The sequence below is a fragment of the Chlorocebus sabaeus genome, chromosome 16 (genome assembly GCF_047675955.1).
Source record: "Chlorocebus sabaeus isolate Y175 chromosome 16, mChlSab1.0.hap1, whole genome shotgun sequence".
Lineage (NCBI taxonomy): Eukaryota > Metazoa > Chordata > Mammalia > Primates > Cercopithecidae > Chlorocebus > Chlorocebus sabaeus.
In genome coordinates, this window is record NC_132919.1 from 73228907 (window position 1) to 73346955 (window position 118049).

The 118049-nt window shown below is 53.8% G+C and overlaps 1 protein-coding gene across 6 annotated transcripts; it reads right to left on the reverse strand.

Moving 5' to 3' along the window:
- Positions 1 to 17240: 17240 nt before the first annotated feature.
- Positions 17241 to 110940, reverse strand: ARHGAP23 (Rho GTPase activating protein 23). 6 transcript variants are annotated; one of them, XM_008012932.3, is made up of 24 exons: positions 110839 to 110940; positions 70005 to 70166; positions 67356 to 67383; positions 65350 to 65445; positions 65095 to 65173; positions 64909 to 64963; positions 61031 to 62195; positions 59051 to 59206; positions 58729 to 58840; positions 58460 to 58517; positions 56796 to 56939; positions 50620 to 50937; positions 48990 to 49051; positions 48604 to 48734; positions 46972 to 47093; positions 46437 to 46592; positions 42964 to 43042; positions 38986 to 39059; positions 38610 to 38699; positions 37647 to 37772; positions 31715 to 31756; positions 31048 to 31144; positions 28925 to 28956; positions 17241 to 19707 (listed from the first exon to the last, which is right to left on the reverse strand). In XM_008012932.3, exons 1-24 carry the CDS (start codon positions 110845 to 110847, stop codon positions 18679 to 18681), a joined length of 4422 nt encoding a protein of 1473 aa, XP_008011123.3. In that variant the 5' UTR covers positions 110848 to 110940; the 3' UTR covers positions 17241 to 18678. The 6 variants fall into 6 exon arrangements, with proteins under 6 accessions (XP_008011123.3, XP_008011125.3, XP_008011122.3 ...); XM_008012934.3 differs by lacking the exon at positions 110839 to 110940 and adding an exon at positions 102021 to 102136 and having other exon boundaries at positions 50620 to 50688; XM_008012931.3 differs by lacking the exon at positions 110839 to 110940 and adding an exon at positions 102021 to 102136.
- Between the last annotated feature and the right edge of the window lie 7109 nt (positions 110941 to 118049).

Below are 118049 nucleotides of genomic sequence, written 5' to 3' on the forward strand. Positions count from 1 at the left end.
GGCTTGGCATTCCAGGAGGTGCCCTGCCTAACCCTCACAGCCGTCGGTGAGGTAGCTACCAGCACTTCCTACTCGGGCGAGACAAAGCTCAGAGATGTTGGGTATCTACCCAGAGTCATACAACTGGTAAGTTGTAGACAAACCAGTAAGTTTGAATCCAGCTCTGCCTGACACCAAAGCCCGTGGTTACCCCTAAAACCGAGGTCATCAGCCCTCCAGCAGTCCCTTGAATTGGGTCTCAGCCTCCTGCCCTTTGAGTGAGATAACCCTTGTTGGGGTCCACCCATCTTTTCTTTCTTTCTTTCTTTCTTTTTTTTGAGACAGAGTCTTGCTCTGTCACCCAGGCTGGAGTGCAGTGGCCGGATCTCAGCTCACTGCAAGCTCCGCCTCCTGGGTTCACACCATTCTCCTGCCTCAGCCTCCCAAGTAGCTGGGACTACAGGCGCCCGCCACCTCGCCCAGCTAGTTTTTTGTATTTTTTAGTAGAGGTTTCACCGTGTTAGCCAGGATGGTCTTGATCTCCTGACCTCGTGATCCGCCTGTCTCGGCCTCCCAAAGTGCTGGGATTACAGGCTTGAGCCACCGTGCCCGGCCTTCTTTCTTTCTTTTCTTTTCTTTTCTTTTTTTTTTTTAGACAGGATTTCCCTCTGTCACTCAGGCTGGAGTGCATGATTACAGCTCACTATAGCCTCAACTTCCCTGGGCTCAGGTAATCCTCCCACCTCAGCCTCCCAAGTAGCTGGAACTACAGGTGCCTGCCACCACACTTGGCTACATTTTTTGTATTTTTTGTAGAGACGAGGTTTCGCCATGTTGCCCAGGTTGGTCTCGAACTCCTGAGCTCAAGTGATCTGCCCACCTTGGCCTTCCAAAGTGCTGGGATTACAGGCGTGAGCCACCGAGCCCGACCACACCCATCTTTTCTAGATGCTGCAGCTTTCAAACCTGTAAAGCAGTAACAATACAAAATACATTGGACACCTCTGGGCTTTAGGTATGTACACACATATGCGCAAACAGCCACAGCAAAGCAGCACCTGCTACACAGAGCACCATGGAGTGGGCCACGGGTCCTGATTGGGCTTTACAGGCTTTCCTGAAATTCTGAAGGCTGTGCCACTGTTCCAGCATGTTCTAAGAGTCCCCCAGGCTGCCCCTCCAGCTATTCTGTGTGACTGAGGGCTGGCATGTTACTGAATCTCTTCTCCCTGCTCAGCATCACTTCACTTCCATCCCTGAAGGTAATGACCGTGTCCTGGAGCCACAGTCTTCCAGTTATTGCGGGGACCCCAGTTGCGCTTTCTTCTCCTAAAGACCTCTTTAGAGATAGAGGGCAGCAACCTGCCTTCTGTCTGCAGGGAATGCCCCTCCATGTGTCACCCACCCATCGAAGCCCAGCAACCCTTGAGACTCATAGAAAGCCAGTCCCCAGCCTGCCCGGAGCCCATCCCTATGTCCTTTTTAGAAGGTCAGCAGATCTTGCCTTCTCTCTGCCATCCTATTCCCCAAAAACTGGGAGAGGAGCCAAAAACCCCCTCTCCCAGAATCACTGCACTCATGACAGTTCAAGATCAAGTAACAAATGGAACCGTCCGCTGCACGCCTGGAAGCAGGCTGGCACTCATTCACCCGCCAGATGCCTATCCAGGATGCACTCCTTGTGAGGCGCTGCTCATCCACTCCTTGGGGCTGGGGCTCTGTCTGGCAGGGGAGCCACCAGGACAGCAGCAGACAGAACACAGACACCTGAGCTCAACCAAGGCAGGCGCTGGGAGCGCACAGGAAAGAGGCCTGCAACAGGTGTGGCAGGGAGTAGCAGGGTCGGTCACATTTGAGGGGAGACCTTATGGGTGAGGAGTGGGCTTTGGGGGCGCTGGTGGCTGAGGGTCCCAGGCACAAAGCCCTGGGTGGGACATAACCAGTGCGTTCTGGAAAATGAAGGAAATCCAAGAAGAGTGAAGAGGGGAAAGTGCAGCGTGGTGGGCAGAAGCCTCCTCATGTGAGGCCTTATGGGCTGCGGTAAGGAAGGTGCCATGGAAAACAATAGGAGGGTTTAAAGTAAGAAAGTGTCATGAACTGACATGTTTCAGAAGTGGTCTCAGAGTGGGCTGGGCGCGATGGCTCACGCCCGTAATCCCAGCACTTTGGGAGGCCGAGGTGGGCAGATCACAAGTTCAGGAGCTCAAGACCAGCCTGGCCAACATGGTGAAACCCCGTGTCTACTAAAAATACAAAAATTAGCTGGGCATGTTGGCGGGCACCTGTAATCCCAGCTACTGGGGAAGCTGAGGCAGGAGAATCACTTGAACCCGGGGGCAGAGGTTGCAGTGAGCCGAGATCATGGCATTGCACTCCAGCCTGGGTGACAAGAATGAGACTCTGTCTCAGAAAAAAAAGAAAAAGAAAGTTATCTCAGAGTGGCATGCACCTGCAGTTCCAGCTACTGGGGAGGCTGAGGCAGGAGGATTGCTTGGGCCAGGAGTTCGAAGTTGCAGTGAGCTATGATGGCACCACTGCACTCCAGTGTGGGTGACAGAGGGACGCCCTGTCTACAATACAATACAATACAATACAATACAATACAATACAATACAATACGGTACAGTACAATACAATACAACACAACACAACACAACACAGTAGGACAGGCGTGGTGGCTCACACCTGTAATCCCAGCACTTTGGAAGGCCAAAGCAGGTGGATCATCACTTGAGGCCAGGAGTGCAGGACCAGCATGGCCAACATGGTTAAAACCTCACCTCTACTAAAAATACAAAAATGTACTGGGTGTGGTGGTGCACACCTGTAATCCCAGCTACTCGGGAGGCTGAGGCAGGAGAATCAGCTTGAACCTGCAAGGCAGAGATTGCAGTGAACCAAGATTGTACCACTGCACTCCAGCCTGGGAGACAGAGTGAGACTCTCTCAAAATAAATAAATAAATAAATAAATACATAAATAAATAAATAAATAAATAAATATAAAATAAAATAAAATAAAATAGTTACCTCTGGCTGCCTTGTAGAAAGGAGATGGAGAGGCAGGAGTGAAAGCAGAGTGATAATTTAGGACCAGGTGCAGATGACAGCTGCCTGGACTCACTCAAGCCTAATAACCCAATGTCTGAGGGAAGGGGAAAATGTGTCTCAGAGACTTTGTAGCGTTGGAGTGATGGAGCCAGAATTGAAATCCAGGACTTGGCTGGGCGAGGTGGCTCATGCCTGTAATCCTAGCACTTTGGAGGCCGAGGAGGGCAGATTGCTTGAGCTCAGAGGTTGGAGACCAGCCTGGGCAACATGGCAAAACCCTATCTCTACAAAAAAAAAAAATATAAGAATTAGCCAGATGTGGTGGTGGGTACCTGTATCTCAGCTACTCGGGAGGCTGAGGTGGGAGGTCGTTTGAGCTGGGGAAGTTGACGCTGCAGTGAACCATGATCGTGCCACTGTACTCCAGCCTGGGTGACAGAGCGAGACCCTGTCTCAAAAATGAAAAATAAATCTGGAACTTACCTCTCCCAATAGCCATGCTTTATTAATGTTTTATAATACTAATTGCTAACATTTATGGAGAGTCCATTAATCCTCTAACAACCCAGACAATAGATATTATTACCTCCGTGCTATCGGTGGGGAAGGCTGACTCTGGTCAAGATTTGAGCACGATCTGACTGCCTTCAGAGCTCAGGCTCCCGATGGAGAGGAGGCAGGGGCTACTTGACGCATAGTGGTCAGGGAAGCCCTCGGCGTCTCTCCTTCACTGTCTGCAATCCTCTCTGGGTCCCCCTGGGCATTTTCTGACTGATCATTGAGTGGCTTAAGTGGTCTCTGAGCTCACAGAGTGACAGAGCATGATCCACAGTTTGGGGACCTGGTTCTAGTGGCATCTGTGCCCCTTAACTGAGAACAGGCTCCCTCAAAGCTCACTGGTGCTGACTGACTGATACCACTCGTAATGGCACACCTAGCAGAGGGATCCCTCCCTCCCCTCCCCTTTGTCATCGTTCCAGAAATCTTCACTCAAACTCTCAGCCTGTGCTTTAGTTCAGGGTGACAATCATGCCGCCTCTCCATGTCCATACTAGAAGGGCAGGGAAACAATCTTTATTCCTTTCACCTAAGCCCTCATAGATTTGGAGTTTTCCCAAAGAAATGTTTCCTATGAAATATATCAAACCCCACTGGAGGCCGGGTGCGGTGGCTCATGCCTGTAATCCCAGCACTTTGGGAGGCCGAGGTGGGTGGATCACGAGGTCAAGAGATCGAGACCATCCTGGCCAACATGGTGAAACCCTGTCTCTACTAAAAATACAAAAAAGTAGCTGGGTGTGGTGGCACGTGCCTGTAGTACCAGCTACTCGGGAGGCTGAGGCAGGAGAATTGCTTGAAACCGGAAGGCGGAGGTTGCAGTGAGCTGAGATCGTACCACTGCACTCCAGCCTGGGCAAGAAGAGAGAAACTTGGTCTCAAAAAAAAAAAGAAAGAAAGAAAAAAACCCACTGGATAGGCAGAGCAAGTTTTATTGTATTTTATTTACCCTATTTTACTTTTTTGAGACAAGGTCTTGCTCTGTCACCCACACTGGAGTGCACTGGCATCATCATAGCTCACTGCAACCTCAAACTCCTGAGCACAAGCGATCCTCTGGCCTCAGTCTCCTGAGTTGCTGGGACTACAGGTGCAAGTCACAACCCCTGGCGAATTTTTCAATTTTTGTAGAGACAGAGTTGCCAAGGCTTATCTTGAACTCCTGGACTCAAGTGATCCTCCTGCCTTGGCCTCCCAGAGTGTTGGGATTATAGGCATGAGCCAGCATGTCTGGCCTAGAGCAAGTTTTAGAGTATAGTTTGTTATTGTTTGTTTGGCTTTTTTTTTTTTTTTTTTTTTTTTTTTTTTGACAGACTCTCACTCTGTTGCCCAGGCTGGAGTGCAGTGGCACAATCTCAGCTCACACCTCCTAGATTCAAGCAATTTTCCTGCCTTAGCCTCTTGAGTAGCTGGGACTACAGGCACATACCACCACACCCAGCTAATTTTTGTATTTTTAGTGGAGGTTTCGCCATGTGGGCCAGGCTAGTCTCGAACTCCTAACCTCACATGATCCACCCTCCTCAGCCTCCCAAAGTGCTGGGATTACAGGCATGACCCACCACGGCCGGCCTGTTATGGCTTTTAAAAATTATTTATTTTTTTCAAGACAGGGTCTTGTTCTGTCACCAGGGTTAGAATGTAGTGATACTATCTTGGCTCACTGCATCCTCGACCTCCTGGATTCAAGCAGACCTCCCACCTCAGCCTCCAGAGTAGCTAGGACTACAGGTATGTGCAACCATGCCTGGTCAGTTTTAGTTTTTTGTAAAGCCAAGTTCTCACTATATTGCCCAGGCTGGTCTCAAACTACTAGGCTCAAGTGATCCTCCCACTTCCACCTCCCAAAGTGCTGGGATTACAGACATGAGTCACCATGCTTGGCCTGTTACGGCTTTATTGAGATTTATTTCACATGCCACAAAATGCACCCATTTAAAGTCTACAGTTCAGTGATTTTTAGTATATTCACAGATATGCGTGACCATCACCACAATCTAACTTTAGATTATTTCAACTCCCCGAACCCTGACCACTCGACAGTCATTTGCCATTCCTGCACCCTCCTCTCTGCCACCTACCTCCTCACCCCAACCCACAACCCTAGGGAATTAGTAATTTGCTTTCTGTCTGTATGGATTGCCCATACTCCCCACAAATGGAATTATACATCATGTCGTCTGTTGTGACAGTCTTCTTTCTAGCATAATGTTTTCAAAATTCATCTGTGTTGTAGCATGTACCAGTACTGATGCAGGGAAGGCAAGCCCCCAAATTGGGGTTTAGCAGAGGAGGATTGTTGGTTTTGTCCAGGAAAGAATTCAAGGGTGAGCCGGTGGTGTTAGACAGCAGCTTTTATTGAAGCACCAGTGCACAGCAGCAGAGCTGCTGTTCCCTGCGGAGCAGGGCTACCCCGCAGGCCGTGTGCTCAGAGTAGCAGGTGTGCACTCATAGTTATACCCACTTTTAATTGTATGCAAATTAAGGGGTAGATTATGCAGAAATTTCTAGGAAAAGTTTGGTAACTTTTGGGTCATTGGGCCATTGCCATGGAAAAGAGTGGTAACTTCTGGCTATTGCCGTGGCAATGGTAAACTGAAATGCTGCACTGGTAGACGTGTCTTATGGAGAACTACTTCCACTCTATCCTTGTTTTAGCTAGTTCTCAATTTGGTCCAGTGTCCAAGAGTTGACTCTGGAGTCGAGTCCCACCTCCTACCGCAGTATTTCATTCTTTTTTTTTTTTTTTCTTTTTTTTTTTTTTGAGACAGAGTCTCTCTGTTGCCTAGGCTGGAGTGCAATGGCGTGATCTCGGCTCACTGCAACCTCTGCCTCCCGGGCTCCAGCGAGGCTCCTATCTCACCCTCCTGAGTAGCTGGCACTACAAGTGTGTGCCAGCATGCCTGGCTAGTTTTAGTGGAGAAGGGGTGTCACCATATCGGTCAGGCTGCTCTTGAACTTTTGACCTCAAGTGATCCACCCACCTCGGCCTTCCAAAGTGCTGGGATTACAGGTGTGAGTCACCACACCTAGACTGAATAATTTTTTCTTGTATGGATATATCATATTTTACTTATCCATTCATCAGTTGATGGATATTTAGGTTGTTAGTACATGAACATTTGTGTAGAAGTTTTTGTGTGTGTTGACATGTTTCAGCTCTCTTGAGTATATCCTAAGGAATAGAATTGCTGGGTTTTACAGTAACTCTAGGTTTACTATTTTGAGGAACTGCCAAATGGTTTTCCAAAGTGGCTGCCCCACCAGCCATGTCATAAGCATTCTAATTTCTCCATATTCTTGTCAACACTTGTTATTGTCTGTCTTTTTACTCCAGCCACCCTAATGTGTATGAAGAGGTAGCTCGCTGTGGTTTTGATTTGTATTCCCCTGATGACTACTGATGTTGAAAATCTTGGCTGGGCGCGGAGGCTCACGTCTGTAATCCCGGCACTTTGGGAGGCTGAGGCAGGCAGATCACGAGGTCAGGAGATTGAGACCATCCTGGTTAACGGTGAAACCCCATCTCTACTAAAAATACAAAAAAATTAGCCGGGCATGGTGGCATGCATCTGTAGTCCCAGCTACTTGGGAGGCTGAGGCAAGAGAATGGCGTGAACCCAGGAGGTGGAGCTTGCAGTGAGCCAAGATCGCACCACTGCACTCCAGCCTGGGTGACAGAGTGAGATTCCATCTCAAAAAAAAAAAAAAAAGAAAATCTTTTCATGTATTTAATAGCTATTGGCATATCTTCTTTGGATAAATGTCTTCAGATCCTTTGCTCATTTTTATTTAAATTGGGTTGTCTTTTTATTGCTGAATTTTTATTGTTCTTTATATATTCTAGATATGAGTCCCTTGTGAAATATATGATTTGTAAATGTTTCTTCCACTGCATGTGGTGGTGCATGCCTATAATCCCAGCTCAGGAGGATCACTTGAGCCCAGGAGGTTGAGGTTGCAGTAAGCCATGATCATATCACTGCATTCCAACTGGAGCCATAAAGTGAGTCCCTGTCTCAGGAAAAAACAAAACATAACAAAAAACAAACAAAAAAAACCCACTTTTTTTCTTCCATCCAATGGTTGATTGTCTTTTCACTTTTCTAACAGTATCCTTTGACACACACAGTTTTTAATTTTTATGAAGTCCAATCTACCAACTTTTTTTCTGTTATAGCTTGTGCTTTTGGTGTTGCAGCTAGAAGATCCTCCCACCTCAGCCTCCCAAGTAGCTGGGACTACAGGCATACACCACCATACCTCACTAATTAAAAAAAGTTTTTTTGGCTGGGCATGGTGGGCTCACACCTATAATCCTAGCACTTTGGGAGGCTGAGGTGGGCAGATCACTTGAGGTCAGGAGTTTGAGACCAGCCTGGCCAACATAGTGAAACCCCATCTCTACTAAAAATACAAAAATTAGCCAGGTGTGGTGGTGGGCGCCTGTACTTAGGAGGCTGAGGCAGGAGAATCACTCTAGCCCAGGAGGTGAAGTTTGCAAGGAACCAAGATCATGTCACTTTCCAGCCTGGGCAACAGAGCAAGACTCCATCTCAAAAAAGAAAAAAAAAAAAAGAGAAAAAAATTATTGGTAGAGAGGGGGTTCCTGCTGTATTGCCCAGGGTGGTCTTGAACTCACCATCCAAAAGTGCTGGGATTACAGGCACCTGCCACCATGCCCAGATAATTTTTGTATTTTTAGTAGAGACAGTAGAGACGGGGTTTCACCATGTTGGCCAGGCTGGTCTTGAACTCCCGGGCTCAAGGGATTTGCCTGCCTCAGCCTTCCAAAGTGCTGGGATTATAGGCGTGAGCCACCGGCCTGGCCTTTTTTCACATTCTTGATGATGTCCTGTGATGTACAGAAGTTTTAAATTTTTCTGTTTTTTTCTTCCATTGTTCATGCTTTTGGTGCCAAATCTAAGAATCCATTGTCACATTCAAGGCCGTGAAGGTTTGCCTCTTTTTTTCTAAGAGTTTTAGATTTTGTATTAAAGTCTATGATCTATTTTGAGTTAATTTTTTTTTTTTTTTTTTTTTTTTTTTTTTGAGACGGAGTCTCGCTCTGTGGCCCAGGCTGGAGTGCAGTGGCCGGATCTCAGCTCACTGCAAGCTCCGCCCCCCGGGTTCCCGCCATTCTCCCGCCTCAGCCTCCCGAGTAGCTGGGACTACAGGCGCCGCCACCACACCCGGCTAATTTTTGTATTTTTAGTAGAGACGGGGTTTCACCGTGTTAGCCAGGATGGTCTCGATCTCTTGACCTCGTGATCCGCCCGTCTCGGCCTCCCAAAGTGCTGGGATTACAGGCGTGAGCCACTGCGCCCGGCCAGAGTTAATTTTTGTAGACAAGAGTGAGGTAGTAGTCCAATTTCATTCCTGTACATGTGGTTATCCAGTTGTCCCAGCACCATTTTTTTTTTTTGAGACAGAGTCTCGCTCTGTCGCCCAGGCTGGAGTGCAGTGGCCGGATCTCAGCTCACTGCAAGCTCCGCCTCCCGGGTTCACGCCATTCTCCTGCCTCAGCCTCCTGAGCAGCTGGGACTACAGGCGCCCACCACCTCGCCCGGCTAGTTTTTTTTTTTTTTTTTGTATTTTTCAGTAGAGACGGGGTTTCACCGGGTTAGCTAGGATGGTCTCGATCTCCTGACCTCGTAATCCACCCGTCTCAGCCTCCCAAAGTGTTGGGATTACAGGCTTGAGCCACCGCACCCGGCCAGCAGCACCATTTTTTTAAAGAAAATTATCATTTGCCCCATTGAATGGTTTTGGTAACATTGTCAAAAATCAAATTGACATCCAGTGTGTATCATGGATGTAAAAAATATATATTATCAGTTGATCATAAATGTTTGGGTTTATTTCTGTACTCTTAATTCTTTTCCATAGGTCTATATATCTAGCCTTATGCCAGTACCACACTGTTTAGGTTACTGCAGCTTTGTAGTAAGTTTTGATATTGGGAAATGTAAGTACTTCTACTTTGTTTTAAATTTTGTTTTCACTATTTGAGGCCTCTTGGAATTTCCTATTTAGTGGATTCCTTAGAATTTTCTACATACGATCTCATGTCATCTGCAAATAGAGATAGTTTTACATCTTCCTTTCCAAAGTGGATGGCTTTTATTTCTTTTTCTTGCCTAATTGCCTGCGCTAAAACTTCCAATAGAATGTTGAATAGAAGTGGTAAGAGTGGACATCTTGTCTCTTTCCTGATCTTAGAGGGAAAGCTCTCAGTCTGTTAATTAACAACAGCATGAAATACAATATTAGCTGTAGTTTGTTTTTGTTTGTTTGTTTGTTTTTAGACAGGGTCTCCCTCTGTCACCCTGACTGGAGTGCAGTAGCTCAATCATGGCTCACGGCAGCCTCGATCTCCTGTGCTCAAGCAATCCTCCCACTTCAGCCTCCCAAGCAGCTGGGACTACAGGTGTGAACCACCATGCCTGGCTAGTTTTTGTTTTTGTAGAGACGGGCTTTCACCATGTTGCCCAGGCTGATCTCAAACTCCTGGGCTCAAGCAATCCACCCACTTCAACCTCCCAAAGTGCCAGGATTATAGGCATGAGCCACCCTGCCTGGCCTAGCTACAGATTTTTCATAGGTATGTTTATCAGGTTGAGGAATTTTCCTTCTATTCCTAGTTTGTTGAATTTTATAATCATAAAAGAGTGTTGGATTTTGTCTTGCTTTTTCAGCATCTATTGAGATGATCATGTAATTTTTATTCTTTATTCTCTCAATTTTGTGTGTTTCACCGATTGATTTTCAAATATTAAACCAACCTTGTATTCCTGGGAGATAAATCCCATTTGGTCATGGTGTATAATCCTTTTTATATATTTCTTGATTTGGTTTGCTGGTGTCTTTTTGTTGTTGTCGTTCTGAGACAGAGTCTCGCTCTGTCTACCATGCTGGAGTGCAGTGGCGCGATCTTGGCTCATTGCAACCTCCGCCTCCCGGGTTCAGGCGATTCTTCTGTCCTAGCCACCAGAGTAGCTGGGATTACAGGTGTGCGCCACCACACCCAGCTAATTTTTGTATTTTTATTAGTAGTAGAGACAGGGTTTGCCATGTTGGCCAGGCTGGTCTCCAACTCCTGGCCACAAGTGATCCGCCTGCCTTGGCCTCCCAAAGTGCTGGGATTACAGGTATGAGTCATCACACCCAACCGTTTTGCTGGTAGCTTGTGGAGGACTTTTGTTTCTACAGTCACAAGGGATGTTGGTCTGTAGTTTTCTTGTGATATCTTTTTCTAGCTTTGGTATCAGGGTAATACTGGCCTCATGGTTCCTTCCTCTTTTTTTTTTTTTTTTTAAAGAGTTTGTGAGGGATTTGTATTAATTTTTCTTTAAATATTTGGTAGAAATCACCAGTGAAGCCATCTGGGTCTGGAATTTTCTTTGTTGAAAGTTTTTGAATGACTAATTAAATCTTTTTCCACATTGTAAGTCTGTTCAGATTATTTATGAGTTCTCCTTCTTAAGTTAGTTTTTGTAATTTATGTCTTTCTAGGAATTTTTTCATTTCTTCTATTTATTTAACTTGCTGGCGTGTGCAGCAGTTGTTCACAGTGTTCCCTTATTATCCCTTTACTTTTTTTTTTTTTTTTTTTTTGAGATGGACTCTTGCTCTGTCTTCTAGGCAGAGTGCAGTTAGGCCATCCCGGCTCATTGCAACCTCTGCCTCCCAAGTTCAAGCGATTCTCCTGCCTCAGCCTCCTGAGTAGGTGGGATTACAGGCGCCCACCACCATGCCTGGCTAATTTTTGTATTTTTAGTAGAGACGGGGTTTCACATGTTGGCCAGGCTGGTCTTGAACTCCTGACCTCAAATGATCCGCCCACCTCACCCTCCCAAAGTGCTGGAATTACAGGTGAGAGCCACCGCCGGCCCACCTCTACTTTTTGTAAGTATCAATAGCTCCCTTTTCATGCCTGAGGTATTAATTTGACTCTTCTCTTTTTTTTTTTCCTTGGTCAGTCTAGCTAAACAGTTGTCAATTTGTTGATCTTTTACAAGAAAAAACTTTCGGTTTTACTGACTTTCTCTATTTTTTTCTATTTTCTATTTCATTTATGTTTACTCTTATCTTTATTATTTCCTTCCTTTGACTTGCTTTTGGTTTAGTTTGCTCTTCTTTTTCTAGTTTCTTAAGGTAGAAGTTTAGGTTATTAATTAGAAATCTTTCTTCTTTTCTAATATTGATATAGCTATAAATGTCTCTCTAAGCACTTGCTTTTGCATCCTGTAAATTATGTTTTGTTGTGTGTTAGTTTCCATTCATCTCAAGATATTTTCTAATTTCCCCTGTGATTTCATCTTTGACTCACTGATTATTTAGGAGTGTTTTAAAATTTCTACATATTCCTAGCCGGGCATGGTGTCTCACACCTGTAATCCCAGCACTTTGGGAGGCCAAGGCAGGCAGATCACTGGAGGTCAGGATTTCGAGACCAGCCTGGCCAACATGGTGAAACCACATCTCTATTAAAAATACAAAAATTAGCCGGGTATGGTGATACACTCCTGTAGTCCCAGCTACTCGAGAGGCTGAGGCAGGAGAATCACTTGAACCTGGGAGGCAAAGGCTGCAGTGAGCTGAGATCGCACCACTGCACTCCAGCCTGGGGGACAGAGCAAGACCTGCCTCGGGAAAAGAAAAACTACATATTTATTAATTTCCTCGGTCGTCATTTTCTAATTTAATTCCATTGCAGTTGGAGAACAGTCTTTATATAATTTCAATCCTTTTCCATTTATTGAGGCTTATTTTAAGGCCTAGTATATAGTCTATCCTGAAGAATACGTCATGCGTACTTGAGAAGAATGTGTGTTCTGCTGCTGTGTGGAGTGTTTCAATGTCTTTCAGGTCTTGGTTTACAACGTCGTTCAAGGCTTCTACTTCCTTGTTGATCTTCTGCCTCACTGTTTCATCCATTATTGAAAGTGGGGTATTGAAGTCTCCAACTACTATATTGAATGGTCTAATTCAGTTCAGTTCTCTTCAGTTTTATTAGTTTTTGCTTCATGTATTTTGGGCTCTGTTGTTAGGAGCGTATATGTTTATAATCATTTTATCTTCCTCATAAACTTGCTCTTTCATCATTACAAAAGATATTGTATCTTTAGTAATAATTTTTTTTTTTTTTTTTTTGAGACAGAGTCTTCTTCTGTCGCCTAGGCTCGAATGTAGTGGCGCAATCTCGGCTCACTGCAACCTCTACCTCCCAGGTTCAAGCAATTAGGAGCTCCTGTCTCAGCCTCCCGAGTAGCTGGGACTATAGTGCACGCTACCATGCCTGGCTAATTTTTATAGTTTTAGTAGAGATGGGGTTTTACCATGTTGGTCAGGCTGGTGTTGAACTCCTGACATCAGGTGATCCACACGTCTCAGCCTCCCAAGTAGCTGGGATTACAGGCACACACTGCCACACCCAGCTAATTTTTGTATTTTTGGTGGAGGCGGAATTTTGCCATGTTGGCCAGGCTGGTCTCAAACTCCTGACCTCCGGTGATCTTCCCACCTCGGCCTCCCAAAGTGCTGAGATTACAGGCATGAGCCACTGCCCCCAGCCTGATTCTGCCTTCTTGAGTGTAAAATAAATATATTTTTTCTTTTTTTTGATACAGTGTCTCATCTCCTGGGCTCAATGGATCATCCCACATCAGCCTCCCAAGTAGCTGGAACTACAGGCATGTGCCACCATGCCCGACTAACTTTTAAAATTTTTTATAGAGATGGATCTCGCTAGATTGCCAAGGCTGGTCTCAAGTGATCCTCCTGCCTCAACTTCCCGAAGTCCTAGGATTACAGGCATAAGCCACAACGGCTGGCCAATATTTTCTAATATATCATCTATTTAATTCTGTTTTTGTTTTGTTTCATTTTACAATTTTTTGAGTTATTTTTAATGGTTGCCCTAGGGATTACGATTAGCATGTCAACTTACAACAATCTAGTTCTAGTTACTTAATAGTAACCTAATTTTAATAGTGTTTAAAACTTTGCTGTAAGCCAGGCGTGGTGGCTAACACCTGTAATTCCAGCACTTTGGGAGGCTGAGGCAGGTGGATCACCCAAGGTCAGGAGTTCAAGACCAGGCTGGCCAACATGGCTAGACCCTGTCTCTACTAAAAATACAAAAATTAGCTGGGCGTGGTGGCAGGCGCCTGTAATCCCAGCTACTCAGGAGGCTGAGGCAGGAGAATCACTTGAACCTGGGAGGTGGAGGTTCGTGCCATTGTACTCCAGCCTGGGTGACAAGAGCGAAACTCCGTCTAAAAACACAAAAACAAAAACAAAAAAACCCTTTGCTCCAATATAGCTCCATTCCATTCCTCTCCAGTCCTTCATGCCATTATTGCCATACAAATTATACCTTTATATGTCAACACAGTTTTGTAATTATTGCTTTATGTAGTTATCTTTTAAAGATAGGGTTAAAGACAAAAAGGAAAATAATTACAACAAAAATGTTTATACTATCTTTCTTTCTTTCCTTTTTTTTTTTTTTTTTTTTTTTTTTTTGTTGAGACAGAGTCTTGCTTTGTCGCCCAGGCTGGAATGCAGTGGCACTATCTCAGCTCACTTCAACCTCCACCTCCCAGGTTCAAGTGATTCTCCTGCCTCAGTCTCCCAAGTAGCTGGGATTACAGGTGCCCACCACCACACCCAGCTAATGTTGTATTTTTAGTAGAGATAGGGTTTCACTGTGTTAGTCAAGCTGGTCTTGAACTCCTGACCTCAAGTGTCCACCTGCCTTGGCCTCCCAAAGTGCTGGGATTACAGGTGTGAGCCACCGAGCCCGGCCTATACTGTCTTTCATAATGCCTATGTGGTTATCCTTACGGTGTTCTTTATTCATTTGCGTGGACTTAAATTACCATCTAGTGTACTTGAGTTTCAATCTGAAGGCTGCCTTTAGAGTATTTCTTACATGATATGTCTGCTAGTGATAAATTCTGTTTTTTAAAATCTAGAGCTATCAGTGGGGGTATGGCAGCTCACACCTGTAATCCTAGCACTTTGGGAGCCTGAGGCAGGAGGGTTGCCCAAGAGTTTGAGACCAGCTTGGGCAACATAGGAAGACCCTGTCTCTACAAAAGTTTAAAAATTAGCTGGGTATGGTGGCATGCACCTGCAATTCCAGCGACTTGGGAGGCTGAGGTGGGAGAATTGCTGGAGGCCAGAAGGTCCAGGCTACAGTGAACTTCAATTGCCACTGCACTCCAGCCTAGGTGACAGAGCGAGACCCTGTCTCAAATAAATAAATAGGCCAGTCACAGTGATTCACACCTGTAATCCCAGCACTTTGGGAGACCGAGACAGGAGGATTGCTTGAACCCAGGAGTTCAAGACCAGCCTGGGCAACATAACAAGATCTCTACTAAAAAAAAAAAAAAAATAGCCGAGTGTGGTAGCATATGCCAGTGGTCCCAGCTACACAGGAGGCTGAGGCAGGAGGCTCACTTGTGCCCAGGAGGTTGAGGCTGCAGTGAGCTGTGATCACACCACTTCACTCCAGCCTGGACAATGGAGCAAGACCCTGTCTCAACAATAAATAAATAAAATTATAAAAATAAATCTAGAGATATCTTCATTCCTCTTATTTATTAAGACAAAATCTCACTCTGTCACCCAGGCTGGAGTGCAGTGGCACAATCTCAGCTCACTGCAACCTTCACTTACGAGGTTAAAGCGATTCTCCTGCCTCAGCCTCCCAAGTAGCTTTCCCGAGTAGCTGGGATTACAGGCATGCGCCACCACACCCGGCTAATTTTTGTATTTTTAATAGAGAAGGGATTTCAACCATGTTGGCCAGGTTGGTCTCGACCTCCTAGCCTCAGGAGCTCCCTGCCTCAGCCTACCAAAGTGCTGGGATTACAGGCATGAGCCACTGTGCCAGGCCTATTCCTACTTTATTTTTGAAGGAGAGCATAGGGTTTTCATCCATTCTCTCTCAAAGTCTACTACAGTCTGGAGAAGGCGGCCCAGTGGGCTTGTTACCCCATCTCTGTGTCCTTTCTCTGGTCTTAAACTTATCATGGTTCCACAGCATACTAGCTATGTGACCTTGGGCTGGGCAAGTTATGTCACTGCTGCGTGCCTCCGTTTCCTCATATATAAAATGCAGAAAACAATGGTGGTGTGCTCAAGAGTGTTGGAGGACTGATTTAAGATGTGATGGCCGGGCATGGTGGCTCATGCCTGTAATCCCAGCACTTCGGGAGGCTGAGGCGTGTGGATCACCTGAGGTCGGGAGTTCCAGACCAACTTGACTAACATGGAGAAATCCTGTCTCTACTAAAAATACAAAATTAGCCTGGTGTGGTGGCACATGCCTGTAATCCCAGCTACTCAGGAGGCTGAGGCACCAGAATCACTTGAACCTGGGAGGTGGAGGTTGCAGTGAACCTAGATCCAGCCTGGGCAACAAGAGCAAAACTCCGTCTCCAAAAAAAAAAAAAAAAAAAAACCACAAGATGTGTAAAGCACTTGCAGCTGGTGCAGAGCCTACAGTGCTATAAGCTCATTTACCCAACAGAAACAACTTTGGAGAGTGGGGCATAGGATTCAGTGAGCAACTGAGCTCTTCCCAGCTCCTGAGCACCTCGCTAGATGATCTTTATATATATACAGATTTAAATATATATATATTTAACAGAGGGGGAGGAGGGACTATACTATGTTGCCCAGGCTGGTCTTGAATTCCTGGGCTCCCGCCTTGGCCTCCCAAAGTGCTGGGATTACAGGTGTGAGCCACCACCCCAACCCTCCCTAGATTCCCTTTAATGACTGTCACCTGGCCTTCCTACAGAAGGCTGCAAGGCTCAGCAGAGGCAGCCTGTAAACTGGCTGGGGCGACTACAAAGCCACCACCCGCACAGAAGGACGCCCAACCCATGTTGTAAGCTCACACATGTTAAGAGGACAATGGGGCTTGGTGCGGTGGCTCAAGCCTGTAATCCCAGCACTTTGGGAGGCCAAGGTGGGTGGATCACGAGGTCAGGAGATCGAGACCATCCTGGCTAACACGGTGAAACCCCATCTCTACTAAAAATACAAAAAATTAGCCGGGTGTGGTGGCGGGCGCCTGTAGTCCCAGCTACTCGGGAGGCTGAGGCAGGAGAATGGCGTGAACCCGGGAGGCGGAGCTTGCAGTGAGCCGAGATCGGGCCACTGCACTCCAGTCTGGGCGACAGAGCAAGACTCCGTCTCAAAAAAAAAAAAAAAAAAAAGGGGACAATGGGCAAAACCCATTCTGTCCTTTTGCAATATCATCTGAGCCTGGAGTGCCTAGGACAGCTGGCCCAAGCCTCCTGTCTGTGGGGCAAGACTGCTGGAACCATTGTGAAGCTCCAGGTAGGCCTGAGAAGGTGCCTGTGCAGCTGCCTGGGCTCTGTAGGAATAGAGAGCAGGTGCCTGGAAACCTCCCATAGCAATGAGGGCCACCCACTCTTCCAACTCATATCTGTCCCTGTATCATTGACCAGTCCCTCAGGACACTTACAAAAAGGTCACCAGGAAGAAGTTTGCCTCCTCCCTGCTACCGCTTGGTCCAGTCCCCATCGCCCTCCTTCCCTGGGCCAGATACCTCGCCTGTCTCCCAGCCCCACTCTGGCCCTCTCCCTCCAAAACAAGTGAGACGGCTGACTGGTGCCTTGAGGAAGGCCATTTATTTCCAAGATATAGACTGTACTTTTAAGACAGGACTTTTCAGAAGCAGGAAATTTTAGTTGTTGCCAGAGAGGTGTGTCAAGGACACAGTGAAAGGAGCCATGCGGACGTGGGGCGGAAGGCTTTGTCCAACACTGTTACAACACTTTTGTAAATGAGCAAAACATCTTTAAAAATCCTTATAAATTCTTTATAATATGTTACACATTTAGAGACAATATTTACAATAAAAGGATGGGGGAGGGAGGGAAAGAAATCTACTTTACAGTAAATCTTTGCATAAAACAAGAGGACTGATAGACGTGGCAGCGGGTTCACCACCTACCTGGGCTTCCCTGGAATGAGTGAGGGTGTGTGGGGGCTGGCCTGGTGATTGGAAATCTATTTACAACCTGTGGGGAGAAGAGGGCGCTGGGTCCTGTCCATCCTGCAGGAACAGCCCAGCTCAGACCCCATAAATCAGTGTGTGAGTGACAGAGACACCAGGGGTGTTGACTATCCCCTCTCCTAAGGGGAAGAAGGTGGGCTTCTATGTGCCTGGGCTGTGGAAGGAACAGGCACAGATGGAAAAAGAAAAAGAGGGGTGAGGGAGGTACCAGTAAGGGGGACCCTGGACCCCCCCCCCCAAAACTGTCTGGGGAACAGGCAGCTGCCCGTGGTTAAAGCGCTTAGGGGGTGACTCAGGCAAAAGGATGTTGGGGAGTAACCCTGGTGAGGGTTTCAGTTCTGCTTCCTTGGAGTGGCCCCAATCCCCTTCTCCAGCTCTGACAAGGGGGTGGGGCAGGATCCTGTGTGCACCAAAGGCAGGGAGCCCTGGGGGGCGAAATGGGACCAGGGTGAGGGTAGGGGGACAGAAGTCGCTACTGGAAACACCTTGGGACAATGACTGCACACACTCGCACACACAAACCCCTCCCTCCGTGGACATACGCATCCTACACCTCCTCCCCCCAGACAAACACACATCCCCGCTTACAAGCTGAGGTGGGAGGGCAGAGGAAAGAAGCAAAAAGCCAGCATCACCCAGGATCTTTCCTTTAGTCTGAAACTTGGGGGTTCCCTAGTCACACGCCATGGTCCACAAGGGTCCCCAAGTGCAGCCACAGAAAGGTTCAGAAGGACCCATCAGGCGCATGTGTGCAGGGACACAGACCCCAACAGCTCACGCCCTCTCCGCTCCCGCTCATTACCTCTGGAACCCCCTTCCATTCACTCTGAGTCCAGTTCCAGCCTTCTCCTCTGCCCGCCCCCTGCCAGTTCCAGCACACCAACTAGAGACTCGGCCTGCTGCGCCCTCCACCCCCACCGTGCACCCAGGGGCCACAGAAGAGGAGGTGCAAGCTGGAGGAGCCTCCTGGTTCCCAAGGGGCTCTGGGGAGGGGTAGGGCCCGACCGGCGCGGGAGGTGGGGATCACAGACACTGATGCAGGCGGGAGGCGGCCGAGCGGCGCGAGGGCTGGCTCTGCAGGGCCCCCTGGTCCCCGGGCGCGGGCGGCAGCGAGGCCGCGGACGACGGGGCCCGCGCCTTGGTGGACTCCAGGCTGCTGAGTCCGGAGTCCTTGTTGTCACTGTGCGCCCGCGCGCCCGCAGGCTCCGGGGGTCCCCCTCCGCCCAGCTCCTTCCACTCGTTGAAGTTGAGGTCGGTCAGCGGGCTCTGCACCACCACCGTGTGGCGGCGCCAGCTGCTCCGGCGCCTCCGGGTCTCGGGTGACAGCGGCCGCCGCAGGCGCACGGCGAGCATGTCGTCTGCCGTGCCGCGGAGCCGCAGACGCAGCGCCTCCATGCGCGAGGGCCGCGAGGCCAGCGCCGCCGCTGGGGGCCGCAACGACTCCTGGCTGCTGGACGACGCCGAGCCGGGAGGCTCCGGGACGCGGGGACCGCCCCGGCTCACGCCCTCGCCGTCTGGGCGGCCCCGGGCCAGGCGGCGGCGCGCCAGGGTGTCGCAGGGCATGAGGTGGTGCGAGCTGAACGACGGCCGGCGCGTCAAGCGTCCCCCAGGCCCCGCGCCCGCCGCGCCCTCAGTGTCCGTCTCCACGTGGCTCAGCTCGCTGCGCTCGTCGTCCGCCTCGTCCCCCGCGCCTGCCCGCCGACCGCTGGCGCCCGAGCACACGCTGCGGTCCATGGTGGACAGGGTGGAGTAGCCCGAAACAATGGAGCGCGTGTCCGCGGCCGGCCGCTCCTCCGGCGCCGCCGGGGGGCTGAGGCGTCCGGGGACCTCGGGGGCGACGGCGCCAGACAGCGGCCCCTGCGGCCGTTCCTGAGCCCCCGGCGCTGTGGCCCCTGCCCCAGGCTTGTGCGCCTCCTGCTCCGAGTCGTCGTCGGTGCTGCTGCCCAGCCCCCGCGCCTCCCGCCGCTTCTTGCGCTTGCGGTTGACCGCCGAGATGAAGGAGATCGCCAGCATCTCCCGGGCGTACGGCTCCTTCTTGGGGGCCCACGAACCCTGTGCGCGAGACAAGTCAGGATGCGGGGGTGCGCCCGGACTCGGCGCCCTGCAGACCCCGCTCTTTTCCCTATCCGCCTCCACGCCACGGCACCCAGTCGCCACAGGGCCCAGCCAAGGCCAGCACCCACAGTTGCATCATAAAACACTCCTCCTGCAGCCCCGTGCCCACTCTGTCCAGAGACTACCCCCGCGACCCATCCTGCAGCCGGCTCAGCACTCCCGCTGGCCCAAATCCAGGCTCTCAGCTCTTTCCTGTGGGCTGGGCCGGTCTGCCAAAGCCCCCTTCCATTCTGTTTTCCGTATCCAGCCCTGGCTAAATCCTTTAGACATGGCTCTGGTGATGATGGTCTCTCCACAGTGAATAAAGCTTGGCAGCCTGAGTCCATTGCACACACGCTCCTGGGGTGTCATCACCAGAGCTTCCTGCATGCTGATCCCCAGATCCCCGGCAGGGGCGCTCTCTGACCACAAGTCCCCCACCTCTCCACCTGCCGCCACCTGGAAACCTGCCTTCCCACCTGACAAGCATCTACAGGCCTCTCCAGGGTAACCCGCCCAAGTTCACGTGCTCCCTTTTCCGCTGGACCCCACCTGCTCCCCCCACCCCGCCAATCCCCAATCCCAGGTCAATCCTGCCGCCAGCTCTGCCCCTGCAAGTGGCTGAAAGATCGCCTACGGTGTCATGGTTTGGATTGGAGCCGCCCTCAAACTGATTTCCAACCCTAAGTTGGGCAACTTCATGCCGCTGTTCTCACCTGAACCAGCCCTCACTGCTACACCCTGTGGTGTTTTGGGGTCTTGGCCTTTCACACCTTCCCAGGAGGGTCCATGCTGCCGGCCATGGCCTTCTGGAAGCTGGTTTTCATCCGCCCTTCTGGCCTCTCCTCTGCCTCTTGGGAGGCTCTTCTTGCCCACCGCTTCCCCACTAAGACTCAGTGTTCCCAGGACTCTGTTCTTGGCCCCTTTGCCTTCTCTGTTTGTGTTCCCTAGAAAATACCATTCCCAAGTAGCACTGCTATCCAGACCTCCCTGTCCAACACAACACTTTCTTGAGCTCCCGGACTCTTCTTCCCATTGAGAATCCACTTCTACCTGGTGTCTGTAGGCTCTTAAAACTCACCTATCCGGAACCACAGCATCCTACCTACCCCTGCCCCAAACTGCCTCCATTCACATTCCTCACCTTAGGGCGGTCTTTTGACCCCTCCGTCTCCCCTCCACCCACAGCCAAGTCCTGGATTCTTCTGAAATGGCTCCCAAAGCCAACAACTCCTCCTCCTCCTCCGGCAGGCCCTCATTCTGCCCTCTCTTGGGCCCCCCTGCTCCTCCTAATAGGGTTTCCCCGCCTCCACCCTTGCCCCAGCCCAGGTCCCCCCTCCAGAGCCACCATTCTGAAGCAGGAATCTGATCCTCACCCAGCTTTGTTCAGAAGCTTGCATGCCCCAGCACCCACCAGGATAAAGCACATGTTCCCCAGTTCAGCACATGGGGCTCTTCACAACCTAGCCCCAACTTTCCCAGCCCACTGCCCTGCCCTGTCCCCAACCCCAACACAGCCCTCACGTGGAAATACAGCACTACCAACCCTTCCTTTGATGTGACCTACACTGTTACATTGCTGCCAGCCCTTAATGTCCCCCTGCCCTATTTGCTGGATGAGCTCCTACTCACCCTACAAGGCCCAGCTCAAACATGGCTTCCTCTGTACAGCAACCTCCCAGCCCTCCCTTTGCCTGAGATGGGAGATCACTTCTCTATGTTCCTGTCGTCTCACTGTGCTCCTCGCTCTTCTCACATCAGCCTCATTGAACTCTGAGCTCCTTGAGAGCAAAGGCTGTGACTTGGTTGTTTCTGCATGGCACATAACAGGCGTTCAATAAACATTAAATGAACTAACAATTGGTGAGTGGAGCACCCTTAACACAAGAAGTCTTGTAGAAGCAGATGCTGGGACTGGTTCCTATCTTGGGCTGGAATGACATGACAAGGTCACGCTGTCCTTCAGCTCCTCCTCACAGACCACCTCATGTTTCAGCCATGGTGTAATAATGAATGGAGACCCAGATGCCTCTTGTGACCACTGCAGCCACTGTCCTCTCTCTCACATTAATTAGTTCTGAGAAAACCAGAGCATGTCAGGGACTCAGGAGTCACAGGCATGTGGCTCCTGGGCCATGGTTGCCCACAGTGCACAACTCCAGAAGGCACCCCCTGGAGTTGTGCAATGTGGTTGCACTGCTAGGATTAGCCTAGGGCATATGGTGGCCAATACTGCTTTCTTTCCTGGCCAGTGCTCTCTGAGAGACTTAAGGGGCCGCTAGGATCATCTGATCAAACTACCGTCTCATCCCAGCTGGTTCCAGAAGCAACAAGGTCAGACTGAGTTCTCTTCCCAGGAATGCAGAGGTCAGCAGATTCACAGAGAGAGCAGGGAGTTAATCCAGGATATACTGCAGGAAAGCAGGGGGCCAGCAGGAGCAATGGAAGGAAGTGACAAGGACCTGATGTAGGTCACTATAATGAACTTTCTCCCTGTCACAGCAATCTTATGATGGTGGTGCCTGTCACCAGAGGTGTGCATGTGCTGGCAGGGGCTCCATGCAGAGCTTACAGAGTACCCTTGCACCAGGCTAGAGCATTATTATTATTATTATTATTGTTGTTATTATTTTGAGACAGAGTCTCCCTCTGTCACCCAGGCTGGAGTGCAATCTCGGTTCACTGCAACCTCTGCTTCCCAGGTTCAAGCAATTCTCATCACTCAGCCTCTCAAGTAGCTGGGATTACAGGCACGCACCACCACACCTGGCTAATTTTTGTATTTTTAGTAGAGATGGGGTTTCACTATGTTGGCCAGGCTGGTCTTAAACTCCTGACCTCAAGTGATCCTCCCACCTTGGCTTTCCAAAGTGCTGGGATTACAGGCATCAGCCACCGCACCCACAACCTTTTTTTCTTTTGTCCAGTGTATTCATTTGGCACACACCAGGCACCTGCCAGGTGTCAGGCACATGGCTGTGGAGTGGACTTACAAACCTGGCCAGTGCAGTGCTCAGAGACCCAGACAGAAATGAGCCCAGTTCTGCCAGCCAGTCATCAACTGCTTTCACTCACTGCTATGGACTAAATTGTGTACCTCCCAAACTTACATGTGGAAGCCCTAACCCCAGTTTGGAGGTGGAGCCTTTGAGAGATAATTAGGTTTAGGTGAAGGTGGGACCTTTTGATGGGATTGGTGCCCTTATTAGAAGGGACACCAGAGGGCTTGGGCTCTCTCACTCACTCGCGCTCTTTTCTCTCTGCCTTGCCTTGTAAGGACACAGTGTGAGAAGGTGGCCATCTACCGTCTACACGACAAGACAGGCAGGGAACCCTCACCTGAAATGAGCCACACTGGCACCGTGATCTTGGACTTCTAACCTGTAGAGCTCTGAGAAAAATCAATTTCTGTTGTCTGAGGCACCTAGCTATGGCATTTTGTTACAGCGGCCTGAGCTGACTTTATACCCACCCTGCCCTCAAGCTCTGATCTCACAGCCGGGCAGGGTCACCCAGGGCAGGCCTCATCTCCTAACAGGTTCTATCTCAGAGATAGAGGCTCTGGAGCAGGCGACTTGCTGGTTGTGAGACCTGGGGCAAGTTAGAGAAGCCTCTGTTCCCTCGACTGCAAAATAAGGACAATTCTATCACTAACTCAGGGCATTTGTGAGGATTAAATTCTGACCACAGTAACACAGCAAATGCTCAATAAATTGTAACTACTCATATTGTTGAATACTTTAAACTTAGGAATCAGCGATGACCAAAGGCATTATTGATGATGACTGGACTGCCACCTTCTGCCAAACAAGCGAATTACCAGCAGGAATACGCTGGAGAAGGCGCTCTTAGCTGGAGTCCCTGGGTAGGCTTTGGGGGGGTCCACAAACTCCTTGAACTTGCCACAGGATTTGTGTAGATAGGTGTCTTTCTGGAGCAAGAGTGCATAACTTCCCTCTTTTCTTTTTTCTTTTTTTTTTTTTTTTTTTTTGAGACAGAGTCTCGCTCTATTGCCCAGGCTGGGAGTGCAATGGTGCAATCTTGGCTCACTGCAACCTCTGCCTCCCCAGTTCAAGCGATTCTCCTGCCTTAGCCTTCTGAGTAGCTGGGATTACAGGCGTGCACTACCACCCCCAGCTAATTTTGTATTTTTAGTAGAGATGGGGTTTCGCCATGTTGGCCAGACTGGTCTCGAATTCCTGACCTCAAGTGATCTCCCCACCCTGGCCTCCCAAAGTGCTGGGATTACAGGCATGAGCCACCATGCTTGGCCTCCTCTGATTCTTGAAGGGGCCTGAAGTAGATGGGGAATCCCTGCACTCCAGTATCTGTTGTCAATGCAAAAATTTTCACGGTCAATTCCCCCTCAGGGTCAGGGTCATGGAGAGGTTTCTTATGGGGCAAGGGTTGGGGTCAAGGAATTTGAGGAACTTGAATAAGGCAGGGCCAGGGAAATCAGACTGAGCCTGGTCAGGAGCTAGACTTCTCCCTGTACAGTGGGATGCTCAGGGGTTATTGCAGGCCATAAAGAAAGCTAAGCAGTAGGCAAGGGACCACCAGACAAGACAAAAGTGGTCCCCTTCCCCAAGAACTTGGAATTAAGATAAGGAGAGTGGGGTGCAGTGGCTCATGCCTGTAGTCTCAGCACTTTGGGAGGCCGAGGCAGGAGAATCCATTGAAGCCAGGAATTCAAGAACAGCCTGTGCAAAGAAGCAAGACCCCATTTCTACAAAAAATACAAAAAAATTAGGCAGGAGTGGTGGTGTGTGCCTGTAGTCCCAGCTACTAAGGAGGTTGAGGCAGGAGGATCACTTGAACACAGGAGTTAGAGGCTGCAGTGAGCTGTGTTCGGGCCACTGCATTCCAGCCTGGGTGACAGACCAAGACCTGTCTCAAAAAAAAAAAAAAAGAAAAAAAAACAAAGATGATAAGGGAGCCTTCTGAGTACTGAACAGCTCCACTCCACCCGCCGTGGAGCTGAGAGACGACCATGTGTGCCTGCCCACACTCCTACCCAGGATAGCCTAAACCATCCACACAGGGAGGCAGGATCAGAATGTGGCTGTAACTTGGGGCACCGACACCGCCTGGGTGTCCTGGACACAGCCAGGAGTCTAGAGACAGGGCTGTCACATCTAGAACAATGATTTTTGATGAGCTCGGGAGCACCCTGTCTAAATCGAATCCTCCCTAGAAACCCAACGATGTGAGACAGAACCAAGAGTGGCTCAGATGGAGGCCGTGGGAGCTTGGATCCCTGCACGCTTGGTCCTCTCATACACCTGTTGGTGGTCATGACCCCATGGTGGCTCCAGGGAACACAGTTTGACCATCACTGACCTGGGTTTTAGAGTCAGGCAAAAGACACAGAGGCTGGCAGTCGTGAGAGTCCAGCACTTGCAGGGTTTGTGCCCACCCGCAGAGCTCACAGCCCGGCGGGAGGCCAGGCCCCGGTGCCAGAGGCAGCCCCTTCCCTACAGCCGGGACAGGAGGCTGCAGGCTCTCAGATGCCTGGTGCCTCCTGCTTCCCTGACTCCGATTCCTGGTCTCCCCAGTAGATGAGACTGAGACCACTGCGGCACACACAACTGAACGTCCCGGTCCTGCAAGAGTTACTCCTATCACTGTACTTAATAGACCAGCAGCCTGGTCCGTGCCTTCGTTTCTTAGAGGCTGGTTTCAGCTCAGGCTCAGGACAGAGCCAGTCCCTGTGCCAGAAAATCAAGAAACACTCAGAGCCTGAGAGCAGAGGATTAGAACTCAGACGCCACAGCACCACCAAGGAAGGAGGCCACCTAACCAGCTCTCCTCCCTGAGGCCCAAGAATATGCCCAAACTTCTAGTTACTTAAGTTCTGTGAGCCTTGGTTTCCCCATCTGTAAAATGGGGATGGTACAAAACTCAAGGGTCTTTCGTAAAAATGAAATGAAACCGATGTTTGTGAAAAGTTCTCTGCATACTGGCTGGCACCTAGTAGGTGCTCAGTAAATGTGCACTCCCTCCTCTTTCATCTCACACTAGTGATTGTGATGAACTCACTAGGTCACAGTGAAGTCTCCGAGTCAGTTTACAGTAAAGAAGTACTCTCTGAAAAGCACGTTCTATTGTTCAAGGCCCTATGATTGAGAAGAAGGCCTCCTGCAGGAGTTCCCAGGCTAATGCAGGAGTCAGGCAGGCCCAGACTGGGAAGCAGTAACTGGGAAGCAGTCTCCGGAGGAAGGAATTTCAAGCCAGGCGGCTTCAAGGAGGCGGTGGCTTGTGAGCTCTGGGGAGGTCAGTGTTGAGACCACCGGAGACAGGGTGGGGTCACAGGAAGCAAATGAGGACATCTTCTGGCCAGAAGGGGCTCAGAAGGGGCTCTCCAGGGAGTATGGAGAAGCCAGGCCCAAAGGGGCAGGGCATGACTGCTGGGCAAAGTGCTGGCTCTTGAGAAGGGGCCACACCTCCTCAGCCCCTTCAGGAAATGTGCCTTGCTTCATGGGACCGTCTCAGACTTCCTTCACTCTGCTCAGACTTTCCGTGACACCTTCACGCCTAGCAGAGGTCCTCACCTTCCACTTCGCTGAGGAAAGAGTCATCAGCTGGGGGTGACCCCAACGACCTGCTGCCAACACTGCCTGCTAGTGTGCCCCCTGCCACCTCCCTCTCTTCCTACTACATCCGGGGATGCATCTGCTAGGAGCACAGGCTGCTGCTGCTTCATGGGCTCTGGGTCCAGCTCTTCTTCTCTCTCTCTGTCTCTCTCTCTCTCACCTGGATCATTCCCGTTGGCAAGTAAATATGTGCTTTCATCTTTTTTTGTTTGTTTTTGAGACAGGGTCTTACTCTGTTGCCCAGGCTGGAGTGCAGTGGCATGATCATGGCTCATCACTGCGGCCTCAACCTCCTCGCAGGCTCAAATGATCCTCCTGCCTCAGCCTCCCAAGTAGCTGGGACTACAGGCATGCCCCACCATGCCTGGTTAATTTTTGCATTTTTTGTAGAGTTGAGGTCTCACTATGTTGTCCAGGCTGGTCTCGGACTCCCGGGCTCAAGGGATCCTCCTGCCTCGGCCTCCAAATGTGTTGGGATTACAGGTGTGAGCCACCATGCCTGGCTGCTTTCATCTTTTAATGAAAGCTTCCCTCAAGCCACATATTTTCCCATTTTTGTTCTGTAAATATCTCTTCACAGTTGGACTTCTCACAAGAGTGGTCTATGCATGCTCTCTTCCCTCCCTCAGTTTATTAGCTCATTCCATCTGGTTTCTGCCTCCACTGTGCCTCCAAACCTGCCAGACAGATAGTCTATTTGTTCATTAGCTTAGTGTCTGTCTCTCACTAGAAGATAAGCTTCGTGAGGGCAGGAACCTATCTGTTTGGCTCATTATTTATATTTTCAGTACCCAGCACAGTACTGATATAGAGTAGACGTATTAGCCCTATCTTTTTCAAAAGCATTGTCAGGTTTTGGTATCAGGGTAATGCTGGCCTTATAAATAAGTTGGAAAGTGTTTCTTCCTCTCCTATTTTCCTTTCTTTTTTTGAGACGGCGTCTCGCTCTGTCACCCAGGCTGGAGTGAGGTGGCACGATCTTGGCTCACTGCAACCTCCTCTTCCCAGGTTCGAGCAATTATCCCACCTCAGCCTCCTGAGTAGCTGGGATTACAGGTGCATGCCACCACGCCCAGCTAATTCTTTTTGTGTTTTTAGTAGAGACGAGGTTTCATCATGTTGGCCAGGCTGGTCTTTAACTCTTGATCTCAAGATCTGGCCTCAGCCTCCCAAAGTACTGGGATTACAGGTGTGAACCATGGTGCCCAGGCACCCTCTTTTAGCTTCCAAAAGAGATAGTGGAGAATTGGTATTATTTCTTAAATAACTGTTTGAATAACATTTAAATAGTTCAACTATTTAAATAACTATTTAAATATATGAATATTTAAAATTATACTATTTTCTATTCAGAATATTTTTAAATTATTAAAGTAAATTGTTTAAAAATTTTAAAAATTCCTTAAATATTTGGTAGAATTTAACAGTGAAACCACCTGGTCCTGAAGTTTTCATTGTTGGGGGGTTTTAAATTACATATTCAATTTCCTTAGGAGGTATAGGACTATTCAGGTTATCTATTTTTTTCTTAAGTGAGTTTTGGCAGTCTGAATCTTTCAAAGAATTGGTCTATTTCATCTAAGTTATTCAATTTATGAGCAACTTTATGCCCATAAATTCAATAATGTAGAGGTCTGTAGCCGGGCGCAGTGGCTCACGCCTGTAATCCCAGCACTTTGGGAGGCCAAGGCGGGCGGATCACGAGATCAGGAGATCGAGACCATCTTGGCTAACCTGGTGAAATCCCGTCTCTACTAAAAATACAAAAAATTAGCCGGACATGATGGTGCGTGCCTGTAGTCCCAGCTACTCGGGAGGCTGAGGCAGGAGAATGGTGTGAACCAGGGAGGCGGGAGCTTGCAGTGAGCCGAGATGGTGCCACTACACTCCAGCCTGGGTGACAGAGCGAGACTCCGTCTCAAAAAAATAAATAAATAAATAACTTAGGGGTCTGTAGTGATATCCCTCTTTCATCCCCGATATTGATAATCTGTGCCATCTTTCTTTTTATTCTGTCAGTCTGGCTAGAGGTTTATCAATTTCATTTTTTTTCAAAGAACCAGCTTTTGGTTTCATTGCTTTTTTCCAACTGTTTTCAATGTCATGGATTTCTGCTCCTCTCTTTATTTCCTTCTGCTTGCTTTAGGCTCTCCAAAGACCTTAAAGGATATCTGTTTTATTTATTATAGTACCCCACAGATTTACTGATATCCGCATTTTACAGATGAGGAAGCTGAGGATCAGAAAGTGGTTAAGTAACTTGCCCAGTGTCCCAAACTACTAAATGGTGGAGCCAGAACTCAAACCTAGGACTGTCTGACTCCAGAGTCTGTGCTTCTAACCACTGAGCCACATTGCCAGCTAGGCACGTAACTCCCAGGCCAGGTCCTTCTACTACAGCAGATGCCTCACCAAACACTGCCAAGGTAAGCAGCTTGGCACTCAGTACCTCCCGCCTTCCCTCCCAGGGACCATCAACTTTCCCCATGGTCCAATTGCCATTCCATCAATTCCCTTGAACAAAAACCAAAGTGGGCTGGCTTGTACAGGGATCAAGCCTTTAGAATTGCCTTCACACGTACCTTGGACTTGGCTGAACTACAGGTGGTAGAATCTGTTGGTGAAAGACAGAAAAAAAAAAATGAAAGTTGCATCAGGGAAAAAGAAAGCTGAGTCTTATGCACACAATTCCCTCTCCTCAAAGGCTTCAGAAACCAGGGAATTCTGAAACATAAGATCTCCCCAGGCCCTAGCAGTATGATGGACCTCTGATGTCATTTTCTATGGGAGAGGGATGGAGCAGAAAATGATGTTAATTGCCACTTCCTCTAGAGGCAGGAAGTGACATCAGGCTGCCAGCCACTGGCCCCTCATTTACTGATGGCTAAGGGCAAGGGGGCATTGTCTTTGAGCCTGGTTCCTCTTCCCTTCCCCTCCAGTCCCTGTTACTCTGAAGCACTGGAGAGAAAATGCCAAATATCAGATGCAGTCCATGGAAACCACCACAGTGAAACACAGCAAATCACAGGTGCTCTGGAGAAATGGAGACCACACAGTGCACGGAGAGGTGGGTGCCCTACATCCACCCCCAAGCACATGAGAAAGAAGAGGGACCACGTGAATAATGGATAAAGGGGCAGAAATGAAGTGGGTGGGATGCAGGAGGTGGAGTGGGCTGGTGATTAGAGCCTTGATAGGTTCCACCTCCGGACCTGGAGTCACCCTGCCCTCACGGGCAGGGTCCCCAGTTACAACCAGAGTTACGAAGCAGACTAAAAGCATGGTTTCTATGGGACTTGGGTCCCACTCCCTTAATATCACTGGGGTGGAGAAGGAACCAGAAACATGTCCTGGTAGGTCCTCTCCAAGGCTAGAGAGGGAGCAGATTGGTCCAAGGGCCTCCCGGGGTCCCACAGGGTAGTGGGCAGGTGCGATTAATCCACACTCTCTGGCAGGCAAGTTAGACACCCCCTCTCCAGACCCCTCCCCCTGCACAAGGTGAGAAAAGCAAGATGGAGGACCACACACAACACACAGGGCGCGGGGGGCGGCGGGTGATTAGAAGAGACACAGGGCCCCTCTCTGCCGTCCCATCCCCATGTCTCCTGCCCCCTCCTGAGCCTGCCCCTGGTGACTAGAGAGCTCCTGTGTGCCTCTGTCAGAGACAACAGAAATGCTAAAACTAAAGGGAGGGACAACCATGGCAGGGGGAAGAGTCAGTGGCTGCAGCCACAAAGGGAGTGGCCCTCATCTGTCTCTGAGGACGTAAATCATCTGTTCTCTGCCACGAGAGGGCCGCAGGCCTTGCAAACATGACTTAGGGCCCCGGTTTCTTAAGCAGGAAGAGGCGGCCCATTGGGGTGACTGAGGCAGGAGTTACAGATAAAGAGAAGCTTCTGGGCATGGCATCGCTGGTCTCCAGAGAGCCTGGGTCCCCAACCCGGATGACCAGCAGTGGTGAGACTTGGCACAGAGAGGCCGCAGCGTCTGTGACACTGCAGGAGGGCAGCAATCGGATGCCCAGGCGTCCAGGCAACGGGGAGGGCCCTGGGCCCAGTGAGTGCCTCCTTCCTCCTGAGAAGGCGCTTTAGGATGGGAGGGGCGTGGACTGCTGGGGTAAGTTGATAACAAGCAGGGGTAACTGGCATGTCAGCGTGGGGTCCTCACAGCCTGGGACATTCTGCCTGCCTCTGTGCCCACCCAGCCTTCTTATAATCACCCGCCACTGTTAGTGACCGAGGCCGCAACACCGCACTGTACCCTTTAAATCTCCAACAGGTCCGCTGGAGGAGGGGACGGGGAGGAGAAGAGGACGGGGTGGGAGGAGAGCACAGGGAGAGGAGGAGGGAGAGGCAGGGGTGCAAGGAGAAAAGGAAGAAAAATTAAAAAGAGGAACATGCCCAGAAGGACACAGCCAGCCCGTGAGAAATTAAAGGCTGAGGAAAGAAACCAGTGAGAGAGGGTGAACAAAGCTCCGACCCTGCCCGGGGCGGGGCAGCTGCGCAGACAGGAGGCGGGCACGGGGCAAGCTGGACTTCCCCAGGGAGGGAGAAGGCCCCCAACAGCTCCATCTCCATGGTGGCTGGCGGGGCGGGGGGGCCGCTGGGGTGGCGCAGGGAAGCTGGGCATCTGGCCAGGCATCTGGGGCCCGCAGGAATGTAGTGTCCACCCTCCCGCCTCCCCACTCCCAGGCCCCTGCGCTCACCTGACCCCGGGTCGCCAGGGGGCACTGTCCTGCCAATGTTGGGCAGGAGGTACTCAATGTTGGGCACTGCCTGAGGCTCCTTGTCGCCCACAGGGGTCTGCGAACAGGAGGAGGGGTCAGCTGGCATGCCCTCGGATGCTGCGCTGCCAACCCCCCAGAGGGGGGTGCCCTGATGACAGAGCCCGTGTCTCCTCCATCAGACCAGGCTCACTGGGCAGGGACCATCTCCCTCATCAGCCGAGGATGATTCCTATATGTCCCCTATTAGACAGTTCTGTGCCTTCCTCAATACCTCGGAACCATGAAGGCCAGAGTGACCCCTTCAGCTGGGGGCAGGAGCTGTGTCTCCCACACCAGACTGGAACTCCTCCAACCTATGTCCTTCCCGGTAGCCTGGAGGGCGGAACTGCCTTTACTCCTGAACTGGGTTCCCTCTGAGCAAGGTCTGCATCTCCCCCAGTTAGACTGGGGACTCCTGAAGGCAAGCTTTGTGCCTCTCTATCAGACTATGGGCTCCTGAGGAGCGGGTCTGTGTTTGCTCCATCAGACTGGGGAAGCCTCAAGGACAGGCACCTTCCCCAGCTTAAGTCTCACTGCCCGCCCCACCCCCAAGGACTGGGGCTTACCCCAGACCAGCCCCCATACCAGCCCGGCTCGCATCACTTACTCTCTCTCCCTTGTCCTCTTCCTCACTGAAGAACCAGTCTGACTGCAGAGAAGACAAAAGGAAGGGATGAAATCAGCATGGGAAAGAAGAGTCTCCTCTACCTGCTCCTTCCAGAGGACCTGCTCAGGCGGCAAGGGGCGCCTCTCTCTCCACAAACCCCAGGCTGGCGGGGCTGCAAAAGAGGGCTCAGAGGGAGCTTGACGGACCCTAAAACCTGACTCCACAGACTGTAAAAAACCCTAGGGGAGAGAAAAGGTGGGACCCCAGTGTGGGAGGAAACACGGCCGGGAGTGGGAAGGGCGACCTCAGACCGGAGATAGGCTCAGGGAGAGCTTCATTTTTACTTTTCTCTGAACACTGTCCTGGGCACACCCCTGTGGTACACTCCTCACAGCGAGCCAGGGGGCAGGGAGGCACCAGTGCTCTTAGTGTTGGCCAGGTCCATGGCTGTAACAGCCAAGCATGCCCCATGCCACCTGCCACCCATGGGTGCCACACTGACAACAGGGGTGTCACATACCCAGCCCAGAAAAGGAAAATGCCAGGAGAAAGGTGTTGGAGTTTTCCTGAGGGGCAGGAGGCGAGAGCTTTCTCATAAAGGCCAAACAAGAGAGAAAATAAAGATCCCCACACTTTAATATATTTTGTAAAATTTGAGAATCTTGAAGATAAAATTCTAAGTTTTCTGGAAAAAAAAAAAAATCCAGATTGCTTATAAATGAACACGTATCACAGGTACTTGGAACTTTCAGCAGCAAGACACAAGAAGACAAGAAAGTAGGTTTCGATGTGTTGAAGGAACCTAGAATTTCATACCCTGCTAAATTCTCATTTAAAATTGAGTATAAAACAAAGCTATTCTTTTTTTGTTTTTGTTTTTTAACAGAATCTCACTCTGCAACCCAGGCTGGAGTGCAGTGGTGCAATCTTGGTTCACTGCAACCTCTGCCTCCTGTGTTCAAGCGATCCTCTGGCTTCAGCCTCCTGAGTAGCTGGGATTACAGGTACACGCCACCACACCTGGATAATTTTTGTATTTTTAGTAGCGATGGGGTTTCATCATGTTGGCCAGGCTGGTCTCAACTCCTGACCTCAAATGACCCGCCCACCTCCACCTCCCAAAGTGCTGGGATTACAGGCATACCACAGATTGTTTTAATCACCACTTAAGTGAACCTCCTGCTTTCTGGAACCACCGCACCTGGCCTTGAAATAAAGGTATCCTGAGACATCAGAAAGTTTACTACACAAAGACTCTCTTAACTGAATACTTGAGCAAGTAAAGAGATGAACTTCGGCAGGCCCCAAGAAATAACTAAGGCACTTTTGGCTTTTATTTTATTTATTTGTTTACTTTTGAGACAGGGTCTCTCGCTGTTATCCAGGCTGGAATGGTGTGGCATGATCCTAGCTCACTCTACCCTTGAACTCCTGGGCTCAAGAGATTCTCCCACCTCAGCCTCCTGAATAGCTGGGACTACAGTCATGTGCCACCTTGCACAGCTAATTTAAAAAAAAAAAAAAATTGTAGATTTTGTGATTACAAGCGTGAGCGACTACACCCCACCACTTTTGGCTTTTAGATGTGGTGGAAGGAAGACACAGAAACTGATAAGCATTAGAAATTGACAGTGACAGGCTGGGTGCAGTGACTCACGCCTGTAATCCCAGAACTTTGGGAGGCTGAGGCGGGCGGATCACGAGGTCAGGAGATCGAGACCATCCTGGCTAACACGATGAAACCCTGTCTCTACTAAAAATACAAAAAATTAGCTGGGCGTGGTGGCGGGCGCCTGTAGTCCCAGCTACTCAGGAGGCTGAGGCAGGGGAATGGCGTGAATCCGGGAGGCGGAGCTTGCAGTGAGCCGAGATCGCGCCACCGCACTCCAGCCTGGGCGACAGAGCGAGACTCCGTCTCAAAAAAAAAAAAAGAGTGGGCACCTGGGGGAGGGGAGAGCAGAGGGGAAACAAGGGGACTTGCCTGAGCATGCGCCATGAGCCTCGGTTATTATCACTTAGATCTGACATGTGATTAACTAAAACAGCACAGGAAGGCCAGAAGGGAAACAAGAAAGAGATACAAGAGAAGACAGCGAAGGAAGATAAGAAAAATGCAAGCTCTGGCAGGGCGCAGTGGCTCACACCTGTAGTTCCAGCACTTTGGGAGGCTGAGGCAGGTGCATCAGCTGAGGTCAGGAGTCCAAGACCAGCCTGGCCAACATGGTGAAACCCCAGCTCTACTAAAAATACAAAAATTAGCCCGGCGTGGTGGCGTGCGGCTGTAATCCCAGCTACTTGGGGGTGCTGAGGTGGGAGGATCACTTGAGCCCAGGAGCCGGAGGCTGCAGTGAGTGGAGACTGCGCCGTTGCACTCTAGCCTGAGCGACAGAGTGAGGCTCTGTCTCAAAAGAAAAGGAAAAGAAAAAGAAAAAGAAAAATGGAAGCTCTGGAGTCAGTCGTCTTGGGTCAAGTTCACCTTAGCCAAGTGACTTTCCCTCTGTAAGTCTATTTACTTATCTCTAAAACGGGCATGATGTGAGCACCTCCTTCTAGGCCTGAGGAGGATTGAGATGAAATACTGTATGGAAAACATTGAGTGCAGCACATTGTTAATGTATAATAGATGTGAGCTACCGTTATTCAAAAGTGCGGCTTCCAGAGACAGGCTGACCAGGGGGAGCCTGAGGATCGGCCCAAAGAAGCCAGCCTTTAACTCGCGTTTGAAGATGCCCAGAAGTACTCTGCAAACCACGGCGTCTACAGAAAGCGCCCGGGTGGCCACGGCTCTCAAGAGGAATCCACACTAGTTCCTGCCACCCTGCTTCTGCATGTGCTGTTCTTTCCACCTGGGATACCCTTTCTCCCTGCTCTGCCTGGCTAAGTTCTCATCATGGTCCTCTAAGACAGTTCAAGAACTCCCTGACTACGACCCCCGCCCTACACCCAGGGCCAGGGTGGGTCCTTCTGTGGGGCTTCCTTGGGCATAGCCCAGAGCACAAAGAGACGCAGCTTTTGCTGGTAATATTCCTTCTGAGCAGGCTCCCATTCATCCCATTCCTTCTGAGCAGGCTCCCATTTATCTCCGTGTTCCCGGCACGGGGATCTGTCTCTGGTGTGGAATAATGACCACGACGAAGAGGATGACAGTCAATTCTCACACAGCACTTAGGACCTACCAGGCACCGCGGCGAGTGCTTTAGCAGACATTCACAAGGACGTGAAGTAAACAAACTGTCATCTCTACCTTACAGATGTGGAGACTGAAGCACAGCAGGTAAGGAACTTGTCCAAGGCCACATAGCACATAGGAGCAGGCTGGCCCCAGAGCCACCGCCATCAATCCCCCCACCCCACGGGGCATTTGGCAATGTCTGGAGACACTTTCGATTGTGACAACTAGGGTGACATTCCCAGCATCTAGCAGGTAGAAACCAGCGATGCTGCTCAATGTCCTATAACACACAGAACAGCCTCCCACAATAAAGACTTATCTGGACCTCAGAGGTCACTAGTGCTGAGGCTGAGAAACATTAGGTATCGCTGCCTTTGCTGAGTGAGTCCCTGAGCAAATGCGCTGGGCTGATCTTTCTTTGGGTTCCACTGGACTTCGTAAACACAGGCAGGGGCTGCTGGCAACTTACCCGCTGTGAGGTCGGACACCGGGGTTTGCTCTCCTCTCTGCTCTGCCACTATCTTCCTGTGTGGCCCTGGGCAAGTTGCTGTTCCTCTTTACCCCTCAGTTCCCACCCTCTTTCTGACCTGAAGACTGGTCTGGGTGCCCCAAGTGACAGCAGCACTGCCCTGGCTATGGCGCCTCCAGGCTAGACAGAGGCGGCACACCCAGAGTGGGTGGCTCATTCCCTTGACAATCATCCAGGGCTCATTACATTCAAATGCCAAGGAGGCAGCGAAGGAAAGACCACCAGCTCAGTTAGTTCTCAGGAATGAATCTCTGAGTAGAAAAGCCCAGCCTGGCCGGGCGCGGCGGCTCACATCTATAATCCCAGCACTTTGGAAGGCCGAGATGGGAGGACCGCTTGAGTTCAGGAGTTCAAGACCAGCCCTGGCAACATAATAAGACCTCATCTCTACAAAAAAAATACAAAAATTAGCCAGGTGGTGTGGTGGTGCGCATCTCTACTCCCAGCTATCAGGAGGCTGAGACGGTAGGATCGCCTGAGCCTGGAAGTGGGCCATATTTGCGCCACTGCACTCCAGTGTGGGCGACAGAGTGAGACTCTGTCAAAACAAACAAACAAACAAACAAATAAAAAACAGAAAGAGAAAAGAGAGAAAGAGATAAAGAGAAAGAAAAGTCCAGCCTGACATAACCTCAATTAGCAATTTACTCATTCATTTATTTACTTTACAAACACTGAGTGTCCACTGTGTGCCAGGCACTAGCGTCAGTGCTAAATGAGACAAACTCCACCTTCTCCACCCTGCCCAGAGCAGGGACTCCCATCTTGGGACTTTGGCCTCCTTCCTCCCTGAAGGCTGCAGTTCCTGACACCTCAGCTGACCTCAGGCCTCAGGCTTCCAGGAGCACAGGGCCAGACACCCACTCTTCACTGCTGCTGCCCCCAAAACACACCCTCACGGGAGGTTCCAGGGCTCCCTGGTGCCCTGGAGAGCTAAGCTTTCCCAAGTCCTCATCAGGAATCCCGATACTGTGGGGCGGCCCTGGCCTCCCAGACAGCTCTGGAGTGATGTTCCCAGTGTCCGGATGCAGCAGGCTGGGATCCTCTCTCCCGTGGCTCGGAGCCCTGAGCATGCAGTGAAGGAGGGAGATGGGCAGGCAAGGCTGTTAGCATGGCTCAGCTGCACACCGCCTCATCTCCTGCCCCTGGCCCCTTCCCTCCCTCCCAGGCCAGCTCAAGGAGGGACCCGGGAGTCTGCCCTTTGGGTTGATGGGGAGAGGAAAGCACAGGCTTTGGTAAGACAGACCTGGCTTGAAATCTTGGGCTGCCACTTATTAGCTGTGTGACCATGAGCAAGTCGCTTTGCCTCTCTGAGCCTGTTTCCTCCTCTGTAAAATGAGGGTAATAGGGCCCAGCTTTCCTTCCCTAAAGTGTCTAGGGGACTTGGGGCTAAGGCTTCCCTTCCTCTGACCAGCTGCCAGTCTTATTTCCCCTGGCAGAAGGGGCTCTGTTCCTATCCTTTGTGGACTGTAACAAGAATTGGAAATGGAAAGTCTATATGATTCATAATAACATCCACGTGTGCCCCAGAAGGCGGCAGTACTGCCTCAGGGGTGGGCTCTGGAAGACCAAGGCCTCCTGCGCCCTCTGCTGGCCACTCTGGGTTCTCGTCTGCCCATGCACAGTAATAAGAACTTACAGGAACAGAGGGCTGTTGGCATCCAGGAAGTCATGAGAAGGGAAGTGGCCAGCCCAGTACATGCCAAGCACTGGTGCAGGATCCCGCCTCAGGCCGAGGCCCTGTGCCCTATCCCATCCACCCCTCGTTACCATGGACATCACCACTACCTCCCCGAAACCTCAGTGGGGCCAGCAGGGAAAGTCACTAGAGCCAGGGCCTCCTGATGTCAGGTGAGACCTTGGCCCCCATCTGTTCATGTCTGCCAGGACACCTCTGCAGGGGCCACCTTCTGAAGCTGCCCCTTCCGCCCTCCATCAACAGCACCTTCCCTGCCCTTCCTCCTCCTCTGTCTCTCCCAGGCATCTTGGATGCTCAGGGGCCTCTTGACTCTCCGGCTGGGGACCCAATGTCCCAGGGCAGCAGGGATTCCAGGATCCACTCCTGTCTTGCCTTGAAATGCAGCCCATGACTTTGGAGGAGTATATACCACCCTAGCAGCATGGTCTAAAGCTGCCAAGCCCTTCCTGGGGCTCGAGCAAGAGTGAGGGGCTGAGCAAGAGCGAGGGGCTCAGAGGAACACGGCCGGGCGACCCTCAGAACAGGGGCTTACGTGCTGGATCAGTGTCTCCACGATCTTGTAGCGGTCAGGCATGTGGGTCACCATGTCTGTCATGTTGTCCTCGGAGGTCCTCACCAGTGTTGGCCCGAAGACCAGGGCCAGGTTCCGGGGTTCCATCTGGGCAGCAGGGAAAGCAGGTCATGGTCAACATCCTGAACTCAGTCTTCCCTCACTCTGGGCCCCTGAGACCTCTGTTCCCAACTACATCTTCACCAGTCCCCAGCTTAGAGGGTGGACACCCCCTTGTATGGGCATGGAGATGCTTGATGAGTAGAGCACAGGCCAGATTTCAGCCCCATTCATTCCCAGGCCCAGCAGCCATGAGCAGTGCTCAACCTGCACACCTATACAGGGCACCCCTGAGTGGTCAGTGCCAGCAGTGGGAGACCCTGCAGCAGGAAATATGTTGGAGGTCCCAGGGGTTATTTTAGGCCTGGGGAAAAAATCCAATCACTTCCAGGTGCCTGTAATCCCAGCTACTTGGGAAACTGAGGCAGGAGACTCGCTTGAACCCGGGAGGCGAGGGATGCCGTGAGCGGAGATTGCGCCACGGTACTCCAGCTTGAGCGGCAGAGGGAGACTTCATCTCCAAACAAAAAATAATCCTATCACTCCCCTCATTTTCCCCACTGCAGAACCAGAAGGCATAAGGGGTTTGATGAGGCAAATGCAATGCAAGGGACTTGAGCTAAGTCAGAGGATGTCAGTGCATCGGATATGGGGGCCAGGGTTCCCTGCCTCTGGAAATCTCTCAGAAACTCAGGAGATGGCTCTCTGGGGGAAAGCACTGGCCAGTATGTAGGAGCAGGGTGGGGATGGAGCAGTCATAGGAAGAGGGCGTGCCTAGAGGGGCCTGAGTTATTGGACCTGCAGGAGCTCAGCGCGTGCTCAGGGTCCCCACACAGTAAGTCCTGTGCTTGCCTCCCCTAGACTCCATGCAGGACCCCTACCCACCTTGTTTTTCTCAGAGTGGTCAGCGATGGTCTTGAGATGGCCCACAAGGAATTTGAGCGTTTCATAGTAGTGTCCTGGGAGATCCCGGATCTGAGTAGGAGAGAAGAGGGGCATGGGGACAGGCTATGAGGGCCTCCCCCTGTCCCCCGTCACCACCATGCCCCAAAGAGTTCCTACTACCATGCCTCAGGGAGTCTGGAATCTACCCTCTAACCCCCCGTTCTCTCGTATGGATGGAGAAACCGAGGTCCGGAGTGGAGCAGGGCTTCTCCAAGGCCACAGGGGTCGTAGGCAGCACCGGACTCCCCACCTCCTGGGAGAGATGTGCTCGGGCAGCCACCCCACCTCATGCCTGGCAGCACCTCTCTCTCCTTACCAGCTTCCGCAGCGTCCTCATCCGCTCCCGCGCGTCCTCAATGCGGTTGGCCTCTATGAAGTCGTTGTATTTGTCTAGAACACAACGGAGACTCTTTAGAGAGGTGGTGGCAGCGCCTTCCCCTGTTCTCCGGCCAAGGGCCCTGCTGGAAGGGCTGTGTTTTGAACTCCAGTTGGGGGCTCCACAGCCTCTTGCGTATGTGAATACACCCACCACAGCTGTACCCACCACAGCTGCACTCGGGTGTGCACCTGATCTGGGGAGGCCCAGGTGTGTTCATTTGGGAGGCAATATGATCTGAGCTGCATACTGACCCCAGAAAAGGGGTCCCTGCCCCCATCGCCAGGACATGGACACCAAGGTTCAGCAGGTCAGAAGAGAAGGATACCTGGAGAGGAGGAGAGGCTTCAGACAGCCTCCACCAAGGATTCCCCCAACTCCATTCAGAACAAGCCCACGGGGACCTTTGAAAACTGGAACATGATAAGCCTATTCTGAAATTCATCTGGATGAGCTAATGCACAAAGACAGCCAGGAATAGTTTTTAAAGAAAGAGTAATGTGGGAGGATCTGCCCTACCAGAGACTGAAACATCCCGAACGGATGGCACAGCGGAAGCCGGCTGGCACAGCAGAAAAGGCAGAGCAATGTTAAGGCTAGAAAGGGGGGAAGCGGGCCATGTGGATATTTACTATATGATAAAGGCGGCACTTCCAATCGGTGGGAAGGATGGGGGCCTCAAAAGATGTCCCCGGGACAAATGGCTACCGTCTGGGGGGGATCATTTCTAGCTCACAATACACAAAAGCAGTCACACGGCAGAGTCAAACGTGAAAATTATAAAAGCACCGGGGAAAAAATAAAATGTTTTCGTAATCCTAAGGCCATCCTAAACATGAGATGCAGAATCCATGAAGAAAAGATGAACAGCTTTGGTCACATTTTAAACAATTGTTTTCAGCCAGGCACAGTGGCTCATGTCTGTAATCCCAGCACTTTGGAAGGCCGAGGCGCATCAGCTGATCACTTGAGGTCAGGGATTAAAGACCAGCCTGGCCAGTGTGGCAAAACCCCATCTTTACTAAAAATACAAAAATTAGCTGGGTGTAGTGGTAGGCGTCTGTCTACTTGGGAGGCTGAGACAGGAGAATGGCTTGAACCCGGGAGGCAGAGGTTGCAGTGAGCCGAGATCGCACCACTGCACTCCAGCCTGGGTGACAGAGTGAGATCTCAAAAAATAAATAAAATTAAATAAAAATAAAATTAAAAATTGTTAGGCAGGGCGTGGTGGCTCACGCCTGTAATCCCAGCACTTTGGGAGGTCAAGGAGGGTGGATCATCTGAGGTCAGGAGTTTGAGACCAGCCTGGCCAACATGGTGAAACCCCGTCTCTACTAAAAACACAAAAATTAGCTGGGCGTGATGGTGGGCACCTGTAATCCCAGCTATTTGGGAGACTGAGGCAGAAGAATCGCTTGAACCCAGGAGGCAGAGGTTGCAGTGAGCTGAGATCGCACCACTGCATCCAGCCCAGGCGACAAGAGTGAAACTCCGTCTCAAAAAGAAAAGAAAAATGTGTTTTCAGTTTCCATACTGCAAAGTGAAAAGGCAAATGGCAGGCCAAAGCAAATATTTGCAAAAACTAATAAAGGGTTAATATGTGTAATACACAAAGAGCTTGTCTCCCACAATCAACATGAGAAAAAGATAACCCAACAGAAAAATGGGCACACGGTCTGATCAAGCGATTACAGAGAAAATAGAAACAGCCAGTATAGTAATGAAAAAAGATTTAATCTCCCTAGTAATGAGGGCAATGAAAATAAAAACAATAATGAGATACCATTTCCCTTATCTGATTAGCAAAAGTTTAAAATATTAGTAATATTCAAAGCTGTCTGGGTGAGGTGGCTCATGCCTATAATCCCAGCACTTTGGGAGGCCGAGGCGGGAGGATCACTTTAGACCAGGAGCTGAAGACCAGCCTGAGCAACGTAGTGAGACCCTGCCTCTACCAAAAAAAAAGTTTTTTTAATTAGCTGAGTGTGGTGATGCAAACCTGTAGTCCCAGCTACTCAGGAGGCTGAGATGGGAGGATCACTTGACCCCAGGAGGTTGAGGCTGCAGTGAGCCATGATTGCACCACTGCATTCCAGTCTGGGCAACAGAGCGAGATCCTGTGTCAAACAATAGTATTTTTATTTTTATTTTATTTTATTTATTTATTTATTTTGAGATGGAGTCTTGCTCTGTCACCTAGGCTGAAGTGGAGTGGTATAATCTTGGCTCACTGTAACCTCTGCCTCCCGGGTTCAAGCAATTCTCCTGTCTCAGCCTCCCTAGTAGCTGGGACTACAGGTACCCACCACCACACCCGGCTAATTTTTGTATTTTTAGTAGAGATGGGGTTTCAACACAGTCAGGCTGGTCTTGAACTCCTGACCTCAGGTGATCTACCCACCTCAGCCTTCCAAAGTGCTGGGATTACAGGCGTAAGCCACCGTGCCTGGCCTTTAAATAACAATAATAGTTATCATATCCAATGCTAATGGGGATGTGGAGAGACGACTCCTACATTGTTAGTGGGAGTCTAAACCAGGGCCGCTTTCTCAGAATGCAGTTGACGTTAGCTCTCAGAAAGATTCACCGGGACTTTGATCGAGCAATTCTACATCTAAGAATCTCCCTGGAGAGCACAGAGCCAGGCGTGCAAGGACTTATTCAAGGAAAGCCATTGCAACAGGTTGTGTAATAGCCAATATTGGAAGACAACCTAAATATCCATCAATAGAGGAGTGCTTAAAGAAATTGTAGTCTATTCAAGCCATGAAATTCTATGTGACTGATTTAAAACAAGAATGAGGCAGAGCGCTCATACACGAATGAATCTCAGAATTACAACTCGCTTTTGTTAAAAACAGCTCAACCAGTGGTGTGCTGGAGCCCGCTCACACTGGCTCCTGAGAGCGACCGTGTGCCTCCCTTCCCAATTCCATGTTGGTGACATCACGTTGGTGGCTTGAAATAAACCATGGTAGGAGTATTTGCACCATGGAAGCTGGAAAACGCTGGGCATTAGGGTTTTTTCCCCCCAGAGATAGATGTTAAACATCTGCCAGCACACCCCTGAACCCACCCAACTCCAAACTCCACGCATGCATGTGTGTATCTCCGCCACGAATACAAGAAGAGGGCCAGGAGAGAAACACAACAGACTGTGAATAAGCAGCTCAGCAAACGGCCAAAGCTTAGCTCTGGAGCCCGACACCTGCAGTGGAAGCCTGGCTCTGCCATTTATAACCTGTGTGACCTTGGGCAAGGCATTAAACCTCTCTGAGCCTCGGTTTCCTCATCTGTAGAAGGAAGACAATAGCACCTTCCTCATGGAGTTGCTGTAGGGAGTTGTGCTTGGCACACACTAATGCTCAGAAACTGTTAGCCACAACCTCCCGTGAAAGGGAGCAGGAGATTCACAGCGTCCTGTGCTGTTTTCTTTATTCACATCTGTACAATCTATGTTTTTTTTTTTTTTTTACATGCTTTTGTGTTTTTTGTTGTTTTTTTTTTTTTAAAAAGCCAGTGTGGTGGCTCATGCCTATAATCCCCACATTTTGGGAGGCTGGTACAGGCAGGAGGATTGTTTGAGCCCAGGCCTAGGAGTTCAAGCCCAGTCTGAGCAACATAGTGAGAAACACCCCCATCTCTTAAAAAAAAAAAAAAAACTTTTAAATTAGCTGGGTGTGGTGGTGTTCACCTGTTGTCCCAGCTACTCAGGAGGCTGAGGTGGGAGGATTGCTTGAGCCCAGTAACCTGAGGCTGCAATGAGCGGAGATTGCGCCACTGCACTGCAGCCTGGGCAACACAGCAACACTGTCTCCAAAAAAAGAATAAAACCAACAAACCAAATCTAAAAGTAGGGGTCAGGGTGCGGCACAGACTGGTGTCCCCTCCCCACCCCCACTTTCACCTCCTACTCACCATCAGTGAAAAGAGGCTCGGGCAGCTTTCGGAAGAAGGACTTGAGCAGGCTGCTGATCACATTGAGGTCTTGCCAGCGCTGGGGGAGGGGTCAGATGTCAGGCCACAGGCAAGCCCAGCCCGATGCCCATGCCTTCATGATCATTCACCCCAGAGCCCAATCAAGCCCACCAGGCCCTCCTTGGGACCCACTTAGACCAAGCTTTCTACTCATCAGGGTGGTGGAAGCAGAACTGAGACCCCAGTGAGGTCCTGTGCCCACACTCACACTTGGCCCCAGCCCCTCCTTGCTCCTGCCAGCCTGTGGGCTCCAACACCTCCCCATCCACAGAAAGTCCCAGGCACTGTGGGGACACAGTGAGTGGCAGTTGCCACCTCCACTGGGCACCGTTTAAGCATGTGTGACACAGCAGTCATTCATGCCGGCTCCTTCCTGTCTTGGGCCCTCTGCATGTGCTGGTTCTCTCAACCAGAACTTTCCTCCCTGCCTCCACATGACTGGCTCCTCATCCACACCTAAAAGTCGCTCTTCAGAAAGGCCTTCTCTGACCCTCATAGCTAAAGCAGCCACCTTCACCACTGCCTTGTTACCTGCACCACAGCCCTGACTTTGTTTCCTTCGTGGCACTTAACCCAGTTTGTCATTATTTTCTGCTTTTGTTTCCGTGTCCATGTCTGTCTCCCCGCAGGACTGTAAGCTCCAGGAGAAGCCAGGATCCCATCTGTCTCATTTCCCACTGTGCTCCTATCACCTAGCTAGGACAGTTAACCTGGTACTTACATGGCCCTAAATCAGTAGTTCTAACAGAAGGAGGCAATTTTGTCCCCAAAACTCCCACTCCACCCCCAGAGGACATTTGACAATGTCTGGAGCCATTTTGATTTTCCCAACTGGGAGGTGCCACTTGTATCTAGTAGATAGAGGCCAGGGATGATGCCAAACTTCCTCCAATGCACAGGGAAACCCCACACAACAAATAATTGTTCTTCCCAAAATGTCCACTGAGGTTGAGAAACCCTACTCCAAAATAAATGGTTGTTGAGTGTAAGAACGAACGGCCGGGTCGTTGTCCCTTCTGTCCACCAGGAGGCACCATCACCCCACAATGCAACCAAGTCAGGCACAGCCGCCTCACTGGGAACGGCTCAGAATAACTCAGGCCCAGAAAGCGACCTAATACCCTCAACAAAGAGACACAGCACAGCAGTACACACACTCAATACAATGGATCCTTAGCTTAACGCCAGACAATCCCATAAACAATACACTTCCCGCAGGCTCACCAGGGGTTAGATTCGTCCCCCACTACACTTACTCCCAGCACCACCCACAACAAATGATGCAATGATACCCAAGACAAAACAACACACCCAGTACACCTGGCACGCCCCCATCTGGCCCTGGCTTGGACCAGCTGCCTGCCGGCATGGCCTCCTCGTCCCTGGCTGAGGCCAAGCTGACCACACACCCACACACACCCAGTGCGGCTCCTGCCCACCCGACTCCGTTACCTCCTGGCCCTCAGGTGTGGGCTCCTCTCATCTCCCAGCTGCCAAACCCAAGGCCCTGGCCCGTGCTTCTTGGCTCCTCCAGAGTGAAGTGTCTGCCCTCACCCCAGCCTCACAGGCGGCCCTCTCCTTCTGCCCCACTGAGAGCGTGGCCCCTGCTGTTCTGCTGCCCACCCTTGGTCATCCCATGCCCCAGCTGCAGCAGGACCCACGCCACTCACTAGTCCATGCTCAGTCTAGTACCTGTTTATGTCCTTACCCCATGCAGGGGACTTTCCACACCCCAAATCCAATGGAGCCACTCCCTGAGATGGCCCCTTCCTTCCGCCTCTCCTCACGCTGCCTTACTCTCTGGTTTCCGCCAGGGGAAGACACCACCAGCCCCAGCTCAAATATGCGGCTCTTCCTCGCCCCTCCTTCCTCCCTCTCTTGCAGCCAACTCTTAGGGTTGCTCCCAACCCCTTCCCCCAGGACCACCAAGTCCTCCTGACCCTTAGCGCTTCCATAGATCAGTGACTTCTCCTCAGGCCCCTGCCCTCTCCATTTGTATCCATCGGGCATTACTCTTTCTTGAACTTTGCTCTCACGATGCCTCCCCAGCTTAAGAACCATCAAAAGCTCCCTACTGTCCATCAGATCAAGGTCGAAGCCTTCAGTGAAGCCATCAAATGCCCTCTCTCTCCCCTTGGGGCCTCACCCTCCCCACCTCCAAGCCCAGGAGGTAGATCCACTCTCTGTCCTAACCCTCAAACCCTCCCCGGCCGTCACCGGGGTTTTGGAAAATGCCATCGTCTCACACCCAACAGCCTTCCTGTCCACCTGCCCCTCCTATTCCTTCCTCCAGCACTCAAACTCTCGAGCCAGCACCGGCTCCAGCCTGAGCACCCTCTCCTTCCTCATCACAGTGTGGTCCCTCATGAGAGATCATCTTTTTCTCTTGTCTGCAATTTCACACACACTTGTCTCAGCTCCTCATTCTCCAAGGACAGGAAGACTCATGCATTCCATGAGCCTTCACGTGTGTGACTCATGGGACATCACTGCTCACATTCGTGGTTTTCCAAAATATCTTTTTTACCAGAGCCCCTTTGGGCAAATAAAATTGTACATGAAAACCCAGTACAACAGACAGGGCAAGGCAGGGTTGCTCTAGCAAGGATAGGGGGTCCTGACCTGCCCCTGGCCTCCCAAGGCCCCTCTGGGGAACCCTAGGACTCTGGGGAACACTATTTGAGAATCGCCGGCCCTGCTGGAAACACTTAAGTGTGATTGCAGATCCCTTCACAGGCTGGTCTCATCTCGCCTGATCAGCCACTTCTCTTTCCATGTTGCAGCCACCCAAATTGCTGGCCATTCTAGAAAACATCATATATTCCCCTTTTTCTAAGCCGGCACTTTGTAAACCATGGTCTGTAGGCAATATCCAGCCACAGCCTGCTTTTGGATGGCCCTTGAGCTACGTATGGTTTTTACATTGTTCAAGTATTAGGAAGAGGAGGAGGAGGAAGAGAAGGGGGAAAGGCAACAGAGCAAGCTACAGCAGAAAATGTATACTCTCTGCCCCCTGCAGAGAAAGCTGGTTGACTCCTGGCAAACTTTCTGCATCTACACCACTGCGCAGGCCATTCTGCTGCCTGGAATGCCCTTACCTGGTTTTCACCGGCTTTTGTTTAATTCTACTCATCCTAAACACCCAGACAAAACTGCTGTCTGTGAGCCTCTGCCTCAGAGCTCCCCAGGCCATGACTGCATTTACTTGTTCAGCTTCAGCCTGGGGTGATGCCCATCCCTCGGCTGGCCAGCAGGGGCAGGTCCCATCTTGCCCATCTTGGTGTTCTGGACCAATGCCGGGCATGTCACAGGGCACAATGCATGCAACACAATAGACCACAGAACTCTCCAAGTGGAGCACCACCCACACACCATCTCGGCCCCCCTTCCACAGACCCCCCAGCTTCACCCACCTCATCCTGCAGGTTGATGTCACCAGGCCCTCGGTTGAGTTGCTCCTGCAGGCTGGACACCACTGCATTGTTGCCGGGTACTCGGTAAATGCCTGTGGACTCCAGCCCTCGTGCCTCCACAATGCGACAGCATGCAGCCACGATTAAGGGGACGCGCTGGGGACACAGTGGAGGGGTGTTAGGTGGGACAAGAGCCAGAGGAGCTGGGGAGGCCAAGATGGGGACAGTGCAAGGCCCAGAGCTGCTGCCAGGAACCCTTGGGGGGAACAAAAGGCCCTTGCTGCCTCCAGTCTGGGAATGAGAAATGACACCAAAGCCTCGCCATGGTCTGAGAAGGAGCTGGGCTCAGCCTCAGCCCTGCTACTCCCTCCCTAGGAGGCCCGGGGCAGGCGGGGGCCTTCCCGTCTCTGGGCTGTTTTCCCAGCTGTGTTTGTACAATGAGGTGGAGAGCTGGTTCCATGTCCCTTGCTGCTGTGACCCTCTGTGCCTCAGTCTCCCCCTGCCGGGCCTGCTCTGGTGTGTGGCAGAGACCCACCTGGTTCTCCGTGGCTGGCTGGCACTCCTCCAGCCTGACCCCAAACGCCCTTGGGGCAGCCTTCTTATTTTTTTTTATGATGTTGATGCCCCAGGGGGTTTTGGGGGCTGCAGCACTGTCATCTGAAGTGGGGGAGACAGAGAGAGCCAGAGTGAGCCAGGGTGCCCAGGAGGGTCACACACATTCACTGCCACATTCACACATTTGGACGTATGGGGACTCCATCAGAGAAGCAACCAGATGTCCAGGGCTAATGGGACACTGTATGGCAAGAGAGAAGGCCTGAAACGGAGGATGCTTACCCCAAAGGAGAGGCCCAGAGCAAGGCAAGGACTTCCGTGTGGCCTCATGGGCCAAAACTATAAGGCGGAAGCAGTAGAACTTTATTTCTTTAGAGACAGGGAGTAGTGCAGTGGTATGATCATAGCTCAATGCAGCCTCAAATTCCTGGGCTCAAGCAATCTTCCCTCAGCCTCCTGAGTGGCTGGGACTATAAACTCATACCACCATACCTGGCTAATTAAAAAAATTTTTTTTTGGCCGGGCACAGTGGCTTATGCTTGTAATCCCAGCACTTTGGGAGGCTGAGGCAGGTGGATCACATGAGGCCAGGAGTTCAAGACCAGCCTGGCCAACATGGCAAAACCCTGTTTCTACTAAAAATACAAAAATTAGCCAGGCATGGTGGTGCATGCCTGTAATCCCAGCTACTAGGGGGGCTGAGGCACAAGAATCGCTTGAACCCAAGAGGTGGAGGTTGCAATGAGCTGAGATCATAACACTGCACTCCAGCCTGAGTGACAGAAAGACACTCTATCTCTAAATAAATAAATAAAATAAAAATAAAATATTTTCTAGGGATAGGGTCTTGCTATGTTGCCCAGGCTGGTCTCAAACTCCTGGCCTCAAGCAATCCTCCAGCCTCAGCCTCCCAAAATGCTGGGATTATAGGTGTCAGCCACCATACCTGCTGGCCCAAGGGAACAACTTTCTTCTTTTTTTTTTTTTTTTGAGACAGGGTCTCACTCTGTCACCCAGGCTGGAGTGCAGTAGTGTGATCTCGGCTCACTGCAACCTCCACCTCCCAGGCTCAAGTGTTTCTCATGTCTCGGCCTCCCAAGTAGCTGGGATTACAAGTGCCCACCACCACGCTCAGGTATTTTTTTTATATTTTTAGTAGAGTTGGGGTTTTGCCATGTTGGCCAGGCTGGTCTTGAACTCCTGACCTCAGGTGACCCACCTGCCTTGGCCTCCCAAAGTGCTGGGATTACAGGTGTGAGCCACCGTGCCCAGCCAGGTAAGAACTTTCTAACAGTCAAAGGTGAGTGAATATGGGAAAGGTTGCTCTTGGAAAGGGTAGGCCTCTCATCCCTGCAGAGACACCAGCAGAGATTAGAGGACCACCCAGCAGGGATGTCAGGGAGGGGAATCAGGCTCCAGGCCCTTCCACCCCGAGACCCTGAGAGCCCCCAGACCCTCACAGGCATGCACACCCAGACAGACATACCGGGTAACCCTGGCACACACTCAGGCACACACAAGTAGACACAGCCCAACACACACACACATGCCCTCCCCTCCCCATGCTCCTTGCCCCCACACACCACCCTGTCTCAGTGACCACCTTCCTACCCTTGCTCCCTGCGGTCAGGTCCTGAGTCCTGAGGCCACGTGCCGCACTCTGCTTGAGGAACTCAGACTTGAGGCCCCCCAGGCCACGAGAGCCTTTGGGGGAGGAATCAGCTTTGGGCCCAGAGCTATGGCTGTGCAGGAAAAAGGGGGAGAGGAGAGGTCTTCATTTGGGGTGGCCAAGCAGGCCACCCACCCTGGCCTCCCGCCCCTCAGGACCTCCCTTCCACCCTAAGGCAATGCCTCCATGCCTAACTGCAGCCTGGAGACCCTGGATACCCCTTCCCCCAGTAGAGGGCGGCCCTGGAGGTAGGCCAGGAACACATCCTTTGCCTTCAGCCACCCACCACCCCCACAGAGGGGACTGCTCCACGAGGGCTGGGCCTCACCTCACTTTGCGGTAATCATTAAGCTTCTTGCTGATCAGAGCTTGGTTGGCACAGCCGGGGTCCTGAAGCAGGAGAGGAGAGAGTGGACAGCGTCAGTGCCCACAGCCAGCCCACCCCAGGGCTCATCCCTGGCCCTGCTTCCCCTCTCGTCCACCTGCCAGGTGGACAGCCCAGACCCTGGAGTGAGAAAGACCAGGCCCGGACTCCCCAGCACCCTCTCACCAGCTGAGGCCTTGGGGAAGCCTCTTAGCCTCTCTGAGCCTCAGTCTCCTTGGTAATAAACATGGGGGGCTAACAGGGAAGGCTCGGGGCCGGGTGCAGAATCATGCAGCACTCGCCACCATCCTGGCAGACGCTGAGCAGGCATGGAGGAGGTCCCCCAGGAGGGGCTGCTACTGCCATAGTGATGGTGACTTGGGACCACCCTGACCATGCCTTGTTGGGGACAGTCAAGCCAGGCCCCCAGAGGAAGAGGCCCAAATTCCAGGTGCCTTCCTCCCTGCAGTGGGGAAAGCTGTTCCCGGGAGAGCAGAGCGTGGTCAGCAAGAGGATGTGTCCTCAGCAAGAGGCCATGCACTACCGCCCCCTCCCACGGCCAGAGCAGGCCCAGGCCCACTGCCCTCTTGGCAGAGATCCCAGGCCCGGGACAGCCACATGACTTTGTGTGGGTGTCTCAAGGCACTTCTGTGCAGGTTCCTGGCCAAATAAGTAAACAGGGAGGAATCCCTACTCAGGCCCCTGGAATGCAGCTATGGCTGACCGCAAGGGGCGCCATTAAAAAAAAAAATCTTCGGCTGGCGCAGTGGCTCACACCTGTAATCCCAGCACTTTGGGAGGCTGAGGCGGGAGGATCATGAGGTCAGGAGATCAAGACCATCTTGACTAACACAGTGAAACCCCGTCTCTATTTAAAAAAATTAGCTGGGCATGGTGGCACGCACCTGTAGTCCCAGCTACTCGGGAGGCTGAGGCAGGAGAATCACTTGAACCTGGGAGGCAGGGGTTGCAGTGAGCCGAGATCGCGTCATTGCACTCCAGCCTGGGCGACAGAGCGAGACTCTGTCTCGGAAAAAAAAAAAAAAAAAAAAAAAAAATCTCCCAAAATCCCTGCCGAGGCCATTGGCTCCACCCCTGCCTACCTGTGGCCAAAGGCCAAGCCTCTCGGCCTCCTCACAAGGTCAATGTGCTCATTCCCCTGCAGATAGGCCAGCAGATAGGCCAGCCCAGTGCAGTTCTGGTGCGGGGATACTCATGCCCTAACACACTCCATAGGAGGCCCCAGCCTTCCTCGCCTCCTGAGAAAAGCTGAGACTGGCCTGGAGCTGACCACTCCACGCCAGAGCCTGCTCAAGGCGATCCTAACACAGTCATAATAATCCCTGTCATCATTAGGGTCGGTCAGGATGGTGACTGCCAGTCCCCGCACCCGAGGACACCAGGTCCTCCGTGTGCCCTGCCCATGCACCCTCCTCACCCCGAAACCTAGGGGGACACAATTGCGAAGTACACTCCTGTCAGCCCCCCGTTCTAGCAGAGGGAAGTGAGGCTCAGAGCGGGCATCCCAGTTCCACAGCCGGTGAGAGGCCACCCCACCCGCCCTCTGTGGCTGCCGGGCTGGCCAGGCCCTCACCTCGCCCTCGGCCCTGCTGTTCTCCCGGATCGCTCTGATCCAGCCCAGCATGTCATCCCGGTCCTCAGCCTGAAAGAGATATTCACAGAAGTCAGCGGTGGTCAGCCGGAACACGTGCCTCCTCTTGGTCTCGCTGTAGGAGATGTCCACGAGGCAGGAGCCGATGCAGACGGGCGCCGCCTCGTCCTCACCTGCGCCGGCCGCCGCAGCCCCCGCCGCCGCCGGCCCGGGCTCCCGCCGCTCCTTGCTCAGCGAGAGCGAGCGCGCCCGCAGCGCGGCGTACACCCGCTTCCACTGGCGCAGGCCGCTGCCCGCTTTCTGCAGGGAGACACGAGGTTGGGGGAGACAGGAGTGGTGAGAGGCCAGTCCTGCCCACCGCTTTCAGAGTAGCAGACAGAGGACAGCCGGGGGATGGACCCCACACTGCCTACCAGGAGCCCCCTACTCCACCCGGCTGGACCTGGGCAGCCTGCCCACAGCCCACCAATGCTTTCTCAGCCCCTCACCTGCCTGGACATCCCTACCCATCACCCTCAAGCTCCCCAGCAGACCCCAACCCTTTCCCCCTCTAAACACCAGCATCAACACTCACCAGCTGGTGGCAATGCTCAGACACCCAGCATGGCCCTCCATACATAAAATCCTCGGGAAGCCATTCCCAGCCCATGCCCCTCCCCACGCTGCCCCCCACCCCAGCAAAGCTGCTCAGAAGCTGCCCGCATTCTCAGAGGGTTGTTCTCCCCACTTTTCTGCCGCCCACCCAAGAGTTCACTTGCCCAGAAGCTCCTCTCAGGGACATCCTGAACCGCCATGTGGCCAAAGCCAGTGGCTGCTTCTCCCCCACTTGTCTTAACCCCTCAGCAGCATCTGACACAGCCAGCCCCTCCATCCCTCTCCAGACCCTGTCTCGGCACCTGAGACCCCACGTTCCCGGCTTTCTTCCTAATCCCACTGGCTCCTTCCTAGTCTTGTCTACTTCCCCTCCCCCACCCTCTACACCTGTAGTTAAACAGCCAGGAGACTCGTACCCAGGGGACATTTGTGTAGAGGGAGCTGGAGGGTGTGCTATGGCATCTGAGGGACGCTGCTAAACATTGCACAATGCACAGGACAGCCTCCCCCAACAAGGAATTATCTGGCCCAAAATGTCAGCAGAGCTGAGGGTAACAGACCCCGCCCTAAAGAAGGCGGAGCTCCAGAACTTTGTCCTGACTCTCCTCTCCTCTCCCTGCACACCACCCTCAAGGATGTCATCTGTGCCGTGCCTTTAAACCAGGTCCATCTGCTGATGACCACTCCCGAGCCCAGCATCTCCCCCAGCCACAGCCTGGGACCCCCACCCTGCTCAGTGTCTTCATTTGCAGGTCCCATGGGCACTTTGCACAATACTTGCCAGGCCATGTGATTTCTTACCATCAAACCTCTTCTCCACCCTCTACCCCCATCTTTTCCAGCCCAGTCAATCCACCCAGTTGCCCAGAAACCTGGGAGCTACCCTTGACTCCTCCCTTTTCCTCGCCCTTGACATCCCATCCATCAGGAAGTCACAACTGTTCTGCCTCCAAAACATCCCGTCTCTGTCTTTCCTGCCACCAACCGGTCCACACCATCAACGCCTCTTGCCTGGAGGACACACAGACCTTCCCGGTCTCCACTCTTGTTCCTGCAATAATTCTCCAGCAGCAGTTGCAGCGATCATGTTGGAATGAAAAGGAGATCACATCTCTCCCCTGCTCAGGATCCTCTCAAGAGATCCCATCGCCCTCAGAATCAAATCTAAGGTCTCCTGTGGTCTGTCCCTGCCTCTCCTCAAATTCATCTTCACACCTTTCTCACTATGTCAAGCCAGGGGGCCCTTGCAGGTGAGCGAGCCAAGCCTTTCCTTTCTCAGGGCCTCTCTGCTTGTTGTTCCTTCTGCCTAAGCCCCCCTCCCTCACTTCTATATGTGACTGCTTCCTTCTTCCCCTTCAGATCTGAGCTCCAGCATCACCAACATCGCCTCCTCAGCGAGGCCTTCTCTGACCATATTTTTCCCTCAATGCAGCTCCCCCTTCTGATCAGCTTGATCCTTTCCAAGAGCTTACTGCAGCCTCAGACTATCCTGGGGACAGGGAGCTTGTCTGTCCTCTCATTTCCATATCCCAGGGCCTACAGCTGCATGCAAGGGCTCATCAATATTTGCTGAATAAATGAATTAATGATCCTTGGAGCACCCTGAGGGCAGGAGATCCATCTCCCATCAGACCCAGAGCTCCTCTCCACTGGCTGGTGGCTCCACATCCAGCACAGGCCTTGGCCCTCCGAACAAACCAGGCAAGAAGGCCCCGTGGCTGGCAGATGGGCATAGCCCACATCTGGCCTCCACCATCGTGTGGATCCTGAGCTGTGAGCCCTGCTCATCACAGAACTGCTGGACGGGGACAGGGACATTCAGAGTAGGAGATAGCAGAGCCCTCCAGGGAGAAAGTTACTGTGACAGTGAGGTGGTGACAAGGGTACCTCTTTGAGGCTAAACCAGCGGGATGACCTGGGACAAGTCAACTGCGCTCCCAGGCCTCAGTGTCTCCAGTTGGTAAATAAGTGAGGTAGTTGGTCACCAAGGCTGCATGCAGCTCCCATGCTGGGGCTGAGGCTGCGGGGACAAGTCACTGTCCCTTTCCCTCCTCTGTCTGACAGTCCATGTCTCTGAAAGAGGCTGGGGCTGGGAGGGAGCACGGAGAGGGTGCCCACGGCCTGGGTGGACGAAGGGCCTGAGGCTGACTTGAAGACTCTCCTCCAATGTCCAAGCCACAGCACCAAGGGAGCGAGCAACATCGGGTTTTGGCCAGCAAGGGAGTGGAGGCATGGTCCTCCAGAACTGGCCAGTGAGCAGTAAGGGGCCAGCTCCTGTCCCTGAACTGGGCTCAGGGCCCCCAGGAGCTGTGGGTCAGGCTCCCCGGCAGGGGGAGCCAGCCAAGTTCGCAAGGACCCTTCCTGTGGCTCACATGTTAGACTGGAAGGGCTGGCCCGCAGGTGGCTCTCCTCGCACAGTGTGCATGGCTGGTCCCTCCCTGCCTCATGGCTCCCATACCACGTGTCGCTGCCAACTTGCTGGCTCTTTTTGGTCTCTGTCAGCCTCCCCTGCCCCCCCCCCCGCCCCCCCCCCGCACTTCTCTCAAGGCTCAACCGGGTCTCTTGCCTTTTTCCTTCAAGCTCACGCACAGAGGTACAGGTAACTGGTCAGTGCTGACAGACAAAGGCCAGGCCTCCCTCTAGTGCCACGCCCTCAGAGCCTTTGTCTCCAGGACACCTCCACTGGGGTCTGTCCCAGGGCCCTCAGACTCACACAGCCCCAGTGGAGCCCCTTGGCTTCCTCTCCCCAAACCTGCTCCTCCAGTGTGCCATTGCCAGGGAGGGTCCCACCACCCACCACCCTCCCTCAGCCCAAGCCAGGAATCCAGGAACCTTATTGCCTCCTCCTCCTTTCGTACCTCCGAGCAGCTGGCAAGACCTGGCTCTCCTTCCCCTGGAATCTCTCTCTACAGGGTCTGCTCCACCCGGCCCCACACCACCGCCTTGGTCAGGGCCCCCAGCCTCACTCACCTGGACAACGGCAATGGGATTGGCTCCTCCTGTCACAGACACAACCCCAGTCTCCAGGCATCCCCAGCCCACATTTAAAACCCTAGACAAAGCCGGGCGCGGTGGCTCACGCCTGTAATCCCAGCACTTTGGGAGGCCAAGGCAGGCAGATCACTTGAGGTCAGGAGTTCGAGACCAGCCTGGCCAACATAGTGAAACCCAGTCTCTACGAAACTACAAAAATTAGCCGGGCGTGGTAGCAGGCACCTGTAGTCCTAGCTACTCAGGAGGCTGAGGCTCGAGAATTGCTTGAACCCGGGGGACGGAGGTTGCAGTGAGCCGAGATCGTACCACTGCACTCCAGCCTGGGCGACACAGTGAAACTCCGTCTCAAAAATAGATAAAATGAAATAAAATAGGCCAGGCATGGTGGCTCAAGCCTGTAATCCCAGCACTTTGGGAGGCCGAGACGGGTGGATCACGAGGTCAGGAGATCGAGACCATTCTGGCTAACACGGTGAAACCCTGTCTCTACTAAAAAAATACAAAAAACTAGCTGGGCGTGGTGGCAGGCGCCTGTAGTCCCAGCTACTTGGGAGGCTAAGGCAGGAGAATGGCATAAACCCGGGAGGCAGAGCTTGCAGTGAGCTGAGATCCGGCCACTGCACTCCAGCTTAGGCGACAGAGTGAGACTGTCTCAAAAAATAAATAAATAAATAAAATAAAATAAAACAAAACAATAAAACCCTGGACAGGCTCTTCCTGGGTATCAAGGCCCCACACTCTGGGCAGGTGCCCAGTTCCCCAGCTCGTCTTCCACCTCTCATCCTGGCTCCCAGCACACCTCTCCCCACCTCTCCCCAAGACCTTCTAAGGAGACATCTTCCCTGTCAGGCCCCTCCATTGTCTCCCAGTTTTGTGGCTTCTCATCCCTTTCGTGTCTCAGTCTCTGGACACCTCCCTACCCAGGCCCACCCGGCCCTGCACCCCAGTGTCATAGCAGTCTGTGCACTTGGAACCATGATGCCACATGCATTCTCTCTGCTTGACAGGAGCGACAGGAGCCCCAGGAGGGCAGGGCTGCCCTGGCTCCCTCACCACTAACTCCCCAGAACCTCCACAGAGGCTCCCAAGCAGCGAGGCCTTGGTCATTCTCCACAGAGGAGCGCCAGTCCTGCCTGGACTTCACCCTCACTTAATCCACAGCAGCCCTTGGGGTAGGATAATATTGTTCCCATCGCACAGATCAGAAAGTGAGGCTCAGGGAAGGTAAGTGGGGTGCCCAAAGCCATGTGCTTGATATACGGCCGGACAGGAGCTCAAAGTCTGTCTGCTTCAAAGCTTATGTTCTTTCCAGGGGCCCCCAAGACCTCAGAAGGCAGGGTAGAAAATTCAAATAGCAGTAAGTGGGCCAGGTACGGTAGCTCATGCCTGTAATCCCAGCACTTTGGGAGGCCGAGACAGACAGATCATTTGAGGTCAGGAGTTCGAGACCAGCCTGACCAACATGGTGAAACTCCGTCTGTACTAAAAAAATACCCAAAAAAAATAGCCGGGTTTGGTGGTGAGTGCCTGAAGCTGGAGGCCAAAGCTGGAGAATTGCTTGAACCCGGGATGCGGAGGTTGCTGTGAGCCGAAATCATGCCACTGCACTCCAGCCTGGGCAACACAGCGAGACTTCATCTCCTGGGCAACAAATAGCAGTAAGCAGAAGTACAGCAGCTCCAAGTGCCGGGCACTGGGTAAACCCTTTACTTAGATCATCTCATTTAATCCTTAGCAATAGGCTTATGAGCTAGGGATTACTGTTAGCTCCATTTACAGACGAGGACACTGAGTCACGGCCAGGTGAGTCACCAAGGCTCTCAGAGCAATGGGTGATGCAGTCAAGAGTCAAACCCAGGTTCATCCTAATCGCCGGGAGGGAAGGCAGTGGTCCCTCCTCCCACTTCTCCAGCCCACAGCGCAGCCTGGGCCAGGGTTTGCGCCCCCTGGTCCCAGTGGCCCTGCCCTTCTCCTCTCAGGGTCCTGCTGGTTCCCTCCCAGGCCCTCCCCATCTACTCCCCGAAGCCCCCTTCGCCTCTCACCTGGATCTCCATGGTGGATCCTAACTGGTCTTCTTGCCTCCAGCGTGGCCCCTCCCTAACACTCCCAGAGAGCCAAATGGACATTTTAAAGCTGTAACTCCCTTAGCAAAAGCCCCCAAGAGTTTTGGTTGCCCTTAGGATGAACACTAAGCCCTTTGCTGGCCTGCCTGCCTTCTTCTTGGGCCTTAGCTCTCCTACGGAAATCACCCCAGCCTTGCTCCTTGTTTTCCATGAGCCCCAGTGGCCATCTTCAGGATGGCCTGTCAAGCCAGGGCCACTATGGGATGATTTTGCCAGAATTCCAAGTACGACTTTATCAGATCCATCCCACAGCAAAATCCACCTCTTTTGTTAACTTCTTTTATATAAGTTCTTCAAATCCCCCTGCCAGGAAGTTCTTCCTAGCATCTAACCTCCATCTTTCATGGCACAACCTACACTGGTTCTTTCTGGCTCCAAAGGCTGTCAGGGTAGGCCTAGGAGAAGTTGGAGGGTTCAGCTTCCACCTCATTCCTCCACCCATCTTACCTTCCCCTTTTTGGTGAGAATCTGCTTATAATACAACCAGCCTTCTCTCCTGATATCGCTGAAGGTTGCATCTGAGAGGTCAGAGGTTGAGTGTCGCTTAGAAGGAGCGTCAGCATCTTCAGAGGTGCCCCAGCTATCCAAAGACTGCAGGGAGACAACAGAGGACAATTTCGGGTGGTTCCCACAATGCCAGCATCTCAGGAACCCCATGGACCACTTGTGGCCGCACAGGCCTGGTATATGTCTGTGCTACACCCTGATGTGCTGTGTGACCTCATGGGCGTTGCTTGTCCTCTCTGGACCACTTGTGTTGAGGCCATGAGAAATACATAAAGGAGAAGCCAGAAAGGAGGAAAGGCTATGACCTACCAGCAGACCACATGCCTCACCACGCTAGAGGAGCCAATCCGGAGCCTCCTGTAACTTTATAGACTTAGAAGAATTAAGGAAATGGAGGAAGTGATCATGTCAATGAGGAGTTAAATAAACAGGGGAAGTGGGAACATCAACAAAGGCTGAGTGAGTGGAGCAGGTAGTCATGTCCACAAGGAGTTAAACAGAGGAAGTGACAGTGTCAACAGGACTCCAGCCGCAGAGGGTGCAAGTCAAGCGAGAGTTAAGTAAGCAGAAGAAGTGATAAGAAATAAACTAGGTACCAACATCACCGGGGTGTTCAACCAACCAATGAGACAGAGGGCTTGACATCAAGATGGCTTTTCCAGTCCATCTATAATAAAAAACAGCTGGGGAAAGGTGCGGCGGGCACAGTGGCTTATGCCTATAATCCCAGCACTTTGGGAGGCTGAGGCGGGCGGATCACTTGAGGTCAGGAGTTCAAGACCAGCCTGGCCAACATGGTAAAACCCCATCTCTACTACAAACACAAAAATTAGCCAGATGTGGTGCAACATGTCTGTAATCCCAGCTGCTCAGGAGGCTGAGGCAGGAGAATAGCTTGAACCCGGGAGATGGAGGTTGCAGTGAGCAAAGATCATGCTGCTGCACTCCAGCCTGGGCAACAGAGTGAGACTCTGTCTCAAAACAAACAAACAAACAGCTGGGGCTATCACAGGCCTGATCCTACCTCCCCAAGTGCTGAGGCTGGGAACTCCACCTGTCCACCAATCTCAACCCTGTGTCCCGGCCACACCTTTCCAGTGTCCACCCCCGACCCCGTCCCATGAAGACAAGATGTGATGCAAATACTGACTGAGGGTAGTGAAGGAAACAAATGAAGCTTCTATTCTAGCTGGGAAGCCAGGCAGGGAGGAAGGGAAACACCAATTGTACATGAGGCATGCTGAGGAGGAAAACACAGAGTAGCGAAGGGAGGCGTGAAATGTCAGTGGAGGCTGGAATTTCAGGGAAGACCTAAAAAGCCGTGAAGACAGTGGAGAAGTGAGTCATGTGGCTATGGGGGATGGGTCTGGAAAGAGGCAGTCCAGACAGAGGCCCCTGGGTGGGGCTGCATGGTGTCATTCAGGGATGCTAGGGCCCACAGAAGAGGGCGGGTCCCACGGTGGACACGAGGGTGAGGGGTGCAGGGAGGAGGCGGAAGGCAGGAGCTGGAGCAGGAACCCCCATGCCAAGGCTGTGGCCCCACCTCCCCGACACCCTCTCTCCCCGCACCCTCGCTCCTGTGCACACACACACTTGCAGCTCACCCCGTCGGTGAAGAAGCTCCGGAGCATCCGCAGGCTGGGTATGCGGTTTGGCAGGCGCCTGGGAAGCGAGGGTCGAGGGTGAGGGATGTGGGCAGCAGAGCTGGGACCTCACTCTCTCGTCACCCACCAAAACCCAAGGCCCAGAGGTCTTCCAGTGGGGGAGGCACGCTGTCCCCTGCATAGAGGACCCCAGGGCCAAGAGCCCTGCCCCAGAGCAGCTGGCCAGGGTGGCTGTGGCCACCCCACCCCATGTCCAGACAGCGCCTCACCGCAGAACTCGGCCCTCGTCGCGGAAGGTGTTGAGCCCATCATCGCAGGACTTGGAGCGCTCCGTGGTGATGGCCAGCAGGTAGGAGGAGCGGCGGCCAGCCTTGATGCTACCTGCAAAGCCACCCATGTCGGGCCTCAGGGTCAGTGGGGCAGCAGGTCGGGGCTTCCCAGAGCCCTCCCTTCTGGGCAGGGGCAGGAGGTGACTCTCCCAAGGGGCCCCAGGAGAAGCAGAAACCAGAGATCAAGCAGCAGGCCCAACAGAAATCCCTGGGACTGGGCAGCGGGGGAGAGGGTGGGGCTGGGGGTGTGGGGAGTGCTCACTGCAGTCCTGCGAGTAATGGCGTCCGAGGGTGAAGGTGAAGGTAGGGGAGGATGGGCTGGTGCCCAGGACGGGGGCCGAGTTCATGGCACTGGAGACCACAGCAGAGGCAGGGACGTGCTTGGCTTGGAGGTCAATGCTGGGGCTGGTGGGCTCATCTGTGCACGTGAAGGCAGAGAGGTGTGAAGGCGGCAGAGAGCGGAGCCTGCCTGCACCACCCCAGCCTTGCCAGCCCCTGTGCCACTCGCCTCCAGGCTCAAACACATCTCAAAGGGTCCTGCTGGCAACACGCCCACTGCCAAGCGTGATTAGCCCACTGTCCAGACTGTGGCCATGGAATCCTTCCCCTCAGGAGTGGGGCTGAGCCACCCTCCTTAGACCGGGCTCCTGAGGACAGAGCCAATATTCCCCCATCAGACTGGGAGCCTCTTGAGGGCAGGAACAGTGTCTCCACTATCAGACTGAGGCCACTCAGAAAGAATGAACTGTGTCTCCCCTCTCAGACCAAGAGCCTCCTGAGGGCAGGCGCAGTGTCTTCCCCATCAGACTGAGAGCTTCCTAAGGTAAGGGCTCCCCCATCAGTTGGGGCTCCTCAAGGGGAGAGATTGTACATCTCCCCCTCAGACAGAGTGTGCTCTGGAAGAAGAGACTGCCTCTCCTGGCCACAGCCTAGAGCCTTCCTTACTCACAGAAGGGGCTGTGTCTCTGCTCTACCAAAGGCTGGCTGGGGGAGCCAGGGCTGTGTCTTCCCCCTGCCCCAGGCCTCCGCCCTCTCACTGTCTGGTAGGGTGAGCTCACCTCCCATCTCCCGCCATCCCTCTCCATTACCCTGCATCTTGCTCTTTCTCCCTAGCCCCGTCTATCCTGCTCCCTCCTGGGCATCTCATATTCAACAGTCCTGAACTTTCTCCCCCTCTCACTCCCAACACGGGGATGAGACACCATCTCCAAGCCTGGCCAGAAACCTGGGCATCACCCAGCCGCTCTACTCTCTTTCCTCTCCCTCTCCTGCATCCAGTCGAAGGCAAGGCAAGCCTTAGAGGGTTCCCAATGCTTTCAAAAGCCAACCCCAGTGACTGATGAGACCCTTGGGCCTGAAAGGGTCCTTACAACCCAGAAGGGGGGTCCTGCCTCTCACTTAAGGGTCTTTGCATATTCTATTTCCTCTCCTTGAATATTCTTCCCCTGATGAACTCTTTCTCATCCTTCAAGTCTTAGCCCAAATGTCCTTTCTCCAAGATTCTCACCACAGCCCTTCTCCAAGCCCTTCTCCTCAAGCTCCCTGTCTCACCACATGCCCAACCCAATGGATTGTTCCTGCCTGTCCACCACCCTCTGCTGGACCATCCAGTCCAGGAGAGCATGGAGCCATGCACAGGGCCTAACACAAATATCTGGTGAGTGGATGGAGGGATGGAGGGTGGATGGAAGGGACAAAGAGGGAAAGATACAAAGGGAGAATGGAAGGAAGAGTCGAAAGAAAGAAAGATGGATGAATGGGTGGAAGAAAGGATGGAACAAATGAATGAACAAAACAAGGTGAGAGAGAAGAAAATAAAGAAGGAAGAATAGATGGATGGATGGATGGATGGATGGATGGATGGATGGATGGATGGAACAAATGAATGAACAAAGGAGGGAGAGGGGAAGGAAAGAAGGAAGGAAGAACAGATGATGGATGGATAGATGGATGGATGGATGGATGGATGGATGGAGAGAGGGAGAAAAGAGTGTATGGAAAGATGCTGGAAGGATAAATGAATGAGAGGTAGGATAGAAGAAAGGATGACAGAGAACAGAAGGAAAGATGGAAGAATAGATGGATGGATGGATGAACAGATGAATGAATTGACAGAGAAACAAGATGATCTCACTAGCACCCAGCCGAGTTCTGCCCATGACAGACAGGCAGATGGGGTACAGCAGGACACAGAAAGCTAACAGCCAAGTCCCCCAGGACAGTCACATGTGCCATCACTCACCAATAAAGGGGATGGAAGCCAGAGAGTCTTCAGTGGCGGCCAAAGGGGCCACCTTCCTGCCCAGGCGTTCCCCTCGCCCATTGGCCTCTGGCTCTAGGGACTCGTCACCAAATCCAAGGTTCATCTGTCTTGCGGGGGTCAGCTGAACCTTGCGGCCTGTCGGGGGCTTCTGCCTCAGGACCACCTCATCGCGGTGATCCTCCACAGGAGGCTCCAGGGCCCGGGTGCTGGGTTCCGGCCGTACAGCCCTGGGTGGCTCAGAGGCCTCTGGTGGGAACGGTGCAGGGGACTGGGCCAGGTTGAAGGTAGGCAGCCCCCCAAAGGGTGAGTCCCGGAAGGAGAGTGCATGCAGGAGGCCGGTCCGGCGCTGGAATGATGGGCTGTAGCTCCGGTAGCCGATGTACCCGAGGTCATCCAGGCCCTGCAGGCCAGGTGGGGGCGGGGCCTGGCGCCCTGGCAGGTCCCGAGTTGGGCAGGCGGGGGTGCGGGCAGACGAACGCTGGGAAGCCCAGCCACACCGCTCAAAGCGGGGTGACACCAGTGCCCCCGGCCCCAGTGCCTCCGCAGAACGGGTGGCCCGGCTCAAGTAGTCATCTGAGCGAGCTCGGTGCCAGCCCTCCTGGCCCAGCTGGCTCAAGGCATCCTGGGAGGTGGAGCAGGGCCATGGGCGGGGGGCAGCCACCTCCTCCAACCGGTCCTGGGAGGCGCTGCGGGCCCGGGGGGCCATGGCTGGACACCGTCTCTCCCCCGCCCTGCGGGGTACCTGGTTTGACAGCCAGTGTGACAAGGCCTGCTGGCACTCCAGTCTGCTGGGGGGCACCCGGCTGCCAGGCTCCGGGAAGGCACGGGGCGTCCGGGGCTCCGAGGCGAGGTGGGGGAAGGCACCAGGGCTGGGGCGGGGCTGGCTCATCCCCAAGGAAGAGTTGTCTGGGTGGGCACGGGCAGCAGGTGGCACGCAGAGCCCCGGGTCACTCCAGGCAGCAGGACTCCGGGGGTCACTGGGCAGTGCTGAGGTGGGCTCAGGCACCATAGTGGCCCTGGTGGAGGCCCGGGCCGCAGGGGCATAGGTCTTGCGGGGGTAGCAGATAGGGGGCGGCTCTGGGATGCTGCGGGCCTCTCCAGAATACGGCTCGTTCCCTTTCAGGTAGGCATCCTGGGAGTAGGCCTGGCCGGAGACACAGACAGATGAGCAGGGCCAGACAAGTCCCACGGGGTAGGGGCATGGCAGCCCGAGGAGGTCAAGGAGCCCAGGAGGGGAATGAAGGGAGAGGACCAAGCGGTGGGGGGAACGAGGGGGTGGCACAAGTGGGTGGGGGTGGAAGGGCATGTCCAGGGAGAGAACAAAGAAGAAGCAAGAAGCCTTTGAGACACGAGCAAACTCCAGCAAAAGTGGGATTTCACTAAGACTATGACAAGGACTGCCTTAGCCACAAACATTCCAGCATCTGTTTCCTAGGGTCCTCCCCCAGTCCTGGCCTCCACCGCCTGCCTGCGCCTTATGTCCACCAATGCCCAGAGCTCCTCGGGTGGAGCCGGGAAACCCCACAGAGACCAGTCAAGGTGGCAGATGAGAGAAGAAAGCCGGCTAGGGGTGTGTCCGGGTGGGGCAGAGGCTGGCAGAGCCCAGCTGTCCCTCCATCCCCGGGAATGGGGAGCTGGCTCCTGAGCCACAGGGGTGAGAAGGAGTTTGCCCACCTCCTGCCAGGCTTGAAGGAAGGGCCTTGAGCCACCTTCTGCCACCTCTGGGCCTGGAATTTGGCACTGGGAGCTGAGGCTGACGCTGCATTGCTAAGGAGTGACAGGGCCAGCGCCCAGGCCCAGCCAAAAAAGGAGTCAGCTCCCAGGGACAGCGGCCTTGTGGCCTGGGCCCAGCCTGGCCCCTGCTGAGGTGCCCAGGAGCCTAACTCAGGCCAAAGAACCAAAGGGTGGGAGGGTAAAACCAAACACACACACACCAACTACAAGGAGACACCGGAAGATACACACCCAGAGACACACTCACACACACACAGAGTAAAACACAATGAAACACACACAAATAACTACACCTCCAGTCCCAGGCACAAACATCATGTGATGAGGACAAGCTAAACCACACCCCCGCACACTCAGCCCCTCCAGCTGGCACAGGGGCCGGCACACACATACCTCTCCCTCCTGCCATCCTGCCGTCTCCCCAGGCTCCCGGCATCATCACAGCGGTGGCAGCATCCCAGCCCGCCTCTGCCCACCCCCAGCTCTGGCTAACCCCCCCAGTGACCACTGCGTCGCCCTGGCCAGGGCCTCCGGTCCCCCTCTGTCTGCCCTCCCTGCGGCTCCCCCTCACCCCCACCCGGCTCTCTCTCGCTGGCTGGGCTGGCTGGCGGGAGGAGGAGGGAGGAGAGGATGGGTGTGGAGGGGCCTCGCAGCGTCGGTGGTGGCGTCAGCAGCTGCCGAGGCCCGATTGGCCTCCAGCCTTGGCTCCCAACCACAGGAATGCCTGGGCCCCACCCTCCGGCTGGCGGAGATGCGGGGACCAGTGGAGGCCCCCAGATGCTGACATCTGGGGCTGCCAGCCCACCCCAGCCTGGGCAGAAGAACTGGAGGCTGCTGCCCTTCCCACTCCTTGCCCCTGCCAGTTGGAGAGAGTGGGGGACATCCTAGGGTCCCGCCCTGTCACTTCCCCATAGCTGGCCTCGCCTCAGCCTGGGGGAGCTGTACAGGCAGGGCCTTGAGACTTGGGGTGAGCAGTCTATATCAGAGCCCCCCTTCCTTCCTTCCTCTCCCCAGGAAGAGCAAGGGGACAATCGAGGTCAGGGGTGGAGGTTTCCAGAGGGGCACCGTGCCAGGCATGGCACTGTGATTACAGTGATTACGAGAGTGCGTCCAAAGCAGAAGCCAGCACAGGGGCTCCCAGGGCCTCCCCGGGGACAGTGACATCAGGGGCAAGTAAGCCGCCATCTGGCTGGGACCCATGAGACCAGGGAGGTGGGCACTGGGCAGAGAGGACCGCCTGGGGCTCCGGGCACAAAGAGGTAGCGTGTAAGTGTGGGCGTGTGTGTGAAAGGGCACGCTTGGGAGTGCAGGGCCTGCTTCGTGCAGTGTCTGGGCCACGCTCTCTGTGTGGCAGGCTACATGCTGTCTTCTAGGTATGCTGAGGTGACGAATGTATAAATTTGGAGTCCTGTAACACGGGTGGACACATGCGCTGAGATGGGCAGGAGGATGCTGTGGTGTTTGTGGGCATACATGTTGTGATAGTGGGGCGTGGGTGTGTAGTTGTGGAGTGGTCCGAGTGTGCGAGGTACTATGCTGTTTGTACTGCAGGGAGCCAAGGGGCTGGTGAGTGTTTCATGTTTTAATGTTTGTGGGTGTGTGTTGTGGTACACTTCGCTGTGTGAGGGTGAACTGTGGCAGTGGGTGCTTGTGTGGTTGTCTCTACTGTGGCACATGACTGGTGCTGTGTGTGTGTTGTGGTGTGCTTCGTGCTATACAGAGGGTGGGACTGTGGGGCTATGCTCTGTGGCTGTGTACCTGTGTGTGCTGCTTGGGTACTGCGTGGTGCAGTACTCAGGGCCAAGCGGGGAGGGGATGCAGGGAACAGGCATCTCTACTAGGAGCTGACAAGAACATGCCAGGCTGGCGGAGCCTGTTGGGCCACCCTCCTTCCAGATACCCTGGCAGGAATCCTGCCTGCCAAGGCCAGGACTCCCTCTCCCCCAGCACAAAGCATCTCCAAATGAAGCAACAACCAGCCCCAGCCCAGGGATGGGCTTGGCATCCCCAATTGGGCAATGTCGGCCTGCGCCCTCCCAATACTTCCTTCTCTGCCTCCCAGGGGAGCCGGTGCTGCCCCAGGGCTCAGGGGTCTCCTCTCAGGCTGCAGGGGCCGGACTCACCAGCTGGAGGATGTCCTCGTCCTTGGGCATGATAGATAGCTCCAGAGTGTCATCGCTACAGAGACAGGCAGAGAGTCAGGCTGGGCCAATGAACAGGGTCCAGGAGGAAGGGATTCTGGTCTCCAGGGCACCCCCAGGGCAAAGGGGCGGGGAGATAATATGGGACAAAGGGTCAGCGGCACTCACCTATTCTGGATCAGAGCTATGACCTGAGAGTAGGTCTTCCCAATGACGCTTTCCCCATTCACCTTTACCAGTCGATCTCCTGGGGACAAGGAGTGCACGACTGGTGACCAAGGGGCATCAAAGGCCCCATCTGAGAACCCCTGTACCAGGCATGGCTAACACTGTGGGGATAGGAGCCTCCCCAACACCTGGATCCGAGTATCAAATTCTAGCCAGAAGGCAGAAAGTAGAGCCCAGGTAACTGGGACAGCTCACCTGTGCGAAGCCCTGCCCTGTGGGCAGGGCCGTCTTCCTTCACATTCTTGACAAAGATGGTGTCCATGGGCTCCAGGCGGTGCCGGGGGGAGGGTCCTGGTGGGCATCAGCCAGGTTAGCTGGGGGTGGCTGCTGAAGGTCACACCCATGCACAGCTACACACACAGGGGACACACACTCAGAGAATGATCACACTCGCCCGGTCACAAACATGCACAGGACCACACATCCACGGGGACATTGGGCAGGCCCATGGAGGCACAGAACCCGACAGGAGGACACAGACCTGGGAGAATGAAAACCTATGGGGACACACCGTAAACACCTCCTGTGTCCTCTTTATGTGCTAAAACTACACTAAAAAGGATGAACAGGCCAGGCGCGGTGGCTCACGCCTATAATCCCAGCACTTTGGGAGGCCAAGGCGAGTGGATCACTTGAGGTCAGGAGTTAGAGACCAGCCTGGCCAATATGGTGAAACCCCGTCTCTACTAAAAATACAAAAATTAGCTGGCTGTGGTAGCATGCACGCCTGTAATCCCAGCTACTCAGGAGGCTGAGGCAGGAGAAACACTTGAACCTGGGAGGCAGAAGTTGCAGCGAGCCGGGATTGTGCCACTGCACTCCAGTCTGGGTGACAGAGCAAGACCCTGTCTCAAAAAAAAAAAAAAAAAAGAAAAGAAAAGAAAAGAAAAGAAAAAAAGCTCACGCCTGTAATCCCAGCACTTTGGGAGACTAAGACAGACAGATCATGAGGTCAGGAGTTCAAGACCAGCCTGGCCAACATGGTGAAACCCCGTCTCTACTAAAAAATACAAAAATTAGCCGGGTGCGGTGGTGGGCACCTGTAACCCCAGCTACTCAGGAGGTTGAGACAGGAGAATTGCTTGAACCCGGGAGGTGGAGGTTGCAGTGAGCCCAGATCGCACCACTGCACTCCAGCCTGGTTGACAGAGCAAGACTCCATCTCAAAAAACAAACAAAAAAAAGGATAAACAAGCACAGCCCTTGTCCTTCCAGAGCTCCCTGTCCAGTGGGGGAGGCAGATTCTCACATTCACAGGTGCACACACAAGTCACGAAACAGAGGAAAGGGCGCCATACAAGAGGCCATAACAGTTCTGAAGACACGTGCCAGGGTCAGACGCCCTCCTCGCAGGGATGCCCACTCCTGCAGACCCAGCAAGACACCTAATGTTCACATCCCTCACCTCCTCCTTTCCCCAGGCTCAGGGGCTCCAAAGCAGAGGTCCAAGGCCCCTAGGATGGGCACAAATTGCATTGTACCCCAACAAAGTTCCTCTGCTCCTAAGTGCTGCTAACTCTAAGCTAACAGAGAAATGGGCCTGCTCTAGGCCAGCTGGCTCCTCCCCCACCACAGTCTCTGGATGGGGATGCAGGAGTGTCCTATGGCTGCCCAGCAGAAGCCCCAGTGGCGGAGCAGGAAGGCTGCCAGAGAAGGCGCTCTGCCTTTGAATACCCTGGGAGCCTGGGTGTCTGCCAGGGGCTTCTGGGGAGCAAGGGCCACAGCAAGGGGAGTCAGGCTCACATCGTAGGAAAGACCTTGGGGCCCCCTGACTTCCACCAGGACCCTACTATCTCCACCTCCAAGGACAGCCTTTGCTCAGCATTCCCACCACCAGCCCCCAGGCCCTGTAGCCCTGCCCTGCCTTGTTCTAGGCTGGGAGCAGCTTGAGGGCAGGGGCTAGGTGCAGATACCCATCTGCTCCCCAGAGTGCCGCCCATAGTGTGCTGAGCTCAGCAAACTTCTGTTAAGGAAATGTCCAAGGGAGACAAATGTGAGAAAAGAAAGGGGGAGAACAGAGAGAGTGAGGAAGAGGCGCCCAGAGGGGGCCAGACCCAGGGCACAGACAGGAGCAAAGGCAGGAACAGGAGTCAAGGGAGGGGGGCACAGAAAAGGACAGGCAGACTTGGTAGGGACAAGGTGAGATAGGAGCTGGAAGATGAGTCCCCGTGCAGGTCCAGCGCCCACCAGTCCTCCCTTACCTCCTCCACGGCCTCCATTCTCTTCCTCCTGCAGGGAACAGAGGGGTGGGTGTTGGCCTCAATCCAGTCCTCAGCAGCCAGGGGTGGCCCAGCTCCAGTGGGCAGGGCCCCTTCAGGTTCCCGCCACCCCTTATCTCCTCCCAAGTAGCCCAGCAGGGGAGGGTGCGGGAGGGGTGTCCAAGGGGCACCAGGTCCCAAGCCAAGTTCCCCAGTGACATGCGCCCCCACCACCCCAGCACCCTAACCATCGGGGAACCCACAATCCAGCAAGTGACCCAAGACCCCTTCCCTGGGGGAGTTCCCAGCCCAATGTGGGAGGCATCACATAGGCTCACACACACAGGAGACCCGGGCAGTCACAGATAGGCGCATGACAAGTGCAAACTACAGCTATCGGCTCCAGGGAACGCCAAGGGGAGGCCTGATTAGAGTCCTCCTGGGGAGGGGACTCAAAGGCATCTGAGGGTGGTGGGGAGAAGGCACTGTGGATGAGGGAGGCGGGGCATGCAGATGCTGGCTGGCAGGGATAAGCGCTCACAGCACACCAAGGGCTGAATCGCTGAGTTAAAGGAGAAAGTCAACAACTACAAGTGACAATACTCAGGCTAAAGCACTCAGGCTTACAGAACAGAAAGAGGGAGCCAATGGAAGTTCTTTTGTGGGAGAGAGTGGAGGTGAAAATGCCAGCTAGGGGAGAGGATTCTGGCACCCGGGTGCAGGGTATCAGGGGGACCCATTGGGAGGCCTCTGGGATCACCCTGGTAGGTGATGGCGCTAGACTTGGGCGGGGAACGAGGAAGGAGGGCATGGAGGTCAGAGGAACAGGCTCAGCCAGCTGGATGTGGCATTTTAGAGCTGGATCGGACCTTCAGCGTCATCTCTTCTAACTCTCTCCACACATGTGTCCATTGTATAGCTCACAGGGCAAGGTGTGTTCAAGGCCACTCAGAGACTCAGTGGCAGAGCCAGGGCTGGAACCCAGGCCTCTGTGGCACCCCAGTGAGGGCAGTGAGGGTAGGGTGGGTCACAAGAAGGCTGTTGGGCTCTTCTTGGGAGCAAGCACTCTGCCCCCGTCCTCCCATGTGGGGTGCACTCCAGCTGATGCAAACTGACAGCACTGCGAGCGGGTGGCAGAGGCAGACGGATGCATTTGGACGGCTGAGCTCCCTGCAGGCTCCCAGGCGGCAGCATGAAGGACTGGAGAACACAGCCTCCTCCCGCCTCCAGGCCAAAGGCCCCTCCCAGCCCTGGGCAGGTTCTGGAAAGGAGAAGCAGCCTATCCCTGGCTGTCACCCTTCAGCAGGGTCCCCTGAGAGAAGGTGCTAGGGGGCAGAAAGAGGGGCATTCTGGGTAAAGAGTGAAGGAAGTACTGGGGTTTCTGGAGAACTAAGGGGCTGGTGTCCTTGGGCATGAAGGAGGGGTCTGTGCTCCCTCCACACACCATCAGCACCCACTTATGTTCTTAAGCACAGCTGTAGCCAATGAGAACAGTTATGCAGGAGCCCCAGAGCTTCCGGCATGCATGTGAGAGCTGCAAGTTACATGTATACATGACATGTATTTGCAGACACTATATGCACACATAAAGAGATACACACATGCGTGTCCATGGCCAGCACGTGGTGTACACAGAGACATGCGAGCACACGAACACAGACAGTGAAGTCCCCTGTTTGGTTCTCTGATAGGTGGGACCAAGGGAGAGTCCCCAATAGCTAGCCGTGCAGGCAGATCCCAGCCCTAGGGAAAGTGGATAGAGGGGTTCATTGACTCCAAAATCAATGTCTCCTCCCTGCTGGAAAAGAAGTGGGAAGGGGAGCAGAGCCCTAGTAGGGAGCTCTGGTTGCTCCCTGGGGCCCCTTCTGACTCCTTCCCACACTTCTGCTTCACTGTCAGGGAACCCCCCTCCCCAGCTCACAGCCTTGGATTGGGCTCAGGACCCCTGGTTCCTGGACTTGGAGAACACAACGTTTACATTAGGGCAGGAAGGACTCTGAGGGGTCAAGTTGATAAATGTCCTCAGGTTCCAGCACGAGAAATGGAGCCCGGAGATGGGGAGGTGGCCCCAAATTCACAATGAGTGAGGAGTTGTCCCAGGACTGGAACTCTGGGCTCCTGTGTCCCAGCCTGGGTCTCTTTCCAGCGCACTGAGCTGTCGCCAGCAGGGACCAGGGGTGTGCTGGGAGGGCTTCCACAGGAGTTCTAGGCCCCTGAGAGCTCACACTGGAGAGGAGAGAAGCAGCCCCAGCTCAGAAGCAGTTGGTAGATCAGGAGTCCCAGGAACTCCCAGACAACTGTTCGCCTGCCAGAGACAAGCATCTGCGGGTGTGAGGTAAGCATCCTGGCTGCCCACCTGCAAGGTCCTTGCCCTGCACCAGCCACCCCTTCTGGTCTCCTGAGAAGACCCAGGCCACAGTGATTAAAGTGTTTGTCCATGGTCACACAGTGCAAATCACCCAGCCAGGGCTGGCACCGCCTCCCTGCAGTCCTCCTCCCCAGGCCACGGCAGAAGGGAGTCAGGCCGGACCCCAGGAGGGACCCCTTCTCTGAGAGGGTCAAAGGACCATGAAGGGGACTGGCACAAAAGAGTCTCCCTCCCCCATGAAAGCTTCCTCAGACCAGGCCAGGGCAGTGGTGAGCCAGGCATACCTTCAGGCTGCAGTGCACGGCCGACTCAGGCGGGTACACGATGAAGTGGCGCAGAGTGAAGCCAAAGCCGTCCTGGGGACTTTTGTGCAGCAGCAGCGTCCTCGGCCCCTGCCAGGGGAAGGGGCGCCTAGGAGAGCACCCATCTCTTGGGCCCAGTGGCAGCTGTGGGAGACAGGGAGGCCAGGCTGAGCACCCGTGTTGCTGACACTTCTGGCTGTTTGCACCACCTCCTGCAGCCCACAGGACCGGAGGGGCACTGAAATGGGTCTTTCGCCCTAGGGTTGCCAGGCACCCTCCCTCCCCTGACCTCCTCCTCATCCCTTCCTTCCTCTCCCACCTTCATCAGCCCAATAGCTTTTTCCTTCTTTCCTTTACACTCAGTCCCCTCATAATGTCTTTGCCTTCACGAAAATAACTCACTAAAACAAGTTCATTCAGTTCAGTTCAGCTGAGTTCAGCAAATGTTCACTGAGCACCTACTATGTGCAGGACCCTGGATACATAGCCTTCCTGCACAGTGCCTGTCGTTGTCTTAGCTCATGCACAATCTCACACACACACATGCACACATACATGCACTCCCAGACAGACACATACTTATGCAGACACAGCCACAGCCACATACACTCATGCAGATGGAACATACCACAAACATACAGACAAGCATGTGCAAATGTGCAGACACACAGATACACACAAATGAGTACACATGTGCACACTTATGTAGACACATAGATATGCACAGAGTTGCAGAGAATCAAAGTCCTGCACATACAATGCACATACAGATGCATGCACATGCATCACAGACATGCAGATACACACAGGCACAGCAGACCGGTACACACGCATCCTTCAAGAACAGCAGCAGGAACACAGGGGGGACCAAGAACCAAGAGGGAGTGGACTGGACATCAGACACCTGAAGGGACTTCCTGAGGCTCCAGAGCCCAGCCCAGAGGCCTGGCTGGTTCACCAGAAAGGCTGGGGGTGGCTGGGGGTGGCTGGGCCGGTGGCTCACACCCGTAATCCCAGCACTTTGGGAGGCCAAGGCGGGTGGATCACCTGAGGTCAGGAGATCGAGATCAGCCTGGCCAACAGGGTGAAATGCTGTCTCTACTAAAAATAAAAAAATTAGCCGGGCATGGTGGCTGGCACCTGTAATCCCAGCTACTTAAGAGGTTGAGGCAGGAGAATCGCTTGAACCCAGGAGGCGGAAGTTGCAGTGAACTGAGATTGCACCACTGCACTCCAGCCTGGGCGACAGAGCAAGACTCCGTCTAAAAATAAAAAAAGGCCGGGAGTTTCAGAGACACTAAGCTTCCTGTCAGACCTCCCAAAATTCTTGGGATTCTCCAAGATGATGTGGCAGAGGTGTCTGAAGACAAGAGTTTGGAGGGGGCACACAGGTCTGTTTCTGGGGCAAGAAGCAAAACAGATAGTGCCTGAGAGAGGGCTCCCTTTGGGAAACAGAGAGGGAAGGCGGGTGACAGGACGGTATCAGATGGATGGTGCTCATGGAGCCCAGCTGGGGAAGATGGGAGCCATGGGGAAGCTGCCTGGCTTTGAAAAGCCAAGAGGCCCCCTAGAAGACTCTTAAATCCGTAACATCACATGGCCTAACCTCTATGTTGTCCCTAGTCCAAGCCCCTCAGAGGCCAAGAAGCCCCCACCACCAACACTCCTCACTCCCCTCAACTCCTCATTAGTTCTGGAGTGAGGAATTCCGGCTTCACTAGCAACATTCCCTTTTGTCCCCTTCTCATAGCTGGAGAAACATCTGCCACTCAAATGTCCTGATGCCAAGTTCATTCATGGACCATCCACCCTCCTGTCCACGCACACAGTGGAGGGAGACAGCTGCCCTCTGCTAAGGATTTCCGCATAGGAGAGAGCCTGGCTGCTGTCAAGCAGGCCTGGGGAAGAGGCTAGATCCTCAAATCTCAGAAGATTAAAGAAAAATGTGACACAGACAATAGGCAATAGCCTGCTTCATACAGCCCCAGGGAATAGAGCCAGGTGGAGTATACAAGAGGCTGAGTGGCGCTCCAGGCAAGGGAGATAGACCATTCTAGACTGTTCTAATCCTATACAGTCTGGAAAACTACCCAGATGAGGCTATGAGTGCCCCCTACCAGACAGGGGCCATGCAAAAGCTGGAAGACCCCCAGTCCAGAAGGCCTCAGCAGGGGTTCTGACATCAGGGGTAGTCCAGCATCTTCCACTTGTAGCTTTAGCCTAGCCTCTCCCACGGTGCCCTGCACCCCCATGGGGGCCTGGGGAGCCCAGAGGAGAAAATTCTCTGGGAATTCTGCTGAGGTCTGAAATCCCCCGGATTTCCCATCTCTGCTGACCTGGCAAGGAACTGATCAGGGAGCGAAGAGGGTCTGGGGGTCCCCTCACCAACAGCCCTCTCCTACCAGAAGCCCCTGCTCCTCCCCCGTGTGGGCTGTCCCCTGCCTGTCCCCGACCCAGGCTCAGAGCTGAGGCTGTTTGCAGGGCCCATTGTTTTGCTACTGTCCTGGATTAAGGTTCAAGCCACCAGCTGCCCCAGTGACGAAAAGTGACTGGGACAGGTCCCCGCACGCCCCCGCCCCTCCCCCAGCACACATCCTGCCTGGAGCTGCCAGCTGCCTGGGGGGATGCTCCCTGGGAGGGCCTGCATGTAATCCAGGGCAGGAGGCATGCCTTCCTCTCCAGGTCCCCTCCTCACCAATCACTACCAGCATTCCCTCCCTTATCTCTGCCTCTCCCTTTCCTCTGTTCCTTCCTTCCAGTCCCCTTCCTCCCACCTCTTCCAACTAGGCTCTTGAGAATGTCAGCTACCACACAGGCACAGCTACCACACCCCTGCTTGAAGAGGAGACACCAGGACACCCAACAAGAGCCACAGCTGGCATCACCCCTGTGGAAAGTTCTTCCTTAGGTTTAACCTCAATCCTTCGTGCTATTATACATGTATGTTTCCTCTCCTCCCCTGTGACCTGGGACAGAACTGAGTCTTGTGCTCATCTTGAGGTGGAGGAGGTGATAGGTGCAAAAACAGAGAAGCAGCCGTTGATAACAACTAGAAAAGTGCACAACTCACACACACACAGCTCTGCCTCTCTGACTTAGGCACAGAGACAAGGGGACTGAGAGGGAGTCGCTCAGGGGACACAGGGACGTTGCTGATTAAAATCTCCTGTACTGGATCTATTACCAAACACTCCCACCCTCATGTCAGGAAAGAAAGAGACGTCCAAAAATATCAGCTGATGGTGACAGCAGGGCAGACGGCCTTAGGCCACAAATTAGGCAGAGGTGGACACGTGGTGGATTGGCAGCACCAGGAACTAGAACCCAGGAGCCCTGCTCCTCCCCCCGGGAGCATAAAGAGGTCATTGCAGGGAGCAGTGTTCACGCCGGGCATGGCGCCCACTGTGACTCACACCCTACCAGCCTGGTCCATCTCGGATATCAGAAACACGGCAGTCCCCCAGCCCAGCCCTGTCAGCCCTGAGAGCACTCACTACTCGCAGGGGCCCGTCTGCCACTCAGCCACCTCTGCCCACTAGGAAACCCTCGTGTGCCGTGTCCACGTCCCCTACCAGGGATGGGTTGGGTCGTGTGCCCTGCTCCATTCAGTGGTGCCTCTGACTGCCCCGGACTCAGGGTCCCTGCCCGCCCACACCCTCTGGGATTCCTAGAAGCCCCAGCGTCTCTTCAAACACTCTGGTCCCTTCCATCCTTCCATTGCCTGGAAACCGAGAGGGCTGAGCCCTCTGGAGGCCTCGACCAAACTGGGGGTTGTCATCCCAGAAGCCCTGGCAGAGCTCCAAGCCACAAATCCTGCCACCCTCAGCCCCGTCTCTCAAGCGCCTCACTCACTCCCCGCTCCAGGGGCATCAGTCCTGGAATGCAGGACGCACACAGCTCAAAGGCCGCAGGGAGTTGGTGACCCAGTCCCACTCACACCCCGACAAGTCCTGCCCCGGCCCCGGCCCCAGCCCCGCGGCGCTCACCCTGGCCCGGCGCGGCCCGGGCGCGCGGTGGTCGCTGTGACTGAGGCAGGGCAGCCAAAGACAGCGCGGTTCTGGGGCGCTGCAGTCCACACCGACGGCGCGCTCCCAGCGCCAGCCCCCAGCCCCCGCGCGCTCCACTCGCCACACGGCGCTGCCCACCAGCTCCGCGGCCGGCGGGGACTCCCAGGTCCGGCCACCGCCCCGGCCCCAGTACGCCTCAGGCCGGGCTTCCGGAGCCGCGTGCGCCGCGCGGGAGCCCGGGGCAGCTGCTAGGTGCCCGGTAGACGGCGTCCTCGACCGCCCGGGCGGCCGGCGGGCCCCGGGGGTCCCCGCCCGCCCCCCGGAACCGCGGGCCCTGGGCCCGGGGGCCCCGAAGGGACGGACGGCCCGCGCGGACGGCGGCAGGACGGCTGGAGCGGCTCCGCGCCTCCCGTGCCTCCCGGCTGAAGGCGCCCGAGCCCCGACACGCCCGCGAGTCGCGCAGGGCTGACGCCTCCCCCTCCGGGGCGGACCCTGTCCGCGGCCGCCCAGATCCCATACTCACACCCCACACGCCAGGGCACTACACAGTCCCCCACACTACCACACCCTCGCACCCTCACACGCAGACAGCAGCCCTCGACCCAGACATGCACTCTCCCCCAGCCCGCACACCTTGCACCCTTTCAGCACAGCACACACACACACACACACACGCGCGCGCATACACGCGCACATCTGCCCCATGCACCCAGAGAAACAGTCACACATGCTCCAGGTGCCCCTCACTCTCCTTCACACCCTACCCACTCTGTACAGACCCGCACAACACACATCCACCCGCCCACACACACTCACCCTATGTGCATATACCCCAGAAACACACTATCCTCCCCCCCCACACACACACAGGACTCTTCCACATCGTATACACACACCTCAGACATCCGCCCAAGTGTATACGGTCCACACACTCACAGAGAGATGCATGTGCAAGCACACCAGACCCACATTTACCCACCCACACACTCCACACATACCCCACAGGGACCCCCACAACATGGCAGATGCCACGCACACACTGCACAGCTCAGGCACTCCAGGCACAGATGCCACAGCCCCTCAGGTGCTACACACACTGCCCCGTACAGAGTGACAGCCACATACCCTTAGGTGCAGTTGAAGTCCCCAATACCCCTGTGGGAACCACCCTCCTCCCCAGGACTCCCTACCCATTAGCTCTACCTAGAGGGGCACCACAAGCTGATGATCACTCAAAGCTGGACCCTCTTCCACCCCCTGGCATGTGAGCCAGACAGGAAACGCCATGTTGTGCTAGCCCCTGCCCTGCTCGCCCTTCCTGGCTCTCCCTCTTCCCAGGCCCCATCCGGGTGGGGCTAGCAGCGGCCTTGGCTCGTGGATGTGTAACCACCATTACCATTTCTAGCCCACTTGACTGTTCACCAACAATATCACTACAGTCACTTGCTGTGGCCCGGGGCCATTACTATGGCCTCATTTGTAGGGAAGGAAACAGGTCCAAGAGCACCCAGCTTGTTAGGGCAGCATGGGGACTCCAACCCCAGGACCCCTCATCCCAACTTCTATCCTACACCCAAATCCTAGCCAGCAGCCAGGAAAGCGGGGCAGCTCCAGCCCAATCCCACTCCCGAATCTAGGAGGAGTCCAGGACGAATCGTCATAAAGGTTGGGCCTTTTTGGGGAAACTACCAGAAGGAAGCACCAAGCAGGTGCAGCTCCCCTTCCCCCCATTCCACCATCCACTGTCCCCAGCAAGAACCTGCCAGGAGGGTGGCCCAATGGGGAGGTAGGAAATCCAGAAAGGGGGTGGGGGGTGGGAGATGGAGGGGCAGAGATGGGGAGGGGCCTGGGGGCAGAGGGAGGGGAAGGGAGGAGACAACGAAGTGTCAGAAGGTGAAGGAGCAAGGGATGGGAAGGGAGCCTGAGGGACAGAGGTGGGAGGGGAGGGGGAAGGGAGCAGAGCAGACCACGAGGGAGGTCCAGATCAAGGGAGGGAGAAGGAAGAGAGAGGAAGGGTGAGGGTGAGGCGTGTGGGGGTGGCTGCCTGTGTCAGCCAGGGAGCTGGTTTTGTTCTCCTGTTTCCTGTTTGCTGTTTGCTGGGCGCCCCCTCCGTGCAAGAGCTGGACCCACCACCCCCACCCTGGCGGAAGCCAGATGGGAAGAGTGAGGCTGCCACGAGCTGAGTCAGGAGAGCTTAGGGGGAGAGCGGGAAAGGACTGCAGCCAGGGAGAGCAGGACACGCTATCTCCATCAGCACCCTCTCCCGCCCCACTTCCATCGCTAGAAAACTAAGGATTCCGTGTTGGGACCACTCCTGCCCTGGCCTGCCCTGTGACTCTGTCATACTCTCCAAAGGCCAGACCCTCCTAGACCAGCTGGAACCACCATCAAGCTGTCCCCAGCCATGTCAGACTCTGGGGCCCCAAGCGGAGGGCAATCAGATGTCTTCAGTTCCAAGTCTGGCCTGTCCTCCCAGCAAGCAGCCAGTAAGTCCTTCCAGCTGCCTAACTTGCGTTCCTCTTGCTGCTAGTCCAGTCCCTGGTTCTAAGGAAATGGAATGACTCTCCCCTGTCATCCCCCATGGAGCCGCTGATGGCCAACAGGTACTGCTGTGTGCCCAGATCAAGAATCCACCTCTGCAGAATTCAAAACCGCTGAGGGTTCTGGGGCAGCAGGGAGGAGAGAAGTGGAGACGCAACATGGGTTTTCTGTATTCAGATTGCAGAGACCCTGGAAGGGATCAACCATATACAATGTCCATTTCCTGCCCTCTAACCTGGCAGGGCAGCAAGGCCCAACCAAGGAGGTAACAGATTCCTCCAACACAAACCACACCTTTCCTTCCCCACCCCCACCACCTCCACACCCAGCTGCCTCTGTGGGGACTTCAGGGCGAGAGTGCACCCAGTGGGGCCTCAAAGGTTGTATGAAGCTTGAATAAATGATCTTCCAGGCCTGGGGAGCCTCTCTGCTCCCTCCCCCATTTCCTCTGGGAAAGGAATGTGGGGTGGGCCCCAGAGGGTGGTGGGGGAGGGGGCCCAGGGCTGGGAAATACCAGGCGTAGCTGAGATTCTATTCCAAGCCTTCCTGCCTAGCGTGAGTCCTCCCCCCACGCCCTGCCCAGCTTCCTCCCCCTGCATCAGAAATTACCCTGCTGAGCTGCCCCTCCCATCCCCCTCTAGTTTGACCAGCTTGCAAAATCCATTCAACCTCATCTTCCTGAGGGTCCCTGGTGAGGGGCTTGAAGGCTGCATCCCCAAAGGGAGGGCATCCAGTCTTCCCTCCTTCCAAGAGATCATTGTCTTTTACTATTTGAAAGCACTTTCACTTGTTCTCATTTGACACTTACCCTAAGAATCAAATAACCAGAGATTTTTTTTTGACATCCGTTTTTCAGTTACAGAAACTGAGGCTTGGTCAGGCGTGGTGAGTCACGCCTGCAATCTCGGCACTGGGAGGCCAAGGTGGGCAGATCGCTTGAGCCCAGGAGTTTGAGATCAGCCTGAGCAACGTGGTGAAACCCGATCTCTACAAAAAACACAGAAATTAGCCAGGTGTGGTGGCACGTGTCTGTAGTTTCAGTTACTCAGGAGGCTTAGGTGGGAGGATCACCTGAGCCTGGGAGGTGGAGGGTGCAATGAGCAGAGATCACACCATTGCACTCCAGCCAGGGAGACAGAGTGAGACCCTGTCCCTAAATAAATAAATAAGAATAAAATTTTTAAAAAAACTGAGGCTCGGCCGGGCGCGGTGGCTCAAGCCTGTAATCCCAGCACTTTGGGAGGCCGAGACGGGTGGATCACGAGGTCAGGAGATCGAGACCATCCTGGCTAACACGGTGAAACCCCGTCTCTACTAAAAAATACAAAAAACTAGCCGGGCGTGGTGGCGGGTGCCTGTAGTCCCAGCTACTTGGGAGGCTGAGGCAGGAGAATGGCGTAAACCCGGGAGGCGGAGCTTGCTGTGAGCTGAGATCCGGCCACTGCACTCCAGCCTGGGCGACAGAGCGAGACTCCGTCTCAAAAAAAAAAAAAAAACTGAGGCTCAAAGAGAACAAGTGACTAGTTCAAGGACTCATTTTTACTAAGCTGGGACTGGATCCCAGGGTTCTAACCACTTACCAGATCTTTTTCCATTACGCTCTTGTTTAACCACATCTTGAGTACCTGCTGTGCGCCAGGAGCTAAGACACCTTGGAGAGTCATGAGTATTGTCCCAGCTCCTAAAACCTTTAGGGATCCCCAAGTTCTAGACTTGCCAAAGCTGGCTGCCTTCACCCCCACCAAGGGAGACCCCCACAAAGCAAGGGACCCCTGCTTTCAGGTGCATGGGGCCTCTTCTCTCTGGGAGGTGACAGTTTTTTGAGGGTGGGGCCAGACACCTCCCAGGCTATCCCTCACAGGAGAGGGTGGTCTGGACTGGAGGAGTAGAAGCAACCAGGCACTGGGGAAGGGGAGGAGAGCGTCCTGAGTCCCAGGGGTCAGAGATAGGAGCAAGAAGGAAACTGACGTGTTGCAGGGCGTGTGGTTCAGGAAGTGAGAGAGGGGCTCAGGGTCGATTCTGCCTGCTTTTCCTTCCTCCGGCTTGCTCAGCGCTCTTCCCAGAATGTGGGCCCCAAACCGCCAGGTGACAAACAATGACCCCACCCCAAGATAGTCATCCAGCACGTTTGAAGTTCCATCTGGTCCTGTACACCAGTCGCACACCCACAAACGCAGACCCATGACCACTCCACAACCTCACATACAGACGGGGCAAATCCCATCGCAGATCCGTGCATCCCAGGCATGCAGGCGATGCGATACCGACACATGCCCGAGTCACCCACGCCCGGGCCTCTGAACCCTGCTCCAGTCTCCTCAGTCAAGGGCGGCTGCCCCCTCGGGCCTCTTCCACCCTTTTGCCCTATTCAGATGCCTGGTTCCCAGCATTGCTTGGGTAGAGACTCCCGCCTGACAAGCCCCAGCAGGCCAAGTTGATGAGCCGGCCAAGCAAGCCTATGTCTCCCCAGCACCCTCCATGTGCACATAACCCCCATCACCGGGAACCTGGGCACCCTGCACCGGTGCTATGTCTGGCCCACAGGTAGGGGGTGGTTCCCAGGGTCTCCCCAGACCCAGTGCTCTTCCCCTGTAGGGCCACCCTTGCCCGGGGTTGGGATGGACTGTGCTCCCTCTCCCTCAAACTAGGCCAGAGCCACGGAAGCCTGGGAAGGAAGATGAGGAAGCACTTGTCACTCCAGACATCCCACCACCATCAGGAAGGTGGGCTGAGATAATCCAAAAATCACAAAATCCTCAAATTCTGGCTGGGCATGATGACTCATGCCTATAATCCCAGCACTCTGGGAGGCCAAGGCAGGAGAATAGCTTGAGCCCAGGAGTTCAAGACCAGATTGGGCAACACGGCGAAACCCCGTCTCTACAAAAAACATAAAAATTAGCCAGGTGTGGTAGTGCATGCCTGTGGTCTCAACTACTGGGGAGGCTGAGGTGGGGAGGATCACCTGAGCCCAGGGAGGTCAAGGCTGCAATGTGAGACCCGGTCTCAAAAAAAAAAAAAAAAAAAAAGGCTGGGCAACTTGGCAAGACCCCATCTCTACAAAAAATTTAAAAATTAATTGGGGATGGCGGCGTGCACTTCTGGTCCCAGCTACTCAGGAGGCTAAGGTGGGAAGATCACTTGAGCCCACAAAGTCAAGGATGCAGTGAGCTGTGTTCACGCCACTGCACTCCAGCCTGGGTGACAGAGCAAGACCCTGTCTCAAAAAAAAAAAAAAAAAAAAAAAAAAAAAAAATCCCCAAGTTCTTTCAGTGGCAGCACAGCTCAGGGGCTGACACACGGGATCTGGAATCCTCTGGAAGCTGAGTCAGAGCCCCATCTCTACCACTTTCTAGCTGTGAGACTTTGGGCAAGTTACTTAACCTCCTTAAGTCTTGGTTCCTCATCAATAAAATGGGAATGACATGAATTTCCACCTCAAAGGCTGTTGGGAGGATTAAGTAAATTAAAGGAAGTCTTAGCACAGGCTCAGAGCACATAGTAGGGATTTAATAAACGCAGGCTGTTTTGACGGCTTTTTGGGTAGTCATCACAGTCATACCCACATTCAGACATGCAGACAGCCATGTATACACAAAGACACGGCAACACATGCGGACACTCACAGACCCAGGCAAACTCATCCTTCCCGGCATCACCCCGACCTCCCACTGCCAGCCCCAGGTTCCTACAGGCTCCTGACGTGCCCCAGTTCCTCCCAAGCAAGGAGGATTCAGTAGGATCTCCCACTTCCTTGGCTGAACTTTGGCAAGCCCAGAGCACTACCCTGTGGGCCCTCTGGGAGTAGGGAAGGAATGGGTAACATGAGACCCCAGGATGGGGCCCCTCCCAGCAGGCAAGGAGCATGGCAAAAGTGCCAGGCTGGCAGGGTCTCCAGTGCCACAGGAGGGCCAGTTCACCCCTCAGGGACAACAGAGGAAGGGGAGACTAATGAGGAGCCTCTTTCCTCTTGGTGGGAAATGAGCACTTACAGAAAAGGGTGCGTCTAGAGCCAGCCACAAAGTAAACACCAGGGCCATTGCCCAGGCAACAGCAGGCTGGCATGGGACAAGGCTTACCACAATCCCTCTGTACCCCCTGATTTACCCACTCAGCAGCCCCCTGCCTGTCTCTGGGGTCTCCATTCTGGTTTCTGGGCCTGTCTGCAGACTCCCCAAAGGGAATAAGCTGTGCCTCCTCCATCAGACTGTGTGCTTCTTGAAAACAAGGGATTTTTGCCCCACATCAGTCCAGGGTCTGAAAAGATATGGCCTGTGGCTTTCCCCTCAGATTGGAGGATGCTCAAGGGCCTGGCCTGAGTCTCCCTCTTAGACTGAGAGCTCCCCAAGGACAATGGCTGTTGGGTTTTCAGAGTGGATTTGCCCTCCTAGAGAGCTTTGTGCATAGTGGGCTCTCAAAAATTACTTCTTTTTTTTTTTAGACGGAGTCTCTGTTGCCCAGGCTGGAGTGAAGTGGTGAGATCTTGGCTCACTGCAACCTTCACCTCCTGGGTTCAAGCGATTCTCCTGCCTCAGCCTCCCGAGTAGCTGGGATTACAGGAACGCGCCACCATGCCCAGCTAAATTTTGTATTTTTGGTAGAGATGGGGTTTCACCATGTTGTCCAGGCTGATCTCAAACTCCTGACCTCAAGTGATCCACCCACCTCGGCCTCCCAAAGTGCTGGGATTACAGGCGTGAGCCACCGTGTCCAGCTCAAAAATTATTTATTAATGGTGAGGATGTGGAGAAATTGGATTGCTGTGGGAATGTAAAATGGTGTGGCTGTGGCCAGGCACAGTGGCTCATACCTGTAATCCCAGTGTTTGGGAGGCCAGGAGTGCAAGATCAGCCTGGGAAACATATTGAAACCCCATCTTTATAAAAAACGCAAAATTGGCCAAGTGTGATGGTATACACTTGTAGTCCCAGCTACTTGGAAGGCTGAGGTGGGAGGATCCCTTGAACCCAGGAGTTGGAGGCTGCAGTGAGCTGTGATCACACTACTGCTCTTCACCCTGGGCCACAGAGCAAGACTCCCTCTCTAAAAAAGTAATAAAAATAAAATAAAATTTAAAAATAAATAAATAAAATGGTGAAGTTGCTATGGAAATCAGGATGGCAGTTTCTCAAAAAATTAAACATAGACAGGAGGCTGAGGCAGGAGAGTCGCTAGAACCAGGGGAGCAGAGGTTGCAGCGAGCCAAGATCGTGCCATTGCACTCCAGCCTGGGCAACAAAAGGGAAACTCCATCTCAAAAAATAAAAAATTAAAAAATTAAACACAGAATTACCATATGATCCAGTAATTCCATTTCTGGGTATATATCCAAAACAACTGAAAACAGGGATGAGGAGATGTTTGTACACTCGTGTTCACAGCAGTGTTATTCACAACAGCCAAGAAATGGAAGCAACCCAAGTGTCCATCTACGGAGGAACGGACAAACAAAATGAGGTATATCCACACAATGAAATTGTGTGTATTATTGTATTACATAGAATACATACATTACATGAACAATACATAATTGTATTATTTAGCCTTTTAAAATAAGTGAAGGCTGGGCGGGGTGGCTCACACCTGTAATCCCAGCACTTTGGGAGGCTGAGGCAGGAGGATTGCTTGAACCCAGGAGTTCAAGACCAGCCCAGGCAACATAGCGAAACCCCATCTCTACCAAAAAAAAAAAAAAAAAAAAGCCGGGTGTGGGGGCACACACGTGTAGTCCCAGCTACTTGGGAGGCTGAGGTGGGAGGATGGCTTGAGCACAGGAGATGGAGGTTACAATGCACTGAAATCGCGCCACTACACCTCAGTCTGGGGGAGCCAGACCCTGTCGCAAATTTAAAAAAAAAAAAAGAAAGAAATTTTGACACATTGCTACAATGTGGATGAACCTTAAAGAGATTATGCTAAGTGAAATGAGCCAGACACAAAAGGACTAATACTGGCTGGGCTTGGTGGCTCACGTCTGTAATCCCAGCACCTGTATTCCCAGCACTTTGGGAGGCTGAGGTGAGAGAATCACTTGAGGTCAGGAGTTCAGGGCCAGCCTGGACAACATGGTGAAACCCTGTCTCTACAAAAAAAAAAAAAAAAAAAAAAAAAGGTAGCAGAGAGTGGTAGCATGCACCTATAGTCCTAGCTACTCAGGAAGCTGAGATGGCAGGTCTCAGCTTGAGCCCAGGGGGTCAAGGCTGCAGTGAGCCGTGATCATACCAGTGCACTCCAGCCTGGGTGACAAAGCAAGACCCTGTCTCAAAAAAAAAAAAAGGAATGAATGAATAAATATTATATTATTCCACTTACAGTGATAGTGGAATATCACCATTTATGGTGCTAGCACAATAATATAGATGTACTTAATGCCACTTTACAGTTAAAAATTGTTAAAATTATATATTTTGTTGTGTATATATATATATTTTGAGATGGAGTTTCGCTCTTGTTGCTCAGGCTGGAGTGTGGAGTGCAATGGCGCGCTCTTGGCTCACTGCAACCTCCGCCTCGCGGGATCAAGCAATTCTCCTACCTCAGCCTCCTGAGTAGCTGGGACTACAGGCGCGAGCCACCACGCCCGGCATTTTTTTTTTTAAATTTTTATTTTATTTTATTTATTTATTTATTTTGAGACGGAGTCTAGCTCTGTCGCCCAGGCTGGAGTGCAGTGGCCGGATCTCAGCTCACTGCAAACTCCGCCTCCGGGGTTTACGCCATTCTTCTGCCTCAGCCTCCCGAGTAGCTGGGACTACAGGCGCCCGCCACCTCTCCCGGCTAGTTTTTTTGTATTTTTTAGTAGAGACGGGGTTTCACCGTGTTAGCCAGGATGGTCTCGATCTCCTGACCTCGTGATCCACCCGTCTCGGCCTCCCAAAGTGCTGGGATTACAGGCTTGAGCCACCGCGCCCGGCCTTTTTTTTATTTTTAGAAGAGACGGGGTTTCACTGTGTTAGCCAGGATGGTCTCAATCTCCTGATCTCATGATCTGCCCACCTCGGCCTCCCAAAGTGCTGGGATTACAGGCATGAGCCACAGCGCCCGGGTGTATTATATATTTTATATATATAATTATATTTTTTATATATAATATATTATATATATAATTTATATATATATATATATTTTTTTTTTTTTCTTGAGACAGATTCTCGCTCTGTTGCTCAGGCTGGAGTGCTATGGCGTGATCTCGCTTACTGCAAGCTCTGCCTCCGGGTTCACGCCATTCTCCTGCCTCAGCCTCCCGAGTAGCTGGGACTACAGGTGCCCGCCACCACACCCAGTTAATTTTTTGTATATTTTAGTAGAGACGGGGTTTCACTGTGTTAGCCACAATGGTCTTGATTTCCTGACCTTGTGATCCGTCCATCTCAGCCTCCCAAAGTGCTGGGATTACAGGAGTGAGCCACTGCACCTGGCCATTTTATAATTTTTTTTAAAAGGCCAAGTCAGAAATCAAACACACAAAAAAATAAAACATAAGGCCAGCCACAGTGGCTCAGGCCTGTAATCCCAGCATTTTGGAAGGCCAAGGCGGTTGGATCACCTGAGGTCAGAAGTTTGAGACCAGCCTGGCCAACATGGTGAAACCCCGTCTCTACTAAAAATACAAAAATTAGCCGGGCGTGGTGTCAGGTGCCTGTAGTCCCAGCTACTCTGGAGGCTGAGGCAGGAGAATCACTTGAACCCAGGAGGTGGAGGTTGCAGTGAGCCGAGATCGCACCATTGCACTCCAGCCTGGACAACAAGAGCAAAATTCCATCTCAAAAAAAAAAAAAAAAAGTTGAAAGGTGAAACAAATGAACAGGCTCTCCTTGGTGCCCAGGAGAAGGCTCTGCCCTCAGAGGTTGCCCAGGAGCTGGACACCTCCTGCCTGGAAGACCTTTCCCTGCCATTCCTCGTCACTACACTTCCTCAGAGTCTCTACTGTCATTTTTGGAGCCCTAGAGGTTCCTGAACAGGAGAAAAGCCCAGCCTGAACCTGGCACGAATCAGGTCCTTGGCGTTGATGGGGGCCTGCCATCCACAGAGGTTGCCATCCCCAGTCATGCACAAACTCTTCCAAGGCTGCCAGCAGGACCTTGGAAGTGTTTTCTTGTCAGAAACCTGACTCAGTGTGGGGGTCCTCAAACCCACCAAGCACACACATGCCCATTCCAATGCGCCACACGCTCACACCCCCCTGTAACATACACACAAGGGCATGCCCACAGAGACACCGCCGGGTCCTCGCAGGCACTCCTGGAAATGAGCCCGCACACTGGCACACTGAAGGATGATTATCTCGGCTGCCGGATAGGCAGGTCCCGTGGGCAGCAGAGCCCCCTACTGGCCCAGTGCTGGCATGCCTCGTCTCCTTGACAACCCAGAGTGAGCAGAGGGGTCCTCATTCCCTCAACCTCGCTCCCCAGGCCCCTCAGCTCCAACCGGCCCTGGGATGTTCCCCTCCCCATCTCCTACAGAGGAGAAGAATCCCCTGCAGAAAGACAGGGCAGCTGTGGAATCTCAGGGTCTCCCTTTGGTCAAGGGGAGCGGCCAGAGCCCCTTTTCAGACTAGACTGGAGCAGTCATTCCTAGAGGCAGGGAATGCCTGCAATGGCTCTTCTCTAAGGCCAGCAGATCCATCCCCCGGTCTCACACTGGACAGCACACTTCCAAGGAGACTAGGGGAGAGCTCTAGGTGTGACTCTGCCTGCCCCCGCCCCCCAGGAGTGCTTCCTGTTGTCTGACAGCCTGGGCAGAGGTAACAGGTGCACACATTGGTTTCCTTCAGGCAAGAGATGGGTCCCAGTCAAGCTGAGACCACGTCCCCTCCCAGGGCAGGTCTCAGCAGATTCTGAAAGTCTCCCTGGAGCACATGGGGCTCCCTGCAGGGAGAGGCTCTCAGCCCCGCCCCTGAAACCACCCACCTCCTCACCCCAGCCCTGCCCATTCCTCCTGGGTTACCCCTACCTTCCCCTTCACACATGTGGCCCTGCCTATGAACTGAACCACTCCCTAATCCAGTCTGTGATGCCCAGAGGCAGCTGGACAGGTGGCAGGGACAGTGGCTCTGCAGGGACAAACAGCCTCCCCTGGGCCGCTGCCATGAGGGAGCCCCCTGGGCTGGGCTCTCTGGTCAGAAGAGGACAGATGGCATCATCCTCGCTCCAGATCCTCCTCCCACCTCCCCCTGCCAGTCTGCCTGGCCCCACATTCGGGGACAGGACAACAGCCACACAGTCATGAGTGCTTGTTGAGTGCTGACTGTACTCCAGGCATGCTGCTGTTAAATGCACTAACTCATTTAACAGCAGAACAACCTCTGGAAATAAAGGTGGCACACAGCACCCACCACCTGGAACTCCTGGCTCTCCACTGGGTCGGATGCTAGGCAGGGAATGCTGGGGTGACCTGCAGGGGCACTGAGGCGTGGGGACAGGGAGGCTGGTGAGAAAGTGACCACTGTCCCGGCATCAAGAAGGCTAACACAGAGTGAAGACCACACTTGCCATTGGTACTGGCCCTGACCCTTTTCTGGCTGTGTGACCTCAAGATCATCACTCAAGGTCACTCAGTTTTCCTTATTTCTTCAGCTATAAAATGAAGACAGGGATAGCAGCCTGACAAAGTGGCTGAGAACCAAGAATTAGGTGTTATGGCCCCAGCCCTCCATCCCCGCATTGGAGCAGACTCTGCTTCCTAGATGTCTCTGGAGTCTGCTCACTTCATCACACCATTGCCCTGCTCTAAGTGGCGGTCACCTCTCTGGTATCTGACAGTCCAGATTAATTATTTTAATATTATGACCACCAGGCCTTGTGGGACGCGCCTTGGTCCCCACACCCACCACGCCCTCTTCCTCTATGCTCTGGCCACCCTGGCCTCCTTCCAGCTCCTGTGAAGACCAGGCACCTTTCCAGCCGCAGGTCCTTTGCACATGCTGCTTCTGGAATGTAACCCATGCCCTGATTCACTCCTCCCCACCCTGTTGCTCTTAGCAAAAATGTCACTTCCCCAGGCACACCTCCTCTGGCCCCAGACCAGGTCAGTTACCTGTGCACCCTCTTGTCAGTGTCTGTTTATTTATGAGCTTATTTTGACCAACATCTCCCCACAGGGCTGTGGGTCCTGGAAGGCAAGGGCCATGTCTGCTTTGCTGGTGGTCAGATCCCTGGCTCCTGGCCCAGGGTGGGTGCTCTGCACACTGTTTCTGAATGTTGAGGAATGAATGAGCCTTTCCTCAGAGAGTTAGGGGTAACCAGAACCCTGTCCCCAGGAGGGGTCTAGTAGAGGCAGGGACTGCTTCAGATCTTTGTCTTTTTATATCCCCACCCCTTCCTCAGAGAGAACCAGATCCAGAAGTCGGGGGTGCTGGAATAAAGAAGAAAGGGGGGCCGGGCGCGGTGGCTCATGCCTGTAATCACAGAACTTGGGGAGACAGAGGCAGGAGGATCCCTCGAGCCCAGGAGTTTGAGAGCAGCCTGGTCAACATGGTAAGACCCCATCTCCACAAAAATAAAAATAAAAATTAGCCAGGCGCCATGGGGCACGCCTGTAGTCCCAGCTACTTGGGAGGCTGAGGTGGGAGGATTGCTTGAGCCAAGAGTTCAAGGCTGCAGTGAGCCATGATTGTGCCACTGTACTCTAGCCTAGGCGATGGAGCCAGATCCAAGCTCAAAAAAAAGGAGCGGGGGAGAAAGGGGTGGGGAGAAAAGGGGGAGCTGCTTCAATCCTCTTTGCAGCTCTGTGCCCTCACCCCAGCTGGCCACACTCCAGCCACGAGCCCTCCTCGTGGGTTCTGCAATGTGCCAAACCCTTGTCCTGAGACTCAGGGCCTGCTCCCTGCATCCAAGTTCCCCTCTCCCTGGACTATAATACAGTGCCTGCCTGCCCCCTCCCCATCCCCTTTTTCCCTTGACTCAACCCTTACCCTCCAGGTCTTGACTTTCTGAAATGCTTGTCTAACTTAGCAAGCTAAGGAATCTGCCATGGTGCCACAGCTAACGTCAGCTCAGGATTGAAAATACGGGCAGAGCCCAGACTCAGCCACCTCATTATGCCCCTCATTACCACCGGTTTCTCCCTCCAGGCCCCGCCCTCTCTGGGGCCTCAGTTTCCCTATGTGGGCTCTTCCATGACAAGGGACTTGGACATCTGTAGATTTCAGGAAGATTAGTTGAGAGGAGGGAGGAGGGGAAGGGGAAAAAAGAGAAGAGGGGAGGGAGGGGAAGACAACAGAGGGGCCTCGGGCCAGCCAGACATGAGAAACGTCAAGTATGTGAAGTACGCCAGCCCTGAGCTATGAATAGTGCAGCAGGCTGGCAGCCCAGGTGGGCCTTTCTGCCCCTCCCATGGGAGCTCTGCACAGGGGGCCTGAAATGGGGAATGGGGCATGAGCTGAGGAGGCACACTCGGGGACAGAGCAAGGGGTGTTGTCACGCAAATGAGATGCAAATACACAGCAGCAGGCAGGTCTGATTGGTGGATCTCTGTGGGGCTGGGAGCATAGGCTGAATGGTCACTCAGCAAAAGGCAGTGCCCAGCCTGCAGCACAACCCAGGTCCTCTGCCCATCCGCACTGCAGCCCCGGTAGCTGCATTTCCCAGGCTTGGAGGTCCCTTCTGGTCACCAGTGGCCAAAATCCCACTGATGCTGTGTAGCCTCTGGAGGCCTCTAAAGGTCGTGGTAAGGCTCTGCCTGCCCCAGACACCATCCCTGACCACCCCGGAACCAGGTCAGCCTCTCCTCTTTGGAGCTCCCAGGTCTGACAGACAGCTGGGCACCTGGAAATTACAACATCCCCAGTCCCGGCCTCTAGATCCCTCTCCTCATCAGTGATCCCGGCGGGACACACATTGGGCTTAGGGGCTGGAGGCCCAGTTAATGGCCCCCGTCCGGCCCCTTGTGTGCCCCCAAAGAAAGCAGTCACCTTCAGAGCTGGTTCCTCTTTCTTTCATTCTAGGACTGTTCACTGGGTACCACCAATGGCCTGGCACTGGGCTAGGGGGAGCAGTGACACAAGGGAAGATGAGTCAGAGGCCAGGTTTCGGGTCCCAACTGCATGACCTTGGTCAAGTCCTTTCCCTCTCCATGCCTCAGTCTCTTCAGCTGTAAACTGGGTCCTGGAGAGGACTCAACGTTGAGTGTCTGGCATGTAGAAGTTGCTTAACAAATCAGTTCCATAGTCCGAGGATTTTCAAAAATTAACAAAAGCAGTCCCTGATTTTATAAAACCAAAGAGACAGACATGCAGCAAATGAAGGTGCTGTAGGGCATAGTGTCTAAAAGTTCCTAAGCAGAACCTGGGCACAGTGGCTCATGCCTGTAATCCCAGCACTTTAGGAGGCCGAGGTTGGAGGATCACTTGAAGCCAGGGGTTAGGGACGAGCTTGGCCAACATGGTGAAACCTTTTCTCTACCAAAAACAAAAAGTGGCCAGATGCAGTGGCGCGTGCCTATAGTCCCAGGTACTCAAGAGGCTGAGGCAGGAGAATCGCTTGAACCCGGGAGGAAGAGGTTGCAGTGAGCAGAGATCGTGCCATTGCACTCCAGCCTGGGCGACAGAGCAAGACTTGGTCTCAAAAAAAAAAGTTCCTAAGCAGGATTCAGAGGAAGCTGGTTTGAATTCTGACTCAGGCCCACTTCCTATCTGTATGTCACTGGACAAGTTACCAACCTCCCTGAGCTTCTGTTTCCACAGATATTAAATAGAGATAATCCATCGCCCATGGGATTGTTGTACAGATTAAAGAGACGGTGTGTGCAAAGTGCTCAGCACAGCAGTGTCTGGCCCTGAGGGCTGCAATACATGTTTGCTATAACCAATACTCCCATTGTTATTATTATTGGTGGACAATGCAGTGCCGAGTGCTGTGGGAACACTCAGTTCATCAGTCAGCAGCGTTCTAACAGGGCCTGGCCTAGAAGCTGGATATAGAGCAGTGAACGAGACAAAGTCCCTATCCTCGCGGGGCACAAGGTCTAGCGCGCAGAGGAGGAAGTCGCCATATATTTGAGTAGTGGAGGGAGGTTTTACAGAAGATATTTGAATTGGGCATTGAAAGAGGAACAGGAGTTGGAGAAATCGAAAAGGCAGAGAAGGCCCTTCTAGACAAGGGAGAGACGGCACAGCAAGTTTCTGGAAAGGGGGAGAGGGTGACATATTCCCATTCTTTCTTTTTTTTTTTAGACAGAGTCTCACTCTGTCGTCCAGGCTGGAGTGCTGTGGTGCGATCTCGGCTCACTGCAACCTCCGCCTCCCAGGTTCAAACGATTCTCCTGCTTCAGCCTCCCAAGTAGCTGGGATTTACAGGCACCTGCCACTACGCCCAGGTAATTTTTGTATTTTTATTTTTATATTTATTTATTTTTTTATTTTGACACGGAGTTTCGCTCTTGTTGCCCAGGCTGGGGTGCAAAAGTGCTATCTCGGCTCACTGCAACCTCTGCCTCCCAGGTTCAAGCGATTCTCCTGCCTCAGCCTTCCTGAGTAGCTGGGATTATAGCTACTGTGGTAGTATGAGCCACCACTCCTGGCTAATTTTGTATTTTTAGTAGAGACGGAGTTTCTCCATGTTGGTCAGGCTGGTCTCGAACTCCCGACCTCAGATGATCCACCAGTCTCAGCCTCCCAAAGTGCTGGGATTACAGGCGTGAGCCACTGTGCCCAGCCAACATATTCCACTCTTATCCTGCCCTTCCAACTGTACCTCCAGTTTCATCTCCCATCTTCTTTCACCTGGTCTGCTGCCTCCACTGCCCCAGACCCTTGTGTGGCTCTGAAGTAGCTATGGGAGCAAGTCAGGTTCCTAGCATGGCATGAGGGATATGCCCTGATGGGGGAGGGAAGGGGCGGGATCTGGTCTCATTGGCCTTGCCGACTTGACCTCCTCCCTGTACTCTGAGCCTTGTACTCATCTATCTCTTAAGAGGCCAGGCTGGTTCATGCCTCCTTGCCTGTGCTAACGCTGGGTCCCTCTACCTGGCATGCCCTTCTCTCCCTTCTCCTCCATCCCTTTCTTGTCCCAGCAAACATTTTTTTTTTCTTTGAGACGGGGTCTCACTCTGTCTCTAGGCTGGAGTGCGGTGGCGCAATCTTGGCTCACTGCAACCTTCACCTCCCGGGTTTAAGTGATTCTCCTGACTCAGCCCCCCGAGTAGCTGGGACTACAGGCACATGCCACCACGCCCAGCTAATTTTTGTATCTTTAGTAGAGACGGGGTTTCACCATATTGGCCAGGATGGTCTCGATCTCTTGACCTCGTGATTTGCCTGCCTTGGCCTCTCAAAGTGCTGGGATTACAGGCGTGAGCCACTGCGCCCAGCCCCAGCAAATATCTTTCAAGCTTTGGTAAGCCTCATCTCCCCACAGTGAAGCCTTCCCCTGAGAGCTGGAGCATCTTTGGAGGAGGCAGGGGCTCAGCCATGTTCATTGACAGAGCCCTGGGGTCCCCCACGCCACTCACGAGCAAACCCAGACTCCACACTGAATCACAGAAGACACAGAGAAGCAGAACTTAATCTACATCTCTCTGCACCCACCACCCATTACATCTGTCCTCCCCACCCCTTCGTTATGCCAGCCTTTGCTTGGATTTCAGGGCCCAGCTGTGGGGAAGAGGGTCTACCTTCCCTGGGTGAGGGGTGTCCTCCCAGCTCTTCGTTGTCAGAGAATATAGCAGTCACAACAATGACAGACCTAGGATTCTGAAAGACCCAGCTTTAATTTTTTTGGGGGGGTGAGGGTGGATAGGGCCTTGCTCTGTTACCCAGGCTGGAGTACAGCGGTGCAATTATAACTCACTGTAGCCTCGAACTCCTGAACTCAAGCAATCTTCCCAACTCAGCCTCCCAAGTAGCTGGGACTACAGGTGTGCACCACCACACCTGGCTAATTTTTTAGAGACAGGGTCTTGCTATGTTGCCAGTGTTGGTCTCAAATTCTTGACCTCTGGCTCATGCCTGTAATCCCAACACTTTGGGAAACCAAGGCAGGAGGATCACTTGAGCTCAGGAGTTCAAGACCAGCCTAGGCAACATACGGAGACCCCCACCACTACAAAAAAATTAGCCAAGCATGGTAGCGTGTGCCTGATTGTGCCACTGCACTTCAGCCTGGGTGACAGAGCAAAACCCTCTCTCTCAAAAAAAAAAAAAAAATTCCTGGCTTCAAGCAATCCTCCTGTGGAAGCCTCCCAAGTCTCTGGGATTACAGGTGTGAGCCACCGAGCCTGGCCCAGCTTGAAATTTGATGCTTGGTGACCTTGAGTGAAGTTATTTGCCCACTCCAGGTCTCAGTTGTTGCATCTGTAATTATACATCCCCCTTATGACGGCACTTGAAAAATCTATCAAAAAGGATTTCACTATAGAATCCTCAGGTTAATGATAGATTTGGAAACAGGAGATGAAAGAAAGGAGATTAATCATATCACCAACTGGTTTTTAACAAATCCCTATGGCAATTCTACCCAGCTTCCGGCTTCCAGCTTTAAATTCCTGTTAACGTCTTTGTGACCACATTCACTCTCCAATGATTACCATGGTGAAGACACTAGCTTGTGTAGGCTGCAGGTCCATCTCCCCAGTCAGACTGGGCCATTTTTACATTAATATTTTTGGCAGGGGGTCCCTGAGGGGTGTTTGGTACTGGTAGATCGGGTGGATGCAAATCTTAGAACTCGTGGTTATACAATCTTTGTGGAGACTTTTTGTCTGGCTTTTGGGCGGTAGGAAAAGCAGACAAGGAGGCCCTTGAGGGCAGGGTTGTGTCTCATTCATCCAGGTCCCAAGAGAAAGCCTGGAACGCAGAGAGCAAGCAAGCACCAATCACCACCGACAGCGGGTTCGATTCGGCTCCAGCCCACTGCCGGACTTTCCCGAGCCCTGGGCCTCCCATGCTGGGGTCAGGTCGTTCTCCTGCCCCGGGCTGAAATTACGGAGAGAGCAGGAGGGGCGCTCTATGCAAGCCAGGCCTGGGAATATCCTCAGCATCCCCAGACCACGCCCTGTCTCTCAGATAAGCTTTCCCTAGCACTGGGGTACCTAGGCCTCTAGGCCACTGGAGAAGACAAAGGTCCCAGTGCGGAAGGAAGAGGAGCTGTTTCTCTCTCACTTTGGCAACCCCGGCCTGGTTGTGTGGTCCCCATTTTCTGCCTCCTACCCTCCCCTCTTGCAAACATTCCCCCTGCCCACCGCACCATCTCCTGGGCTCTGGACCCAACCTCAGTTGTCCCCCTCGCCTTCCTTGAAACATCTAGGTGCTGTGTGGGAGGGGCACAGTGCCAAGGCTTCATTAGAGCTAATGAAGTTCAGCTCTGCGATGCCACTGCAAGATACAGTGCGCAGACAGCTTCCATCGCAACCTGGGGCCTCCACCCCCTCCTCCGCTCTCTTGGGGAGGAGCCCAGGCCCACACCTCCAGAAGAGGAAAGGAAGATTTATAAGAATCTTCCCAGGCCAGGCGCAGTGGCTCACACCTGTAATCCCAACACTCTGGGAGGCTGAGGCAGGCAGATCACCTGAGGTCAGGAGTTCAAGACCAGCCTGACCAACACGGCGAAAGCCCATCTCTACTAAAAGTGGGTGCCTGTCATCCCAACTACTCGGGAGGCAGAGGCAGGAGAATCGCTTGAACCTGGGAGAGGTTGCAGTGAGCCGAGATTGTGCCATGCACTGCAGTCTGGGTGACAGAGCGAGACTCTGTCTCAAAAACAACAAAAATCTTCCCTAGTACAGAGAGTGCCTTGAGGCCAAAGAGAGATCGGGTTCCGGGGCAAGAAGTAGAAACAGCATCAGAGCAGGGGCAAGATTCTCTCTTGGGCCGCCAAACACTCCCCTGTGCATTGCTCAGTCCAAAAGCCTGGGGTCCGCCTTTCTACTTGGACCTTGGGAACTCACCAGCAGGAACCACTCCTTCTTCTCCTTCTTTTCATGGAATCACCGCAGGTCAGAGCTGAAGGAACTCTGAGCACTTCTCTATAACCCTCTTATGACAACTCAACAACCCGAGGCCCCTTCCTCCTCCCACCTGGCATCCATCCTCTCAAGCGATCCTCCTGCCTCAGCCTCCCGAGTAGCTGGGACTACAGGCGTGAGCCACCATAGTCCCTACAGTCCTAACCGCACAGGGCTGGCTTCCTTCCACTCTTGCTGGTCCTTTCTTCTTTGCTCTATCCCCTTGGACTGTCCTTTCTCTAGGCCTCAGTTTCCCCATGAGGCAAATGGAGAGACAGGGAAGGAGGGTGGCCCCTGATATTCCTCCAGCTAAAACAAAGGAAGACGTCCCCTCTCTGGATAGCTTTCCTCCTCCTTCTGTCCCTTTTTGGGAACAAGACAGAGTTCCTCCACCTTGAGCCTAAGGGAGACTCTATGGGGGAGCCTCTCCCTCCAGCCTTTGGGGACTCTCAGGATCAGGAAAAGCTCTAGATTGCCTAGGTCCCCACCTCTCCCTCCTGCCAAGAGCTCTGAGTCTGGCGCCCACACCCGATTCTTTCCAAGCTCTCACACTTTTGGGAAAATCAGAAAGGAAGAAGCAGCTGTTGATGCAGGAAAACAGAGCCAGACAGAAGTCAGATTGGAGACAGAAACACTCTCCGGCCAGAATGAACTTGGCCCCTCCCTAGGTGGACCCCAACTTGGGGCTAAGGCCCCTTGAGTGGTTATCCTCCCACATGGCTCCCATGCGGTCCCGCAGCCCAGCACATTCCTCCGGCCCACACACCTCCCACCAGCTTCCCCACCCCGAGAGGCCAAGGCAGGTCTGTTTCTGTCCCTCAGGCCTTGGCCTGTGGGTCTCGGTCATCCCCATGTCCCGCCCCACGCTGTCTCTCCTCCCGGGGATTCAGGCCGAGCTTTGAAAGGGTCACTGCAAAAAGGACCTGCCTGCCGAGGGCCTAGCCAGACCCAGGGCCAACTCCTCGGCCAGATTCCCGGCGGCTGGGGACAAAGGCCCCACTGTTCCCCGACCCCCGGACGCCCCCAAATGCACTGGGCATAAGAAGTCTTTCTTTCCCCAGTTCCGCTCCTTACGGGCCCGGGCTCCTTGCCACCGGGAGTAGCCCTGGCTCCTCCTCCAGGAGAAGCTGGGGGATTGGCGGGACAGGGAATTACCAGTTTCCCCACCGCCACCGCCATACACCCAAACCCCTTGGGCACCCAGAATGATGAAACCCAGCTGGGTGCGGTGGCTCAAGCTGGTAATCCCAGCACTTCGGGAGGCTGAGGCAGGCGGATCACCTGAGGTCAGGAGTTCGAGACCAGCCTGGCCAACATGCTGAAACCTTGTCTCTACAAAAATAAAATCATTTGCCAGGCATGGTGGTGCACCTGTAATCCCAGCTACTCAGGAGGCTGAGGCACGAGGATGATGACCCAACCCTAGGGCCAACTTTAGGACCAGTGTCCCAGGACCCTCTCTGTTCCTTAGCCACCAAGCCCTTCCTGGGCCTAGAATACAATCCCACCTTTTCCCACCTATCAGAACCATACCCACCCTTGCAGTCCTCCTCCAGGCAGCCTCTCAGGACTACCTATCCTCTGAGGAGCCTCACAGTCCCAGCCATAGCAGCCAACCCCTGACGTTCCCAGAGGCTGGGGACATCTCTGCCCGCTCTCCCCAGTGCCTCACAGTAGGAAGTAGGATTCACCTGCTCCTCTAATTTCTTATCATATAGTGCTGATGCCAAAGCAGGGCCCAGAAAGTTTCCTGTGCCAAGGCTTTCCTGAATTCTCTCTAGTGCATATCATTCTCCAGCCTGTGCTTGCCTAGACCTCATTGCACCTCCAGTGATGGGGGCCTCATTACCTCCAGAGGCAGATCACTTTCTCTTTAGATTACTCTGACCATAAAGGTCAGTACTTTTTACTGAGCCAAAAGTGCATTGTTCTCCTTTCTATCCATTGATTGTTTTTTTAATAATAGTTGCTACCAATAATTGAGATGACTAAATCTCAGCCACTTTACCAATATTACCTCATTTAGCCCTCTCCATAATTTTGAGGGATTATTTCAGGGATAAGAAAACCAGCCAGGTGTGGTGGCTCACACCTGTAATCCCTACACTTTGGGAGGCCAAAGTGCAGGGATTGCTTGAGTCCAGGAGTTTGAGACCAGTCTGGGCAACATGGCAAACCCTGTCTCTATAAAAAAATACAAAAATAGAAAACTTAGCTGGGCATGGTGGCATGCACCTGTAGTCTCAACTACTCAGGAGGCTGAGGAGGGAGGCTCACTTGATCCCAGGAGTTCAAGGCTGTAGTGCACCAAGCTCACACCACTGCACTCCAGCCTGAGCAACAGAATGAGACCCTGCCTCAAAAGAATAAAAGAAAACCGAGGCTAAAACAATGTAGCAACTTGACCAAAGGCACACAGTGAACAAGGAGTACATCTAAAATTTGGATCTCAGCAGGCTGAAGGCAGGCAAAGCCCATATACTCTACCTGAGGATGCTCCTGCCTCCCAACGAACTGAGGGTCATGCCAGGCTCAGACCTCGTAGCTCCCATGATTGGCCTGTCTAGATTAAATGGTGGACCATATCTCCCTCGGGGTCCTCTTTTTTTCTAGCCAGCTCCTCCCCAGCCTTTTTCAGTAGATGAGGTGTGGCCTACAGATAGTGACTAACTAGTTCTTTTTTTTTTTTTTTTTGAAACAGAGTGTCGCTCTGTTGCCCAGGCTGGAGTGCAGTGGCGCGATTTCAGCTCACTGCAACCTCCACCTCCCGGGTTCACGCCATTCTCCTGCCTCAGCCTCCCAAGTAGCTGGGACCACAGGCACCCGCCACCACACCTGGCTGATTTTTTGTATTTTTAGTAGAGATGGGGTTTCGCCATGTCAGCCAGGATGGTCTCGATCTCCTGACCTCGTGATCTGCCCGCCTCGGCCTCCCAAAGTGCTGGGATTACAGGTATGAGCCACCGCGCCCAGTCTCCTGACTAGTCTTAATTCAAACCAACAAATGGGGAGCAGAGGGGGTCAGAGGGCAAGAGGTCATCTGCCTAGGTGCACAGGGCTTTGAGGAGGTTTCAGATGTCCCTGGACCTAAGGTTTAGGAATGGAGGGAGGTGGCCAGAAATCCAACACTCCCTTCTCGCTCTTCTTTGTTTTGTTTTGTTTTGTTTTGTTTTGTTTTTTGAGACAGGGTCTCATTATGTTGCCCAGGCTGGAGTGCAGTGGTGCAGTCACGGCTCACCGCAGACTCGAACCCTCCAGCTCAAGTGATTTTCCCACCTCCACTACCTGAGTAGCTGGGACTACATGCTCAGCTATGGTTTTTTGTTTTTGTTTTTGTTTTTGTTTTAGACTACATTTTGCTCTTGTCATTCAGTCTGGAGTGCAATGGCATGATCTTGGCCCACTGCAATCTCCCTCTCCCGGGTTCAAGCGATTGTCCTGCCTCAGCCTTCCAAGTAGGTGAGACTACAGGTGTGAGCCACTTCGCCCAGCCAATTTTGTACTTTTAGTAGAGACAGTGTTTCACCATGTTGGCCAGGCTGGTCTCAAACTCCTGACCTCAGGTGATCCACTCGCCTTGGCCTCCCAAAGTGCTGGGATTATAGGTGTCAGCCACTGCTCCTGGACCCAGTTAATTTTTAAAAATGTTCTGTAGGTATTGGGTCTCCCTATGTCGCCCAGGCTGGTCTCAAACTCCTGAGTCCAAGCAATCCTCCTACCTTGGCCTCCCAAAGTGATGGGATTACAGGTGTGAGCCTCTGTGCCCGGCACCAACACCCTTTCTGTGAGAGATAGAGAATTGATAGTTAGGACAGGCCGTGCCCCAAACCAGGCTCTGTCTAACCCTGCAACTTCAAAAGGACAGAATCTTCCACCACAAAGTGATGCATTGAGCTGAACATCTCAGGGCCAGAGAGGTGAAAAATAAACAGGCCTCTTGATTCCAACCTGTAGTTTTTTTCCCACGTGCTCTTTCTTCAGCACTGACCCCTCAGAACTCTGAGGGAACAAGAGAGGGAGGGAGAGCCAAAGAGAAGCCGAAGACTGGGGAAGCCCCTGGTGACCCCTGCCATGCTTCGGTGTGGGCGAGTGGACCTTCCCTTCCTCTCTAGGTTTGGCTCAGGCACTGTTGGGAGAAAACAAAGCGTGATACACCTCCAAGCCACCTTCCCAAGGCCCCAGCACCCCCACTTCCAAAGGGATAGGCTATAGAAGTCTGTGGTTTTTCCGTACACACTGTCCCATTAGTCATGAATTAATTCTTTTTTTTTTTTTTCAATCTTTTTACTTCATGGCCAACGTAATAGCATTATTCGTGAATTCAGTCATTTGGTCTACAAACATTATCTGAGGACTTGCTATATGCCAGGCTCTGTGGACACCGAGACAAACATGACACCTCTGGGGCCCCTTGGAATGGGGTTAAGAACATGGCCAACTCTTCAGCTCTGCCACTTACTTGCTGGGTGGACTTTGGAAGCTATGGTATCTCTTTGTGTCAGTTTCTTTCTTTTTTTTTTTTTTTTTTTTTGAGAAGGAGTTTCACTCTTGTCACCCAGGCTGGAGTTCAATGGCGCGATCTCGGCTCACTGCAACCTCTGCCTGCCCAGTTCAGGCAATTCTCCTGTCTCAGCCTCCCAAGTAGCTGGAAGTACAGGTGTGCATCACCACACCTGGCTAATTTTTTGTGTTTTTAGTAGAGACGGGGTTTCACCATGTTGGCCAGGTTGGTCTTGAACTCTTGACCTCAGGTGATCTGCCCATCTCAGCCTCCTAAAGTGCTGGGATTACAGTTGTGAGCCACTGTACCCAGCCTGTGTCAGTTTCTTAATCTGTCAAGTGGGGTGATGGTAATATACCAACATAGAGGTAAGCACTATGGAAGGAGTTGCTACTATTATTCTTCTTGGCCTCAAATAACTCCTGTCTGGTGGGGTAGATGGAAATGAGATGGACCATCACAGTGTCAGGGGTAGAGCTGAGCATGGGGCGCCCTGGGAGGCCACAGGCGGGGCTGTTCCCTGGTTTGCACTTCACAAACATTTATGGAGAACTGCTCTGTGCCAGGCTCTGTGCTGGCCACTGGGGACACAGAGATGAACAGGACACATTGTCCACTCATCCCTGCTCCTCCCTGCCCTCCCCTCTCCCTCTTGGAGCCCAGTCCAAGAACCCTGCACTGAGGGGGCCACGAAGGACAGAACCAACCACAGAGGGAAAGGCATGGCCTGGGAGCTGGGAGTCAGAAGATGGGTCCTTGTCCGCCAAGGCTGAGGGACCTTGGGCACTCCCCAGTCTGTTTCCCCACTGTAGCCTAAGAGAGTTGGACATGATGACCCCTTTGGTCCTCACCCACTCTGACAGGTGGTAAATACACCCCACCCCAAAAGGGCTTTAAAATCTCCCCAAAGTCCAGCCCCAAGGCCATCTCAGCCTGATGTCCCACTGAGGCAGTCGGGGAGGAGATGCCCGCCTGGCGCAGACTGGTACTGCCCTGCTGACAAACTGGCACAATTTCACAAGAAACAGGGGGGCCTGGATCTAAAGGCGGGTTGTTTGAAGGGGGTGTGGGGTGCTAGGGGAAAGGCAGCACCAGCTCCCACAGGCCCTATTCATGTCTCTCTCCTGAGATGGTGAGAGCAGGATCATTAAAGCCGGGCTTTGTCCAAATCCCTTACCAAGCCAATATCTCACCTTTGAACCCCTGCAGCCAACAGAGCAGGGCTTGATGCCCCTTTGGAAGGAAAACACCAGTGAACGGAGCCCTGGCCGAGTGCTATAGGCTGGCATGGCGCAGGGTGGGAAAGATTGGAGGAGTAAAGAAATAGAACAGAAGACAAGCAACCAAGCTGTAATCCAGCCAGATGCTGACCTTGATCTTGGGCTCTGTACAAAATGGATACAGATTTGGGGTGGGAGTGACAGCGGGACACAGCAGGTCCTGAGAAGCCAGATAGTGAGGGTGAGAGCAAGACCCTGGAGCCAGACTGCCATGTTCCTACTCTGGCTCCACAGGGCACTGGGGGTGTGATTTGGGCTGCAATATTAGCTGTCTGTGCCTCAGTGTCCTCAACTGTAAAATGGGGATAATAATGGTATCTACCTCTTAGTGGTATTGTGAGGATCAAATGAGGTAGTTTTTATAAATCCTGGCCAGGAGTTTTTGCTGTCTGTGTATTAACTATGAGCTACACTGTGAAAGCAACTCCCCTTCCTTAAAAACACATTTTTTGTTTCCAGGCACCAATGCTCATTTGAATATATTTGCTGGCATATTTGATATCTCCAATGACCATCTCCAGATTTCTACATTGGAATCCAACTTACAAGAATCCACCTGACCCACTATACTGCTGGAAACTTCCCTGCATGGCTAGCCTGGGATGCTGCGGGTCACAAGCCCCTCCCTAGAAGTTCTCCTGAGTATCTAACTGCAGTCCCTCACATTGTAACTTCTTCCACACTGCTGCTTTGTAGTCTCTTTTAACCTTGCACATCAAGAAGTCCTTCTGAGTATCCCTGCAATGAAGGATGAAGCAATCTACTACCCACTCCTGCACTGTTCTGCTCAGAACCAGCACCCTCCCTCACTCCCACTCCCAGCCATGCCAAGAACGCTGCACTTCTTCCCCATGAGCCCAAGGTCAGCCCGAGGAGAGGGGCACAAGCACAGGGCCTCTTCCCCCCATCCAGTCCTTCTCTGCTTGGGTTGGGATCCACACAAGCCTGACCCATTGCTGTAGTCAGACACCTTCCTAATAGCTTTACTCCCCAAGCTTCATCTTGTGCCCTGACTACCTTCAAGTGTCCTGGGTTCTTGCCTGGGCACTCTCACTACGTAGGCTCAGACCCTCTCTGTGAAATGGGACACCAACACCTACCCTGCCCACTCCCATTCTTCCTGTTTATTATTATTGAGGCCTTTGAATCCAGCATTGAATGTAGAGGATTTACTGCTCCCACGGTTCCCAAGAAGAGGTCAGGGCCTCAGGTGCAGGATCTTGGAATTCCCAGCCACCTTGGGGTGGACCCAACCACACTGTGGGCAAGTGGAAGACACTGGGGCTGGGGACCTTTGGGCTGCCTTTGGAGGCGAAATGACTGGTTATATAATCGAAATTCAAATCGCATGCCAATGAGTACATGGCAGTGAGAGCCGTCACTTTGGGGAATGGGGTCTGTTGCCCTGGCAGAGGGGAGAACCACATGGGATCAAAAGCCACTCACCCCCAGCTAGGCTGCAGGGTTGGGGTGGAGACAGAGAGGGGTGCAGGGGATAGAGATGAAGTATGTGTTGTTGGTGGGGGACTGAATCCAAGGGACTCATGCTTAATGACCTCCACCCCCACCGCCCCGTCCATCCTGAATTTCAAGTTCATAATTAGGAAACACACTTTGGCTGAAGGGAGTCCGGGAGAGATGCAGATTGAGGGAGAACTGAACACATCCAGCAACCAAGGAACACACCAGTCTCTGAAAGAGTTGCAAGCAGCAGATCCCACCTTCAACACTGCTGGGAAAGCTGGGGAGGAGAGTCCCCAAGTCTTTCAGCCCTGTCTAAAGAGGAACAGGCCTCAGCCCAGGCCTTGACCTCAACCTGGACCTCAGGGAATTTCTTTTCCGAGCTCAAGGAAACTGTTGACCTGACAGTGTTCAACCCTTCAACTTAGGAGCAGGGAGGCCTGCTGGGGTGCTGCTGCAGGGCGGGCAGCCAGGCTCAGAGGTAAGAGAATGACCCTAATGGGGGATGGGGCTGGGAGGCCCCTGCTGGCCCCTCCCCAGACTCAGCAGCTGGCAGATGAAAGAACCCAAGCAGAGCAGCCCAGCGCTGAGTAATGCCCCTGGCACCCCGCGCTTTGACCCACCCACAGCCGGTCGGAGAGTGCAGAGGGGAGGGCAGCCGCGCCGGCAGAGCCGGGGGTCCCAGGCCTGGTGTCTATAACTTCCCCAGGACCCAGGAGGGCGGCGGAACCATGCCTGGCAACCCGTCCGGCAGTCCGACCCGGCAGGGGGCGAGTGTGGCGCGGGGAGGGGGTGTCCGGACGCCTTGGGGGAGGACGTCCCGCTACGGGAACCCCCTCCCCCACTCCCTCTCCCTCCAGCTGTGCCGGGCCTCGCCAACGGAAAACGAAAACTCGGGCAGAGGAAACGGCGGCAGGCGCCCCGCCTGACAAACCCGGACAAAAGCCGCGGGCCTCCCGCCCCCGCTGCCCAGCCGCTGGGGGCCTGGCACCGCCACCCTGGTCTGTGCCCCCTGCCCTGGCAGCCCCGTGCCCGTCCCGGTCCCTTGCCTACCTTCCTCCTTCCCGCCCCTCTATCCCGGACAGCTCTGGCTCGAGCCCCCTCCCGGGCCTGCCACCAGCTGAAGCTCCCCGCACCGGTGCCCGCGGTGCCCGCTCCCACCGTGCGCCCCAGGCTGTGCAGGGCGAGCGGGGTCGCAGCGACCCCGGCCTGGCCGCCCGCTCCCCAGCAGCTACCGGCCCCGCCCACTTCCCTGGCCCAGCGCCCTCACCTGTGGGGGCCGGGGCTCCGGGCGGGGCGGGATCCCGACCAGGCAGAAGGCGACTCCATTCATCGGGTGGCAGCGGCGGCTCTGTGGCCAGGGCACTGCTGGGGGCGCCGGCAGGGACCCGGGAGGGGCGGGGCCGGGGGCGGGGCCCAGCGCGTTGTGGCTCCCCCCCGGGGTCCGCCCCCTCGCTCCTCCCCCTTCCCACCACCCACCCCGCGCTCCCTTCGGGGTGAGCCGGTGGCCTCGCTCAAGGGCCACAGACCGGCAACTGGGCTGAGGCAGGCACGAGGGCTGCCTGAGAGTTGAACGTCAGAGCCCAGCCTGGGGAAAGAGGCGGTCTCCAGGAGACGCCTTCCCGGCCTCCAAGGGACCGGCCCAGATAGAGGGCCATCCAGGCCCAGGAAAGAGGACAAGGGCACCGAACCCAGAACTAGCACAGGGACAGGGAGGGAGGGAGAGGGAAGCAAAGAGAAACAGCCAGCCAGAGATGGTCAGAAACAGAGATCCAGAGACCCAGAAAGAATGAGAAAGGGAGAGACAAGATAGAGACAGCGCAGAGAGAGGCAGAAAAGGTGAGAAACAAAGATGAGGAGACCCAGGATCAGAAAGAGGGGGAGACAGAAAAAGGCTTAGAGGCCTTCTTCCCTTTAGAGACCCCTAGACATTGAGACAGGAGGGCAGATTTAGTGCAGGGGGCGGGGAGACGGGATACCCCTCAGTGTAGGGTAAGCCCCTCCCAGCCAGAGTCTCAGCCCAGGATCCCAGAGAGGCAGGGGAGTCGAGGATAGAAGAGAGGCTGGCAGGTGCCCCAGCCCTTCTGACCCCCACCCAGCCTGTCCCAGGGCTCAGGCCATGGGGCCAGCCCACAGTCCTGCTCTGCAGTGAACAGCAGTGACAGCAGAGGCTCCCAGTCACCAGCACCCCACAGCCACCCTTCCTGGCTTCACTCTGACCTCAGCCTAAAGAGATGCTCTGGTCCTCAGCCAGCTTCTTTCCTTGTCCCCCAGAAGGACCCCCTCCAGCCCAACCCCTGACAGTCCAGGGAGGGACAGTCCTTCTGTCTGTCTGTCTTTCTTTCTTTTTTTTTTTTTTTTTTTGAGGCAGGGTCTCACTCTGTCACCCAGGCTGGCATACAGTGGCAAGATCTAGGCTCACTGAAACCTCCGCCCCCCCCAGGTTCAAACGATCCTCCTGCCTCAGCCTCCCCAAGTAGCTGGGACTACAGGCCCATGCCACACCGCCAGCTAACTTTTGTATTTTGGTAGAGATAGGGTTTCACCAGGATGGCCAGGCTGGTCTCGAACTCCTGACCTCCAGTGATATCCGCCTGCCTCAGCCTCCCAAAGTGCTGGGATTATAGGCGTGAGCCACCACACCTGGCCTTGTCCTTCATTTCTAGAAAATAGCTAGAAAATTATTTCTACTATCTAACTCCCATTCTTCCTGCTTCTTACTTCCTACAGCTTATGCTTACCTCTTTCCCATGCCTTTTGCAGTTGAAGTGGCTTCCATATTCCTTTCCCCAGATTATGTAGAAAAGAAGGCAGAGGATAAAATAGGACTTGGAGAGAGGAGGCAGTGAAAGCGGGAAGGCCAGCTCTGCCTGCTGGAGTTACCACCTTCCTTGGACAAGGAGATCCCTGAGAGCCAAGCAGCCCCAACCCCCACCCTTTTACCCTTGATCAGGGTTGGGAACTCAGGTCTTAGAGGGGTTGGGGTGCCCCAGACAACAATTAGGCCATCCCTACTCCTGTGAACCTGAGGAATGAGATTCTGACTGGATTTTAGATCATATGCTTCATTTAATGTATTTTAAATCCCCTGGTGGTCAAGAGAAAGGGATTCTGTTTCATAATAATGGAGGGGCTGTTAAATGATTCCTCTCCCTTCCTCATCCCTTTTCATCAAGCTCATGTGCAGCCAGAATTAGCCTCCACTTCTGGAAAGTCCTTCCTGCTGTCTAACTGTAATCTGTCATACTCCCTGGATTTTCTTGCTTAACTTTCAACCAGGTCCTTGTTGCTGCCTCTTTCTGTCCTGTAGCTCCAGTGGTCCAACACTTGTTGCCACCTTGGCTCAGAGGTCCTTTCCTCCCAGGATAAAGGGTTCTCTCTGTGAGGGGGAAGGGTTGGCATCTGAAATCAGACTGAACTGAGGCCATGGGGGAGGAGGGAGGGTGGTGGCCCTGGGGTGCCCCTGGCTCACTTTTTCCAGAACCTGATGCCCTCAGACCCTGCAGGAGGGGGTGAGAGGAAATGAGCTCACACTGACCGGCAGGCCAGGCGAATTCCTCCCTCCACAATGCACTGCAGAGCCTCCCCCACCGGCTCCCACTTCCCAGAAAGTGCGGCTCTCTCCCCACCCTGCCGCCCTTCCCACCTCTTCCTGTACCTTGACCTGCACCCCCACCCTGTCCCAGCCCACCCCATCCATCTTCTCTAGCCGCTCTTCCTCCTCACCTTCCTCTCCATTCCGGCTCCCTTTCCTCTCTCCACACTCCGGGTCTCACTTCATGCATCCTGCCATCCGCCCCAGCACCCACCGTATTCCTGTACCCTCTTTTTTGGGGTTTGGAGCCATTGAGCCCAACATGGGGAGAGTCTCCCTCATTGAGGACCCTTCTCATACTCCCCCTCTTTCCAAATTCCTTCCCCAGCCCAATCACCATCCTTCATTCACAAAGGTCTACTATGTGAGGGGGTAGAGGAGACGAGGGGGTGGGGTAGTTGACCCTGGGAATACAGAGGTGAGGCCTAGATCCTTCCCTTGAGGGGCCTGGGTCTTCTCCAATTGTGACTCTAAAGAACTGCCAGCACAGGAGCACATTCAACATTCGGCTGGAGAAGCAGAGGAGGCTTCCCCAGGAGGTGCCTTGAGCTTCTTGGGCTTCATGGATGGGGCAGGGGAGGGTGGGAGTAGGGAAAAAGGCACTCCAGGGAGAGGGATGCTTAGGGTGAACCAGGGAGGCAGGAGAGAGCAGGCTCCGGCATCGGCATTGTGGCTGGGGCCAAGTGGAGGGTGCCTGTGGGCAGGAAGCATGGAGGGATGAGGAAGGAAACACAGGCAGGGGTGTGATGGTGGAGGAGCTGCCCAGAGGTGCTTCCAGGCTAGCCTGGTTTGGGGCAGGGAGCTGAAGCATCGATTTTGCCATGGCCACCATGGCACGTAAGGGGAACAGGAATGGAGGGCGGCAGGCAAGGGGATTCTGGGAGAAATATACCAAGGCAAGGGGCAGGAGCCACAAACAACAGAGGCTCTGGGACTTGGTGAGCAGGAGGAAGGAAATGGAAGAGTCCAGGGCAAGGCCAAGGCTTGGAATACCAGGTTGTCTAGGGTGTTCACAGAGAGAGGGGACAAGCCAGGCACAAAGTCTTTTGTATGTGTGATCCCAGTTAAGCCTCATGAAGGCCTGTGAAACAGATCTCAATCCTCATTCTATGGATAAGGAAAATGAGGCCCAGAGAACTCAAGTATCTTACCCAAGGCCACACAGGATTTGAACCCAGGCATTTGGGCTCCAGGATCCACACACTTAACCATCAGGCTGTGAGGCTGGTGGAATTGTGACAGGCTGCTTAAACCCTGGGTCCTATCTTCTGGAAGAGAGGCTTGAGTTAGAGACTCTGGTAGTCCCTGAGACCAGGGGTGTGGTTCAGATTCTCCAGGGAGAGTGAGGAGTGGGAGGAACCCTGGCCTAGGAGTAGGCAGAGAAGGAGGAGGTAACAAGGACTGGGAGGAAGCAGGCAACCAGAGAAGGCAGCACTGTGTGGGGTAGAGACAGCAGCCTCGGGGGCCAGTGGGTGTGGGGGTCAGACTATGCAGGGAGGAGGAGCCCCAGGGAGGAGGGAGTGGAATCTGCCCACTGAGCATTAACAGGAAGGGACAGGCGGGCGGCACAGGTGGGTGTGGACAAGGCAGGTGTCTGTTTGGGTGGGGAAGACGTCAGCAGGCTGTTGGGTTGAGGAGCAGGTGCTAAGGAGAGAGAGCCGGAGGGGACACAAGGAAGGCATGATGAGCGGACTGGAGGAAAAAGTATCTGGAGGCCGGGGCTCCAGAGGAGGAACCTGGGTTTATGATGTCCTCAAAAGAGCACCGAATCAAGAGTCTGAAGACCTTGGTTCAAGTTCGTGCTGCACCCTCCCCGCCCCCGGGGAGGCTTTTGTATGACTTTTGAGAACAAGTACATTCTCAGAACCTCAGTTTCACCCTCTGTAAGATGAAAACAATAAGGCCTTCTCGGTCTGCCTCTGATTTGAGGCTCACATTTGACAAAGAATCTGAAAAACTCGGTGAGCTGAAAAGGAAAAACTATAATGTATGAAAGGTGGGTTATGGGGCACGGGCACCTACACCTGGCCCCAGTTCAGGCCCTTCCACCAAAGGGGAAAGAGCATCCCCTGGTGGAGAAGGACGGCAGGGCAGGGCTAGAGGGGACAGCAGTTCTTGCACTTTCATGGCTTCAACCCCCAGGTCCTCTACTTGTCCCCTACAGGCAACATCCCCACCCCAGTTTGTATCTCCAAAGGGAGAGGGGCCACATTTAATCAAGTCAAAAGATATTTATTGGCCAGGCGCAGTGGCTCACATCTGTAATCCCAGCACTTTGGCAGGCCGAGGAGGGCAGATCACTTGAGGTCAAGAGTTCAAGACCAGCCTGGCCAACATGGTGAAATCCCATCTCTACTAAAAATACAAAAACTTAGTTGGGTATGGTGGTGTGTGCCTGTAATCCCAGCTACTCAGGAGGCTGAGGCAGGAGAATCGCTTGAACTGGGGAGATGGAGGTTACAGTGAGCTGAGATCATGCCACTGCACTCCAGCCTGGGTGATAGAGCGAGACTCTGTTTCAAAAAAAACAAAAAGCAAAAACAAAAAATTAGCTGGGCATGGTGGCACGTGCCTGTAGTCTCAGCTACTTGGGAGGCTGAAGCAGGAGAATCACTTGAACCCTGGAGGCAGAGGCTGCAGTGAGCCGGGATTGTGCCGCTGCACTCCAGCCTGGGTGACAGAGCAGGATATCCTCTCAAAAAAAAAAAAAAAAAAAAAAAAAAATTATTGAGCACCTAGTCCATGCAAACTGCTGTGTTGGGTGGTGGGGAGGGAACCGTCCCTATATTCCACGGAGGGCAACAAACACAGCAAAGGGTGCCTGGTATGGTGCTGAGATGGTGGTGCAAGCACAATGTTGAGCAAAACAAGAAGGAGCCTCCACTGACTAGGGGAGGAAGAAGGGATCTTGGGAGGCAGGCAGGGTTTGTCCTAGACCTCAAAGCCCTTACTAGCAAATGTCAGAGAAAGGAGGGAGAGGGTGGGGCGCAGGCACTGGCCACAGCCCCAGACATCCCATAGAATGAACCTCATTGAGCATCTTTAATGATGGTGGGTAGTGCAATGGTCCACTCAAGATGATGCCAGTTCCCACTCATCCCTGGTGTCAGGTCCCCCGGGAATCCTGTGAGAAGAATCCCACCTGAACACCCCTCGGGGAGGGAGGCTGAAGACTCGTGGCCAGGCTGGGGCCAAAGAGCTCTGGTAATCTGCCAAGCAGCTGGGGCCTACGCAGGAAACCTCTGGACAGCTGGCTACGGTGGGAGCAAGAGGCTGCGGTTTCTCTGGGCTGGCAGCAGGGTAAGCAATCCACGCCCAGCGAGGCCCCATGTCAGGGCAGGAGGTGGCTGACAGAAAAATCTACCCCTGCCACTCTGAACTGGCCATCTTTAGGGAAACCAGGTTTGGGAAATGCAGCCCAGAAGGCTCTTCACTCTGTAACACCCCATCAGGGAAGGCCAGTGGCATGGACCATGTGTATAAGTGAGTGTGCGCAAGGCTCAAAGATGCCTTACAAAAACCATGCTGTTGCTCAGCAGGGGCTTGCAAACACCAAGACAGAGAGGAAAGGAATTAAAAGACGTTGAGCACCCACTATGTGCCAAGCTCTTTATAAACATTATTTCATGTAGTCCCCATGACCACACTAAGGTGGGGATTATCAGCCCCGCTATGTAAATGAGGAAACAGGCCCAGAGAGGCTAAGTAGCTTTTCCAAGATCCCCCAGCTGGGATTCAGGATTCCAGCCGAAGTCTGATGTTGCTCTTTCTATCAAATGATCCCTCTGGGAAGGGTCAGGCCAGGGAGTTCATTCCAGCTCAGGATGCTAAATTCTGCGGTTCTACGTAGGGCTTTTCAATTCTTCCTGCTTCTGCTCCAGGCTCCCAGGCCCTGCCTAGCCCCACCTGGTCCCTACACATCACTGCACATGGGACCCACCCTCCTCCCTATCTCCATTTTGCCCTTCTGGAAGGGAGGAAGGAAAGGAGCAAAGAGGAAAGAAGGGGAACATAGAGGAAGGGAAGAGAGAGGAAGCGAAGGGGAAGGGATTAGAGAGGAGGCTCCCACCTCCCCGTCGAAGCTCTGGAAATCCCCCCGCAGCTGCTCCCCTCTCCTCTGTCTGGCCCTGAGCCAGCCCTGGGCGGGAGTGTTGGGAGTCAGATGAGGAGAAAAGAGGGGCGGGACTGACCACAGTGAGGCAAGCCCCTCAGTCCTGGCACTCACCCCACCCAGCAGTTCCAGCCCCCGTGAGAGATTCCAGGCATGCTCCCCTTTAAGGAAGCCCTCCATGCCAAAATCCACACATACCAAACAGACACATCGGCGGCTCACACACTATAAAAGGATTCTTTGCTTTACAAGAGGGCTCAGCACATGGGAAACTTAAAATAGGAGCTTCCCCTGGTGCAATGAAAGAAGCTCTGATTTCAGACGCACTCCACACACACCATGCTTCCGGCGCATCCAGAAAGCTGGGCGTTAACCACATCAGCCTAGGCACCTCGGAGAGTGTGCCGATCATCAAAGTCCATGTCTGTGGGCAGAGACCTCACAGTCCAGGGGACACGCCGAGCTGCTGTGCTTGGCAGAGGTGTCCTAGGACTAGAAAGGACCAAGAAGCCACCACTCGGCATAGCTGGCAGATTTCACAGCAGCCCAGAGAGGATGAATGTCTAAGGCTTCCCAGTGATTCTGTAATGGAGCCAAGGGCAGAAGCCCAATGTCCTTACTCCCCTTGATGCTTCTCCTCCCAGGGGAGGCGACAGGGGAGCAGGCTCTGGTCTGTCCTCTGGGAAAGGGGAAGTGGCTGATTCCCAGAACAGTTCCAGAGGGCTGATGAAGGCCAGTGATGGGCAGATGGGCTATTTGGAGGAACAACTCAGGCTGAGCTGCAGGCCTGGTGAGATGCATTTAGGATTCTCTAGACAGGAAGTAGTAGTGGCCCCTAGCCCTGCCCCTCCTATTTAAAAAAATCCAGGTGAAATTCACATAACGTAAAATTAGCCATTTTACAGTGAGCAATTCAGTGGCATTTACTACTCTTCCCTCCCTCCCCGCCCTACCACTATTTTTGTGTTCAGTCAGTAATGACAATAGCAGCCAGGCCTGGTGCTCTGGGGAGCTGCCATTGGCCATTTAAATTAATGCCCAAGATGCCAAACAGGCCTGGAAACTGGACCAGCCACAGCCCCGCCCCAGACTCACGCCCAGCCCAGGGAGGATGCCCAGAGCACTTTATGCCTCCCACTGCCCCTCTCCAGCCCCCCAAAACTTAGGGTCACCCCTTCCGCAGACTCTATCTCCCCCTGACTCCTCACTCTCCACTCTTCCTCACCCCTCTCCTCACCACCATCACAGGCCACCCATGGGTCCTCTGCCAGAGTGACAGGGGGCCTGTGCTCAGCCTGGAGGGGAGGGTGTCAGAGCCAGGGCCCCCAGCCACTGCTTTAAGCAGAACAGCCCCAAAAAGCCTGGGCCAGGAAAAGAGGGGAGTTAGGGCGCTGAGCACTGAAAGGCATACCCCAGACAGAAAACCCACCCCACCTCTCCACACCCAACCCGAGACCTCACCCCAAGTGGGGGTTGGGAAGGGAGTAAGGCAACCCCTGGAGCAGCCCCCTCACTCTGCCCCCCATCAGGCTGCTGGCCTGTCTTAGATCAGGGGGCTGCAAATCAGGATAGAGCCCCTTGCTCACCAAAGGGGACTGGCCCGGCTTGTCTGGGATTTGCTGAGCTCCGTGAGGGAATGAGAACTCTGACCAGAGCGGGTCTTCATCCCCGCCCGCTGAGCCCAGCCCACACTCAGTGTAGTCTGATGGAGCCTGTGTGAAAGGAAGGCATCACCCACCTCCTAAAACCTGGCTGGGGCTGCAACTCTGCCTTTGGGGTGCATTTGGAGAAAACCTCCTAGCCCACCCCATCTTTTCACTGACATGAAATGGTGGCAGCAGCTGCTGCAGCTGCTGTGACTGGGAAAGGGGGGGAGCTGGGATGGAAGAAACCCCTTGATGTGTAGGGGGAGGGGAGCAGTGTATCTTGAGGTCCCACCAGGAAGGACTGGGGGTCAACGAACCAGTAGTCATATGGCACAGAGCCCACCCACTTCTTCGTTCTGCAGAGCCTGTAGCCTTCTTGGGCTTGGGTTCAGGGAGCAGGGGCTGTACCCTTACCAAGTGGGGATGGGGGTTTCTTAGCGTGGGTGATCTCTTTCTGGAAAGGGGTGGGGAGAGAGGTGTCCTCTGCACACGCCTCCCTGGGTGTCAGTGATAGGGGAGTACTAGTGTGTGTGTGTGTGTGTGTGTGTGTGTGTGAGCTCTGTGTCACATCAGTCCCATCCCTCCCCCAGAGCCCCCGCCCCGACCGGAGCTCCATTGCCCCAACCCCTCCCTCGGTGGCGGCCCCTGGCGCTCGACGAGCCCACCTTGCTGGGTCACAACGTCCGCAGCCCTCCCTCCGCTCTCGGCAGCGCACCCACGCCCAGCGCCCGCTCACCTGCTCCATGCTGGGCCCTGCTATGCCGTCCTCGCCGCGCCGGCCCCGGGGGGCGCAGGCGGAGGCGGCCCCTCCATGCGCCCTGTCCGGGCAGCTGCACCCGGCGACCGCCAAGAGCAAGGAGCGCCTGGTGTCAGCGCCCGAGCCCCCTCCCGGCCCCGCCCCGCCGGCCCCGCCCCTCAGCCCGCCCCCTCCCCTCCTCACCCCGCCCGGCCGGTGGCAGCACCGCGCACCGGCAAGCACACGCGCTCACACGCAACTGCACAATCGCACGCACGCACACACTCGAACACACACACAACGCGCACCCGACCCGCGCACATCCCGGGCTCGCCCGCTCCTGCACCCCCTGTTCTGCCAGTCCTGGGGGCGCTGCTAGGGGAGAGGAGACCCTTGCAAGGGAAGCCCCTTTCCTCATTCCTGAGGCTCATCCGAGTCAGAAGGACCCCACCTCATGCTACAGGGGCCAGAGAGGGGCTTGCCCGCGGTCTCACCGCACCTTGGCAACAGAGCTGATCCCATGGCCCAGACCAGGCTGACGACCGGGCTGACGACCCGCTGCAGGGGGTGACTGACAGCAGAGGCCGGAGACACCCAGAGCACTGGGATGCAGGCAGACTGTGCCATCCCCGCCTCGAGATCGCTGTGGGAACAGGGAGCTGTTGCCCACACCCAGCCTACAGCTGAAGGTGTTCTGAGGCCCTTGGCTGAGTGTGGGAAAAAGAGATGGGGATTCCTGTTGCCCACCCAGTGAGCCGTGTTCCTGGCACTTGCCAAGCAGGAGGAGGGGGCTGATCTGTTGATCCACTCCCAGAGAAGGGGGATCTGAACCCCCAGATACTACTCAAGAACCTAATGTGTGGGCAGTGGGGCCACCCGCTCTGGTGAAGACCAAGGAGATGGCAAAAAGACACCTTCGCCCTCTGACACCCTCCATCGGGGTGGCTCCTGACCACCCACTGCCCTCTGTTCTGCCTCTGACAAGGCAGGGCAAACTGAGGGGGGCATCACATAAATGGCCACGTGAGAGGTGGGCACGCTGCCCTGGGCAGGGATATGCAGTCCCCAGTGGACAGGGGTGGAAATTAACCTGCCCTGAGGTGGGCACGTTGCCCCGGGCAGGGGTACGCAGTCCCAGTGGACAGGGGTGGGAATTAGCCTGCCCTGAGGTGGGCACGTTGCCCCGGGCAGGGGTACGCAGTCCCAGTGGACAGGGGTGGGAATTAACCTGCCCTGAGGTGGGCACATTGCCCCGGGCAGGGGTACGCAGTCCCAGTGGACAGGGGTGGGAATTAACCTGCCCTGAGGTGGGCACGTTGCCCCGGGCAGGGGTACGCAGTCCCAGTGGACAGGGGTGGGAATTAACCTGTCCTGAGGTGGGCAGTGGGGTGGAGGCATTTGGTGTACAGGGACTGGCTGCCCACACCCCCTGGGCCAATGCCCAGGCTGGCATGAAGGTGGCTTCACCACTTCTCACTGAGCCCTGGCCTCTTTGTTAGGCACCAGAGGATGAGGGAGAGGGGGCGGGAAGCTGAGATGGGGAGAGTTAAGATCCTCAGTGGCTCAGACAAAGGGGGCTTTATAGGCTGGGTGTGGGGGGCATGTTGGGGGCAGGGAGACAGGAATGTGGGCCAGGGAGGCCCTGAGCTCTGGGCAACCCATTTTGGGGTTGAAGTTGGACTCCCCCAGCCTCCCATGCTTTGGCCCTGCAAGGTATTTGCTGCTTTGCTCCTGGGACTACAGCCAGGAGTACCCGGAGCCTTCATCCCTGGCCGCCCCTGATGGGGATCTGGTGGGCACTGCCCACACACTCCCAGTTTTCCCCGACCAGCTGGCTGCTGCCTCTTTTGGCTTCCCCACCAATGCCCTCTCAGCGGCCTTGTGGCTCCTGTCTGCTACTCAAGGACCCTGCTGGCTGCCTGGGGAGGAAGGGACAGACTTGGATGGGGTCACAAGACTTTGAGGTCAATGGGGCCCTTTGTCCGTTCAGACGGAGCCTGTCTTGAGCTAAAGAGACCGGAGACAGAGAAGAGTGTCAGCCAGCAAGCCTGCCCCGCGCCCTGGGCCGCGCTCTCCCAGGCTGTGGTGCAGCATAGCCCTGGCTGTGGAAGCCAGGCTCCATTCTCTCCAGTTGGTTTCCCTCAGGTTCTCTTTCAGTGCTGAGGAAGTGAAAACAAGGAGAAGGTGGTGGCGGTGGCGGTGGCAGCCACCCATGCTGGGCCTCTGAAACAGCTGTTGCTTGGCCAGGTCTAGGGTCTGGTGTTGGGCTTTGCGAGCTCAGGGACTGTCTGTCCTCAGAGATGCTAATCTGGCCCTCAGGAGTAAACTCCTACTAGCCAAAGTTATGGTGGCTAGATTGCTAAATCCAGTGCTATCTTATCAATACGTCCTGAACACTGCCGGAAGCTTCACAAGTAGAGCCCCTGAATAGGGACAGGATAGTACCACCCACAGTCTCTGTGCCAGTCTACAGGGTCTACAAGGGCAGCCCCCCAGTCCTCCCTCCTCCCTGGCAGACTAGATCCCCTAGTGCTTCTCTTCTTCTACACCCCACAGGGACCAAAACCTTCAGCAACAATGTTGCCTCAGAGGTACAGCAGTGTGGAGAGGGGCAGGGCGCATTTGATGTGAGACCAGGCTGGAGTGCAGTGGTGCAATCAACACTCACAGCTGCCTCAACCTCCCAGGCTCAAAGAATCGTCCCACCTCAGCCTCCCGAATAGCAGGGACTACAAGTGCATCCCACCATGCCTGGCTAATTTTTCATTTTTTTAGAGATGGGGTCTCAGTGTGTAGCCCAGACTTCCATGGATATTTATTTATTCTGTTTGATAAAATTAAAATAAGATACTTATCTCTTGATGAATGTCTTGGCCAAAAACAATCTTTTAGGGGTTAAAAAAAAAATGTTCCGGGCGGGCCAGCATCAAATTTTCCAACCATCTCTTCCAGAGGCTTCAAGAGGGAGGCAGACCAGGATTCACCTCCCAGATCTGCCATTTAATATTCGTGTAGTCTTGGGCAAGTGTTCTGACCTCTCCGCGCTGCAGCTCCCTCATCTGTGAACCAGACACGCTAACAGCACCTCCTCACATTGCTGTTGAAAGATGACATGAGAATGTGAGTCTAAAATGCTTAGTCTACTGGTGGGCACAGAAGTGATCAATAAAAATTAAGCACTGGCCAGGTGCGGTGGCTCACGCCTGTAATTCCAGCACCTTGGGAGGCCAAGGCGAGCAGATGACCTGAGGCCAGGAGTTCAAGACCATCCTGGCCAACAAGGTAAAACCCCATTTCCACCAAAATTATAAAAAATTAGCCAGGCATGGTGGCACATGCCTATGATCCCAGCTACTAGGGAGGCTGAGGCAAGAGAAGTTCTTTAACCTGGGAGGTGGAGGTTGCAGTGAGCCAAGATTGTGCCACTGCAGTCCAGTCTGGGTGACAGAGCGAGACTCCATCTCAAAAAAAAAAAAAAAAAGGTTCCTTCTACAAAGGATTGAATTAATTCATTTTATGTTGATTATTATTAGCTTTAGCTCAGCAGATGACGATTTCTGACCTTGTCCCCAAATTCTAGGAGGCCATACCGTGGCTACAACCAGGTGTTCCCTTTGCGGGTGGCACCTGCTTTCAGCCAGCTGGGAGTTAGAGATGAAGAATGGGAGTTTCCAGCCTGGTGCTCATCCCTGCCCCCCAACCTGCTTCCTTGTACCTCGGTAGCCTCCAGGGCTCCCTGGGGAACAGGGAGAAGGTGGAAAGAGAGCTAAGAGCCATGGGTAAGGCAGACAACTCCCGGGGTGCCATGAACCTAGGAAGGGAGGAAGGAGGGGGATTACCCAGGAGGGAGTGGAAGGAGATGAGAGGGAAGGGGGGACAGCCGGTGGCGGGCCCTACTCCTGCACCTGCTGCTCTGAGAACAAAGCCAAGAATGATGCAATCCTGGCTTGGTGCAGCTGAGGCTGCAGGGCCCCGAGAGAGAAGTGGGTGTCAGGGGTCGGGAGGGCAGTGGGCAGCAGGGCAGGACGCCTGACCTTGATTCACAGCCAACGTGTGGCCCCTTCATGAGGCCCCTCAGCCTCCTCCTGAAGCTCCTCACCCAGGGCCAGACCCCTCCCCAGTAGTCACAGTCACCTAATAGGCAGGAGACGGGCATGATGCAACCAGGCTATCACTCCAGGCAGCCTCCTCCGAGGGAGGGGCATGACAAGAGGCCCAGACGACGGTGTCTCCGAGGCCCTATCCGGCTCTCAGACCTCAGGCGGCCGGTCTCTGTCCGCACCCTCTCCATGCTGGAGACAAAAAGGCAAAGTCCTCCAAGAAGGTGAGATGGGAAGGTTCAGGAGAGCCCTAACCCGGAGACTGCACAAAATACTGCCTATTTATAGAATTAACTAGAACCCGCAGCAGACACGGACACGGTCCCGGGCTCCAGTATCTCCCATCAGCAGCCATCAAGCCAGCGGGGGCGGGGTGCATAGGCGTGGCATCCACCATCCCCAGGTGTCCGCCTTGGCTCCCCAACTCTGCCCCGGAGCCAGGAGAACAAAGGCTTCTCGCTCTCCCTCCACCTGGAAGAGGGGGTCGTGTCCCACACACCAGGGCCAGGTGAAGGGCGCCTCATGGGCCAGGGTCCCTGAGAGGGCAGAGCGTTGAATGGGTTAACAGAAGGCGACTGGAGACGCCGTGTTTAGGAATATGTAAGTCCGGCCTCACCCCAGCACCACCGAGGGGACCTGAGGGAACAGCAGAGTGGCTTAGCCCGGAGCAGCCACTAGGTGGCAGGAGAAGCCCAATCACTCACCCAGCTCCGCCCGCGGCCACCAGCAGCCTGGGAGCCATTCCCCACCTGGAAGCTCCCTCCTCTCTTTTTCCGTACAGCCCACCCCTCTGCAGCCTCGGGTCAGGGGAGCTTTTCATTCTTCCTCTGCCTTTGGCGAAAAGAATCTCAATCCTAGTTTTCAAAATACTTCAAATAGGGCTGGGCGCAGTGGCTCACGCCTGTAATCCCAGCACTTTGGGAGGCCGAGGTGGGAGGATGGCTTGAGCCCAGAAGTTTGAAGTTGTAGTTGCTTCTGCACTCCAGCCTGGGTGACAGAGCGAGACTCTTTCCCTCTCCCAGCAAAAATAAAACCCCGCTAATAATAATGATCATGGGGCCAGGAACGGTGGCTCATGCCTGTAATCCCAACACTTTGGGAGGCTGAGGTGGGTGTATCACCTGAGGTCAGGAGTTCAAGACCAGCCTGGCCAACATGGTGAAACCCAGTCTCTACTAAAAATACAAAAATTAGCCGGGCATGGTGGCAGATGCCTGTAATCCCAGCTACTCAGGAGACTGGGGCAGGAGAATTGCTTCAACCCAGGAGGCAGAGGTTGCAGTAAGCTGAGATCTTGCCACTGCACTCTAGCCTGAGTGACAGAGAGACACTCTACCTCAAAAAAATCATAATCATAATCATAATCAGTGCCCAGAGATAGAGAGAGAAATGACACATTTTGAGACAGTGTCTCGCTCTGTAGCCCAGTCTGGAGTGCAATGGCACCATCACCACTCACTGTAGCCTGGAGCTCCCAGGCTCAAGCGATCCTCTCCCCTTAGCCTCCTGAGTAGCTGAAACTATAGGTGCATGCCACCATGCCCAGTTAATTTTTTTTTTTTTTTTATGGAGATGGGGTCTTGCCATGTTGCGTAGGCTTTTGTGGATGTTTATTGAGTGCTCAGGATGTACCAGGCATTTTACACACATGTCTCATTTACTTACACATGAGGTAGGAAATAAAACTCAGGAGGAAACAGACCGAAAAAGCATAAATAAATTGCCCAAGATCACACAACCAGCAGGTAGTAGAGCCGAGACAAACTCAGGTCAGCAAATCCTGGGCTAGGCCCTCCCCAGGAGTCTTAACAAGCAGGCAGGGGCATGGGAGGAGGCGAAGAGCCCATGGATGCCCCTGAGATGTCTCATCTGCTATCCTCATCACCCCCTCTCCCCCACAACCCCTTGAGATTCTAGGAGGGTGTCTTAGTCTTGGGAGTGAGATGTGAAAAGGTTGTCTAAGTGATTCAAGCTCACAAAGCCTCTGCCTTGGCGGAGAACCACAGCACCATCCCCGAAGCCTCTCCTCCAGACTCCACAATGCATTCTACGGTCTCCCTCACCAGCATTGCTGAAAACAATTCCCACATAAACTCCCATTCCAATATGGGAGCTCCCGATCCAGGCACAAAGGTGATTCCAGCCCAGAAGACTTTTTCCCACTGCTACCTCCCTCCTGGCCTGGCTCTGCCTCTGACTTGCTCCATGTTTTTTAGTAAATATTCACAGGGGTATGTATCCCTTCATGTGCTAGGCTGGAGGGTGGGGGTCATCCCAGAAGATGAGCAAGACACAGAGCCCACTCTCCACATGCAGTCGGCATTTAACATGTCCAGAGCCATGTGGGATCCCAGTCAAAGAAGTATCTGCCCTGTGTTCAGACAGGTTTTTGTTTGCTTTGAGACAGAGTCGCTCTGTTACCCAGGCTGGAGTGCAGTGGCGCAATCACAGCTCACTGCAGCCTTGATCACCTGGGCCCAATCGATCCTCTTGCCTCAGTCTCTTAAATTGGTTGGGCTTAAATTGGTTGGGACTACAGGCACACGTTACCATGCCCAGCTAATTTTTTATTTTTTTTAAATAGAGATGGAGTCTTGCCATATTGCCTAGTCTGGTCTTGAGCTTCTGGGCTTAAGCAATGCTCCTGACTCTTTTTTTTTTTTTTTTTTTTTTGAGACCGAGCCTCGCTCTGTCACCCAGGCTGGAGTACAGTGGCATGATCTCGGCTCGCTGCAACCTCCGCCTCCCAGAATCACCAAGTGATTCTCCTGCCTCAGCCTCCCTATTAGCTGGCATTACAGGTGCCCACCACCATGCCTGGCTAATTTTTGTATTTTTAGTAGAGATGGAGTTTCACCATGTTGGCCAGGCTGGTCTCAAACTCCTGACCTCAGGTGATCCACCTGCCTCTGACTCCCGAAGTGCTGGGATTACAGGCATGAGCCCCCATGCCTTCCCCATACTCCTGACTCTTAAAGTGCCGGGATTATAGGCGTGGGCTACCGCGCCAGGCCGATATCTCAGGTTTTTCAATACCAAGGCATAGGGGAGAAGAGGCACCAAGAGATGACACCCACTGCATAGTGAAACATCTTGACTTTATCAGTCTCA

Bases quoted from the DNA above. Each gene is read 5' to 3' on its own strand.
- ARHGAP23 (XM_008012931.3), bottom strand. From the start codon at position 102,083: ATGAATGGAGTCGCCTTCTGCCTGGTCGGGATCCCGCCCCGCCCGGAG. The intron at 70,167-102,020 runs GTGAGGGCGCTG...TGTCTCCCACAG, and splicing joins CGGAGCCCCGGCCCCCACAG to CTGCCACTGGGCCCAAGAGA. The intron at 31,757-37,646 runs GTAAGCCCCTGT...TCTTCTCTGCAG, and splicing joins TGGAGACACTGATCCAGCAC to TCAGACTGGTTCTTCAGTGA.